The sequence below is a fragment of the Acipenser ruthenus genome, chromosome 19 (genome assembly GCF_902713425.1).
Source record: "Acipenser ruthenus chromosome 19, fAciRut3.2 maternal haplotype, whole genome shotgun sequence".
Lineage (NCBI taxonomy): Eukaryota > Metazoa > Chordata > Actinopteri > Acipenseriformes > Acipenseridae > Acipenser > Acipenser ruthenus.
Window position 1 is genome coordinate 26,442,167 of NC_081207.1, and position 144,179 is coordinate 26,586,345.

The 144,179-nt window shown below is 36.9% G+C and overlaps 1 protein-coding gene and 1 long non-coding RNA gene across 6 annotated transcripts; both read left to right on the plus strand.

Moving 5' to 3' along the window:
• Positions 1-4,397: 4,397 nt before the first annotated feature.
• Positions 4,398-11,580, plus strand: LOC117424676 (uncharacterized). The gene is made up of 5 exons (XR_004547918.3): positions 4,398-4,631; positions 4,819-4,958; positions 5,646-5,900; positions 8,005-8,147; positions 9,374-11,580. It is a non-coding gene; the product is annotated as an uncharacterized LOC117424676 (long non-coding RNA).
• An 18,578-nt stretch (positions 11,581-30,158) lies between these two features.
• Positions 30,159-89,403, plus strand: LOC117424660 (cadherin-11-like). 5 transcript variants are annotated; one of them, XM_058992702.1, is made up of 13 exons: positions 34,867-35,298; positions 54,558-54,609; positions 71,338-71,804; positions 72,288-72,582; positions 75,007-75,126; positions 76,642-76,809; positions 78,297-78,484; positions 82,074-82,327; positions 82,439-82,575; positions 83,433-83,560; positions 83,904-84,021; positions 86,413-86,667; positions 87,772-89,403. In XM_058992702.1, the coding sequence occupies exons 3-13, from the start codon at positions 71,574-71,576 to the stop codon at positions 88,269-88,271; spliced, it is 2,394 nt and encodes a 797-aa protein (XP_058848685.1). In that variant the 5' UTR covers positions 34,867-35,298; positions 54,558-54,609; positions 71,338-71,573; the 3' UTR covers positions 88,272-89,403. The 5 variants fall into 5 exon arrangements, with proteins under 5 accessions (XP_058848686.1, XP_058848685.1, XP_058848684.1 ...); XM_058992701.1 differs by lacking the exon at positions 54,558-54,609 and adding an exon at positions 71,022-71,105; XM_058992703.1 differs by lacking the exons at positions 34,867-35,298; positions 54,558-54,609 and adding an exon at positions 30,159-30,449.
• The last annotated feature ends 54,776 nt before the right edge of the window (positions 89,404-144,179 follow it).

A 144,179-nucleotide genomic window follows, 5' to 3' on the forward strand; every position in this document is an offset into this window, starting at 1 on the left:
AGACGCCCTTATCCAGGGCGACTTACAATCGTAAGCAAAAACATTTCAAGCGTTACAATACAAGTAATACAATAAGAGCAAGAAATACAATAAAACAAGTAAAGTACAAGTTTGACAAACCACAATTCAATAATACAGCAGGTAATAGTGATAGTTACATCAGGATATGATTAAGTAGTGATAGTTACATCAGGATATGATTAAATACAAAGTACTACAGGTTAAAAACTTGGCAGATTACAGTATTCTGAAGTACAGGATTAAATGCAGTAAAATAGGGGCTGATAAGAGCAAAATAAAGCACATTTACATGAAGGGTGATAGTGTCCCAGGATACAAACAGAGGAGTTCTACAGGTGCTCTTTGAAGAGGTGAGTCTTAAGGAGGCGCCGGAATGTGGTCAGGGACTGGGCAGTCCTGACATCTGTAGGAAGGTCATTCCACCACTGCGGAGCAAGGGTGGAGAAGGAGCGGGCTTTGGAGGCAGGGGAGCGTAGCGGTGGTAGAGCTAGTCTTCTAGTGCAGGCGGAGCGGAGAGGTCGAGTGGGGGTGTAGGGAGAGATGAGGGTCTGGAGGTAGCTGGGTGCAGACTGGTCAAGGCATCTGTAGGCTAGTACAAGAGTCTTGAACTGGATGCGAGCAGTGATCGGGAGCCAGTGGAGCGAGCGGAGTAGTGGAGTAGCGTGGGCGAAGCGAGGCAGAGAGAACACTAGGCGGGCAGCAGAGTTCTGGATGAGCTGGAGCGGACGGGTGGCGGACGCAGGGAGGCCAGCCAGGAGGGAGTTGCAGTAGTCTAGGCGGGAGAGTACCAGGGCCTGGACCAGGAGCTGGGTAGCATAGTTGGTGAGGAAGGGTCGGATTCTTCGGATGTTGCTCAGGAAGAATCGGCAAGTGCGTGCCAGAGTGGAGATGTGCTGGGAATAAGAGAGGCAGGGGTCCAGGGTGACTCCAAGGTTCTTAGCTGAGGAAGAGGGAGAGAGTGTGGTAGATTCCAGAGGAACAGAGATGGAGAGATCAGAGGAGGGGGAGGAGGAGGGAAAGAAAAGGAGGTCAGATTTAGAGAGGTTGAGTTTGAGGTGATGCGAGTGCATCCAGGAGGAAATAGCAGACAGACAGGTAGAGATACGGGAGGAGATGGTGGAGTCAGAGGTGGGGAAGGAGAGGAAAATCTGAGCATCATCAGCATAGAAATGGTATGAGAAACCATAGGATGCGATGAGGGGGCCCAGGGAGCGGGTGTAGAGAGAGAACAGGAGAGGACCCAAGACTGACCCTTGGGGGACTCCAGTTAAGAGAGGGTGAGGTGTGGAGGTTGCTCCACGCCAGGTTACCTGGTAAGTGCGGTTGGAGAGGTAGGAGGAGAACCAGGCCAGAGCAGTGCCAGAGATCCCCAGGTCAGCAAGAGATGATAGTAGAATAGAGTGATCAACAGTGTCAAAGGCAGCAGAGAGGTCGAGGAGAATTAGGACAGAGGAGAGAGAGGCAGCTCGGGCACATTTAAGTGAGTTGGTGACAGACAGGAGGGCGGTTTCAGTAGAGTGAGCAGAGCGGGAGCCAGATTGGAGAGGGTCAAGCAGAGAGTGGTTGGACAGGAAAGCAGAGAGCTGGCGGTGTACAGTCCGCTCGAGGGTTTTGGAGAGGAAGGGTAGGAGGGAGACAGGACGGTAGCTCTGGAGGGAGGTGGGGTCGAGGGTAGGTTTTTTGAGGAGGGGAGTGATCGAGGCTTTTTTGAAGGCAGAGGGGAAGATACCAGAAAGTAGAGAGGTGTTGAGGAGGGAGGAGATGAAGGGGAGTAGAGCAGGAGCAGCAGCTTGAAAGAGGTGAGTGGGTAGGGGGTCCAAGGCACACGTGGTGGGTTTGTGACCCTGGAGCAGGGAGGAGAGGTCAGAGTCTGAGAGGGGCAAGAAGGTGGAGAAGGAGGGTGAGTTAGTAGGGGTTGCAGTGGGTGTAGGAGTTGGAGCGGGAGGGGGTGCGGGGGAGGGAGAGGTGTTAAAGAGTTTGCGGATATCTGAAATTTTAGAAGAGAAGAAGGAGGCAAAGTCATCAGGGGAGATAGAGGAGGGAGGAGGAGGGGGGGAGGGTTAAGGAGGGAGGAGAAGGTAGAGAATAGTTTACGTGGGTTGTTAGTGGAGGCTTGGATTACAGATTGGAAATAAGCACGTTTAGCAGAGGAGAGAGTAGAGGAGAAGGAGGAGAGGAGAGTGCGGTAAAGGTCTAGGGCAGGTCTATTTACATAGATAATTTATAATTTATAATTATCTATGTAAAAAATGCTTCCTGCATTTTGTTCAAAACTACTTTTACTCATCTTCCATTTATGCCCTCTTGTCTTGGGTTAACTTTATTTATACCATTTATGATTTTAAAGACTTCAATCAAGTCCCCTTTGTTTTGATAGGCTGAATAGATTTAGTTATGTGAACCTGTCTTCATATCTCATTTCACTAAGTTCTTTATTTTTTTTCCTCCCATCCTTTCTTCTTTCTTTATGATTTATAGATGCTTAAAGGCGGCTATATAATAAGACTGGACCTTTTGAGAGTGGTTGTTGAAGACCAACCTTACCATGATACATGTAATAAGGGATTATAAGGGATTGGGTTTAATTCACTGATTGTTTACTTATCCAGGTCTCCATGTCTTAGTCTTTGTTCCAGGCTGGTTGCTATCTAGGCCACGTGACAAAGTTTAGACCTCCTAAAAAGTGTCAGTCCTCCTAAAAAGCCTCACTTATTCATCTGGAATAGATGATGTGGCACTTACTGTCCCTGCCAGATACAAGCGATAACCACACAACCTTGAATGCACTCAATCATTAACCGAGAGGAACACATCGATGAGTGAGTTTTCTGGGATCTGATTTGATTTGGTACCAACTTACAAAAACAAATGTTCAAAACAAACAATAAAAACACTGGGCTATGTGAATTGAACTTCGCTAGTTTTAAAAACATGTAGGTCTCTTATAGAACATCTGAACTCATGCTTTATTCTGAAACAACTTCAGATTGATTATGTGCCGCTAAATGTAATCTCTGAGGGGTTTATAGTAAAATAAATCAATAAATAAATTGGAATATAGCGCAAAGAGATACAGATTAGGGGATGTATATTGTCTTCTGTTGTATTTTATTTCTGTCCCAATTGTCTACCCAAGTGGGGAATGGCTGGGAAGCTAGTGGCAGAATTTAGCTTAGATTTAACATACTGATTTCTGATTCTGACCACTTGAACACTGTGACTACTGTTCAAACCCTTCTGTCAATTACAAGCCTCGCTTCTGCTTATTAAGTCCTCTTATAATCCTCTGTAACTCCATGTAAAATCCCAAACCATTGATTTTATACGAGTCAAAACAGCATAGGTCTAGTTCTGCTTTCTATCTTTATCAGTGACTAAGGCAGTCACTGCAGCTGGATTCCATGACACACTCTGCTCACTGCCTCTTTGTCTGCCCTGCCTGTTCAGTTTTTCAGCTTCTGCTTGCTATGGTGGTTCCTCCTCACACCATAAACAAACACTTGAAAAACAGCATTATAAAACCTGAATCAGATCAAATAAATTAACTGCACAGGGCGGCATGACATTAACTGTTTTTTGTCCAGACAGCAAACAGAGAGTACAGTAAGTTTATTCCAGGAAAGTGCAATACTGCAAATAAATAACTTGCGAGGTGTGAGGGTATTTTTTTTTCTTTCAAACAGATTTTAATGATAACAGATTGGCAGTGTGAAAAGCATGAACAGAGACTACTAAAGATCACATACAAATCACCTACAAATAAGACCCTATCTCATTTGTAAACTCCCTTATTAGAAGGCATACAACATAAAGCACCAAGATGGGTGGGTGGTTGAACATTACAATAACCAGACACAACCAAATGCATCAATCTGTTATAAAGATAGCTCAACTATTCTTTGTAAAATAAATAAAGACCAATAAACATTCATAAGGGCTTCTATGGTATACCAGTACTGCCATTTAAGATGGATTTAAGTTTATTTTAGTATTGTTAAATGCAATTTAATATCACTTGATCAAAATGGGCTAAAACTGTATTGTAAGTGCTGTTAAGGTGCTATAACCTGTGCCATTTAACTGCAGTGCGTTTCACACCAAGCAACTGGATATACTTTCAGTGCAATTTAAATAGTTGTCATTTATAATAGGTAACATGCCAAGAAAACATTACTGGGTTCAGTATGGTTATATTGTTCTGAAGTTACATATTAATACTGATAGTGACGGAATAGTAAAAACAAATAATTGGTAACATTTACAAACATGTTTAATCAAATACAGTATCTTTCTTCACTCCTGTGCTTGAAAATGATTTGATCCCCCTTGTTGCTGGATTGTTATAGATGGATTTTACTTGGCAGCTTGATTAGTTGGGTCGTTTAACTTTAAATGACAATATTTGATGCAGATCTAAAGATAAATTATTGCTCAACCAAGCCATCTGTGTTTGGCCGAATACAAAGCTGCATGATATTTAGTCAGCAAGATGAACACTGTGCTGTTTACTACCTGTCCTGCAGTACTGGTAATAAATACTTCTATTTTCCCAGTGGTGACAGAAGGCTGCAATGTAAATTCTGTGTGAGGTCTGATCTTGTGGACAACAAGTAAGTGTTCTTTCTTACCCTTGGTTAGGAATAAAGGGTACAAATTATAGAAGTGGGGTTTCAGGATTAACAATGTTATGACATATTTTAAACATAAACAACATTTGTTATCCAACTCACCACTTGGACAAAAAATACTTTAAGAAAATGAAAAACAGCGAAATGACTTTTTTTTTTTTTTTTTCAGCAAGCCTTCCAACAGGCAGGATATCAACATTCAGTGTGAAAAATCGACTCCAAATTATTGTCCTTTCCAGCTTCTACTCTTGTCAGTGTTAGAGCCTATTAAGAGCATTCCAATGCATACAATTAAAACAAATGACACAGGTAATGATCTCTTTACACTGAATTACTGGAGGTCATTGCTTCCGAAAGAAACCATGATCTTCTGTTTCATTATGTGTTAAATAAAGTGATCAAAATACCTTTCTTTTAAGGCGACACACTTTCAATTCCTCCCTTTAAAAATCTGTTGTCTCCTATTCTACTGTTGCATTTGATATGGTAAAGCGTGAAGCCTTATCTCCAAGTAACATATTTGCAGCAATAGCAAGGTTTAAGTAGGCTTGTGCAAACAGTGAGGTGTAGAAAAGTTGTTTTTTTTTGCAGCTGAAATTGATATATATATATATATATATATATATATATATATATATATTGGTTTGCCCTATGATGTGGCAGTCCTTCTTAAAAAAAATTATGATAAATCTTAGATGATATAGGTCTGATATATACCTTACCTTTCATGGCCTTCATGGCTCATATACCTTCAGATTTCAAAATCTTATTTAACCAGGTAGGACTAATTGACAATACGTTCTCATTTACAGTGATTATGTAGGTGATAGGGAGGGGAATGACTCTAGCAGAGACACATTAATTCACAAATTACATAATTATAAAACATCACCATTTCAATCTTAAGTTATGTCTGGTTGTGTTATTTGTTACACAACCCACTGTCACTAGTTCACCTTTTATTGTACTGAAAATCTTTTTGTTTTTCACTTTCAGCTATTTTCTTTCAAATAGCTGCATACTCCTAAAATAGAAACTACAAGCAAATAAACAACATAAATTAAACAGACCAAAGTGGGATCCATGATATTGCTAAAGCAGTTAATAATGGATTTTAAAACCTTGGTTGCTACATCTTTATCCAGGGCAGTATCAGCATACCTCCAGGCCACAGTGCTTCATATACCATACTACAAAGCTCCAAGCAGCATGCGCTGAGTAGACCTCTGATATTCTGCGCTGAACTCTCAAGTGAGTGCTCTTTATCAACTTCCTTTCCAAACACCAGTCTTATTCCTAGATCTCTTAACTCTGGTTGCTTCTTTTGTAGTTATGTAAACTTGGGGTTTTCATCGCCAAGGCCTTGCTAATAAAGCATTAATTCATTTGGTACTCAATGTTCCAGTCCAAGTAAAATAAGTTGGATGTAGCTGTTTTCGCAAGAAGAGACCTGGATTCTGGACTAGATCTTTTGAACTCAAGATTAGTGGTCTCCCTAATATCAATTCTGGTTGGTTTTCCAACAGGCATATACAAAGCCTGGCAAAATGCACTGTAAATTAACATTTTTATATGAATTTTTAAGCTAAGGGCAGTGTTTAAATAAAACAATGTCAAGGAATTATTACAAAACTTTAAACCAGAAAACCTTTTATTTTATGTGTGTCAATTTCTATGATTACAGATCTTGTAATATAAAGGAATGTAATAATTCTCTACAGTAAAATATACCTATTTATTTCTCAAAGAGGAATAATAGAATCCTGTGACTTAATAAAGGCAGCACCATACAGCATTAAGCGCTTGTCCTTTGATGGCTCTTAATAACAATCACTTGATGTTGTTGGTAAGTGTAGACATTTATGAATATGTTATTTGGGACTGATAATCTACTGTCAGTTATACACATACAAGCTAATCAGCTCCTACAATATGTATGCAAAGATTAATATAAGGGACAATTACAAGAAACAAAGCAGACAAAAAATTAAACCCATGCCTTAATTAGACCATGATGAAATAAGGCATGTTGTCACTAGAGACATGGCTGTTGCTGTAGCTATACTGTAATTCAGGGCCTAGGTCAAGTGCCTATGACATAGACTACATTTTTAGTTTTATTTTAGACAGAAAGAAAATTGTAAAGAGGCTAAAACCACAGCAATATGCTAGTGTGTCATTGTGATAGAATACAGCCAGAGCCACTAGTCTGGTGGTAACAAATCTAAACGTCCTAACTATTGACATGAGGATGGGGGAGTAGCCAGTTTTACGAAAAAGCAGGTTAGAAGCTGTTCGCTACTAGGGAAGCTGAATGGAAAAATTACTAAGACTCCTTCTCTACAAGAAAAACACAGCAGGTGCTGTATTCCTTCACAGTTGAATCCTGTATTTATCATACCATCAAACTGTACAAATCAGAAGAGCTTCATATTTTGCCAGAGAGCAAGCTTTCATACCCAAACATTTTTGTAATAAAGCATAGATCTACAGTTGCTAGCCTAAGCAACACCCACATATAATACTGTAAGGAAAATTATATTCTTGAGAAAATGAAATTATAACCCTGCGTGCTTCTATAATCATACACTGAAGACTAGATTTGCTCCACCAAAGAGTACTGATAAACAGACTCATATTGTCTTAATTTTTTTTTTCCTTTCCCCAACTAAAATGTATTTCTGTAGGGATATTTGTTCTAAGTGAAATTAATCATGCACTCTCAGTAATGTTAGTAGTGGTCAGGAGGATTTCAAATTATTTGAGTCCTTAGATAAATAGCTCTTCCAGCAGTGGTCCATATTACCAGTTAATGTATCTTATCGGCAGGAACACTTTAAGTTTATTTAGCATATATTTCATTTTGCATGTTTCTAACCAATTCTGTATGCTGTCTAAATCTTGTGACACCTGTCTTCCTGCCATCATCTGTGATTGCATTAAATTCTCCTCTAGTTCAATTCCTCTCTTGTCTTGGTTCACTGTGTCTCTGTCTGTCAAGCCTCTCAAGGGCTTAAAGATATATTTCAACTTCTTTTATGAGGCTGCCATCCTGTTAAAAGCTGTTATGTCTATAGAAGTTTTATTTCAAACTGGATAAAATGTCTGGTTCATGGCATATTTTATTCATGTACAGCTTTTAAATGTGATTTTATCATGTAATGTTGCTCCAGTATGTGTGTCTTTTTTTTCATTTTCCTGTACGGTAGGTTTGCCTTTGTATTAGGGACTTGTCGCTTTTGAGATTCAGTTGGGTTGGCAGGAAGATAATCATTTTACTTAGTTTTCAATACAAAAGCACACAAAAGAAGACTGAAACACACTTTGAGGGGTTGTTTTTTTCTTTCTTTCAAAGGAGGAGGCTGTGTGGTCCAGTGGTTAAAGAATTGTAACCAGGAGGTCCCCGGTTCAAATCCCACCTCAGCCACTGACTCATTGTGTGACTCTGAGCAAGTCACTTAACCACCTTGTGCTCCGTCTTTCGGGTGAGACGTAATTGTAAGTGACACTGCAGCTGATGCATAGTTCACACACCCTAGTCTCTGTAAGTCGCCTTGGATAAAGGCGTCTGCTAAATAAACAAATAATAATAATGTAAATAACAGCAATATAGCTAATAGACCCCATTGACTTGGACATTGGTACTGATAGCATATATATATGCGTCACCTTCCTTAACATTACATCTGCAGACATTAGTAACTTTTTTTTTTTTTTACTGTGGTCCAGTATTAAATGGTCAGATTAAAATCCTTTTTTTATTGAGAATGACATGTCCTGCCCAGCTATCTACAGATCTGTGTAAATGGAACATCACTAACCAGAGCTCCTGACAATGCAGGTTTTTGTCTTGACTTAAATTTGATGCAACATTTTACCCTGATAAATCACTGGGTTTGAGTGTGATAGAAGGAGATGCCTGGAATCCACTCTTAAATAAAAAAAAAAAAAAGTTTGAACAGAAAGAGCTCTCGGGCATGTGCAGTAAAGAATGACTGGTTTAAATGAGCAGAATCTGCTAACTGTGTTTAACAGCTGACTCTACCGAACACTATATCAATCAAGTCAGATAAACGTGTTTACCTACAGTAGCCATCAAACAGATTTGAGAAAATGATTTAACTGCTACTGATCCAGAGATATGTCACTAACTTCAGGTTTACTGACTATCTAAAGTCCCAGAATCCAAAATCTACCCCCAAGAAAAAAAAAATGCTTTAGTTCAGTTTGCCAGCTTTAAAGATATTTTTTTAAGCTTGTCATATTCTCTGATACAGGCCAACTCCACTTTTGTCACTGACTGTTTAGAGAGTATAAAAGCCTCACATTGCAACACCTCAAAGGGCCTCATTTTGTGTTTCTCATTTCCTTTACCTAGAGACCAAATAGATTAATGTTAATAAAGTTAAAAAGCATCTGAATTGTAGTTCTGCTGTTGTTATCATCATTTAAACAGTAATTATACACATTATACATATATACAGTGCTCAACCTTTATAATGCTATAGATATTACCAACTGCTGTTATTGGGAATGGAAATGGTACTAAAGTTAATGAGAGTTTTTTGTTTTTAAAGTCAACAAGTATAATTTAGTACGCCATTAACAAGTAATAAAGGTTAAATACATAGAAATAGCTATAATAAATTATAGTTAAATAACAGCAAACAAAGTCATCCTCTGAATTCTTTATTAGTTCTCACAGTTTGTTTTTTTTTTTTTAGGTATTCCAAAGTCTTCATAATGCAAAGCATCCTGGGGACAAATCCATCAATGATTGATGAGTGTTGTGTTTGCTCTTGGTTACTGTGGGGTGGCTGATGGCGGGGTGTCCCTGAAAACTATACACAGCTCTGCATCTCCAAGAGCTGACCTGCAGAATGATTGTCTAAACAAATAAGCTGTAGACTAGAAGATAAGGGACAGACACGGGGTTTCTCAAGCAGTATATTGAATTATGCTTCTGTAAATTGCATTTATTTTGACTGAGATTTAATAAGGACAGATGTTTAAGGCCACATTCCCTTCAGGATTTAACCCTTGTTAACACGGTATAAAGGCAAGTGAGGTAAACATTTGTACCCTTCAGAGGACAAAAAAAAATAAAAAAATAAAAAAAACAGTCATGAAACATATTTGCATTATTGATATATGTTTTGCCATATACATTACATAATTATTGGACATTATATCATACTACATGTATATCGTTAATCTATGAGGACATCATGATATGCTTCAAAGCGTAACCTGAATGTTGTATTTTATTGAGACCATGTCATTGCACCTCAGCTCAGAAAATTTAAAAAGAGCAACTTGGTACCGGTATGAAATATCAGAGTTATGTATTTTCTCTTGGTATTTAGAATCACGTTGTATAAAGTTATCTGGTGACTCTTTTAAACTCATAAGTTAAAAGCTCCCCTGTGGCAACAGAGCTTTCAAACATGTCTTCTCTCTAGCTGGTACACAGGTGCGAGGCCATGGGAGCGCGTTTACATTACGAGTTTTCCCTTATTAAAGTTTACCACAGTAAATGTTTATACGATGCATTTAACATATTTTACAAAGGTTTGTCATGTTGTTTACTATGCTTTACCATACCTCTCCGGACTTTACAATGCTTACCACTATGCCTTATTACACTTTGCCATACTTTTACTATGGGGAACTTTTATAAGGGTAAAAAAGCCACCAGGGCGTGATGACTGAAACAAAAAATGATATACAAAGTGAATCACTGTACCACATATAAATTATTAGATACAGATACAATAATTAGGTCCTCTGATCCTTTGTAGCTTTGTTAATATCAACAGATATTTATGTGCTAACTAGTTTTAGATGAAAGGTCATCCCAAACGTTGGAAGAAAACAATTATAATTAAATAACAAGTTTAATGTAGCATGGTAAAACATGGTACAGCACATGAAAGCATTGTAAAGCACAGAAACAGTACATATGTTAATGCATTGTTAACCAAGGGCAAAGAAAGCATGGACATTGCAAACTGCAATGTTTTGTGACTAACTTTGATAAGAATTTAATAACTTTGATATCAGTGCATTACTTTAGTGTTTAGTTTGAATAAGTAAGATGTATAATTACAAAGGATGCAAATTAAGAAATAACCCCAAATGCTTCAGTGCAACCAGCTTGCAGCATTGTCCCAGAAGACGAAGCTGAAAAAACTGCAGCGCCTACTCCAAATTAGAAACAGTAGGTCAGGTCATTATCCATTTGTGTTTTGTAATCTTCAATAAACTGTCTGATATGCCTTCTTTATTTACTTAATTTAAGAGTACTAAAATAGCTTCTAGCAGATCCGCAAAGAGAGTACGTTTAATAGTGTGGATAAAAAAAAAAAAAAAAAAAAAAAAAATGTACAGTTATTTTTCTTATTATTTGTGTATTTAGCAGATGCCTTTATCCAAAGCGACTTACAGAGACTAGGATGTGTGAACTATGCATCAGCTGCAGAGTCACTTACAATTACGTCTCACCGGAAAGACGGAGCACAAGGAGGTTAAGTGACTTGCTCAGGGTCACACAAGGAGTCAGTCGGTGACTGAGGTGGGATTTTAACCGGGGACCTCCTAGTTACAAGCCCTTTTCTTTAACCACTGGACCACACAGCCTTCTTAGTCAACATACAGAAAGAAAATTGCCAGGTGAATATATTGTATTCCTGTATGTTTGCTGCAATGTAATTATGCTTAATATTCCTGTTTAATATCACTGCTGTGACCGCCCCTGTAAAGTTTTATTGATATCCAACCTTCATTGTTCTCAGTGAGGCATGCTGAATATTAAATTCTGACCTCCATATTTCCTTCTGTTCATTTTTTATTTCTACTGCTTTTTTACTTCAGGAATTGATCTCTGTTTGACAAACTGCCATATGTGGCCTATAACATCAGGGCAAACAATAAATGCTATTAATTTGATGCTTCTTTTAAATAAGCGCGTATGTGTTTCATTGCCTAATCCGTAATAACTGTTAGGATAAATTAACTTTCAATAAAAAGGGAAATATACTGTATATAATTCAGTGTTCTAGGCTGATACCCGTTTCCCTTACAGAAAAGTCTAAAAAAATACTATAGAAATACCAATATAATATAATTTTACCCTGAAGAAATAAGTACACATTGACAATGATTTTGCAGATGTACATTGGTTCATGCTATTGTGATGTGCCATTGCAAATGAATTGCTGTGCTCGTGTCAGTCCATAATCATTGGAGATGTTTTAGTAATTGCAGGGAACCTATCTAATATGGTTGCAAGGTCAGTGTTTTTTTAATCAAGACTTGTACATAGAAATGTCACATGAACAAAAACCTGTCACTGTTTATTTAGAGAGGTTGCCAAAGTTATCAGGCATGAAGAGTATTGTAATTATTATTATTGATATGTACCTAGTCGGTGTATATAATAAAATGTTATTATTTCAAAACAGCAGACACACACATAAGAACACGCACACACACAAACAAACGCACACACACAATCACAATTCAAAAAGTAGATCCATGTTACAGTGTGAAAGAGAGTAAAATATTTATTTTTAATAAAAAGTAAAATCCTTTCCTAGTAGAATGCGGTTTTATACGACTAGTATATTGCAGTGTTGCGTGTATGTTGGCCTTTAGGTGCATAATCCTATGTCTCCACACACTTACTGCAGTTGCTAATTAAGGCCAATTTCAAACAGAGATTGAGATGTTGGTCTTGTGCTTCCCCAGTGAAAGCTGCAAAACTGAACAACTGACAACAGGTAGAGTAAATGTTAGTTACTGGTACCTGTTAGCTGCAAATTTGTGACTCATTAGCTAGAACGGATGACTGATTTTCTTCAGAAAGTGCTTGATGTTTTTTTTTTGTGCTTTCAAAACATACTGGCAGTGCCACTGGGGTAAAAACAATACTCCGAAGCAACATGCAGGAATTCAATTTACCTCAACTGTGAAGACTACAAACCAAACAAACAAACAAACAAACTGATCCAACTTCTCGACAGGGAAGGTATGAAATGCTCACCTTTTTTGTAAAATAAGAACAATAATTCTGTACTGGCCTTAATCATTGCCCTCTTTTACCCAGACCATAGACATTTTAGATTAAATAAACCATTTATTTTATATTTGAATAACTTACTGTATACTGAAATTGAATGCAAAATAATGGAGGGTTGATGCATTTTCTAGTTACCTTTATGAAACTTGTATTTATGTCTCATGGCCTCAATGGTAAACCTTATCATCCTTACACCATGTTAACAAATTTGATATATTTTATGCAGGTTTCACGAACAGATTCTGTAAAATTATAAGGGTCTCCTTTTGAGCTGTACACCTATAAACCTATTTGGCATCGTGGATCAAGCTACCTTACTGATTTGGTGAACCCCACATTCAGCACAAAGACCCCTCTGAGGAATTGTAGATGCATTCAACAAGATCCAAGTAATGCACTCTTGTTTGGTTTCAATGCTTAGGGAGGACAGAAAGGTCCCTTTGGAAAAAGGGATCAGACAACATTGTTACCCAGAAGCCTTTGCACATTGGTACAAATCAATAGTGGGAACTTGCAAGGAAACAATATTTACACTATTTAGTCCGCTACCCCCTTATCTGGCAGGAGAGGAAAGGGAAGAAATAAGGGGTAGGACTGTGTGCAATTCTGGTTCTTGATCGATTCCAGTCTGTCTTTCTTCTAGACAGGTCATAAATTAATTAATCAAACTTGCGAAGTGTCAATTAACAAATGTAGGGCCTGGAACAAAATCACAGCTTGGAATGGATATCCGAGTTGTACACCACTGGGTTCCGATATAGGAATATAGGGGCAGACACAGCTTAGGTGACAAAAATGTTTGTTTTTCCATTAAGTGGTCTTTAAGGACAGATGCTACTTGTTAGGTTCAATTAACTGCGATTTGTATTGCTTTAGTGTGGAAAATTGTACACTGGGCTATTTCTGTCATGGTGTTATTACTTTCAATAGCTGGCAGATAAAGAGTGGAAACACAGTCCTTGACAAGAGAGCTGGCAGCAGACTTAGCGTTTGATGCTTAGCCTACACATTTACTATGAAGCACTGGTTTTGTGTTATCCAATATACCTGTTACAGCAGTATTCATAAAGCATCAGTTCACTAATAAATGCACACAATGCCAAAGGGTCATTAGCACCACCATAAAGCAGGAAAACACTCACTGTGTTTACTAAACTTAAAATAAACAACCTAGGTATAGACCTCTCAGGTATTGTTATGTTTATTTATAGTTTTGTGATGTTAACATATTTTTGTCTTAAGAAAAAATTGGTGCTAATGACACTTAAATGGCATACATGGCGTTGTGAATCCTCCGAAATGTTATGGCCATGATGATTAGTTTATAAAAAGGGTGTATTGGACCCACTTCATAAAACCCTAACTACTAGTTATTTAAAGAATCTTTTTTTAAACATGTTTTGTGAATAAATTAAAGTTTGAAAGAAGTCATCAACATTTTTTAGGTATCCACACACTGGTCCAATAATTAGACACACCCCAATCACACACTTAAACTCAAACAAATGTAATCTTGAGATCCTGGTTTGTCTTATTTAATGCCTAAATTCTTAGTTGCTGGATATTTAAAAAGCATTATTTAGTTTTAATATTAAAATGCACTGTGTAAGCAATTCCACAACACTCAGTTAATAAAAAGAAAAGTGGTACTTAAATAAATCTTCACTGGCATAACATTAGGCAATTTAGTCTGTTCTTTTTCTTCTTAAACACAGTAAAATACCTTTTTTTTTCTTTGGTAGATTAAATTATAGTTTTGTTATTAACATTTTCATAAAGGAATTTTACACTTCAAGAGGAAAGCTGCAAACATTGATTTACCTTTCCCCCTACAGACCCCAAACAGAAACGATTAATATAAGACTAAACGTACAACATATGCTCTGTATCGAATTACACTTTACATTATTTATATTTGACAATCGCATGGCAGGACACATTTTTTTCTTGCTTAGTTCAACTGGGAAATCAATGCAATATGTAACCTGTTTCTGGTGGCACACTTAACTTTAGAACAATGAACTATGAGAAATGACATGTGAAATATGATTATTTTTTGGAATTGAACAGCTCCAGTATTTTAGTGGTAACATCTAATGTGGTCTTAAATACAAAAGTAATATACACGATTAAATGAAAAATACAACTGTAAATAATGGTGGATAAACCTACTACTTTTTATTGTTAGGAAAATGGGCACTTTACATCAGCTCTCTGGATAATTGCAATTCTGTTTGTAGCCATTTGTACAGTATGGGGAATTGCTATTGCCATGAGCACCGAGGCGTGTACTACCAGTTTCCCTCAGTAAAGATGCAGTTCCCCATGTTAAGACTAAGTTGTACATGTAAAATGGCTTACAAAAAGCATCTAATGCATCCACAAATCATTTGAAATACACATATTCCAGTACACATATTAAACAGGCATTTTCAAACCAGTTAAAGTGCATTCTGAAATGGTCAACTGGGAATTGTATGAGGATATGTTTGATCCATGAAATCAAAATCTCTAATACCAACAGACTAAAGTGAAGGTTTTGTAATGTGAAGCTACACATTAATAATGCACAGCATCCAACCTGTGTTTATTTATTAAATGCACCCCAGCATTTACTGCCTCCAGCTCCAAACCTAGTCCCAGGGCTGCAGATTATGTATTTTTTATGTTATTTAATATTACATAACCAGTAAGTAATAATAAAACAACCCAAAGCTCCAGTACTGGTCCCAGGACCTCTCATTCAAAGGGTACTAAGATGTTTTAATAGAAGTTATATATATCTATGTATAACCATATGGAATAAAATGTATGAACACAAATCTTTTCAGTAAATTAAGGCTGCTGCAGGATATATTGCTTAATGCATTTATATTAGAAATTAAATAGAGCTGCTCTCAAGATAAACGTAAATTAAAACAAAAAAAAAATCTGCTTTAGTCGTCTATCCTTGAAAGATGCCAGATCAAAAAGCCTTAGACAATACTTGAACAGTTAAAGACTTACTAACAATCAAGGTATTAATTTCAAATCACTTGTCGATTTGAAATATTTACGCAGTCTTGGGATGTTGTCTTGTCTTTCATCAGAGCGTAATTCTTGTTTTGTGTGGAGTCTGTATTAGTGTACAGCTTTATTAGTGTATTGCATCACACCAATAGCATCTTAAAAGGGAGTTAGTGAGCCAAGTGATAGATCCTCATCAAGATCTATCTCTTTAAAAAAGGTTTTGAATTTTTTCATCGTCTAAGCATTTAGTTTAATCTAAACCAGAAGTGTTGTTAGTGTAGGCTTGGGTGTTCATACCTTACAAAACTTTACTGCAGTAATATGTGTTAAACCCAAAGTAAAGTGTAGTAAAGCATAGTCAATACATACAATCAAGCATGAAAAATGATAATGAACTATGAAGAACTGTATATATAGATTAACTACATTGCATTGAAAATACAGAGCAAACATTTTATAAGGGCACAGGCATGTTAGACCATACACAGCAGTCTCAGCTACACCAAGGACTCTAAGTTTTATTTTGGGGCGATCCATGGCCATGTGGAGTTTCAAATAACAAGACTTCACTTACTAGAAATCGATGGCAAGACCTCACAATCTACAGACATACTGTATGCCAGTGTCACTGAAGTCCACTTTACAGCAGTACATTATAAACCTCCCAGAACATGTCAGCCAATCAGCCTCCGTGTATGGCAGTGACGTAATTTTCAAGCAGCCTAACAATTCAGTTTTTAACCTTAAAAACTCATGTCTTCATATACAAATGCAATAATTCGGCTTATAATAGGATTATTATCCTTCACACAGTCTGCCTGTAGATAATTTACCTGTAGATAGACTGTCACCACAGTCAATTACACCATGTAACAATTTTTTTATTTTTTTTTGGTTCCTGGGTAGTAAGTGTTGTTATTTCCTAATTGCTTATGCCTCAAAAGTATAGAAAATGGCTATTATTTCCCACAAACTTTGCTTTTGTGAAATTTGTGCATTTTGAAATTTACCTATTTTCCAGAACATTCCAGATAGATTCAGTGCTGAGTAAACTTGGAGTAACTTCTAGAACTTTCTAGAACTTTCCAGTAATATAAATAGTAGTATAAATACAGGAGCCTTAAGCCCACCAGTTCAGTTTAGTTCCAGCTGCCTAAGTGGATACATATCTGCATTTTTCTGAGATGGCATCAAGAGGCTGCAAGCATCCGGCAGACGCATTTTGCTATGTCTGCGGCCAATTTATCAGGACAAGAGCGAAAAAGTACTCCGTGGAAGCATCTGCTAAGATGTGTGAGGCCTACAAGGCATATTTCGGTATGCCTGTCGGGGATCAAGACAAACCCTGGGCACCTCATTTCACCTGCGAGCACTGCAAAAAAATTCTGGAAGGTAAGATGGACAATTGTTGCTCGGAATTTTATGTTATAAAATTTGTTAAAATTTTTAAAATTGTAAAAGTTTTTAATTTTAAAATGTTTTACAATTTTCAATGTTATTGAAAAAATATATCATATATGAAAAATGTTGCGAGAATCTCTGTGGGGAGGAACAACGTCAAGTGGGAGCCACTGGTGGACCCCCGGCAGGTGCTGATGCCACCACTGCACATCAAATTGGGCCTTATGAAACAATTTGTCAGAGCTCTAGATAAGGAGTCGGCAGCCTTCAAGTACCTTCAAGACTTCTTCCCTAAGCTGTCTGAGGCAAAGGTCAAAGCCGGTGTCTTCGTCGGACCACAGATAAAGAAGATCCTGGAGTGCAATGAATTCCCCAAGAAGCTCACTAGTAAGGAGAAAATGGCTTGGAACAGCTTTGTCGCAGTGGTTCGGGGCTTCCTGGGCAATCACAAGGCCGAAAACTATGTGGAGCTGGTTGAGACTCTGGTGAAGAACTACAGCACAATGGACTGTAGGATGTCCCTCAAAGTCCATATCCTTGATGCTCATCTTGATAAATTCAAGGAGAACATGGGAGCATACTCGGAGGAGCAAGGCGAGCGCTTCCACCAGGATATACTGGACTTTGAACGCCGCTACCAAGGACAGTATAACGAGAACATCATGGGAGACTACATTTGGGTGCTGATTCGTGAAAGTGATTTACAGTATAATCGTAAATCTCGAAAAACTACTCACTTCTAAATCTTTTGTAGTCATTTTTGTATTACTTTAGTATAAATACATGTTAATTTGGATTCATATGTTGTTTTTTTCTGACTTTATGTGAACGAAAAGACACAAATTCGCCTGTTTTCTCATTGGAAATAGGTAAATTTCAAAATATCACTGTCCTGGTCACAAAAGCAAAGTTTGTGGGGAATAATAGCCATTTTCTATACTTTTGAGTCATAAGCAATTAGGAAATAACACTACCCAGGAACAAAAATTGTGTTACATAGTGTTATCTAGCAGGACTTTAATGCTTAATACGTTGTATTCCCTCATAATACTGCACCAATAAAGAAGAAATATGAATATACCCTATTACTTGAAGCAAAGTCTTATGAAAAATAAATAAATACATAAATAAATAAATAAATAAATAAATAAATAGGCTCTCCAATTTTAAATACATTTAAGAAAAAGTGAAATCATAATAGTAAAAATGAGTTATGGGACAGCGGCAGAAAAATCGTTCATTATTAACCGTTCCGTGTCAGATACAGCCTGTTTCAATCAGCTTAGTCTCACATCACATTCGCTCTTTGCTGTCAGCACAGCAACCTGAAGAGCTGATCAAAGTGTGACAGGCTTATGTACTGTAACCCTCACCATCAGCTATTCCTTACTTGCAGGTGAGTCACTCCCCCACCTTGCATAGGCACTGAGCAGCTTTCAGCTTTAGCTGTTTGTCTGTCAATTTTACCAAGCAGGTTGGTTTGGTGACAGATGCAAATTTGTATTCCTTTGAGAAAATACTTTGAATTCCACACAAGAGCTCTGTTAGAATTTGACTGCCATTTATTTGGTGAATTTAATTATAAAACATAAACAACACCAAATGTGTCATTCTAAAATACATTTGCATCCTATTTTAAAGGAGTAGTGCCCCAACAAGGTTTTAAAAACTATTTTTACATTTTTAAAAACACCTTTTGAATATATCAGCTCTATTGAATGTCTTGTAAAATGTATAGAAAAAACACCTTTTTTGGAGGAAAAAGGATTTTTTTATTACTGTTTTGCTTCTTGAGCTACATCCAGGCTTGTCATTTTGTATGGATAGTTTTTACTGAATAATATTATATTGTATCTGTTGAATTGTTCTGTTATGTGTGTTCTGTATGATTATCTATTAACGTCTCTACTTATAGCATTATTTGACAGTCTTACTAACCAGACCATCAAAAATGGCTTCTGAAAAGATTGCTCAAGGCTGATTGTAAGGAAGTGACGTGGTGGAGCATATTAGTAAATGCATCACTGTACGTTGTTTCACCTATTAGCCTACGAGAATAGCTCATCAGTAATATGCTTCCTCACAATCTTGCATATCTTGCTGGAATAGTAAGCAAATAATGATTTAAGCAGAAACAACAATATTAAAGAAAATACATCTCTTTAAAACCCCTATGGCATGTATTTGCAGAAACTGCCTCTTAAAATCACACAGTGTTAAAACTACCCTTAGGGTGTGTAAACTGGACTGTCAGGAATAATAAACAGGCACCATGTTCATCTACAATTTATGTATCTTGATCAAGGGACACTGCAGCTTTAAGATCGTTGTCAGCTGTAACTTACTCCCTATTCACTTAATGGTTATGTATTTGTTTATCTTTTTATTCTGCAAAGCCACTGTAAAAAGCAATGCTTATTTTCTTGCCGCACCATCTCAATCTCGATTATAGCGTTTATGGATTTGGTTTTCTTTATCGCGAGTGTTTCTCATTTTTGTCCCAACTTTTCTAAATCGCAGAATACAGTACACCATGTCTACCCAATTGTAATGCACAAATAAAAAGTAACATCTTCTGCACAGTCTCTCTTAACCTGTGGTTTCTATAAAAAAAAAATATTGTACTTTTTTTTTTACATTACTGATTTTGCCAGCTGATAAAATCTGGAACAAGGAAACTGTGATTTGTTTTCTATCGAGGTGCAAAAAGCCTTCTCCCCACATGCACTGACAGATATATATTGCTCTGTGCAATCTCCTGGATGTCATTTCACATCCAAACAGCAACTCATCTTTACGAAGGATGTACTGTTTCCACTTTGTTTTCTCACCTTTATTTTGCATTTATTTCACAATCCTTAATTTAGTGTTCTTAATTTTGTCACTGAACAAGGGAGCTTTTTTTTGTCCAATATATTGCCTGAGGAGTGCTACAGTAAAATCTCATCCCAGTTTATAACCAGCTCTATAAAACCTTATTAATACATTGTACATGACATATCAATAATCTATACAGTGTTAATAAAGTAATAAGAAGTGAATTTATTCCAGTCTTCTTGGTAATAAAAATGTAGTCGGTGGCTGTGCCAATGGCTGGTATATAATTTACTGCACACACTGGAGTTGAGAACAACAAACTAATTTCCATTGTGTGCATTGTGAGCTGGATTTAAAATGCCTGTGTATTAATCCACTATGGCAGATAGCCTCCCCCCACTCTTCAATTAGTCAGTCTGTTATTAATACATTTCTGTTTACCGTAACCCTGGTTCCCTGAAAGAGAAGACGACCATCAACATTGCTATGGGATATGCCTGCCTATTGGGTAGGTATTACTGAGCTTTTTATATCAGAGCTGCCGATAGGCCCCTTCCTGGGATGACGCACTCGGTCCCGCCCACCGAGGGATTAAAACCGTCATCTTCAGGAAGCCATTTCTCTTTCTGCATCGAACCCGTGAGGGCGACCGATGCGACCTCGCGGTTAGTGGTCGTCTTCTCTTTCAGGGAACCAGGGTTACGGTAAGTAACCTAACGTTCCCTTTCAATTCGAAGACGACTAACAACATTGCTATGGGAAGGTATACCAGAGCCGTCACGAGGGAGAAGGAACGGCAGCATGCGAGGGACATTTCATAATTGCCTAACTGAGGGTAATAACCGAAGGTTAGCGGTGCAAGCGTGCAACCTCTAGGACCCGTGTGCCTATTGAAGGCAAGGAAGGGTCTACCACATTGAGGCGGTAGAACCTGGGAAAGGTATGTGGCATAGTCCAGCTAGCTGCCGTACATATATCACACAGCGAGGCCCCTCTGAAGAGGGCCCAAGATGTAGCCAACCCTCTAGTAGAGTGTGCGGCTACTCTCCCAGGTGGGGGTAAGCCTGTCAGCATCAAGCAGTTCTTGCAGAAACTGTAAGATAACTGGTATGGGGCAAGAGATTGGGTCTTGACTGTTAGTCAGACACCAATTCTGGAAATACTTCCACTTGTAGGCGTACAACGACCTAGTGGAATCTGCCGTAGCATTCTGCAACGTACCCACAACCACATCTGATAGCCCTAGGGCTAACCAGCGGTTTCTTTCAGCGGCCAGACCCATAGCTGGAACCTGCCCGGTTCTGTTTGCCAAAGAGTGCCTCTCGTCTGACTGACGAGATCCAGACGAAGCAGGATCTCCCAGGGCTGGCCTTGTAAGAGCTGGCACAGGGTCCAGAACCAGATGCCTTCTCTAACCGGACCTTTTCGAGAAAGGCCGGGAGTAATGGGATTGGCAGGAACATGTATAGGAGCGCTCTGGGTGTCGTTGGAGGAGTCTGTCGTCACCACTCGTGCAGGTGAGAGCTCGTTCTCCACCAGCGTAGGTCTGCTGAGCACGTACGAGACACCATCAGCCGGTGGTGTCTGTCGTGCTTGGGATGTAGGTGAAACGCGTTGAGCCACGCTTGCAGCGGGCACATGTGGAGTAAACCCAACTGAATGGCTGATATGGCTGCGGCCATCAGAGCCATCAGTGTCTGGCACAATACCAGAGTGACCTGCGATCCCTGTCGAAACAGGGAGAGGTGACCTTGGATAGCTGCTACTCTGTCTTCCGACAGGTATGCGCGCATCGTACTGGAGTCCAGCCCGAGCCCCAAGTACATTGTGCACTGTCCAGTGTCACCATATGCTCTTTCACGACTGCCGTGTGGGCCACTGCTCATCTCACGACTAGGAACAGATCAACCAGTCGTTGAGATAGTTTATTGCTCTGATCCCCTGCAACCGCAAGGGGGCCAGGATAGTGTCTATGCACTTTGAAAACATACGAGGAGCTAGGGAGAGGCTGAATGGCAGCACAGCGAACTCTTAAACATTTCCCTGAAAGGCGAAGCAGAGATGTCTGTTTAGACAGGAGCTTATAATGTCCATTATGTCCCTCTCCTGTTTGGATCGCTTCACCCGTCTCGTTTGCGGAGATGGGGACCGACTACGGGGGGCATGTGCGTGGGGAATGTCCAGCAGGGGGTCCTTGGACAGTCCGTGGAGGAGGCGCTCTGGGGCTCCAAGAGCCGCCGATGGTCCAGCCACAGGGGGCGCATAACTTGCCCTCGTGGCCCTTTCCAACCTGTTTTCCTTCACCCGGAGCTGAAAAGCCGCACAGATGCTACATGCCACCTTTCTCTCGAGGGCTGGTCGGCTATTGTTAACAACCACGCTGCAGATAATCCACAGCATGACCCAGACAAGCAGGGTTGTGCAGTCTAATACACAGTCGGGGGACGCGCAGCGGCAGCCAAACAAACAAGGCCCAATCCAGCTGCCAGATGGCTGCTGGTGGAATCACTCGACAGTGAGGATGCGGCAAGGCCTAGCCCTGTGGAGGAACTGTATTCTCCTAAGAGTATAGTTTTTAGAAAGGAAAACACACACACACAAATAGTACTGCACAGACAGTCACTCACACACGACAGACAGTAACAAAGAAGGCAGCCTGCAACACAAGCGAGCAGGCTGCTGAAGGACAGAAATAGGAACTCGAGTCGCTGATTCCAGGAAAGCGGCAAGCCTGCTTTCAGCAGTGGAACTGCAGTCGACTCAAGAAGCTCTTTTCTATCAACATGCTCAGCTAAACACAGAGGTCTTACCGTACCGTCTTGAGAAGCAAAAAGAGAAATGGCTTCCTCAGGATGACGGTTTTAATCCCTCAGTGGGTGGAACCGAGTGCGTCATCCCAGGAAGGGGCCTATCGGCAGCTGTGATATAAAGAGCTCAGTAACACCTACCCAATAGGAAGGCATATCCCATAGCAATGTTGGTGGTCATCTTCGAATTGAAAGGGAAACAAGGGAGACTCAGTTTTTCTGCAGTAAAGCATCAAAGCCATCTGACTGATTTGTGAGAACCCTGAGCCAACACACAAATCCTAACTGAGAGCCTCTTTCTTATTAAATAAATCATGCCTGCCTCTGCATGCATCCCCCAAATATGAATAATGATCCTAATGGCGTGATAAAAGCTGTAGAAACTGTATTTATTATAAATACATTATTGTAAATCTTTAGAGTATAAATAAATACACTGTTGGACGGTTTTCTATATTCATTGTTTTTGTTGTTGTTGTGAAAGGTTTAAATTCAAAAGGACACTGCCAAGCTGAGTATGTTACATTCAACATTTTGAATAGTAAAAAGAATGTTATATTGCATAATAAATGATTTTGACTACTCAATACTCCTATGTCAAGGGAGAACCGATATTTGTGTGATATACACAGGTCATAATTGTGGTGTTAACTTTCTCATCTCAGTAATGCAAAGGCAAAATAAAGGAATCATTAATGTAACTCGTTTACTAACATAGTTGGACTGTTAGGTCAGCATAAAAAAAAAAAAAAAAATCAAAGTGGGCTTGAAATGCCTAGGGTCATAGAACTGAGTATTAAAGCAGGCCGTGAAGTGTTGCTGTATTTTTGTATTGAATCCACTCCCAGGCGAAATTTCAACCATTGTCTAATGATCGGTCATCAAGGACTGTTCAGTGTAAATTAATAAAGACATGATATGTCAGCAGCTGTATGTACACGGCAGTGAAATGTAAAGAGAAAGACGTTGCATCATTAAACCCTGCAATTAAATAATTTACCTGGCTTCAGCTCCCTGATGCATGTGCTACACAGCATCAGCTTTACACTGAGGACACGGCTGGTTGCGTCACAGGGAAATCTGTTTTTCTGCTGGGGCTCTAGAGCAAGTCAGAAGCAGAATGACAGCATCTGAGACCCTCTAGAAACAGAAATGACGGGCAGCAGCATTTAGATCTCCCATGAAATAACATCACAAGGATTTAGGGCTTAGGAGGAGACTGTCTCTGCCTGAACGATTTCTTCATATTAGTTTGCTGCCAGTCGTCAATTCAATTGGCAATCGCCCTCAGACACTTTTTAAAAACCTGGTTCAATGTATTGCTTTTGGCCACTTTGCCCTGGAAATCTATAAAGACACGTGATGGAGATTTTTAATCATTCACTTTCCCCTGGTTTAATTGCCCCCTTCCAGTTGGTGCATTAAATTTGATGGTAAAGAGATTTATATTCTGCTTTTTTGACTGCATGCAGAAGGACTCTTCCTCAGGTGAAAGTGGTTGAGAAACAAATTGGCTATTTTTTTATATTATTCATACATCATAGATTTGAGCAGAAACATCACAATACTGTTTAACTGGGATAATAGAAAAGTGATCCTCAAACAGCCTCCATGTCACAAAGGCTGTGGGTTCTTTGGGTGATGTTTAATAGCCTTCAGTTTTCATCTAGTTTTAAGTCATGGGAATGATTAAAGGCCTGCTAGGTCAGACCTCACTATATTGCAGCAGCACAGTAATCGTATGTCCATTCCCTGGACTGGCGCTTTTGTTAAAAGCTCTGGTGTTCTCTCATTTGCTGTAAGGTCTTCCTGTCTATTCAAAGTGCTGTGATGCTAAACTCATATTTGTTTTCTTGCTATATAAGAGAAAAAGAAAAGACATTGGAATAATACAAAAAATAAACCATTTATCTTGTCCAGCAGAAGAACAGACATTATGCTTAATTCCTCTTGTTGAATGCTCTTTGGAAATTAACAGCTGATTCCAGTCTGGAAGTTTTGCCACGTATACAGCTCTCTCTGTTAGTGGCAACATTGTTTTGCTCTTTTGTTTAGATGAAGAAAAAGTGCTTTACAAAACAAAGAGGGTTCTTGTTGTTTTTGCAACAAGAGGTGGCTGAGAAAGGATCAGAAAATAGTAGGAACAGGGGTGGATTTTAAGGTTGCAGATCCTATCCTGGGCTACCAAAGCAGTATTTGCTTTTTTTTATTTTGGGACGACTAGTTCAGTTGTAATTGTTTTTAATAAATAAGAAATGATATGCAGGTGCCTGCATTTCAACTACAAATACAGAGATTCTTCTCAGATCAGTGCTTTATTCTCAAACTGTACAAACTGTTTAAATGAGCAGTTTTCATCCTAACTAATCCCTGTATTAATTCCTTTCTATCTCAGGAGTCAGTTTTGTATAGACTTTTACTGCGTCTTTGACCGTGAACTACCTGATGCTTGACAATCTCGATACTGAATATAACTCAGAAACCCCTCTACTGCCCCTTCTCCCAAGGTTTAATTTATAATGTATAAATACTTATTATATTCAATTCACAAATGCTTAACACATAAGATGCATTAATAAGGGAGAAATAGCCAGTTCTACATTTTACTCACAAAACTACCACTGGTTTAAATTAAGAATATCTGCTTTTGAATAAATAAAGAGGGTTACTGGTCAGCTGTAGTTACTGTGAGTAATAGTGCTCATGTGTAAGACATCCCTGTGTCGTGGATAACATTATCTCATAAATAATTGGAGCAGATGACTTTCATTTGTTGTATAATGAATAATTCTTCTTTTGTAAAGTACTCTGTCTGATGGAAGAGACATGAAAGGCATGAAGAACTAACACACGGTTCCAATGTAAATCTGAATCCCACCAGACACATTGCACACAATATAAATAGGAATGCACATATCAAAGGGAAATACGCGTTTCAACAGATGATTTGTCAATACAACTCAGCAAGGTAGGCAGCTTTCACAATTACATTCACTATTACCTGTGGTCACGATTTTAAAATAGATTTATACAGTTGCCTAACATAGAGATAAATATTGTACATTTAATTTTGTTGAAAACCTACAATGAGGCAACAAAACAACAAAAACACTAATGTACAATATGCTATGTTTCTAAAAGATAGATAGATGGCATTGTATTCTGCTTTTGATTACTGTTTTAACAGTGATTGAACTTGTTTTCAACTCCACAACTTTGACCCTCTGCTGCAGTATGACCGATACAAGACTTGCATAACTCCAGGACATCTGACAAGGTTAGCATTCAGAAGAACAAAATCCCCGTATTGTTCAAGTCACAGGCCACGCTGCGCACAGACAAGCAGACAGCTCACACTAACAGAGAGAGACCTTCCATTTGACGAAGCACACAAGGAATTTTTCATTGGCATTGATTAATAAAACAAAAGCAGACAAGAGGTCCGGGTTGGAGTGCTTGTACAGCGTGTTAATGTTTATTGAATTCATCCCATGAATACAGTTACAGCATTCAGAGCATTTGTTGAAATACGGTACATCAGTCAATGGCACATTTGAACCTCCCATCTAGGCTAGTCAAGCAATGTAAACAAATTGGTATTATCCACAGATGTTCCAAATCACCATCATTGTATTGTATACTAAAACTGTCCTTAGCTTTTCCACTGATGAAATGCAAACTTCATTTGTTTGTGCATGGGCTGGCACTTAAATCACCTCCGATCCAGACTGTAAACAGACAGGTGAAAGCTCACTGCAGCCGAAGACCATCGAGGAAGAGAAGACAGGGAACCAGCAGCTCCAAACCAGGCAGCTCTTGACACTTTTGCCCTGCTGCTAACAGCAGCACATTGACATAGTGTTGGGTTGTATGTAAACCAGCCATCGCTCTTCAACACATGGTGTACATATATAACACAGAACTGTGGTTTTCATGATGCATTATTCATGTAGGCACCTGTCAAAAAGGCTGTGCATATCACCAAGTCAGACACAAACACCCACCTGTGTTTTCCTGCAGCTGTAAACTATACAACAGAGGAAAATGAACCTCTGGGTCTTGCCTCAGGACTTTTCTTATTTATTATTATTTATATATATAAACTAACTAAAGAAAAAAATACATAAACATTTAAATAGCGTACTTTTTCCGCTCAAGAATAATTGTTTTCGCTTCCACATGAAAGACATGGTATGTCATGATTTATTTTTTATTTGTTATGGTTAGCATACTTTTCTCAAGGGAGCAAGCGTATTTATAGATGCTGTTTAAATGATATTGTACAAAAATAAAATTAATCAAAATGTTAACTACCAGATGTATTAAGCTGTTTCTCCAGTGTAAAGTTTTTGCACAATTATGTTCTGAGCAAAAGATAAAAACTTCATTAAAGTCGAATCCTTGAAATCAACATTTTGATTTTTTATTAGTCGTTTAACATGGGGCATACTTAAAAAAAGGTAAAACGGCTAGTAAAACTAGTCCTATGACTTATACCTATACAAAGCTGTCCATTACAGTAATACATAGTCTGACAAAAGAGCTGTTAATAATTTCCAATACAGATTCTAAAATGAGTACACTTCATTCAAAATCGTGAATTTCTGTTCTTGAATAGACATAACGTCCAAGTTCCAAGCAAAAAACAAACAAACAAAAAAAACACATTTAAAAAAAGATTATGGAAATTTCCCTCAACAGATTACAGTATGTCGTGTGATCTTGAACTGACGCTTACATTTTCCAAAGCTTTGGTTTGTCTGTAAGTAATCATTCTACCCCTGGGTTTCTGAAACAGGTAAAGCTTCCTTATCTTTTATCTACAGTATGAAACTGTGTAAGATGAAAGCACACAAATCTCCCATTCATTGCCCAGCCAGCCAGTAATTTGTGAGAGAAACTTTTCCCAGATTTAGGTAAGAGGGAAAGATTACCTGGGGGCAGCAGCGACCACCCTAAACCCTGAAAGCGTTGCTGCGGATCTTCCTATCAAATATCTTAAAGTAGAATGACATATTGACCAGAAGTTTAGTTCATTTTAATGTAGGAACCTAAGACGGAACTCACAGCATTGATCAAATCATTTATAAAAGATTGTGAAATATATTAGCTGGGAATAGATGCATCCCACTGGTCATTATAATGTAGGAAGCATTTTTGTGTTTTTAGCAGGCTCCTTAACAATAAACATTGTTCATGAATAATTAAATAATTGCCTTTAATTGTATACATTGGGATCCAGTAACACTTTGTCAGCTGTCAGTATTCCGGAACCAGTCTGCATGTTAACGGAATTCCCTCACTGCTATATGATTCTTTTTTCTGTTGTTGTTGTTTTCATAAGCTTACTTAATGTATGGTACCAAATGAGATAATATGGAGACTGTGTTCTTAGATTTCAATTCTAACATAACTGCTGTAGGATCCATGCCATTTTTTTTTTTTTTTTTGGTATATCGAGGACAATAACAAACTTAGTGAAAGCCTACTTTGGAGATTTGAAAATTTGTTTTTCAACTTCAGAATTCACCACTAGATGGCAAGGTCTAGAAATTGGAATAATGGCAGGATGCACCATTTCTCCACTGGCTTTTACCATGGCACTGGAAGGAATTATTAGGGCATCAAAATGGGTAGTGGGAGGAGAACGCTTGGCTTCTGGAATGCGACTGCCACCAATTAGAGCAAACATGAATTACATGACAATCATGAATACAATAGTAGCCTGTACTAATTGGTTATTGGGCAAACTAATCAATAACATTGAATTGGCATGAATGCAATTCAAGCCCACTAAGTCATGGAGCATCTCTATAATTAAAGGTTAAAAAAAATAGTCTTGGTAACCTAAGAATTACTACATGAAGTACAGGACATTGGCTGCAGAGGTAATTGAAGTCACAGTACTATTCCACACCAGTCCTAAACACGTCTTGGGCTGATGTGTTTAAAGCTATAGAAAACATGACAATACCATATTGTTTACTAATTGAGTAGTAACACCAGCACTAGAATGATGACATTTCTATAGCAATTGAGTCTGAGAGGAACTGTGGCATTTCTGACTGAATGCAAAGCATGCATTTTTGCATTCAGTTTACTGTGTGTCTTATTAATGTGTATTGGGTAAACAGGAAAATAAACTTTGTGCCCCTATTTCTGCTGGTAGAAATAAATACATGCTTCATTATGTTTGAAAAACGCTGCACTACACATTTATTAGTATTTCTGTATTTGAAATGCCACGTTTCTTTGGGCACTTGTATGTTTATTTTGCTTTGTTTATTTTATAATCTAAATAGCACGTTTATTTCTTATTTATTTTCATCACGTTTTTTTTTTTTTTTTTTTTTTCAATTGTATTAATCAGTTGTGTTTCGTTGGGTAGAATTAAATAGCAGTTTGCACTGATTTATGACTGCTGCTAAACAATTGGATCATTCGTTTCACCTGTCTGATTTTCTATAAAAAGGCTCGCATTGCAGCTAATAGATTGCTTGCTTGCTTGCAGAATCTGATGCTGCGGTCCTGTGGTTTTTTAAGGGAGACGATCCAGTTAACTGTTGCTGAGACTGACTCGTGACCGTGGGCGTTCCAGTCTTCAACCACGCCCCCTGCTGAATCTGCTGAATAAGAGATAAAGTGATATTGCAGATTAACGTTATCTTGTATTTTATGATGTTATAAACCGCAGCATTTTCTGTTTTCAGCAAGATTGTAAGGGTTTTATTTTGTTTTATCTGTGTGTTTGTTTTAACATTTTTGGAGTTGTGGCTATACTTTTATTGTTGTATACTCGTGTCCCCATATCCTTTACAGGTATTGTATTTTATATTACATTCCATGCAAATGTTTATATTGATCCAGACTTTGGTTATTATGTGGCTGATTCCAGCAGACATATAGACATTTTCTTGAATTGTTATTTATAAGCAACATTTATATTTTTAGACCAGGCCTTTTTTTTTAATGCAATTAAATTATACTTTGTATTGTATTACAGATTTAATACACGGTCTGGCCTTATTCATCTTAAATTCACACTTACATTTGCACACAATTATGTCTGAACTTTTGAGAGCGTTATAAACAGGAGGATGCATCCACAAACAGTGGAGAGGGGTCACTGCCATAGCACCAACCTTCTTAGATTGTGAGCCTTATCCAGTAAACTCTAAGACTGTTTTAAAAATGTTTTTGTTAATGGTTGTTCTGGATTAATTAAATCAAGTTTGCAGTTCATGAAAGCATGTCAGCCTGTTCAACATATAAAATGATTTAAAAAAATGGTTTTATTCACCTGATTATGATAACTAATTAAAAAGGACATTCTTTATTGTTTTAAATGACCACACTTGTGTTAAGAGAACACTCCTACCGATCAGAACAATGTTACGTATTCCATAGAGCACACAAAGTTCTATCCTGAAGTTAGAGTTTTGTTTAATTGAGTACTGAAATGTCCCACGTGTCGGAGGAAGAGAGGCAATTGAGAAGTTGAGAGGCTGTCAAGTGGCTCTATTTTTAACCAGCCACTTCACAGTATGGCTTCAACATGGGGAAGCACAGGCTGGATCTGTAGAGGAGAGACCCAGAGAAAGCCTTTCCTAGAGTGACTGCCCCAGAGGTGGTGAAAGCTTAATGGAATGGAAGCCATTAAAATGTAACCACTGCCGACATTTGCAGGTAATTAAGTTAATCTTCAAATACATTCTTATGAACAATTGGTTGTACTCCAAACATTACTTTTTTTTCATTTGCAACCAGGGATATACTTCATTTTAACACAAAAATGTGTTTCTGAATCTTAATTTCTCATGTTTCCACATCTGTTTCACAACAGATTGAATTAGTGCTCCCCCCACACAATTTTATTTTGCAGGGTTCCTCCTTGCCCTGCCCCTCTCCAGATAGCACCCCAGGGCAGAATCCCATTTTCTGGCTATCACAGACACAGCAGGCCCCGCCATATGGGCTGTGAGATTCAGATTTCAGGCCAACAGGCTCTCGCAGCTCAGTTAATGGGAGCCGTTCATCTCTGCTTTTATTTGATTATATCTCCTACCTGCCAATTATTCCAGTTGTCCTGAGCTCCTGGGAAGTCTAGAGCAGACTGTGACTTACCCAAGCTTTACTTTGCTTTCCTCTAAAGGTGGCTTTTAAAATAGATATTCTACATTCTCAAAAGAGCCAAGTATTTGAGCGACCTTTCTAACTAATTAGACGACTTTTTTTAGTTAATGTTACTATTAAGCTATTAAGAAACAATCATAACAGAGATGGTAAATTAACATTTGGTTCTTTATTTTTCAATTTAGAATAAAAGTGGTGAAAACTTTGCTGTGCTGTTCAGAAGTCTGACTCTATTACTGTACAGTGCATTTATATTTCTATAGACTTGAAACTAATTTTCTTGGACATTGGCTATGGCATGCACTTCAAAAGATTACAATGTTGATTAATTGGTCACCATAAAATAGTTTTAAAATGCTCTTGCTATTAATTTGGTATGAACTGATCAGTTTGAAATCGAGTGAGATGTACTAGGCACCTTTAAACAGTAAGGTAAGGTGTTGTAATGTTAAGGCTGCCGTGCTCCCTTTGTACACAAGGCTATGCAACCTTTCCGAGAGAGCTAGAGAAACCCTGCTATGTCTTAAATGACAGGAACAAAGGCAATTTTAACCCTGAACACACCACTCACTTTGTTAACAATATATATATATATATATATATATATATATATATATATATATATATATATAAAGCAGGTATTAACTCTATCAGATCTCCTTGTGTACTAAATATCTCTAGAATTCAAGCCAATATTCAGAATACCCTACGTTAACCTCGCTGGTTATTCTTCTGAACTCTAATCCTGGTACCAAACTATTAAATGTCAATTTAGATTTCATTGTCTACTTGATCAAAACATGTGTCACTAATTCCAGTTGCCATATATTTTAAATCTGAATTATTCATTGGTTTTCTCTGTAATATATAAGTATTTCAATGCAGCAAAGGGTGGTAAGCATTCTCAGGTTGACACAAAATCTTGCATGAGTCACCTGCTTACCCAACAGTATCGCTCATCCAGGTTAATTTGAAGGATATGCAGATAGGGCTGCAGGAGTGAGATGCTCCCTGTTATTTCTTGTTGCTGCTAGTTCCATCTTTTTGGTGAAACTGAAACTGTCTAATGAAACTATTTAATCGATCTAATGCTGTAGAAAATTGATCTAATCCATTGCGTTTCTGAACTCTGTTTGAATAAGCAATGCGATTCACCCTTACGAGATTGAAATGCTTTCTTATTCGGTTATCCGCTTGACTGATTAATGGAATCACAGTTTAAATGCTTTCCTCTCATTTTCCCAAGCCAAAAGTGTCTCTTTCTTCCATTCTAATTAAAAAAATAAATACAAATAAAGAACTCTGATTCACACCTCAAACTGATACAGCATTTTAGATACTTTCTTTTCCTTTTATCTGGCTTACATACCTATCAATCACCCTTATTTATTTGCCTCCTGCTGCTACGGAAAGTTATCAGAATGTTTACATTCTCAAGTTACATTTTGTAGACTGCTGCCACTAGGTTTATAGGCTTTATAATGACATTGGGTTAAAGCAAATGAGCTGGCTCTGGCGTTGGGCAATACTGAAAGAGTCAGACAACTGTCCCAAACTTCACAATCCAGTAATGTTTCTCAACATCCATAACTTAAAAGCCCTGAATAAAAAATTCTAAGATAAAACTTATAGGAAGCTAAGCCAAGTTGACAAACTTTTCAGCTTGTGTCTTCAGTGTACTCATTAGTCAAGCAGGTATCTTCAGTGTTCTGAAGAAGGCACTGGCTGAAACGTCTGTCTACTTGACTTATTATTTATTTATTTATTTCCTTTTTTTTTGGAGGGGCCAGTTATTTTACCCCTGCAACTCCACACAACAGCATAGGAGAATTGATGGTCAGTGGGCCTCTCGTAAGAGGTGCCGAACAAGTTTATCAGTCTACTGTATAATGGAACTTTGATATACAATATTTAGTTATTCGGATATTTCTTGCAAACTTAATGATATTCCATTGTATTAATCCTGGAGGCTATATTTGCTTTAAAAACATGGCAATAATTTCTGTACAGTACCTTACATTGATCTTAATAACAATCAGCCAAGCTATCCTTTGACACACCTGAAGCTCCTCTAGAAATTATTTGGATCTGGATTTGGATTTGACAAGTCTGAAAAAAAAAAACATACAAATGATTAGCTTTTCTAATCAATCAATATTCGTGTTAAGCTGTGTTAATGTTTAGTGGGGCAACATAGAGTAGATCATACCTGAAACAGTATGAGTAGAAAATAAATAGTTCAGAAGTGTTGAGACATCATTTTGTAACAAGACATTGTCTGTAGCCTGCCTGAAGGAATCTGATTAGAATCTGAAGCACTATTGATTGCGACATGGTCATGCAGAGTCATCCCATGAGCCGGCTTCTATTGGAGGACAGACTGCCTCCATGTGCTGCACTGTGATCAGTGAATCCATTATTCTACCGACAGCTTGATTCAATTATTAGACAGGCTAATAATCTGATGTAATTGATTGTTCACTACATCCTCTTCCAAACAGCTAATAAGACGAGGATCATATCAAGATTTTGTGGATTTATGGCCGGGATAGTGGTCCTGAACTAAAATATGAGGCTTTCACTACCAAAAGCAAACTAATAAAGGATCAGCCTCATGCTTTTGCTCTGTCTATCAATTTGACAAGACTGCATTTAAGCACCGTTCCCTAGAAGTTTATAGGATTGAGCAAAATCATTTAATTTATTTAGGTATAAGGCATAATAAAATACGGAAAGTCTTGATTTCTTGGTTCCAGATCCATATTTTCCTATTTTTTTGGATCTTGAAACTCTACTGCATTGGTAGACAGAAGCTAAACATTACACTCCTTCATTTCATCTGACAAATCGCATTAGCTTCTAAAATCTAACAAGACCAGTCTCCAAGGTTGTATGACTTCAGACACTCACTCACTCACTCACTCAATCAGTCACTCACTCACTCACTCAGTCACTCACTCACTCACTCTCCAATTATCTCAATCCCACAATCACTCTGTCCTTCACTGGTTCTGTTCTAGCGGAGCACAGGGAGGATCTTGAACTCACATTCTGTCATTATGAAAGCCATTCAATTCTTGGACAGCCAAACTTCAGTCGCTTTCATAGTTTTGTGTATGACTACACACTGTTCTCAATACCACACGCTGTTGTGAGGTATTGAAATGCGTGCAGAAATCTTTGCTTCAAACAAAAAGTAATGTCACGATCTTGATAATAATACAGTGTCTGAAAAACTCCCAATAACTTTCTTTATTCAATGAGTTTTCTGGTCCACCTGTCTAGTCTGCATATACCAATTGCTCATGTCACTTCGGCTAAACGCAAGGAGGCAACAATTGGTCATAACAGACAAAGAGCAGTAGTTGCTATGGTCTTTTGCACTGAAATACCACATGACAAAAACAACCATGAACTCTGCTTAGTACCAAGAAGGTCATGCTAAAATTGAGCAGCAATCTTATGCCATGTTTTTTCCTCCAGAATGAATGTGCTTTATACTTATACTTTGTATGTCTGTTTCTATGCTATCAGGTGGATGTTTTTCAGTCACCTTGGGTATATGAGTGAGAGTAATTGTAAGTCTACATGCCCTGGGTATATATAATTAATGAAAAAGTTTGCAACTGGTCCTAAAAAAAAAAAAAAAAATCTTTAAGAACCAATACAATGGGGTTGCATTTTTTTTTTTAAAGCAAACACTCCCATAACTGTACAGGCAGTTAAAACATGAAACAAATGTATAGTTGTTACATTTAAGTTAGTCCCTTTCATCCAACTCAAACGTGCTTCTGTAGCTATGCAGCTCGTGTGTGGCTTGGGTCACAGTGGTTTTTTTTTTTTTTTTTTTTTTTCCTCCGAAGAGTGTGCGTGGTCCTTGGGGAGGGCCCTAGCTCCATCCCCGCTCTCTGATTGGTCCAGAGCTCCAGAATTCATTTTAACCATTCAAGCTATTTTTTCAGTGCCGACTTGGTCCTTATGAGAAACTACTTCCATCTGGAAGCGTAAAAAAGAGGCAGACTCGACTTAGTCACCAACGGTGAAGCAGAACTGCATGCATTGCATTGAGATTTCTTTCCTTTTTAGGTAAGGGTGACAAAAGTACGTGTGTGAGAGGAAAAAGATAGACAGAGGCAGTACCGGATAGATCGAGGGATGCTACAATTTTATTCAACTGCCCTCTCTTCGCTCTTTCTCGTCCCTTCGCGTTTCATCTAGCTGTACATTCTTCTCAGTTTGACCATTTTATTCCTTTCTCAAAACACAAGCTTGGAACTGGAGTTTTAATAAAGACTGTTGGTGCAAGGACACTGATCGTGTACTGAAAGCCACTGCCCGTAGTTGCTAATGGGACTTCATGATTTAACACAAAGGTGACATAACCCAGCCTGGCATTTTAAAGGTAAGGGCACATATATATATATATATATATATATATATATATATATATATATATATTCTCCCAAATCTTGGATTTACAATACTTCTTGTTGTTCTATGCATCTCTCTTTTCTTTTCAACACCGGTATTTGGGGTTTTTGAAAAGTGGATTGGGATTTGAATTGGAGACCACTAAGTTTAAGTATTGCAACCAGCTTCAAGGGATACTGAAAATGCTTCCATGAAAAATAGATTTGATCTGCCGTGGATTCAACAGCTTTGTGGAGCTGTAAGGTACCCTAGGTACCACCGAGAAAACGTAAAGCACAAAAACAAAACTGATCAGCGAAGGTTAGAGACCCAATTGCTGTATGTGTCGTATTTTGAAAAGAATAACGCGGCGGTGTCTTATTTAACGGGATTGGAAACTATAGCCTACATGAAGTACCAAGGCAACATTATATCCAGTAACTTAACTTCCAAACAATTTACAACCGTTACCCCTCCTACTGCGTAGCATACTGGTGGCTTTTAATTTTCATAGTCAGATTTCAGTCTAAGCAGACTCTGCGTTTTTAATGGAACACATTGAACAGCCTGACACCAGAAATTACTTCAAGATCCAGGGACACAGTATTTTCTTGGTTTTAAAATATGCTTTTAATATAAGCTTCGTCCTGGTAGAACCTATGCTTATCCTTGTAAAACGGGTAATAATTTAGAGAGATAAATGCATTTTGTGTAGTATTTCTGTTGGATAATTGTAAGTTACAATTTGTAAGGATTAGATTTGGTGCTACCTTTTGAATATAAAGAAAAGAGGTGTGTGCTGTATGTATTTACAGCTGAATTCATATGCATACAAACGTGCTTCAGCTGAGATTTCATGATTGATTTGTTTCTTTTAAGTTACATTTTGTTAATCCAGTTTGATTTTTAAGGTTTTCTAAAAAACACTTTTCTGGAGAAACTGTTATGTTGAGTGAGACACACATTTTTCCATCTGGCAATAGGCTACTGTAGCCTACATGATCGGCGTCCATAGCTTAGTGTTTTTTAGGGACCGACGGCAAAAACTATTCTGGAATTTGGGAGTTTTTTTTATTTGTTTTTAGAATTGCTTAACTCAAATGCAAACAATAAACGTGCTGTCACATGACTGGGGTTGGCAGGCATTGAATGCCTCAGATATATGCACGGGTTATATCAGAAGGGTATGTAGGCGAGTACAAGTGTTGTAGCAGAGGGACATTACATTTCATAATTACTGTCGTTTCTTACATCATATAGCCAACTTAAAAATAAAACGATTGGACAGTAACCTAGCGTAATTTAATAATAATAATAAAAATAACAATAAAACAGGCTGTATTTGACAATACACTACGATCGCCGCAGATTCCCAAACCATCCATACAAACTGTAGTGTGTAGACTATTCCTTAATTTCCATATATCCATAACTGATAATTGATGTAATATTCATTTTAGGTCGTCTCAAATCAAAGGACATTTCTTATGAAAATACGCATACCAATACAGTACCTGGTCCTAATCGAATATTCAGTATACAGCACTGTTATGCTAAAACATTAATGTGGAGTAATCTACTGTATTTTAATATAATATAAACATCCATAACCAGTTCTATGTTAAGCCAGTGCGATCGCTGCGTGAATACAAATTTCAATGAGCAAGTTGCTGTTTCAGTTAACGTGGGCAGTGGAGCGCCGTTCTGAATAAGATTGTCAGTATTCATCCCCTCGTCCAACCTCGTAGCGTAATTTAGCCTATCTGTCTCCTAGCAGGACCACTTAGTTTATAAAGCATTTATAAAGACAATTTAAACTACAATAGGCTACGTTTCTAATTTATAATAATAATAATAATAATAATAATAATAATAATAATAATAATAATAATAATAATAATAATAATAATAATAATACAAAATAAAAACTTCATAAGAGATGGTATAGATGGTGAACACATTTTAAGCTGAACCTTAAAATGGAAATGGAATGGTGGGTAGCCTAACCATAGGCTAAAGTTTAAAGGTTCTCAAGTCACGACTGGGTAAAAAAAATAAAAATAAATAAATCACAATCACAATATTTCATATCAGTGGTTCTCATTTTGATATCTATCAGTGATCTTGGCTTTGATTTTGAATTATGTAACGAAAGACGCTAGAGACTGTTTGCAAATCACAAGAAAGCATGGTTTGGTTCACTTAACTATTGGAAACAGAGAATCATTGAATACCCAAGAACGCAAGCCGTGAACATTATTATTATTATTATTATTATTATTATTATTAATAATAATAATAATAATAATAATAATAATAATAATAATAATAATAATAATATGTTTATAAATGGCCCATATTCTTGTGCCATTCAGCGCATAACTGCGACACTGGGGAATTAAATAAAACTGTTCACTACATGGTTGTTTGTGCAGTGGTATTCAATTCCCTTTCAATTCAAAGACGACCAACAACCAATACTTTTGGGATATGCCTGCCACAGGCCAGGTATTTACTGAGCATTTTATATCAGAACTGCCAATAGGCCCCTCCAGGGAGTGACGTCCTCAGTCCCGCCTACCGAGGGAATATGTAGTCACTCCGCGGAGATCACTTTCTCTTTTGCTTCTCACAATCAGGTAGGTAAGGTAGGTAAAAACTAACCTCTCCATGGTGTGACTGAGTTTTTGTAAAAGAGCTCTCACTTTGAATTTTTCTGTTAGTTCCCCTGCAATTTATTGCTGGAAGTCAGCTTGCCACTTCCCCGGAATCGGAAACTCGGCTTCTGGGGACTGAGCTTGAAACGCGGTGCAACTGCGCTCCATTAAAAAAAAAAAAAATCTTTCTTTCTTTCAACAGCCCACATCGCTTGGTGACTGTAGTCTGCTTTTTCGAACCCTACAGCATCTGCTGTCTGTGTTTTTTCATCTGCTTTTTGCAGCTAAAAAAATAAATAATAATAATAAAAAACAGAGAAAAGGGAGACACATATTCCTCCCCTGGGACCCAGCTCTGTCGCGGCCTTGCAGTTAAAAAAACAAAACAAAAAAAAAACCCAACTTGTGCTTCCTCCACTGGGTCTGATTCCATCCCACTGTAGAGTAGACTCCACACATACATTGAACCACCCACCTTGGTGCATTGGGGCTTAATAAAAAAAACCTCTCTCTTCTTTCTTTTCTGTGTATACTGTCTGTAGACTGTGCTCCACTCCGCTGTAAGCTACACATTGCTCCGGTTGTGTGACTGCATGCGGTCCAGACTGGTACTGTCTGTAGGCAGTGTTCCACACCGCTGCAAGCTATGCGCTGCCTCAGACTAAACATCCAGACTAAACATCCGGCCCAGTAACCTTGGTGCCCCTGGTGCTCAGTGCCCTCTGTGTCTCGGTGCTTGACGCTTGGCGCCCTCTGTGCCTCGGTACCACGGAGCCTCGGTGCTTAGATGCTCCCTGCACCAGTGCCCTCGGTGCATCGGTGCCTTAGAGCCTCGGCACCTCAGTGCTTTGGCAGCCTCGGTGATTTGGTGCCCTTGGTGCTTAGACGCTCCTGCATCGGTGCCCTTGGTGCTTCGGTGCCCTTGGTGCCCTCGGTGCTCAAACACCCTGCATCAGTACCCTCTGTGCCCCAGAGCCTCGGCACCTCGTACTTCGGCACCCTCGGTGCTTAACCCTTTGCGCTCCATTTATTCAGCGCGTCTCAGGTGCGTCAGGTCCAATTTATTTTCACACGCGCAGTTTATTTTAGACGCGTGGTTTAAAAGTATTTTTTTCACAGTAAAACAGGTTTAAAAGGCACTGCATATCAACAGGACACTCAGTACTGCATCTCCAGCCCCGCCCCACATACTTCTTCATAGTCATGCATACCGATGTCATCTCCTGATCACTCGTTTTATCACCAAACTCCTCAATAATGCGATCCAAGTTATTATTTTATTACTATAACATCGCAAAAAGTTCTGCAAATGTCCGTAATTTTCTTTGAGCGCTGGATGCAGAAGCAGCTATCTTGTTTGTTTATGTCCGTGTTATCTCTGTGGTGCCGGGGCTATGTGTATTGCTCAGATACGCCCCTTTTTTTTCGGCTTCTCTCGACTCCTATCTGTCTCACTCGGCCATTGAATGCTTTTCTCGGCTTTTTCCGGAGAAAAAACGACTAGAGACCTGTGTTTTATGTCTTTTTGATGATGTTGGACCTGGTCCGACATAAGACCGCAAAGGGTTAAACGCATCAGTACCCTCGGTGCCTCAGAGCCCCGGTGCTTGGACGCTGTATACTTCGGTGCCCTTGGTGCCCTTGGTACCTCAGGGCTTTAGTGCATCGGTGCTTAGGCACCCTTAGTGCTCAGATGCTCCGTACATCAGTGCTTTGCCTCGGCACGTCATGATGTTCAAAGTTCCACCCTTGCACGTCCTGCAGAGGGATGCTTCCCCCACAGTACAAACACCTTCTTTGTGTCAGGTGCCTGGGAATGCAGCACGCCTCCTCCGCCTTAGGAGATGAGATGTTCTGCTCAATCTGCGCAGTGTCCCAGCCTCAAACCATGCGCAGGAGGCTTGCAGAGTTTATGGTTGCGACTTCCTCAGCTAGATCAGCTGAGCCCTCTGCAGCGTTCGGAGCCCTGACCTCACCCGTCCTCCACCTGCCTTCAAGCCCATTGCAGAGCATACCCTTTGAGCTCGCAGCCGCTCACAGTCTCCTGGAAGGACCAGTAAGTGGGCGAGACATTCAAAGCAGGCTAAGAACATCTAGAACTGAAGAGCCAGATAGCTCAGTTTCTAGAGTACCTAGTCAGGCACATGCCCCGGAACTGACCCCGTCCTCACCGGCGGTCGCCCCAGAGGTCTTAGAGTGAGACGAGGCGATGAGCGAGGAGAAACAGGATGCGATTTCGACTATGGTTTCCTGAGATGGGTACTCCTTCGCACAGCAGGAGACAGAGATCCAAGAGATAACCTAGGAGATGGGTCCTCAGCTCTGAGGTTGCCTCTGAGACTGGTGTTATCCCTGCTTTGAGCTCAATTTGGGCGCTTATGAAGCGAGCCTCCAACTTCCTCCAGGTCCCCTGGAAGGCAGTGCCTGAACAGTGCCGCTCTGTTTTCAGACCAGCTCAGACTTCAACGCCCCCAGCCCTTCCCGGTGTTCCTGGATTTTCTGGAGGAAGTATAGTTTTCTAGGCACCGCTGCGCCTGGATCTCCTCAGTCAGACGAGAGGCACATAGAACTGGCAGACTTCAACTGTGGGTCTGTCCTGTGAACGGGACAGTCTGTCTGCCTGAGGGCTCTCAGACGGAGTTGTCAGTAAACTGCAGAATGCTAGGGCCCCCTCCACAAGGTCGTTGTACGCCTATAAGTGGAGGTATTTCCAGAATTGGTGTACGGCCTGAGGTCATGACCCCATTTATTTCTCTATAGCAATCATTTTACAGTTTCTGCAAGACTTGCTAGAGGATGGTAGATCCCACTCTACACTGAAAGTGTACCTAACAGTCATATCTGCATGCCATGTCCCCATAGACTCAGTGTCCCTGGTCGCTCATATACTAGCGACCCGTTAGAAAGGACGTCCTCCCCGGGTGGAGTCTAGATGTGATATTGGAGGTTCTCACGAAGGCACCGTTTGAGCCTATACGTTTGATAGAGTTGAAATTTCTCTCTATGAAGACAGCCTTAGTGAGCTACAGGCTCTGTCAGTGCACAGCTCCTGTATGCGTGTTTGTGATGATGGAAACAGGGTGTCGTTACTCTTTCCACTTGAATCAATCAGTGGAACTAGAGGCTTTCCATGTTATGTGGATAAGACGAGAGCTCTTCGTCTGTCATGGTGAAAGGACCCTGGGTCAAGCCCTCTCGAAGCAGCGACTGTCCCACTGTTTCGACTGCATATACCAATGCCAGCCTACCCCCACCTGGGAGGGTGGCTGCGCACTCTACCAGAGGAGTGGCTATGTCATGGGCCCTCTTTAGAGGAGCCTCATTGACCGATATTTGTACTGCGGCTAGCTGGGATACTCTGCATACATTCACCAGGTTCTACCGACTTAATGTGGTAGATTCCTCTATGACTTCATTAGGCACAAGGGTCCTTGAGGTTGCACGCTCACACCACAAACATTAGTTTGGTGGTAGCGAGATGTCCTTATCTGGTGTCTCCGCTCACGATCCCTTGCAACGGCTTTGATGTACTTTTCCAAAATTATTGGTTGTTGGTCATCTTCGAATTGAAAGGGAACCAGGGTTACATACATAGTCTGTCGTTTTGTGTTTATTCTTATTTGTCACATTATTAAATTGACAATATTTTCAAATGGTGTTAAGAAAAAAAAAAATCCCCCTGTATGTTTTGTTTCGCTTCACTAGAGGGTGGTATTGTTCTTCTATGAAGGGACCCGCTTTTTGCCAACACAGGATCAAAGAGGCACTCAAAAAAGATGGAGTGCTACCACCAGTGTTGCCCATCGTCCCCGAGGACGCAGAATTCAATCTAGCGACGGCTCAGGCTAATGCTCTGGCAGTTTGCCAGGACTGCCATCCCTCTAGTCACTGACTTCTGTTACCTCCAGTCACATTGCCACCTTGGAGTACAGGGGGAAAAAGTTTAGAAAGAAACAAAGAAGTGCCGCTCCAGTTTCCTGCTGGGTATGTCTGATTGCCACATCAACTAATATAAATATGTTAAAATACATAACGCAAAGATTCCTGTTCATTTGTTGTTCCACTGAAATATGTCTTTCGTAAGTGTTTACTTGTCTCGTTGAATGAAAAGTCACTGGAATAGCTACCCCCTTTAAAAAACCTGAAATTCTCTTTTTACATGTGTTGACTTTATATCAGAATGAGTGTCTCTGTGTTAACAATATAATATTTATTTATTCATCTAAGTAGAAACAAGTAAAACATTTTCCAGTTCATCATAATGTGGAGCACAATCATGCTGTGCTGTTCTGCCACTTTTAAGACACAGTTATTAACGTGGCTTGCTAAGCTTAGATTTATAGGGTTCTATATGTGTTTTTTTGATTGCTTTCTAATAATAATAATAATAATAATAATAATAATTTTCCAAACTGCAAAGCCTATTTTTATGAATTTTGTAGACAAGGACCACATACATTTTGAACTATGGATATTTTTATTTTATTTTTTTAATACTGATGTTACGAGACTTTTAAAAAGTGAACACTTTGTAAAATAGTCCACAGACTGTCAATGCTATGACCAAATAAACTAAACTTAATGATGACAAATAAAACAAGTTTATTTTTTTTAGGTTTACTCTTTACATCTTGCTAGACTTTTGACATTTTAAAGCAAGGATTTGCTAGCACTGATAAAAAAAGGCTAAATGATTGAGTGTATTTACTGCTAGATAATGTCAAGGACAGCAAACGTGTACAGACTGACAAAGATCCGTTTTGTAAGGCACTTGAACTTCAGCACAAGCTGTTTGCAGGAAATCAAAACGCTCCTCATTCGCCATGCCTCCAACCTTCGATTCAGAGATGAAAGGGATTGGGGTTCTTTTCAAGTTAAAGAACATGATAGGAATATAATTGTTTTACTTATAACTGAAAGAACCGGTACATAAAAATAAAGAATATTCAGATTCTTGTCAGACTGATTAAAATATAGCAGTTTGTTGATGTTAGAGGATATCCACTGCGTCTATCACTGTCCTGTAGAGCCACAAGACATCTATACATGGAATCAATAAGGGTCTATGCACAGCATCACTCGTTTGTTCAGGTCTACAAAACATATATCCTGTGCAGTGTAACCTCAGGGCATATTCCACAGCTGTTTCAATGTATTTGAACTGTATTATGGTGTGCATTTTACAGACATTTCCATTGAATAGGTCACAGGTGGTACCTGATCAGGACATGAAAACTCTCACCGTTCAGTATGTATTAGAACTAAATACCACTGATTCAGGTAGGGAGAGAGAAGATCATGTTTACAAGCCAACACAACTGTGTTTGTTTGTTTGTTTGTTTACACCATTTCCTTTTTAACCTAATCGGTTAAGAGTGCACAGAATTCCCTAGTTCATGAAATATAAATGAACAGATGCATACCAGATGGAAATCTATGACCTCTTCATCCATATTTATAACATATTTAGATATTGTGCCATGTGCCTGGGTTCCAGATCGTGAGATTACATTTTAGATAAGGTGCTGCTATCGTTATACAGGCTTTTAAAAAAGTATCAAACAACAAAAACTTTGATAAATGTGTGCACTATTAATGCAAACACTGTTATTTAAAGTTATTAATGTAAGAACATCCTCCTACGGCAAATAAAAACTGCATACCATGAACTATCATTCAATATTCTGTTTATACCAAAAGTATATTTTTTAAAATAAAGAGCAATAAAATGTATACTTTTTAATATGAAATCAGTTAACCCAGGGATCTGGTGGATCTTTACTTTCTTTTTCAACAAACTATCCTTCAATGCAGATTCGATTCCAGACCTGCTTATGGCCTCATACTTATGCATATACATAGTTTTTGAGGCATACCATACTTTAATGGCTGGAATGACTAACTTTAAAGCATTGCATTTTACACTTTTTCTCTGTGTGTATGAGTTGCATTTAAAATGGCCTCATATGCACACAAAATCTGCACTCCTTCGATTGGGAATGAGCTCTCACAGAGGAGCCAACTCAGGTGTTTACAGCTACCGAATCTCTTCCTTTCTGCACAGCTGGAATCAGTCAAATTAGTCTTAGTTAGGCCGCACTGGAAATAGGTCCCCAAACATGACGGTGTTATCTTTCAACAGACAGAGTGAGAAAGATAAAATACATTACAATTCACAAATAGAGGGATCAAGTCATTAAAAACGTTCTTAAAATCCTATTCTTAAAATTGTTCTTTTATAACCACACCCATAACTTCTAAATACGACTTTCTCAGCAACTTTATTGAGACATTCAACACAGTTCTAGAACTGTTAATATATGCAATATTTAATAATTGAATAATTGGTTTGGTGTTTCACACTTGCTAGTTATTAATTAATTGAGTTCAGGATACCAGCGAGTTACCATTAGACTAGTGCACTCACAGCTGGATGGCTTTGTTTGTTCTTCATAGAAAAACGGGTACTCAAGTGAATTGGGACTTGTATGTTCCAATTAAATGGTGCCAACTGTTGGGAAACATTTTCATTAACAGACAAAATGGCTTCTTGCAGTTTTCAAGGGTCCTTTACCATAAGTAACTTAATACAGCTGTTTTGATAAGATGTCAAGAGAAAGATGGGGTCCATTTTGGTTCTCTCCAATCCCCTTTACATGATAATATATACATCTGCATTGTCATTGTGTGGCATCTGAAGTAAAAAAAAAAAAAATAACAACCTTGCATTTATGATCTTAAGGAAAAAAAATCTGTACAACATCATTGTGTTATAAATCATTGTAATTACATGGAAGAGATCGATAGCATTATAGCTACAGCAACCTAGCATAGATTAAACATTGAGACTACAATTAAATGGGTTTCTAGAACTGGAACCTGGTTAAGAAAAAAAACAAAACAAAAGGTGTAGCTGTGATGGACACTGAAAAAGCCTTTATCTTCAGCTTTATAATGTAGGGAGGAGTAATTGATTTGCAATAGCATGCTCCGTTAACTATGCTCTTCCTCAGTCACTCTGATTGTAGCTCTTTCCCCCAAAACTTCAAGAGTAACAGATTTGGTAGAATCAATCAATTGGGTTTCTTTCAGCTCCAGCATTTTTTTTTAAAATTACAATTGCTTATAAACTGCAATCAAAGTGTGAAGTACACATTGCTTATTCATTATCTGGTGGCATATGGTGGTATATTTGCATAATGGTAGAGGTATACTCCAAAATAGTAAGGGCTTGTTCATAATTAATTACTTTAAAGGGCCTAATATTAGAACTCAATTAAGTTTGGAATTTGTCAGGAATTGATGTTTACTTCATATGAGCTTAATTTTATAGTAAATCATATGTTATTAATGTGTTATTTATTTTATTTTAAATTAGTGGTACTGACAATAATAAAATATTTCCAACATATCTTGCAGTGAGATCCCACTGTTCTTTTCAAGGTATGCTATTTTGTATTTCTCAAAGTTGCTCGGTACATGTATTTATAAACAGGACCAGTAACATGGCCTAAATAGCTACCAGCCCAAAAAGAATCATGAGTATACACACCAATGCCATCTGCTGGACGCTTCCTATAAACAACAACAAAAAAAAATCAATGTACAGTAATACCAGATTCAAAATAATGGTAGATGGAACCTTGACAAAACCATTTTTTTTGGATTATGAATCTGTGAAGATAGGATTTTCGGTACGGTACCACATCTTGGGTCCCCAGAAATAGCCCAGCTGTTAATGTTTGTATTCAATAATTGAGTGTGTGTTATAAAACTGCTAGCAGATGGGGGCTACAATACCTTAATTTGGACTAATAACTCAATCATCACATTACTTAGCCTTGTTGGCAGTATTTGTTCAAAAGCAGACTGGTTGGAGGGCTCATTGGCAAAGAACAGCTTCTGCTAGAGTGGTCAATGCCAGTCAAGGTTTTGTGGCCATTTGGCAAAGCTGTCTAGAGAAAGCCGTTGATATCTTCGTCCACTGAGAATTATCGGTGTCTGGCAGGGTTTGTAGTTTTATATTCCTGTTTTCAGTGCATAAGAGAGTTTCTTCCACCAGCACGTTTGTCATGAAGTTCTGCACTTAATATACTTTCCAAGACATTTCAATTCGCATTAACAGACAGTTGAGAAAGGATTAGGGTAATGAACCAAAACCATCCTGGAAGAACTTCTAAGACAAGAAAATAGAAAGCGTGTGTATGAACCGTGAATCGCGACGTCAAAACAAACCCTCTCTGTCTGAGCCCAGTAAAAGAGTTGCAGTGCTCTAACTTACCTCTATATAAACCTTTATAAATATTGAGTAGCATCATCATTAGTCTCTGAGCACTTTTTTGTTTGTTCATCATTTTTTTTAATGTTTTGACACCTGTTCTATTGTATGTTGTTTGTTGTTTATTATGTGTTAATTAAAACATAAAATAAGGGCAGTACTTCTTTGGAATAAATGCACATGGCTGAGCGGGCTTGGTTTACATGTTCGTATAATGGCCTCTTGTATACTACCCTAGCAAAGCACCATAGTATACTAACCTGAGGATACTGCAGCCTGTATAAATCACACAGTTATTTTAAAAGAGGGTGTGCTATACAATAGAACTGTAGAAAAAAGGATAGAATGTCCTTGGTATAAAATCCCTCTTATAGTCCTGCACATTTATATATGTGTGTTGTTCACAGCTTTTTCATAAACCTTGAAATCATTCCCTTTCTATATTTAATGTACTGGTGGAGTCGCAGGCTTGTAATGAAGAAGGGGTCAGAGTGAGGAGCCGGCTGCCCACTTCATAGGTAGAAACTAAATGCCACGAGCTATACTGAATGATGCTGAACCTTTCCATCAATCTCTACTTGGATAACCCTTCTGCACATCAGTCAGAATTCATAACCCTCTTCCCTGCTCTCTAAACAGCCTGCTCTGACTGTGTCAGTTCTAACCATTGTACTGCTCTGCTTGCAGCCGTTCAGTGCAGACAGTAACAGACCAGGTCTGAATCTTTAAAAGTGTGTGATTGTTGTCCCAGTTTAATACAAAAGAGAGCTAGCTGAGCTGATTGATAAGATCCTCCAGACAGGTTTGTTGGATGTGATAATAGAATATAAAGGTACACAGGGAAGTTGCCTCATGAGTCAGTGCCTCATGAGGAATGTAACAATGGCAAAAAATCCTATCGTCAAGTCACTGTGCATTACCAGCATGGATCTAAAACATTTCGGATTATCAAATACTATACTGAGGTAAAATAATTCTCCTGCAACTAGTTTACTGTTATTTATAGTTTCTCCAATTTCAGCACATTTTGATGCCTCAATTGAGATAGACGGTCAATATTATTTAAGTTAAAATAGATTACGTGAATGCTGCAGCCATTATGACGATGGATATAGTTTATTAAACAGCATTGGAACACTGCTTAGGTTATTGTGGCCCTATTATTTTGTTTAATCACTAATACAGTCCTAGTGCATTTTAAGATAATCGCAAATTTCTTAAATGGTAGTCTGGAAAATTGTAGCTGAAATGTCTTATTGTTAAATAGTTTTTAAGCAACAGGTTTGTCCAAAAGTCCAGTACAAAATACATAATAAATACTGACATCTGTATTATTTTTCCAGCGATCCTATCCACTACAAAGCAATTTATATAAGTAGGTTTTATATTTCAAGTTATTTCCAGGATCTGCTTTTCATGCCAAGTTAATTACGACTCAGCCATTAAAAAAAGTGATTGTTAGCACACAAAGGAAAATCAGAAACAAAACTGCCCTGTGGAATTGCACAGAAACATCTGGAAGCCTTCTTATCTATTTCCTTCCTTTTATATCTGCAGAATAGGCTTTCACAGAAAAAAATAAATCCTATGAAGGCATGGACCTTGGACTTTGTGTTCAACACATCAAACCAAATGATTGCTTCACATCACAATTTTCTTTATCCACAAGCATGTGAATTAGAAAAGGAGCACTTAGTATAAAACCATCAGATATGCAAATTATTTATTTAGTTCTGCTTCTAATAGTTTAGGCTAATGGGGAATTATTTGAGTACAAAGGCATACATTTGTAAATGAAGCAGATAAACCTATGGCCAGACAAGGAGAGTTTTGTTTGACACAAAAATTCTATTGTCCACTGTTTTGGTTGTCAAGTGCTTAGGGAAAGCAGGATGTGTGATGAAGCTACAATGGGTCTTTCAGCCACGGATCTTGGATGCTGTGAGATTCTGTTCCCCCTCTTTTCAGACCCTAATCTCTCTTTATCAGGCAGCCACAATGGGGAATCAGCCCCACTCTGTGTCCCCAGGCTGACCATTTAGCTTATGTTATTCAGAGGAAATTGGCCGTAGTGACCAAAACTTGTTCTGATTTTACCCCCAAACTATTGTGGCCTGGTTTGTTTGGTGCAGATAGTCAAAGTATCTTTGCCTCAGTAGGCCCATTTACATTGAAAAAGGGCACCTAATAGAAATGCCTTGTGATGTGCCTTGCTGATTGTTCAGAGTGGTTTTTTTCGTTTGAAATGCAATCATCCTTAACATGCTGGCTGGCTTTTACATTGATGTTGGCATGGCTGGGATCTTTGTTTTTTTTTTAAATGTACCGTTATGTAAATAAACAACGTATCTAATGGGACTAAGAAATACAATGTGATAGTATTGTATTATACTGGTAATGTATGGCTAACTTTTCCCATTGAAGTAATTTTTATCAGTTGCAACAGTTGAATCCAAGGTGATACAGCCCAGTGTTCTCTTTTTTTCTGACGGATCATAAAGTGTTATAGATTAGCTATGAAACCTAAATTTGATAAATACCAAGTTTGGTCTAAATCCATTGTGAAAGTTTTCCAGTGTGTGACACTTTATTGAATAAACTGTATCTGGAAGCATGAAATGTAAGCACATTACTAGTTTTTAAATTGTAATTCAGTTTAAAGTAAAACAGTTTGTGTGTGCATTTATGTGAAAATAGTGAGCGCCAATTCTACATTCAGAAATGTTGACTTTCAGTGAACTAAATTGTGTCTGATATAATCCGGAGATCTATATATACTGTACTGTGGATCGGAAGATAGATACACAATAATTTTTCATTATGCATGTTACTGATGTGTTGGAATTCAATTATTTAAAAAATGTGTTGGGTAAAATGATGACAATTATTCCTTGATTGAGTCTAAAAAAAACAACATGTATATAACAAACCAGTATATTCATACTCAATTAATTTAAAAAGAAAGCTGCACTTAATTGAATGAATTGCATATTTTAATTTATGTAAGTAATATTCCTGTTAATACATTAATGTAACTATTTTTAAACATGTACAGTATAAACTCTTTTCCTTTCTGAGTTAAATTTCTAATGGAAGCAATGGCTCTAAATATATTACTAGTCACCAGGACTAGGTTTAAGCACTATTTATGAATTTAGAGGACAGTCAGGAGATCGCAAATGAGCTGCCTGTAAAACTGCACTTCAAAACATCTCCTTCCTAGAAACCCGGGTGGCCCAGGGCTCTACCTCATTAAAACAGCCCCCCATTTACCTATTCACTGCTAATGTTAACTGTTAACAATGCAATTGATCCCAGGGATAAAGAGAGGGAAATAATGAAAGTGCTACTCTGTGTCGCAAAAAGAAAAGCTGAGAGTGTTGCATGCATTCTGCATAGGCATAGCCTCCTTAGAGACTTAGAACGCATTCATCAGCAGGACAGTTAAGAAGGTGTCATAAACCTGGGAATACACATTTCAAGCTAGCAGTTTCAGACTGCCCACTTTGTCAGACCTCTTAAAGACCCCCAAGGGACAAACAAGCTCTGCTTTTGCTGGCTGACATGTAAAAACAAGTATATTTCCATATGGTCCCTAAATTGTCCGTTAACATAAAAAAATTAAAAAAAGTCTCCCTGTTTATTCATATTTAAAAGACATGCCCTCTTCCCATCACTACTGGATGTATCAAGCAAAAGCTCTGACAGTTTCTCCACTTTAGACTATTACCATCAAAAAGGATGCTCCCATCTCCACTTCAGTACACTGCGGCTGTTAAAATGATAAGTGGACAACTCACAGCGTGCATTATGCTTTACACAGTGCAAGTTTAAATCTCTCCAACACTTTCATAATAGCCTAAAAAAAAAAAAAGTCTTTCGGTTATATTGTCTCTAAACTACTTTTACCTTAAACGCTGGGTGCATTTTATTGCCAATTTTCAACCTAATGCTGCCCTAAATGTGCCTACATGGTCATGGATCCTGTGTTTATTAAAATTCTATATACATTGAAAAAAACTAAATGAGACATATTTGGGAGATGAAATTACTTTCTAATTGTACATCTTGTATGTTTTATCTTAAAATTGTTATTTTTATATAAACATACTGAGTTCACGTTCTTGATGCTGTGCTACAACCAGGCCAATGGCATGAATAATAATGAATTGCTGGCAGAAATGTAGCTCTTATCTTTGGAAGTCCAAAGACTGAATGGAAATATTTTATCTGTACTGTAAGTGGATGAAAACACAACGTTTCATGGCAGTAACTACTTTGATTCTGAAGCAGATATCCTTATCCATATAGTCTGATGTCAGGAAACACATGACGAAACGGGCTAAAACGTATTAAACATTTGGAATGTATCATATGCTTGTTGCAAGATTTGTGTTCATAGAAAGTCTTGTTGAGTCTTGGCAGGTTGCCATGGAAACTGTGGACGTCCTGAGAGACAAATACATCTTAGAGTTTTGAAAAAGCTGTGAAATATTCAATTCTTAGATAAGTGAACTCATAAGCCTTAAAAATAATGAAAACTACCCTAAGAAAATGTAACATATGAGGTGTATCATAAGTATAATACCAGCACGCTATTACATCTTTTTATTTTTTGACTTGTTTAATCCACTCTTGTGATGGAAGTCTTGAGATCTATGTTTGGAGATTATTGTAATGTAGATATATGTACCCGTGTCCCAGCTAATAATGGACTGATTGACATATTCAGTTTATTATAGTTGTGTATTGTGTGTAAGCTTTCTGTGGTTTCATCTTCATCTTGTAACCCAGTCAGCAAACGAAGCAGACACTCATTCCAAAGAACTAATTTACTTTTCAGTGCTTCCGTGGCAGTATTCTGCCTTACAGGAAGAATTTACATGACACGTGGCAACAATGCCAAGGCAGACGTAGCCATAAATCATGACTCTCCATCTTGAAAACAAATCACCGGCTCAAAGGCCTGGTGAAAAAAAAAAGAAGCTGAGTAGCTGTAAAAGCCATTCAAAAATGAAACGGTGTATCTTCACTAGAGAGTATACAACAGATTTGCAATGACCACCATGTGTCCCTGGCCTGACCTTTTTTTCTAAACTGTGTCTGTGACACATTTTATGATCAAGTCATAAACTTTTTGTTTAATTAACCATATTGGAATCACACATAGTAGGAAGTAATAACTGGTTTCACCCCCCACATCTCTTGTAAGCATAAGGGTTCAATAGAACACTTTTCTAACATACAAGTGTAATTGCATTTGAAGGAACAGGCCCACCCCACACATAATGAGTTGAATCCAGTTGCCTGGTGACTTTCAAGGGCAATTTCCCCCACTCAGTTGTTGACATGCAGCAAACACAACCAGTCGCCTATTTTATTCTGCAATGCTTTTCAATTATATACTGGAGCTGGAGGGTAAAGGAACTTGACAAAAGCTATGACATAAACCATTTATATTGCAGCCATCATGGCTCCTACAGCTAAAACAACTTGGACAGTTTATTTTAAAGTCAAAATTAATAGCACATGGTTTCATGGAAACAATAACAGTGTTTAAAGCTTACAGTGACGGTTCCTCTTTTTTTCTTTTTTTTGGGTGAGCTTTAAGATGCAAACAGTAGAGTGGTTCAGTTACTTTACAGAACATTTCCAAATCTGTATAGTCAATCTATTCCTGAACAGCTGGATGAAATACATTGACTGGTTGTGCACAGAGAAGGTAAATCTCATGTAATTTATTTATTTTTACCTTAAGGGTGTCTCATTATCTTCAACAGCAGGTGCATCTGTTCCCTATTTGGGTTCTGACCTTTTGCAACCCAAATATAAATGACAGTTGCCTGACATTTTCAGCAGAAGAGAATTGGAAATCCAATTAGAGCTCTGCTAAGTGTTTTCCAGGTAGCTTGATAGCCGTAGGGTAACAACGTTTTTAGTTATTAACTTAATTGATGTTTGGTTCCAAAAAGGGACTTTCTTCATGCTAATAATGCATTCTTCATGGGACTGTTTTTCCAAGGCACCACTGGTCTGTTTTTATGTCATAATGTTTTAATAAAGCAGAAAATGTTCAATAAAAATTATATATGTAGTTAAAACATAGTATACTATACTATTATTAATATATATCTATTTGAGTTGTTTTATTAATGTGTATCTGTAATAAAACAAAATAAAACTACATCTGTGAAAAATAAAATGAAAAATTATAAAAAATAAAAATAATTTCACGGGGCTCTATCCATATCTAATAGAGACATTGGTCAGCACTTATCAAAGCTGAAGGCAAGATTTCAAACACCAAGAGAACACCATAGCTGATATGTCTGAACTTTTTTTTTGTCAACACTGATTTTATATATTCAATCTAGATTCACTTATACTGTTGCACACTCACTCATTGGGGGCTGTGAGACCTGCAGGAGAGAGATTAGGAACAGGAGGGGTTGAGTTTGAAAGTGAGCATCTCATTTCACAGTGGATCTAGCACACTGGAACTAATCATCTCAGATAGAGTTGTAGGCAAAACGGGCAGACATACTTATAAAGCTGAATATTACAGATTTAGTCATTACTGGTGCAGCCGAGCATACAGAGTGAAGGGAGCATCCCATTTCCTCTCTGAGCTGATAAAGCTGATAGGGGTTAGAGGTGCTCGAGTTGATGAATAGTCCTCTAGAAGAATCTGATTTATAACCATTGTGTCCATTAACAGCCAGCACTGTTCACTGCTGAGGTGCAGGCTAATATTTAGCTATAGCATCCTTCACACAAGCCTTTCAGTATCTAAATATATATTGACAAATCACTATTGATTGTTTATGTGAACATATTGATACAGGTTAGATCCACTGAGATCTAGTGTGCCCTACTAATTAGCCATCAACACCATATCATAAACTATTAGATGGGAGAACTCACTTAATTTCCCATGTGAGTACTGAGATCTTGCACAAACTGACTTAGGTTTTATTAATGATTCCTTATGCTTTAAAATTCCGCCAGGGCTTAACATGCTTCGCAAATACATTAATGCTGAAGTCCCTGCATTATATTGACTTTAGAAATGGAATACTGCTACGTTCAAACAGCTAAACAGAGGCAGATTGAGTTGTAATCCAATTCATTAAAAGTAGATATCTTTAACAATGGGAAAACAACACATTTTCACAGATGCATACCGTAGCATAAACCGTGTGATTTAAGATGCTACTAATTTGTTTTTTGTTTTTTTAAAAGTGTGTAATACACTTCTTAACCCAATATGTACATTCTAGATCGCTTCCCTTTTATTTACACATTGAAACAAAATGGTGTAAGGCCAATAGGAGCATTAAAGAAAAAAATACTGTTTAATATATTGTACACAAATCTCAGGAGCCCTTTAAAACAATCTGAATTGTTTTTTTTTTTTGTGGGATTTTAAGCATGCACTTTGTGCTAGAGTGAAAGATTAGAAAAGCTGGCATCCGAAAGCATAAAACAAAAGCATAAATAGTACAAAGGTGTCGGAAGGTTTGTATATCACCCTTGATAACCTGTTCTCCCGCAGGATATACTGCCCTTACAGTGTCTCCTTCAAAATAAACCTCTGTCAAGGACATAAAGTGGACTGATTTTATCCAGAATGGTGGAGCGTAAATCAGAGAGCCTAAAGGTCTGCGACCTCTTTCTGGGGAATAGCGCTTGACAATAGAAACTGAAACTCATCATCCACCAAATACATATTCAAGAGCTTATTCATAAGCATCGCCTGTGGAATGACGTGTTCATAATATAAATACATCAGAGAGAATCAGGAAAGAGGGGGCCTTCGGAATTATTTGCTACACAACTCCCCCCCCCCCCCCCCCCCCCCCCCACACAGTCACACACATCAATTATTACAAACAGATACATACCCACACACCATTACACACCTTGGTTTAGTCATTTGTAATTTAACTGAGCTGAAACTGCCTACAATAAGGAGAATAAAGGGAAAATAAAAACACATTACTTAGAGTGCAACCTCTTCTAAGGCTCACCTCAAAAAGTTGCTTAGGTATTGAAAAAGAAGCAATCCTTTCAGGCTGCCACATCCTTCTGAAATGTTAAACGTTCTTTAGAAAAAAGAAAAAAAAAGACTGGTCAAGAATAGTGGAGTAATCTAATTTCTTCTTATCAACAACTCAATGAATCTATTAGAGAGCAAAGAGTAGCCCTGCATCAAAGCCTGCAGTCTCAGAATGGACGGGATGGCTGATTGATGTTTGTCAAAGCTGTCGCACAGATACAGCAGATTTGCTCAAATCCCATTTCTTTGTCTTTCAGCTGATTTGATTTCTGAAGGAGCTGGGTGGCATTGAGGACTACTACAAAAGAAGTGGGGTGTAGTGAACATTTAACATCTTTTAACAAGATGGATTTTGTGAGACACAATCTCAGTCTAAAAGGGTATCCTGCACTACTGTTTAGGGTTGAGTAATTTTTCAGTTGTTTTTTTTGGCATAGTGAGCATTTAGTAAGGTTCGTGGTACATTACAACAAAATAAGCTTTTTTTTTTGGTCCATTTTTAACCTAAATTCTGATTCATAAGAACATAAGAACATAAGAAAGTTTACAAACGAGAGGAGGCCATTCAGCCCATCTTGCTCGTTTGGTTGTTAGTAGCTTATTGATCCCAGAATCTCATCAAGCAGCTTCTTGAAGGATCCCAGGGTGTCAGCTTCAACAACATTACTGGGGAATTGGTTCCAGACCCTCACAATTCTCTGTGTAAAAAAATGCCTCCTATTTTCTGTTCTGAATGCCCCTTTATCTAATCTCCATTTATGACCCCTGGTCCTTTTTTCTTTTTTCAAGTCAAAGAGGTCCCCCGGGTTGACATTGTCTATACCTTTTAGGATTTTGAATGTTTGAATCAGATCGCCGCGTAGGCTTCTTTGTTCAAGACTGAATAGATTCAATTCTTTTAGCCTGTCTGCATACGACATGCCTTTTAAACCTGGGATAATTCTGGTTGCTCTTCTTTGCACTCTTTCTAGAGCAGCAATATCCTTTTTGTAACGAGGTGACCAGAACTGAACACAATATTCTAGGTGAGGTCTTACTAATGCATTGTAGAGTTTTAACATTACTTCCCTTGATTTAAATTCAACACTTCTCACAATATATCCAAGCATCTTGTTAGCCTTTTTTATAGCTTCCCCACATTGTCTAGATGAAGACATTTCTGAGTCAACATAAACTCCTAGGTCTTTTTCATAGTTCCCTTCTTCAATTTCACTATCTCCCATATGATATTTATAATGCACATTTTTATTGCCCGCATGCAATACTTTACACTTTTCTCTATTAAATTTCATTTGCCATGTGTCTGCCCAATTTTGAATGCTGTCTAGATCATTTTGAATGACCTTTGCTGCTTCAACAGTGTCTGCCACTCCTCCTATTTTTGTGTCGTCTGCAAATTTAACGAGTTTGCTTACTATATCAGAGTCTAAATCATTAATGTAGATTAGGAATAGCAGAGGACCTAATACTGATCCCTGTGGTACACCACTGGTTACCTCACTCCATTTCGAGGTTTCTCCTCTAATCAGTACTTTCTGTTTTCTACCTGTTAACCACTCCCTAATCCATGTGCATGCATTTCCTTGAATCCCTACTGCGTTCAGTTTGAGAATTAATTTTTTATGCGGGACTTTGTCAAAAGCTTTCTGGAAATCTAAATAAACCATGTTGTATGCTTTGCAGTTATCCATTTTCAATGTTGCATCCTCAAAAAAGTCAAGTAGGTTATTTAGACATGATCTCCCTTTCCTAAAACCATGCTGGCTGTCTCCCAGGATATTGTTACCATATAGGTAATTTTCCATTTTGGATCTTATTATAGTTCCCATAAGTTTACATATAATAGAAGTCAGGCTTATTGGTCTGTAGTTACCTGGTTCGGTTTTGTCTCCCTTTTTGTGGATTGGTATTACATTTGCTATTTTCCAGTCTGTTGGTACAACCCCTGTGTCAAGAGACTGTTGCATGATCTTGGTTAGCGGTTTGTAAATAACTTCTTTCATTTCTTTGAGTACTATTGGGAGGATCTCATCCGGCCCAGGGGATTTGTTTATTTTAAGAGCTCCTAGTCCCTTTAACACTTCTGCCTCTGTTATGCTAAAGTTATTTAAAACTGGATAGGAACAGGTCCACATGTGGGGCATGTTGTCCTTGTCCTCCTTTGTAAAAACCTGTGAAAAGTAATTTTCACTTCATTGAAGTGACTTTTTATAATCAATTCAGTATTGATTGTCCTGTTGTAAAATCAGTATCAATGTGTGACCGTATGAACTGAGAGCACATGTCTACTGTATCTGGGTGGTCTTATCAATAAAGAATACATCTATTTAGTTCCTTTGTTGATTTTTTTTAGATTGAATTAGATATTCACAAAACTGCTCTTTATGTTGTTAAAGTTTAATGCACACAAAATAACATTATGCGCTATGTAATGTGAACATAGTAAATAGTGACTTTACTTATGTGCAAACTAATATTTGGTAAAAAACTAAAATGTAGTGTTCTAAAAATAGTTAACAGGTGGTGGAGATGTTGATAGTTTCAAACAACCTATCCCAGTGACAAGTGCCTGTACTATATGAAAGGAAGCTCAATTGTATTTCTTAATCCTCAGTGATGAGAGTGTTAAGAGTTTGCTGGCAGATTTAGAGATAATTGCACTGAGTTGAATGCAGGCAACAACATTAATAATCTTGGGTCTGACCTGAAACTCATTTAAAGATAATTATAAGGCAATGAAACAATCTTCTATTGTCAAAATGTAACCACCCCCATTTCATCTACCTACTTAATGATGGGTACATTTAGAACTGTAAATTGCATGGAAGAATCACACAAGTGCAGCCAACTGCAGATAATTATATCAGAGGTAATAGTTTTGTGAACTTGCAGTTTAAAGCCGACTGCACCTTTTTTGATAATGTGTGCCTAAATACAGGCAGATAAATTATCTTCTACACTGATCTATATAGAACCAAGACACACAATGTCTAAATCCCCAAAACGTGATGCAAAAGTTTCACACCAACCAAAAAGGTTGATAATAACAGTTTTAACATACACAGCGGTCAGAAGGACATTGGGGGTGTCCTCTTTGTCACGTTCTTAATCTGCTTTCGGATCACTGTCACTCCTGTCAGTCTATGTATTTGCTGGAAGGTGTCCCTGCATTAATACACATTAGTGACTGTCAAACTCGCAGCCCTGTCATTTCCAATCCAACACAGTACTGTCCAAATTAGAGGCCATTATGACATGTATTAACAGAATATGAATCAGACATACTGAGAGACCCTGTAGACCACCAGTCTCCCTGATCTGCATGTATCACCTTGGATTTTTTTCTGTTTCAGAAACATCATGTTGCAGAAGTTGCCACGAGCAAAACTGTACAAGAAATTGGTGCCTAATCACCACTTGCATCAAATGTACAGTGGCGTCAGAACAGGGTGGTGGATAGAGAGCAATTTTAAATTCCTAAGGGTTGGAATCTTGATTGTCCAGATGGAGTTTAACTAAAGAAACAGTCCAGTTGGCATTTTGACAAGCTGGGAATATATGACATGAGAAGTTTAATACTCGGTGTATACATACAAACATACAGTACAAATTGACTTCAATGAAAAAAAACGTATGAAGCACACTACTGGGGAATAAAGAGGCAAATTGTTCTTCTTTTAAATACGGAAACTGGGTGATCAATACTTATTTTATGCTAGAGCTGTGTAGATACTCATTTGATACAATCTGGATCATCCCGTTGCATCAGTCACCTGAATGAATGTTCTTTTGCAGCAGAATTTGTCACGTTTGTTCGAGGGATATAAATGTATATTTTCATAGTTTGCCCTAATAGTTATCAGCAACCAGGACAAAAGAAAATTGTACACGCAGATGGAAATTGGTGTAAAAGGTTGGATTTAAGGTTAAGATTAGGTTTATGTGAAGATGATCACCAGAAGTGGGTTTGTTCGTGGAACATTTGCCACAAACATGTCTTTAGCCACTGTTTTATAGCAATAAACAAGGTTCTGGGTTGCACGCAGGAGTAAAGACTGAGCACAGAGAGGCTCCATATTTCTCTAGCAGATGGGTTTACTCACAGCAGTTTGGTAAAATGACTAGCTCAATCACCTTGCCATTAATAAGACCTAATTTCTCCTTACTGGTGTTTTTTTGCACAATTTGGAGCAAAGAATAAACTTCTATGGTCAGGATAGTGTTCTATGATACCTCATTTAGGCTGCCTAGATGTGATACCCTGCATAAGATCACGATGTTCGATTTTATCATGATTCTTTGAATTTATGTCCATTACATGTTAAATGGCTGTCAAATAAAAATGTTCGCAAGTACAAAGTGTGGTAGATGCTAAAACACACTTAATGCTACAGCATGGGGGAATGCTTGCTGTTTAATTTTACTTTCTGTTGAAAACAAGTTCTCTTTTTATATAAGAAAAATAGAAAATAGTGTAATCAAAGTTCATTGCCACTGACTGTAAAATTCAAATAAAACTGTAAAGTAAGCTTAGTATAAGAGACACTATTTTCTGTATTTCTTATATAAAAAGAACACTGTTAATGCAGGGATGAGTGTAAAGAAAAACGCCCAGTCCCACAAGTGTTTCAAAACTTACAGTACTGTAAAACAAAATAACACACATGCTTTTCTCAGAGCTTGCTTTTTATTACTTGGTCAGGTGTTTATATACAGGGGTGTCTTAGAAGTGCTCTAAGGAATGAACAAATGAAACTGTTTTTTCTCAAAACAAGACTGTCTTGCAGCACAAGAGGCAAATTCTTTACCAGAAATACAAGCATACTAATGTCCTTGTGGGTGAGACGGTTTTGTCTTGGACTGCAAATAAATCCAGATGTGCTGAACACTCGTTCAGAAGAGAAACTGGACGCTGCAATGCAAAGAAACCAGCAAGCTCTTCATGAGCTTCTATTCCTCACATTTCTCATATAAAGCAAACTCATTTTCTAATTGTTCTGTAGCAGATCTTGCAGTGCTGCTGGCAGGACTTGTTTCTGAAGGGTTTCAGCTAGGCTGTCAGAGTTCTCAAGATTCTCCTGACTTGACTGTTGTCCTGAAACACTTCTTGCACGGGTAACCTGTGGCTTGCACTTCTCTTAAGATCGCTCTCTTAACCCTTTCTGTGTCCAGGACAAACGTGTTCTTAAAACGAGGATCCAAGTATGTTGCACAGTTGAGAACAGTTTGAAGTGGTTCACACTCATAGCGCTTCTTCAGATTTGCCACAATGGCTTCTTTCATTTCTTTGGCAAGATTTCGGTCTGTGTCAATAACAGAAAATGAAGTGTAAATCTTCCACAGAACTGGGAGGACAGAAGAAATAGTGGTTTGCTTTTCTCCACTTAGAGCATCAGTTAAGTCAGAAAGAGGACTCCGGACCCCCAATAAAGTCTCCAGATACTGATGTCAGAATTCCTGGGCATCAAGTGCCAACTTTTTTGATCTTCAGCAAGAACAGCTGAAATTGCTTGCTGCTGCTCAATGAACCTTTTGACCATATCATATGTGGAATTCCATCTTGTAGGTTCATCATGGATAAGCTGGTGCTTAGGTAAACCTAGATTATTTTGTTTGTTAAGGAGAGCAGTTTTACATTTGCAAGACTGGTAAAAGCAGATATGGTTTTACAAAGTCGTGAAAGGGCTGCTGATACTTGATCTAAATCACGTGCCCTGTGAATGGCAAGATCCAGATTGTGCCCAAAGCAAGGTACCCAGGTGCCTTTTTGTTATTACTTGCATTGCCAGTAGTAACAGCTGACATTTTTGCAATGTCCAAATTCCATTCAGACAGAACTTAAGTGAAAGTTTCAAACAGCTCTTCAGATGTGTGGTTTTTAAACACCCCAGCACAAGAAAGGCAACAAGAGCACATCTCCCAATCACCAGAAATGTACTGGACTCTCACTGCCATCTAGGTATCCATACTGCGGCTAGACCACAGGTCAGTAGTACATGAGTAAGCAGCAGTGTTTCCACTCATCATTTTAAGTGTGATTTATTTGGTTTCTGTGTACAGCTTGGGAATTCCAGTTTCCATAAAATATTTCTGGCTTGGTAACTCATGCTTGGAGTTCAGCTTTGCTAACATTTTGTAAACCACTTTGAGACGTGTAGATAGGAACCTGGTCCAAGCAAATGAACTCAGCCACTGCACAGTTTAATTCTTGTGCTTCTTTTGACTTTGGATCATACTTCTTTCCTCTTTCCAGTGCCTTCTGGATGGTGGTCTGTTGCTTAAAACTACCACTGCTAGTTTGTGTACTAGTTGCTGCTAGAACTTCCCTACTTGCTGCCTACTAAAAACACATAAAAGGAATTGCTGTAATGCTAAACTAGACTAGCCTGATTGATTCATCTACACTATAAAAAAAATGTAACAAAGTAATGTGTTACACTGAGGAATACAGTTTGTGTGTAAGGTTAATAAAGCTGTTAAATTTCACAAACATTTTGAATTCTGTCTTCTATATATATAGAGAGAAAATCATTACTTCCAATTAATTTTATAAAATAAGTTCAGCTGATGAAAAACATATTTCTGGCAAAGAACTGCTTCTGATACTGTAGTACTAAAAACGCTGCTAACACAGACAATATAGTAGTAGAAAAAAAACACCTACATTGAGGGCATTGAGTCCTCTAACGTACTATTAGAACATAATTATGTTTCAGCTTATTCGTGCCAAATGTCTCTGTTAAAACAACATTGCAAGCTTGGATGTTAATTTTGCGAAGAAAATAAATTAGACAAAAGACAACAACTTTGACAACTATATATCAAAGCAGATAGATTACCTGCTGAACAGCGTATGCATGCCTTGAACTATATATGAAAAAACAAAACTTTGCAGCCTATGTATGTATTGTATTTTTTGTTGTTTTTGTGCTGAACTTGCAGCAGTCAGACGGCCGTTTGCAGCATGAAAGCCAATTGTGTTACACACAAAAAATGGTTTACCTCAAAATCCTAGGAATGTATAAACATTGTTAACATTTTTGACATGGGGTCGTTTGAATGACACGTCTGCAAAATATATTTTTGCATCTTGGTGAACTAACGAACAGCATTTTTATCAGCTTTTAGAGCCTTCCTATTGTGTTATCTTTACACTGTGCTTTTTTTTATAGTATTGTATGAAATTGTACTATTTCAACTTCATATTGTTACAAATATATATTATTACTAATTGGGTGCATGATTTACATTTTGATGGAGAGATGGAATTCACAGAATCTCAAAATGTGTAAAACAAAAGAACTACAGTTAAAGTAAAACTATTTTCACTGTAACTTATCTGCTGTCTCTTCACTTCAGCAAAGAGATTGGGGTGGCGATCTGATAAATGCTTAAATAAATTGGTGGTGTTTCCTCCCTTGTTTTTGACTTCTTTCAAACACCTCCTACATTTTGGATGTCTACCTTCAACAGGATTGCCACTTTAATTAATATCCAAAATAGTTCCACACTAAACTTGTGGAATTGGCTTTGGTAACCAGCTGTTCTCCCACGTCCGCCATTGCGTTTCTTGGACAGTAATTAAATTTTCCGAGAACGTGCGGCGCAGGAAAGTTAGATTCTTCCGGTATAAGCAAAAAAAAGTTCATATTGTTTTTAAAGCACACAATTAAAGAGTGTTGTTTTGAAGTTTAAAAAAAAAAAAAAAGACAGGATTGAAAAACACGATATATCACACAAAAAAAGACAAGACAGAAAAAAACAAGATATATCAAAACTATGAACATGTTAAAACTATAGTAGATGTGTTACCATTGCCTCAGTACAAAACTTTTGGGTTGTGATTTTAGTACCACTGGATTACCAAATTATTTGTTTTTATATATGTTTTGCTAAAATCTGAAATGAAACCAGGCATAACCCAGTATTAGTTTGCTGTTGAATTAATGAAGTAATTATTACTTCAAGAAAAACGCAATATTCAATCACATACAGTAAACAGCCTTTATCCAACCAATGAACTTCCAATTATGAACTGTTACCAAAAATAATAATTAGGGTCCAAGTACTGTTTTGAGGAGATACACAAGATGACACGGCTTCAAATAATGTCAGTGCTACCCTGGTAGAAAAGCCTCTTTCTAGCTGTCTGGGGGATTACTATGTTTTTTCAATCCCAGCGGGATCAAATGCAGAGATACAGAAAACAAATGTAAACCCTGGAGGATTAACAATCTAATTTCTCAGCTTGCAAGAATAGAAAAGAGAATTTTCCTGCTTTCTTTGATATCTGTCACATTAACATCTTATTAATTTCAGGGATTTATAAGGAAAACATCATTATGGACAGGACAGTTAAGGTCTAATTAAACTGGGACACATAGCTTTTCTTCTTTATTTTTTGTCTGAAACTGGGAAGGCATGCAGTGTAATATATATAAATCTATGTTGCTGTTTTTCTTGTGGACCCAGATTAATCCCATGAAATCTAAAGAAGAGATAAATGGATATATGGATTTAATTCACTTCATATTACAACTCATCCGTGTATGTCTCTTGAATTGATTCTGTATGGTCTATGGGATTATTATTATTCATAAATAGACATATCAGGCTGGAACGTGCAATGTATAGGCAATGGCAGTTCCGCAGTATAGGGCTGACATCTGAGAACACTGAAAATTAATTAAATAAGCTACTTAGATAGTGTACCCTGTTGTTTATATATATATATATATATATATATAAGCTGAAGAAGGGATTTTGTCAAGCATTTGTTAATCATCTAAACCATATTTCATGCTGGTGTAGACAGCTGTCATTATTTAGATGTAGTCTCTTTGTGTTGGTGGTTGCTTTTTAGGGAAAGGTTTATAACAATTCCTTGAAGTCTGAGGGGTCAGTTTACACTTTAATAACACATGGGGTTTCATTTAAAACAGTCTGGCTAGGAGATGAGAAACAGTTAAACTTGTTAAAAAGATGGTCAACGTTTCCCCAAAAGCAGCTTATTTCTGTTTTCAGGAGCCTGTTATCCCACAGAAGAGTCACCCCATGAAACAGCCTTTATTTTTAATTAAAAAATGATTTTGGGAAAGCTGCTTTGTAGCATCCCTCTGCCCATCCAATATTGATTTGTCAAGGCCCAGAAATGTGAAAATCTTTCTTTCTTTCTTTTTCTTTCTTTCTTTCTTTGAAGGTTGGCAGATAAACTAATTCAGTTTAAAGTATGTGATGCATTAACTTGCTCTCCCCTGTCCTATTAGTTACTGTTCCGTCCCCCCATGTATCAACCTTGTTCGAATCTTTAACAAGCTAAACTATTTATATATATATAAACCATATTTCATATATATATATAAATAGATATATTACAATACATTCATTGTTCCCCTCCCCTGAAGTTTTTATTTCTAACACATTGTCTCCCATTTGCAAAGTCTGAACACTATACAACCTCTCCTCCATTTTAGTACACCACTATTGACCTATAGCTTTTAACCACCAGAGATGTTTAAAAAAATCTATTGAAATCTGTACGAAATGGATAATTAATGATAATAGGTGATAACTGAAATAGATATGTGGTTCTTATATCAATCTATGGGTAAGAGCATCCAGAGTTATGGGGTGCAGTTAAGTGATTCCAGCTATTTCTGGGATTCCTATTATCGTCTTCTTGGAACCTATCAATAAAATACACACGCAAATGTGCAGGTGGCATTTCTTCCCTACTTTGGTTTTGCCCCAATAATTTATTTTCAGATACCCAAGCATGATGCAATGTGAGTGTTCAATCTTCTTCGTCCGTTTCCCGGAGATATCTCAGCCTTAAGTGCCATCTGTCACTTCTGATTCTAATCTGCGCATTTCTCTTCAAAGCCATCAATAAGAAAACCCCATTATACATTCCATATTGTTATTGACCACTCGGAGGAGGGGAAATTACTCTAGAGACCGGCAGGCCTGTAGAAACCGTTAGCTTTTGCAAACTTGGGAACGTTTTTAGTATGTGGCTTTTGATTCTCGGCTATACCTGAAAAAAAAGAAGCGATTAATCATGCTGAGCTGCCAACATATACCAAGGGAATTTCTTTACAGGAAACCTAACTAAGTGGGAAAATGTATATTTTTTATACTTTTATCAGAATAGGAGAAGAGAAATTTATCTGGGAGAAATCTTACACTATGTTTAGTCTGGCATTTTAAGACTTTTAAAAGTGCATTTGCTCTGTTTATTTAAGTCTCCTTTTTTGCATCGTATTCCCAATTTGCTTAGCTCTGTTCTTCATTAACCCCCACTCTCCCCAAGAAAATGTCTTAGTTTTCCAAACATTTCCAGTATTTTTCCTCCACACATCACTTGAATCTATAGCTCCTTGTCTACTGCCCCCAGACTAGAGAATTCCAAGCATTTTATTGTTCCTTTCCCAGGAATCAAATCCAGATCCCACCACTTCCTGCCATTCACATTCCTCAGGGATATCTGAAAATTGGAGTGCTCCTCAAGTTTAGTTTTCATAAGGATATGAAATTGAACATTTTTTGGGCAGCAGATTTGAAAAGAAACAGATGCAGGAGTCTCAATATGCACTCATTTCCTTTCCTTAAGAAAAATAAACAGATCTCATTCTCATCTGACAGAAGAAAAAAATATCCACATGAGTTTAATTTTGGGAGAGGCATCACTCTGTTTGAAATTCTCAGTTCCATTAATGTTAAGTTCTATTAGCATTCTTCACACACACAAAAAAGCTTATAAATAGAATATTGTCTGTCGTGTTATAAAAATCATAATAGAATCACAAACAAAATCCTTGGATGGGAAAGAGTTTTTGTCACAGCTGCAGGCTATTTGTTAAAGCTTTGTGTTCAGAAAATATTTTTGTCACAGGACATGAGGAGTTCAATCACTGAGTAAACCTTAATACTGGGATGGAAAGACATAAATAGCAGCAGCAAACAACATTGGAAGTACATACCGTCTTTCATGCTAAGTCATTACAAAGCACTGCATACCAAAGATTTAAGTTCCATTATTCTGTTTTTTATAATCTTGTGTTGGCAATATTTATCCTCTTCCACTAGTTAAGGGTTAAAGATGCTCATCTATACTAATCTAGTCTAATTTAAAATCCATTTAGTTTGATGTTTCTATTGACTATTGTGCATGGTGCTGTGTAGCCTAGTGCAGACTTGTTATGACAAGGACTGCCAGCTTTAGTTGTTTCTCTGCCAGGCAGGGGCATGCATGGACAGAACATGTACAGTAAGTACAGTGTACATTATTGATAAATCCACAACCTTGTACAATATATCCAGGATTAAGCCTAAATGCTAAAAGGATCAATGTGTGACAAACAAACAAAAAATAATAGGATTGTTAAAATTAATGAGTTTTCTGCTTTGATCACATGAGGATTTTATTGGGCTTTTTAAAATTCGAATGTAGCTGACTGACCAAGTGAATTGGGGTGCACTAGACTTTTAACCAAGAATAAGCCCTGGTCTTTATGCCTTAAGGGACATGTTCCTTATTTTGTACTTCTAAGAGTTACGTTAAGGATCTCTAGAAGAGAAACCCTTGATCTCCACTCGTCTTTCTAACAGGACACACATTGTGCCACTGCACCTAGCTCAGAGTAAGTCAGTGTTGTTATTCCCTTGGTAAATGAATTGCCTTCATCTGTTGGATCTCCAGTTGCAGGAAGCCTGTTGTCTATTACCCAAAGCAACAACAACAATGTGCCATCACCTGTAGCTGTTCCTGCAGACACCGATCAAACCATTTGCATATTTATGAATCCAGCTCACGGTGAGACGGCTTGCATCAGTTACCTGTTTGAATACAAATGAGCTCTCCAGGTCTGCAGCGCATCAACTCAGACTTAATTATTTTGCTTCCTAACACCTATAACTGATTATATGGCAATTAAGATTCAGGCTCCCTCCTTTGAGCATAGCCAATATCATTTCTATTTAAAGTGACTGGAAAAGTAAATTCTTGTAATGTATTTTATTTTTATTTTTTTTGCTGCCTGAATCCTGGCAACGTGGCATGTAATAGGTTTAAATTAGCCAGGAGTGTGTTTAACTCTCATCTGGACTGTCTTGCATTGGTTTATATTGTAACTGATGCTTTGTATTAACATTTCCTGAAAATCCAATATTTGCAGAGAATAGTACTGTACAACTACCTGCCTGTTTTTGCTGTGGAGTGGAGCGTTATAAATCACAATCAATAATTTGCTTGTAGTAGGAATGAATGCAGTATAAAAACATGATTCACTCATTATGAACTTAGCACTTTGAATGAAGGGACTAAGAGCTTTTCAGCTAATACTAAAAATATGAAGTGTAAGCAGCACACATCTAATGCTTCTTCGAAGAATGGATTATGTAGAGAATGGTGAGCACGTTCTTTGGTGATCAGTTATTTGTTATTGTTTGGTGCTCTGTGCTTTTAATAATAGGTGCCCTGTTTTTAAATAGTATCAACACCATCTTTTAGCAATCCATAGTGTAGTATATGTTTGGATATTTAAATCATGCCAAAATCCAGGATTCATGTCATACAAATTTTGTAAATATGTCATGGTTGGTGACCTCATTTTTCATGATACTGACACATGTCATTTTGTATTTATATACTTGGTGTATGACAGTGACACATACTGTGCAGCTGCAGCATGTGAGTATAAAAGCTTGATGGTTTAATTTTGCTCTGAATTTGCCCCCAAGCCCATGTAAAATGTAAGTGTACCTCAGTGTTTAAGAGTGGCCTGAATGCCTTCTGCTGATTTTGTGGTTGTAGAAAATAAAGCTGGTTTAAATCAGTAAGACCAGATTGCATCCCCTGGGTACCAACAAGGCCATACTAACATGCACTATAACCCTGATAAAGCTTGGGAATTGCGAAATCCTGTTTCCCCTCGGGCTGCATTCACGACCGTACTTCACCACAAGGTGATAACATCTGCAGCTGTTTAAATAATAAATACTGGGGTAGCACCATAACCAAGAGATATTCTTGATCAGCCCTCTAATGAACTACAGATGCATTTGAGTACTCACTGATACTGCCCCTGTATACTATATGTTGCTATGTATTGTAAATATCCAGAGGGGTTCAAACATGTGCGTTTTAATTCTGAGCTTTTATCATGTTACACAAGTTAAGTGTTGGTTTGATTGAATGACGCTGTAAAATATGGAAATTGTACAGGTCATAAAGTGTATTTTTTGGTCGAGTAACCTTTTTTGCTGTGCTGTCACCATAGCTCAATCTGGTTGAATTCAAACCAGGTATTGCACCACCCAGGCTCCCAAGAATAATGGTACATTGTTAAATAACTGTACCTCTTTGTATACAGTATGCTCATTAGTATTGTCTGTAACTCATATTTTTAGCCCCCGTTTTCTGCACTGATTGTGGTAGGTTATCCACGCCCCACAAAGGCAGCCTGTCCATGTATGTAACCAGAGGGATCATTTTAATTGTATCACTTTGTTGGATTGCTGCATTTCACAGCATCTTTTTCTTTCACCAACACTCATGTCTGAGTAGGTTGAAATAAAAAAAACAACAATAATAATAATAATTTAAAGATCATTTCATTGTAAGCACAGTGCTTCAGGCAACTGGCCTTGATACTGGTATTGGAGATAAATACAAAAAAAACTACTTACCAGAGCTACTTATTAATAAATATGTCATTTATGTTAAGTTCACTAATCAAAAATGCATTTGATCAACTTTACAAAAGTAAATATCATATAATAAACACACATCAAAATTGCCCAAACACCTCAATTTATTTTAAGTTATATAATTTAAAGATTATAAAAAAAAATATATATGTAAAAAAAAAAAAAAAAAAAGCACCACACAACCTAGTCTGCAAGGCTATTGGTTTAAGAAACTCCTGGCTGCAACATTCAACTTTCCAATGTGTTCATGTTAATTATGCAGTTACGCTTCTCATCTGCTTCAAAGTCATATACAAGGAATGGCAGCCTTTTTTAACTACAAAGTTCACAGCAGTTATCATTTGTATTGATCCATTACCATCCCATTTCTGGCAACGCTTAGTTTACTGATATCCAGATAGTAATACATCTCACTGAGATGCTGCATTTATCAGAATTGCTATACAATACAATGAATTGTATAGCAATTGTATTGTATAGCAAGTCTGATAAATGAACAAGACCTGCTGCAACTTCAAATTTTATAAATGTGTCTATATGCAACAAGAACATAACAGTAACAGTAATGGTCATGTTTATAGTAACATACAAGACATACTTACTCTTTCTTCTACTGTTGCTTATATGGATTTATTTTGTCGAATACAGTGAGCAGGACCTTTGTTTTTTAACAATTCTTTTGATTCATTTTCCAATTTTCTCCCAATTTGGAATGTCCAATTATGATTCAACCTGGCTCACTGCTGCAACCCCCGAACTAACTCGGGAGAGACGAAGATGAGCACTCCTGTCCTCCGAAACGAGTGCCGTCAGCCGGCTGCTTTTTTTCGCTCTGCAAGCCTACCATGCAGCCATATCCAGAACTTACAGCGTCGGAGGATGACGCAGTTCTGAATTGCGTACAGGCCGGCCTGCAGGTGCCCGCCAGCCACAGAGGTTGCTGGTGTGTGGTGAGCCAAGGACTCCCCAGCCGACCTAACCCCTACCCCGCCCATGCAGCGCTTGGCCAATTGTGCGCCGCCCTCTGGGAACTCCTGTCCACGGTCGGCAGTGGCATAGCTTGGATTCAAACCGGCTATCTCCAACCTATGGGGCACATCCTGCACTCTGGGCCTTTACCGGATGTGCCACTCGGGAGCCCTAGGACCTTTGTTTGTCATAGATACCTCAGGGTGATGGTATGGGCAGCTGAAGGTTGGGCAGCAGTGTGGAGTAGTGCTTAGGGCTTTGGACTCCTGACCGGAGGGTCGTGGGTTCAATCCCCAGTGGGGGACACTGCTGTTGTACCCTTGAGCAAGGTACTTTACCTAGATTGCTCCAGTAAAAACCCAGCTGTATAAATGGGTAATTGTATGTAACAATTGTAAGTCGCCCTGGATAAGGGTGTCTGCTAAGAAATGTAATAATAATAATCATCCACCAGTCTTGTTTCCTTCCAGTGCTCTTATTTTCTTCTTATATCTAGGCTAAGTTAAGCCTGAATGGGGATCGATTTGGCTGGATACTATTTATAAAGTGCCTCTCAACATGTCTTTACCTGGCAGGTTTGCAAATTTGTTGGGGGAGAATTACTTATACTCACTGTAACATAAATGTCAGAAGAAGCACTCACCAAGTCTAATAAAAGAGGGAGAGATTGGGAGGTTTAGTTGGCAAATCAGGAAAAGGCCTGAGAAATAAGGCATGCAACACAGCAAACTAGTTTTTTTTCACTGCTGAATTGAATGTGCTACAGTACGTCACAGTGTGGGAAGCTGAAATTTAAATGTGCTACATAGAACATTCTGTGAAAAATGCTTGGTGAATTGGTCCCTATCATCTATACATCTTTGTGTATGCTCAATTCAGACAGGAAAGGGAAATAAATGATCTTTCTGGACATTCTGCGGTTGACTTGATAACGTGGTTCCTGTATGGAAGGTTCCCATTGTATTTCTTCTCTAGTCCAAGCTCCACAGAGTATGGATGTATTTCATCAGTGGGCTTACAAAAAATAAAATTGAAACCTGTTTTTATTGGTTATGAATAAAGTAACCATGAAAAGTACAGGGTGGACAGCTCTGGGGAATGAAGTCTGTCAAACCACTGGCCAAGCTTGTCATTTGTAGCTGCACAGTACAGACTTGCCTGGGATGGTGCTTCCTCTCAGCATTACAGGGTTATCTGCTTTAATGTTAGACTAGCAACAACACAGAGATTGTAGCCTAACAATCTGGTCTTAGATCTCAGACCTGCTCATCAGGCATTCTCTCTTTCTCTGACTTGAGGTGGTATATAATCTTTTTCTGCTGTTGAACAGGCTGACCAATGGTGAATGGGGGCCATGATTGTTACCAGTTCACTAAGCAGGCCAGTCCCCTTCAGGCTTTTTAGCTCGATCAATGATTGCTAGGAGGAAGTAGAAAATGAACAAAGCAATCACAGCACCATCTGGCTTTAGGTTCCTCTCAGCATACTTTATCCTGTATTTGATGATGAGGCAGCGAGATTTACTTCAAGACAAATCAGCTTATTTTTCATAAAGCCACTGATGAACATTTACCATAAGTAAATCTATGAATCTATAAAGCTCATGCTCAGATATGCAATCATCATGCAGATATATATATATATTTTTTGTAGTACATAAGCCTTAGTTAGGAAGAGGTTTAAGCTGTAGGTAACACCAGACCTACATGCGAGCAATCTCATAGTCTCAGATATTGAAATAATATTAAGTTGTGAAAATGAAAAGTATAATATCTGGCCACAAGATGGCACCAAGTGCAACATAAAACAACAAACAAACATCAGAATTATAGATAGCAATAATACATTAAAGGGGGAGCCACTTCAACTTTAGTTTGTGGCACATTCCCAACCTAACAACCAATTTCACAATCAATTTAGTGGAAACAGTGTATAGTGTGTAGTTTTACAGACATATTGTTGGGTTTAGTATTGTGGTTATTGTTGAAAAGTTCAAGCTGCCAACTGATTAGTCATCACAGTTTTTTTTTTTTTTTTTTTAGAAAAAAACTTGCTTGACACATAGTCATATTTAACTCTGACAACCAATTGGAAACAGCAATGCCCATATGACATCAATTTAAAAGGTAAATTATATGCCATGGCCCCAACTGACAATATCAAATGTATTTCTACTTGTCAGTCTGACCTGACCATTCAATATTTTCAGTTGGGCCTTGGCATTTTCTCTCTCTCTCTCTCTCTCTCTCTCTCTCTCTCTCTCTCTCTCCTGGAAATATTTCTGGAAATAAACTAGGCAGAAGTTATCATTAATATTAGTTTTTTAATATTACTAATTGTGTTCTCTTGTCCTTTCAGAACTTGACAAATTTGGCTGAGACACAAAGAGAGAGAGAGAGAGGGGAGAAGAGCTGTGATGAGCCACAGAGCAAGCTGCAGGATTCGGGATTGAGGTCCAGGCCTGGCTTTCAAGTGACGGGGGAAGTGAGAAATAAAGAGAGAGAGAGAGAGAGAGAGAGAGAGAGAGTATTGGAGCAGCGCTGAGTTTGCTAGCTCACACAGACACACACACACATACAAGGAGAACAAGAACGATGAGGGAAGGGCTGGGTCTGCTGGTGTTTCTTCTGTGCCTCGGCGTGGTTGTCTGCAGCCATGCCTCTGTGCCCGTGGAGCGCAGCCACCAGCGGCAACTCTCCCTCCGCAGGCATCGTGAGAAGGGCAAGGAGGGGCAGGTCCTCCACCGTTCCAAGAGGGGCTGGGTGTGGAACCAGTTCTTCGTCATCGAAGAGTACACAGGACCAGACCCTGTGCTAGTGGGCAGGGTGAGACAAGCATTTATTTCTCTACAATTGGTTTATCTCTTCCCTCTGAACCAAGATCCCCACTGTGGACAAACAATCCCATGACATCTCTGAATGTAGGGTGTAGGGATATTATTTAGAGGTTTAATAATGAAAACAATTTTTTGCTGAAGTCTGCTGGGAGCAGCACTCTTGCCCTACAATTATTGCATACTTCTAAAGATCAGGAGTGTTAATCTTCACACATACCGGTACAGTATGTATCATAAATAATATACTATAGTACCCTGAGAATACTTGTCTGCTACACTTTGTGTAATTTGTTTTTTGCAATAAACACTTTCTGGTACATCTTTATTTTTAACTTCACTGAAAGTATTATTGATGGGTCTTGAAATATTACTGTGGCTGAAATTATCTGGGAAAAATGATCTGGGTTTCATACATACAGCCTCAACACACTGATGGCATCTGTTGGTATTAACTGACCATTTTCTCCCTCAGCTCCACTCAGATGTTGATTCTGGGGAAGGGAAAATAAAGTACATTCTCTCAGGAGAAGGCGCAGGCACCATTTTCGTTATTGACGACAAGACAGGGAATATTCATGCCACAAAGACGCTGGACCGCGAGGAGCGTGCTCAATACACGCTGACGGCCCAGGCCGTGGCCCGCGATACTAACAAGCCACTGGAGCCACCATCGGAGTTCATCGTAAAGGTGCAGGACATCAACGATAACCCGCCTGAGTTCCTGCATGGCCCCTACCATGCAATGGTGTCTGAGATGTCCAATGTGGGTACGTACTAACCGGTATGATAAAGCATGGGAACACACCTGAAGATACGAGTCACTTAACAAAATGGGCCCTGCGAGCATTTATTTCTCAATAACTCATGTAGGCCCATTTTGTGAGATTTTCCAAATGAAGTATATTTGAACTCATGCTTTTATAAAGAAAATATAAGAGTGGAATGTCAGAAATAATAACGACAACACACAACAATGTATATTTTATACATCTTTCAAATAAAAAATAGCCTTATCTTCCCAGTGTTTAAGAGTTTATTCAGGCAAACAAGATTAAACGATGCCCTTTAAACAGGATGTGAGTTACAGCTTGATGGGGCTCATAACAATGATTTATTATCCAATTTAGTCATTTTTTTCATGAGGCTATTAATCTCTAACTGCATTTTTTTTTTTTAACTGGTCTGTTTGTTTTTAACAATATATACAATATGCTATATATATATAAAGTTAATTTGATACCCCCAAGATCCTGTCCACTCCGTTTTAGCTCTTACTGAGTGCCCGGTTCAGTCAGCATGCAGAAATCATGATCATATATTTAATACAGCCCTGTCACAGAGTAACGACCTGTTACAACATCATTCTGCCTGCTGACAACGTAAATAATGCTTGTGGGGGTTCAGGATAGAATTCCCCACTAGGGAAATTTCAATATATTACAGTGGTTCTGGTTGCTGTAAACACTGCAGGCAAATGGATTTGAAGTGATCAGACTGTGGAATTATTATTATTTTTTTAAAAAATATTTATTTAGCTTCCAATTGATAGACAACCAATATCAGCAAAGCCATGCATTGAAGGGTTTAGTTGACAAGGGTGGAAAATGAATCACTTTTTTATTACTTAATTTTTGAGTTGAATTGTTTTTCCCACTTTTTTTATTGATTTATAAATACACTGGCTATCAAAATTAAACAATACAGTCAATACCAGTCCTGCAAAGAGTGCTTCACTTAAATCTGCACCATTATAGATACTGAACTGCAAAAGATCAAGTCTGTCTGGTCCATGTACAGTACACAGAATAGTTTTACAAATACCACTACATTGGGTCTATAACCCATTTGTTAACACTATCCAGCTCCAAACATATTTGGACTCAGAACAATTCTATGCACATGAATACTGTTTATTAAACCTTTGATACAGTGGACATTTTAGTTTGTACTTTCCTTAACAAAAAAAAGAGAAAAGTTTAAAAACATGAAATAAACAGCACACCATGTTAACTGAAGCCTGTGCAGAATCAATGTGTTCAACACTGAATCTGGGTTTAAAAGTAAAACACATGGAAACTGTAATATATTATGTGCCCAGTATATTAAAAATGCAAACCTTTTAAATAAACCATACCTTTTAGCTAAGCTAAAAAAATAGCAAAATGTTGTGTAGTACAGTGCACTATTAGCAAGTGGTTAAGCTATAGGTTAAATGGAAATTTGGAAGTTAATGTTAATGGCACTCAATAAAAGAGTCTTTGCAGTACTATAGTATTAATATCGGTCTGACTTTCAAATGAAATAACATAGGCTTACTCTTTTCAAATTCAATATATTGGACATTTATATCAATTTGATATACCTGTAAAAACGATATCATTTACAGAATCTTCCATTGGATGTTTGCTTATAATACTTTCACACAATTGGAAATTAAGTTTGGTGGACTTCAGTCTTGCATGTTTCATACACCCCATCAACAGTCAATGCTGCCTGTCATCTCATTTGACAAAAGAATTAACACTTTTGGATTGGAGTAATCTATCATGATCAAAAACACATCCTTATAACTCTGTAAATCACTAACTATTCATAGTAGTCCCTTGAGTGTTCCTGAATAATATAGACAAGAGGAAGAAATAATCTGGCCACAGTAATGAGTCTGGTGACACAAAATTGATTGCAGCCGATAATATTGCCTCATGCTGCTGTTTGTGCTTATACCAATTGTCTTAATCAAACCTGGTACATCTTAACATGTATCAGTAGTTATTAAACTACTAATATAAGAAAGAGAGTATTAGCCTACCTGAGATTAGTCATGGATGCTTGCACTACAATATATGCAGTTATGGATGTTAATTATAAAATATAGCAATTTCCAAAATACAAGAGAGGGGAAAAAAAGTGAAATATTTCCTATTTCATAATTATTTCCAGAATTAAAAACACTGGTGACTGAGCTCTGGTGTTTATATAGCTGACCTATATGGAAAATATCAGATAATGCATGGTTAAATAAGTCCTTGTGTACAGTATTGCATCACAGTAAAAGATGTTGAGTAACTGTTTATTTGAACAATATCTGTTATGTTATCAAATATATTTGAGTTATATAATTTGTTCTGCTGTGGTGTGACTTCAAAAGTCCACACAGTTCTCTGTTAATTAGGGTATATTTTTTGCTGCAGGTACCTCGGTCATGCAGGTGACAGCGTCCGACGCTGACGACCCCACGTATGGAAACAGTGCGAGACTTGTGTACAGTATATTGGAGGGGCAACCTTACTTCTCAGTGGAGCCACATACAGGTAAATAAGGAGTTCATCATTGGCCTCCAATTACACTACATAGAAAGTACCGGTAATGTAATCAAATATACGGTAAACAGCATTTAAAAAGTTTTTGATTAATAACTAGTGATTGTTAAGATATTTGTATGTATTTAACCAGATTAACGTCAATAACATGGAATCTCAGAGTGCTTAAGCTAATCAATTTAGTGAATCTTTATTATTAGTGAACAGATTATCTCCGACCATTTTAGAAAAATGCATTGATTGTTTTTTTGTCGAAAATTAGTTATATTTTGATTTTCATATCCAGCTTTGACAATCAACTGTTTTATATATTATATTGTATTATGTTATATTATAAAACACATTTCCTTGGCATATTCACAAGGGTTGAGCATGTGGTTCCAGCAAGAAAGAAGCTAACAAACACAGCACACTCATTTATTAAATCAATTACATAACATTCCTCTTGCTAAGGTGTCTGTTGCCAGGTATGAAGAGCTATGAAAAATCCTGTTAATAAAATAAAGCTGTAGATTTAATTGGAGCTCATCCAAGGTTCACATTTCTGACTTGAATTGAGATTATCTGAATTTCAAGTAGAAAGCTAGGATAAATATCAGTCATTAAGGGAGCATAGAACACCATCCATATAATCTGTGACTGGGTTTCAAATAGTGCCAAGTCACTCATATGAAAAACAACTGCAGCTTCAAGCAACAGTAACATCATTATTATTTTATTATTATTTATTTATTAGCTGACGCCCTAATCCAGGGCGATTTACAATTGGTCACATTATACATATATCACATTATTTATTTTTGTATTACATACATTTACCCATTTATGCAGTTGGGTTTTTACTGGAGCAATCTAGGTAAAGTACCTTGCTCAAGGGTACAGCAGCACTGTCCTCCACCTGGGATTGAACCCACAACCTTCCAGTCAAGAGTCCAGAGCCCTAACCACTACTCCACACTGCTACTTAGGGCCTTTCAAATTCAAAAAAGAGTACACTAAATGTAGGCATCCTGGTTCTGTTCCCTGGCAACATTGGAGGCACCTGTGCTGTATGGTCACCCTCAGGTGCCATGTTTAGCTCTTACTCATACCATTTTGAAATGGTATGGATATTTCTTAGAACACATTCTCGAGGGGAACAGTTCTGGGTCCTGAATCACCAAAATGTACCATTTGTTACTAGGTTACTAGGTTACTAGGTGATTTTCTACATTGGGAATATAGGTCACAGTGACCTAGTTTTTAACAGTATTGACACACACAATGTCTAATATGCACATTATTTAACTTACCGTACAATGAGATATGCACATTATTTAACTTACTGTACTGGTGGTTGCTATATTATAATTATGTAAAATTGTATTAGGTTGGAAATGTCTTGCATACTATCACACTGTAAAACAAAGGATGATAATAGAGGTTTCTAACTGCAAATATGAACACACCATTGAATAAAACGTGTTGCAGCTGTAGACTCTTTTATAATGTCTATCTGTCTCCTAGGGATTATCAGGACAGCCTTACCCAACATGGACAGAGAGGCCAAGGAGGAATACAATGTTGTCATTCAAGCCAAGGACATGGGGGGGCACATGGGGGGCTTGTCAGGGACCACCAAAGTGACAATAACACTGACAGACGTCAATGACAACCCACCAAAGTTTCCACAGAGTAAGTGCAGCTGGGGAGGTTACAGTTATCCAGGATTAAGTAATAATACTGTGTATAGACCAAGGTCAAGGATAGCCTCATATAAAACAGACATTTGCTGCAGAGCCATGCTGCTGTTTAAACAGTAAATCTAGTAAATCACATTCTCAATTTGGTAAGCCTTTGTGATCAGTTTTTCATATCCTGTTTTTTCCTCTTTTTTTGTAATCAGATAGGGAACAGTAGCAAAGCTCCCAAAAGTGTATGTTTTCCAAAGTTTCAGCAGAAACAGGCACTGCATGTGATGTACCTCAAGGAAGTGCACCCCCTGTATACTCATGCTGCAGGCAGAGGTAGAGCTCAATGTTTAGACCAGCAGCCTGCTTCTTGTTATTTGTATTACTGATGGGGAATTAGCTTTGAGTGCAGAATTTCCCTTGTTGATATTGTACATGCTGATGTGTGAACATGTGACTTATCACTGCATTCTAAGAGAACTTCCTGCCTTATACTGTTGTGGTGGTGTGTTCAGAATATTTAACCAGTCTATCTAGCTATATCTGTGAGCCATCTCAGTGTCTGTTTGCAGACATGATTAAATCATTTGGATACCATACTATAGCCTGGCCCACAAGTTACCTTAAAAGGCTTTTAAACAGTCTTAATACATATCTGTGTCTTGTGTATTGTGTGTGATCCGAAGTCTGTTATCTCAGAATGCGCCTTATGTCAGTGTAATCCAGGGTCGGTGGTTTAAATGAAATGATTGCTGGCCACCTGTGACATCCCCCGAGTCTGAGAATGTGTTAGAAATAGGAGGGGTTCAGACAGCAAACTCAAGCTATACTTAGAACAACCAGCTATGAAAATCTCATGGCAGTAAATAATTTCATACAATGATGAAAGAAAATGGAATTCTGTAAAATATAAGAGCTGCATCTCTCTGTTGCAAATCAATTTCAGTCATAGACTAGACAACAGCTTTAATAGACGTTAATAGAGGCTCTCGGTTAGACAGGAGTTGAGGAGCTTTACTGCTGAGATACCCTCAATAGGTAATTTGAGACTCTAATTAAAAATGATCTCTTGATTCTGTCTTCAATGTGTAATATATTCAGTGTTTAAAAAGACAACGCTATAGGCAGTTCAAAACAACTGCAAAAACAATTGCAAAACAACTTGTCCTCCTTATATAGTGAAAGTAGGTAAATAACAATGTGAAGATATTGACTCACAAATCTATGAATGAACAATAACAAAAAAGTAACTAAAGAAAAAAAATGATGTTAGATATTGTATCGTGGTTACATGCCAAAAACAAAATCCAGTGCTTTTTTAATCTAAACTAGCTGGACAATAAACAAAATCCAGTGCTTTTTTAATCTAAACTAGCTGGACAATAAGAATATTTCCTAAAAGTTGTAGGTTTCACATCGCTAGATTTCTGTCGTCTAAACCAGTTATCATCTCTCTATAGCACAGTGTTAATGCTGGTCTTCCCTCCCCAGGCGTCTATGCTATGTCTGTCTCAGAAGCCTCAGTCCCTGGCGAGGAGGTGGGTCGAATCAAGGCGAAAGACCCCGATATGGGTGAGAATGGCCTGATCTCATACCGTGTGCTGGAAGGGGATGGTGCTGATGTTTTTGAGGTCACCACCGACTCACAGACTCAGGAGGGGGTACTCAAGCTAAAGAAGGTAAGCAAACGTCACCTGTGAATACTGTTTGCTATTGGTAAATGAATTTATTTGTAATGTGTATGTAAGTGTGCATGCATGTATGTCTACATGTATTTGTGGGTGGATGGATAAATCTGTGATGCATACAGTAGTTGGATTTACAGACAGAGACTGATGGACAGGTGGACAATCTGGAGAGCAGAAGTTATAGTTTGCGGTTCCACTTTGTGATCATACAGACCGAGTCTCAGTTTCCCATTGCTTCTGACATTTTCAATGCCTTTTCGTGCCTTGCTCACAGTGAGTCTCCATGTGATGAGTTAATTGCCTGCAGTGCTATGCAGAGAGCATGCTATCCCCACTTCTGTTGGAAGAGATTGGGATTGCAAACATCACACAGTATATCAGGAAGAGGAGACTAAGCACCATTTTACTGAGATACTGGGCCTTATCCAGGGTATTTAGTGCTTTGGGCATTTAAAATAAACCAATAAACCCTCTCTAAAACAGCTGAAAACAATTTCATGAACTGCATGCTTGATTAATCAAAATGGGCTTAGCACAACATCCCTTAAAATAGTTAACATTTTGTAAATTAATTGAAATGCACATTTAAAATGTCTCATTATATATATATATATATATATATATATATATATATATATATATATATATATATAGTACAGATACATTTTGAGAGCAAAATGAATATATATATATAGAGAGAGATATATGACCTTGAGACAGAAAAAAAAAATGAAATTGGGAGAATAGGGAGAAAGAAATCACCAGCAATGATACAGCATATGAATGGTGACTGACTGGCAGAGGAGACCTTGCATGATGACAGGGGGGCTACTGTCTGTCCTGGGACAAGTTACGATAGCTGACAGTGACGACGACACAGACAATGCAGAATGCCTCCAACAATCACTTTGATGCCAAGCTGTTAACCTCAGTAACATAATGCCTCTCTGTTATACCTCTTGGGAAATCATCACCTTTTGCTCATCAAAGCATGTTGAAAATTAAAGTTGAAATTACTGACAGAATTGCCGGCGTTTTAATCAAGTATTCGGTTTCAAGTTGAGGCAGGTGGCACCGTGTGAATATTAAGAGACAGCCTTGCATTATTGTGGATATTATCTGGTTCTGATTAGTTTCAGCCACCAACTTATTAGATGCCAACATAAAGGACTGAAGGAGGCCTTCTTTGTCGAGAACTGCCTTCAACCTGCTGAATAAAAGATTTGGGTCACATTTGTTTTCAATCTTGCAGCTTTATAACTAAGATTAAAAACAAATACAAAGTTTAAACAAGTCATCACAAACCAGGACATGCATGCTTTAGCGTGTCCCTCTTAAACCTTAATTCTCACTTTTCAATTTGAAATTGAAAGGCATCAGTAACAAGCTGCAGACTTTTCAATTGGTAAACACTGAGGGGTCATCAGCACAAATGATGGGGGCACTGTCTCAATATAAACAGGCTTAGGTGCTTGTGAATGGGACATTCTTGTAGTTGGGAACCAGCTCTGTGCCTTTTTTTTAAAAAAAAGGGTTCAATGGTAAAGTACAGGTTGTCAAAAAATAGTGAAATTTTCCCAGTGTCATGAACACTACACTATTTAGATTGATAAACAAAACCTTGATTTAAAGTTAAGCAGCTCCACTAAGATCATGTTTGACTAAATTCCCATATGTATAAAATGCTCCAGTTGTATTATTTTAACTAATGTATATTCAAGTCCTTTGAGGTATGAACCGGATGTAAAGTTGATGTATAGATAGGCCTGTCTATATGTTTCATTGTGTAAATGGGTAGTAATGCGTGTCATCTCACATACACTTCTACAATACTTACAAATTAGGCAATACTTTAGTCATAGCTTTCTACATCTCATATGCATATCTAGCAATTAACTAAAGATGGTAGATTGGATTCAGTGATCACCATTTTGCATTGTAAAGCTAGTATCTAATGTAGTTGGGAGTCTAATATAGCACCATAGAGTGTCTAAATTATTATTTATTCACAATTTGTATTCATATTTTGAAATCAATTATGAATCCTGCTGGTTGGTGGACGCCTCTTTTCTCTAACAACAGATATTAGTGTAGGTTAGTTTAGCAGTTTACAGTCCTTAATACAAACACAAACCTGACCTCTTCAAGACAAATAGCCTTACTTTTTATTTTAGACACACTATTCTCTAAACTCATTTAACTGTTCCAAACCAATACGTGTATCTGTTCTTTCTAAGACACAGAATGCAATTTCTCACTCCCTTCCGTATCCAATCAATGTGTAAGTACCTCCATTATCATCCATCAAGAAGTCATCCCACACATCCATTCATCAGCTTTCACTTCCCCCTCTCTCTTAGCATGATATATATATATATATATATATATATATATATATATATATATATATATATATATATATATATATATATATATATATATATATGCTAACTTCACTACAACAAACACTTCTTATAACAAACTGTTTTTTTCAATGCAAATTAGCCCTATTAGAACGATCACTTACAGGGTCGACCTGGATACAATGATCTTGGTACTGACTACTGACTGACACTGAACTTTCTCCAGTGTCAAGTGTGTTATTCTCTCAGTGAAAACTAATTCAAAGATAACGCTAATTCAAAGATGACCTATTGTAGTACGAATCATGCATGACGAATGCAATCGTTGCCTGTCAGTCATCTTGACACAAACTACAACCAGGCAACAGGCGTGAGGAGCAATCTACGCTGGACAGTTTTTTCAAGAGTAAAGACGTGTAATTAATGTATTCAGCATGTAAGTGTACATTCTTTCCTTTTTCATTTATTTACTGTTTTCTTTTAAACATACCTGTAGCAGGACAATTGCCCTGCACAAGGGAAATTAGTGTTGGTGTAATGTATATATGGAAACGGGTTTGTTTTGTGTGCTTTTTGGAGTTGTTATGTTTGATCAAATGATTATTTACAGTTGGGCACTCGATTGAGATTGCTGCCTGCCTGTCTTGTATGTGTCCTCCGTGCGTTACCATCGTTGGTAGCGTCACATGACCTGTTTGTTTACTTTCTGTTTTGTGTTTAATAAATCCTGCGCGTCTGTGCCGGCATTTCTCTCCGTCTTGCAATGCGGTTACCCACACGTCACGAGTACCTTGTCACAATACCGTTTAAATGTTTATCAATGTGAATTAATGTTCGTAAAAGTACTATATATTAATGTTCAATTCAAATTTGCAGATTTATCATTATTCTGATACAGAAAAATACAGTGACTGAAACCTCATGTATACACAGAGCAGGAATAGAACAAGTATTGACAATAGAAGCTCTCCCACACAGCCATGTGAGCATGCCTCAAGTCTGCCCTGCTTGTAGGTAATGGAGACAACACCATCTTTGAGACTGCCTGGAAAAGAGACCTATGCCAATTGAACTGTACACTGAAGGCAAAGCTAAGACTACCAAAGTCATTGTGATTTAAACTCAGGCTTCCAAATGTAAAAGTCCAGTGCATTAAGCCATTTATTTGTCTCACTTTTTATCACTCCTCACCTCTCTTTCTTTCCTTTTCATTGTAGCACGTGGACTTTGAGACCAAAAGGGCGTATAGCCTGAAGGTGGAGGCATCAAACCTGATTCTAGACCCACGGTTTCTCAGCTGGGGGCCGTTCAAGGACACGGCAATGGTGAAAATCACAGTAGAAGATGCAGACGAGCCCCCTCTTTTTACCTCGCTTGGCTACATCTTTGAGGTGCAGGAGAACTCGCCTGCCAACACTGTGGTGGGTCGGGTTCATGCCAAAGACACAGATGCTGCCAACAGCCCCATTAGGTAGGCGGTGGAAAACATATGTCACCTTATTTTTCTTGTTTTGCATCATTTAACAGCATTTCTCTGTGCTGGCTATATCTGAAGGGTGTGATTTCTCCTCCTCCATCTCAGGTACACCATTGACCAGCACACCAATCTGGACCGCTTGTTTAAGATTAACCTGAACGAGGGTATCATCCAGACCACCAAACCACTGGACCGGGAGGCCATGGCCTGGCATAACATCTCCATCATCGCTTCTGAAGCCCGTATGTCTTCCAGTTTATTCTATTTTTTATGAATATTTATTTTCATTAATATTTTCTTGCATTGCCAAGAATGCTTATAAAGGCAGTGTTATCTGGAAGTCCGTTGAGAAAGGCTGCCATATTGTAATATTATCTGAGCACAGATGCATTTTTAAGACATGTTTACTATATTTCATGCCAAAAACAGGATTTCATCCTGGATTTCAGTCCCCCTTCTGTTTTTATTTGACTAATTTGTTGGTCTTAATCGTTCAAAAAACAAACAGACAAAAAAAGCCAAGTTGAAATGGCAACTAAAGTACCAGTATACATATTACTTAGTATTAAACTAATCTAATGTTGATTAATACTAATCATTAACCATGGTGACTTTTTTGTTTTGTTTAATTTAGCCCTTATTATGTATGAAAGTGTTAAAACACAATGCATTACTCTCCCTCGCTTTCTGCTTTGTTGTATGTATTCCTGGAATATCTTTTTATAACATAATTGTGATTGTTTTTTGATAATTTTAACAACATGTCCCTGCTAATAAATCAGGTTTGACTATTTCACAATGGTTATGCGTCAGGTCTTCTCATAGAAATGTCTTCTGAACTCACAACACCGGCAGCTTGAGTACAACCTGTTAATCAGAAACATTTAATTGGTTCTCGACTTTTCTCCTAAAGTTAAGCATTTTGATTGGTTCATCTGTCCTACCTGCTCGCTGCCGCAGAGGTTCAGAGGGATGGGAACAGAAAGCTTGGAAAGAAATGCATAGTGTTTTAAACCCTACAGCCTGTTCAGTAACACTTTAATAAGTTAATTTATACAGCCTTCACCAATTAATTAACTTTTGCGCTCTTAATATCTAGGTGCAGTGGACCCTCGTCAAGAGGCCAAAGTTCATGTTGCCATCAAAGTCCTAGACGTCAATGACAACCCCCCTGAATTTGCTGCCCAGTATGAAGCATTTGTATGTGAAAACGGCAAGTATGGCAAGGTAATCGTTCAGAAAATTATGTATATTGATGTACTTATACATTTTCTTGAAGTTCTAAAGACAACTTAATTTTGGTCAGAATATATATATATATATATATATATATATATATATATATATATATATATATATATATATATATATATATGGTTTAAATACAGATATACAAAACACAAAACCAAAAAAAAAAAACAATTTAAGGGGTTTAATGTCTAAGAAAGTTGTATTACTAAGTACTAAAGAAAGCTTTATCAGTCTGTCAAATTTAAAATGTTAAGAAAATTAGGGCTTCAAACAGATGATGAGCGCTCCTTCACATTGCATTTGTTTTATTTCTCTAAAGCTGATTCATACCATCAGTGCAATGGATAAGGACGAGGCAGCCAACGGACCCCGCTTTCTTTTTGAGTTAGCTCAGGAGGTCGCAAACAACCCGAACTTCACTGTCCGGGATAACAGAGGTCAGTGCGCACCTACAGAATATGATGCCATACCCTGTCACAATATATTTTCTTTTGCTTATCTTGAACATTCTGTAATGCTCTAAACTCATATTGACGTAAAAGGATTTTTTAGCTGAGTGAGTGCAATATACCATACTTATCTCAGCATTTACTGAAGATAATTTAGCAGCTACGTGTATTTATCTGTTATTTTACACATAGCAGGTGCCTCCAGATATAAGCTGTGTATCAAATCAGTTGCCGTTGTTTGTATGCCCTCTGATTGCATTAATAAGTGTATTATTGCCATAGCTAAGTTCAGAAGGTCAGCAGATAAAGAATAATTAGATTTAGGCACTATGTTGTAGCTGTTGCGATAATGCATCAACCTCATTGCCCAGTGTTCAAAGCACCTCATATAAACACCCAAGATAATGGTGTTCGTAGTTAGAGATCTAATTTACTACTAGAGTTTGTAAATTCAAGTGCAAACTACGATAAATGGTAAAGCACAGAAAATGAAGGCTAAAATGGCAAAAATTGGGTAATACTAAATACTAAAATACACTGCTATCACTGGAGCATTCTAATTATATAATATGCATATATACCTTTTCATGTAGCCCCTTTTTATTTCAGTTCATCACAAATACATTTATTATTGCAAGTCACTGGGGAAAAAGAACTTCCGCTCATTTGCAATTCAAATGGTCTGAATCCCAATCAGCCTTGCCACAAATCCAACATATTTCTCTTGGATTACTGATGCTGAGATCATCTCACATACAAAGCTAAGCAGCTAGTTCTTATTAACCATTATTAACTCGAAAGATGTGCCGAGTACCGCTATTGAACTCCTAAATGAGCAAGATCCAACTTCTAGAGTGTAATGGAGATTCTCTCTAATAGCTGCTAGCAGTAATTACAGTGGGTTAGTAATTACACCCAGTCTCTTAATAGCCCATCTCTATAACAAAAGTTTCTCAAATTAAGCCATCTTCATCTTAGAAACAGATAGATAATAAGTTTGAGCCTGCTGTGCAGAAACTGTGCACTTTTCATTCCTACTTAATATTTAATACAATTAGATTGGAATAAAAATACAGACTAATACAGTACAAGGCTTAGAGCAACACAGGGAGGCATGAAACGCTTATTGCATTTCTGAAGAGCTAATACTTTAGACTTGAATCATCAGGGCATGTTGTATTACTTGTGTTATATAATATACAGAGTCTTAACCATAGGATTTTATAAACTTCACTTAAATCTTAAGTCTATTTTCTATCTTAAAGAGATCTGGTTATTTTAACCAGTCTTTATAGCTCAAATAAATGTATCTGTTGTTAGCCAAGATGCCCTTCTTGTACAGTCCCATGTTACTGTAGTTTTACACTTTTTCAGGGTGCGTTAAATTAAACCCTAAATGGCCATATATTAATATAAGCAATGCCTAAATGTATTCTTAATAGAGCAATCTATATGCATTGTGGAAAAAAGACTGAGGTCTTTGTTTATTTAACACTGTGTAATGGAAAACAAAATCAAATGATCTGCATAATCCATACTGTAATATTCATAACTTGTTAAGCCTTTGAAAGAATTATGCTCAAATAATTGTTTAGGCTCATTCTGTGAGTGCTAATTTGGTCCTTGATGGCACCTTCTGTAAACACCCCACAGTGATGACACACACTAATACATGACCTTCTTAGCTGCCAGGATGAAGTATCTTCCAGGGGAAACAACAGGCATTCATTTTAAGTGTGGCACCGCTGAGACCCCTCTATACATCAAAAAATAATTTAAAAAAGCACAATAAAAATAAGAACGTGCATTTATTTTTATTTTATGAAACAATAAAGTACAAGTGCTTCAAAGGGTACAGGGTGACGTGTACAAATGTAAAACAGGCTTGGTGACTGCATTGCACTGTGCTCGTCTTAGGAATCTCTGAGCTTGAAATAAAACCAATATAGGCAGTCATGCTCTGAAACAGAGCCTTTGCTTATACTATACATGCACATTATATTAAACCATAATTGTATCGTTTGGGGATCTCTAATCACATTACCTTTCCACAATCTCATATTCATCTGATTACCCTGCATGCCTTATTGGTTTTTATGAAGTCAAAAATACTGAACATCTGATAGATCCTCAGTTTTTCTTTGCGATCATGTTCTAAAATCTCTGTACAATAACTATATTTTGTGCATTGTATGCAGCCTTACGTTCAGAAAAAAAATATTGTGCTCCAATTTAGAGTAACACACTTTTTAGAATCTCTCCTTTTGTTGTTTTGACGTTAACATCGTGAATAGTCGACATACATGCTTGTGCAGGTCAGTTGTTAGTTGAAGAATTCCTTCTGAACATGCCGCTGTCATGACTGTCCTATCTCCTCAGACAGCACAGCAGGGATCTATGTGCGCCGGGAAGGAGGGTTCAGTCGACAGAAACAGGACCTTTATCTCCTGCCCATCGAGATTAATGACAATGGCAGCCCCCCACTGAGCAGTACCAACACCCTCACTATCCGTGTGTGTGGCTGTGACAGTGAAGGCACTCTGCAATCCTGCAACGTGGAGCCCTACATCCTGCCTGCGGGACTTAGCACTGGGGCCCTCATCGCCATTCTCGCCTGCATCGTCATCCTACTTGGTGAGGGTCACATTCTTCCTTTCTTACAGTCTTGAGAAATAAATCAAGTAGACACACGTTTATGCTAATTTCACTAATGAAGACATTCACCCAAAATGTATTCCACGTCACATAGTTTCTTATAGTCTTACATCAGAATTGATGACATGGCGTGATCCACTCAACAGGAGAAGAAACAGATAAACAATATGTGAATAAACATTCTTTTCTGTTAAACAGTGTTTTTAAAAATTAAAATAACCTAATAAACCTTCTCTAAAACAGTTAAAACAGGGGTTTCATGAACTGCAAACTTTTTTTATTATTCAAAGAATGGTTCTTAAACAGCCCTTAAAGTGTTGTTACCATGAGTGCTTAGAGTGGAGTTATCTTTCCTAGACCTGTGTACAGGTCTGCAGTGTTGAAAAAGTTCTAGATGACATGGAGGCGTTTGGCTTTGCAAGATCCACTTAACAAAAGTAGAAACAGATCCACGCAATTGGTCTTACTTTTACTGACATTCCACACTTGGGGCGAATACACAGCATTTTGTAGTTTTTAAATGCACACAAATTACAGACTAGTGTTATCTACTTCATGAGTCACCTGCTCTTTATTTAAGTGGTTAAAGACATAATTATAATTTTCACATATTGAGGTTACACATAAAATAATCCTTGAATGCAAGTGGTGAGGTACAGAAAGCTGACCTCCTATTGCATGTTAGTGAAGTGACACTTGAAAACCCACCACTTTGTAAGCAACAGCATTCAATGTTTCCATCAATGCAGGTTCATCCTTGAAGGCTGATGTCAGTGTTACCCTAAGGACAAGTTTGTGAAATGCATTTCTGAAACCATTCCTAAAAAACAATTGACTAAATAAGCAATCCAATGTAATGGAAATACGCCCGTAGTTACATAGTTACATTTATTTTTTTAAATAAATATATACATTTCCCCAATTCCTTATAAAATTCTTTATATAAATCAGGACTCTGACTTGGAATCAGTCCAAATAGTTATCAGTTGTTTGACCAGTATTTCAGTTTCTTTCCTGTTTAGAAATGTGCGTGTTTTACTCATGAAAGTTTCTATTGCCCTCTCCCTTTCTCTGTCCCCTCAGTGATTGTTGTGTTGTTCGTGGCACTGCGTCGGCAAAAGAAAGAGCCGCTCATTGTGTTTGAGGAGGAAGACGTGCGGGAGAACATTATCACCTATGACGACGAAGGCGGTGGAGAAGAGGACACAGAGGCCTTCGACATTGCCACGCTGCAGAACCCTGACGGTGCCAACGGTTTCCTTCCACGCAAAGACATCAAGCCCGAGCAGCAGTACCCAGCCCGACCTGGCCTTCGGCCTGCGCCAAACAGCGTTGATGTGGATGACTTCATCAAGACACGCATCTCTGAAGCGGACTACGACCCCACAGCACCCCCGTACGATTCTATCCAGATCTACGGTTACGAGGGCCGCGGCTCCATTGCCGGCTCACTCAGCTCCCTCGAATCGGCCACCACAGACTCCGACCTGGACTACGACTACCTCCAGAGCTGGGGTCCTCGTTTTAAGAAGCTGGCGGATCTGTATGGCTCCAAAGACACGGCCGATAATGATGACTCTTAACGGCTGGAACCTTCTTTTTGTCTGCACCCCTTAAGATAATGTAGTATATTATGTACTATAAGTATACTACCAGTATACTGCTAATATATTTATAGTATATTTTTTGACTTAAGTATAATTATAGTGTACTGCATTCTAATAAGGGGTCGGACCTTGAAGAGACTCCAATTCTGAGAAGAAGCCAAAATAAATAAAATCCTCAGTAGGATGTATTGACACACACACGAGCGCACACACACACACACACACACACGCACGCACACACACACGCACACACAAACACACATATACACACACAAAAAAACATTGTATCAAATGAATAGCTCTGTATTTTCCTTTTTTTATTATAATTATGATTATTATGGTGATTGTTGTTAAGGGGTCGGTTTCTATTTAATGAAGCTGATGAGTGCCAGGAATAAGACCACAGGTTTATACTGTGAAGGAGCTCACAAAGGAAAAATGGTTGCCTTACATCAAAAAGAGGAAGAGTTTTGATGACTTCTGCAGTACTCCCATTACCATGTTTTTAAACACTCTTTGTTAATCTGAAGAAGGACAATAAAGAAACACGCATTATACTATGTTTTTAAACTTCAGAAGACAAAGTCCCTTACCTTCCCACAAAATTAATCATGAAGAGAAAGCTGTGAGCTCAAATATCGCCTTAAATAACGAACACTCCTGCAGTGTAGTGCATTTTTTAACTTGAAAAGAAAAACATCATAAAGCAAGCTAAAATCCATCTAATGTATGTACAGAACAATGTGCAGGTATCTCTCCTGAGGATCAAACTTGCGCCTATTGATTCTTGTAAATCTTTTTTTGTTATTATTATTGTTATTATTTTGGGTTTCTTTTCTTTTCTTTTTCTTGGCTCATATTAGATGAAGGGAAAAAAATGTTCCTGTCACAGTGAAAGACCCCTAATGTTTAAGTCAATTTTATGGTACCTATTTGTACAATTTTAAAAGTTCTTATTTTAGTATACATAGAGATATCAGTATTTCAACATGTAAGAAAATGTTACGACATCACACTTATATTTTATGAACATTGTACTGTTGCTTTGTTATGTGCTTCAGTCTAAGAAGCGAAAACTTTGAAATAAATGCCCTTTTTATAAAAATAATGTTTTTTTTAATTATTTTCTTTTTTGTATTTATTTTGTTAAGGAAATGTGTACGAAAGGTTACAAAGCAGTACCATTCTAGATATCGATATGTATTACATTTTCATTTATCACACACTAGCCCATGCAGCATTTTTTATAATCTCTGGTGAGCAATTTCTTTTCTCTCAGAGTTCTAAAGGTGTTGCTTGTTGTGGGGGGCTTACTCTACAGTCTATGTCAGTGAGTTATTAGACAGAGAGTGATTTACATTTTACATTTTATTTAAAATAGTAACAGCTTTTGTAACTTTAACAGCATGTAAAACATTACGGTTGGATTTTCTTTCAGTCGCACTCTGTTGCTGGGGTTAATGAGCGTGTGTTTTCTGTAATAACCGGACAGTTATTACAGGGAATATCAACTGGATGAGCCCATTAAAAAAATTACTCATCAGTTATTATAATGAAATACCATATAAATTATATTTAAGATACTTATTTTTAAATGCTGATACTGTTGGACAAAAGTAGTTCAAAAGGCTCAAGCTCAATAAAAAAATAAAATAAAAAAAACTCAATAAACAATCAAACCATTTACAAAGTTCTTTCTTCCATGACTATGACTTTGTACCACTCAAGTGGTTAAATTTCCATGAGTTATATCTGTGTTATTTCATGAAAAGTTGGTGACTGGATCTTGTTTTTTTTTTTGTTTGTTTTTCATTGTGACATACTACGTATCATTTAAAAGCAACACTGTTCACAAAACTAAAATAAATATTTTAAGGTGGAAGTAAGCTTTGATCTCAGTTTTTACTTACATGAGGATATTTGAATAGAGACATTTAATAAACAGTAGGTATAAGGAATGCACTTCTCTACACCCAGCCCACCTGTCTGAAGAGATAAGCTCCATACAGCATAGATTTTACTATTGCTTTGAAAAAAGAAATAGATTACCATACATTACCTTCAAATGAGTTTGGGAGCTACAGTATTTTTTACTGATATCTAATTTGTACAAAAATGTAAACACTCATGGCCTAAACAAGGTACCAGTATGTCATGAAAAACTGTGACATACGACATTAAAATAAAACAGGATTCATAACTAGATAAAGTAATTAATGTGTTAATTTTAAATGTATTAATTAATGTCTATTAAGACTGTAAAATCATTAGTAATTAAAAACATTGGTAGGCAAATAGTTGTAAATCCCCATCAGGTTCCTATGCTCTGCAGTGACAAAATGACCGTCTTCATGCAGTGACGTCATAAGCCATGTTACAATAAAACATCTGTATCCTTCTCAAACTAACTAGCGCAATGGCATGTGTATCTATCTATCTATCTATCTATCTATCTATCTATCTATCTATATATCTATATATATATATGTTCTTATCGATGTAAGCATTTGTGGTACAAACAAGATATATGTCACAAGGGCTCGCTTGTTATCATCACATCCAACCATGACTGAAATACTGTATGTCGTGGTTTTCCATGACATATCCTCTATATCTCCTTTTTTTCTTTAGTTGGACTTATTACCTCTTTAGGGATGGTCTTTCTAGCTAAAGGTCCACATGCACTTTACAAAGCAACAGGAAAAAATGGATCTGCACCTGTACCTGACGCAACTAGCTTTAACCTGTAGCCCCTGGAAATGACTGGGAAAAAGAAAGACACCCCACCCCTGATGACTACATTGCAAAGCCATCAGAAGTTATTTCTGCAGGTTAATATAATTAGAAAAAAACGTATTTATTTTGGAGTAAGTGGCTATCTTGGGCCCATATTTTAGTAGAGAGAAGCTATGTCAAATGCTTCTGTTCTGCAAACCTGTAATTCATAGAACAAACACAACTGTTTTGGTTTTAGGTACATATCACATTCCTGCTTGCAGAGCACGAAATCTGTCCTGATCAGCAGATGAAAATGTTGGTTGCACTAACATTCAGTTGGCATTTCACTCCCCCAATTCAGACGATTTCCTTCCCTGAAAAACACCGGAATGATCAACCTTCAGCTTTTTTCAGTTGCCAGCTATCTGATAGCAGCTGACTGTTATCAGTACCAATTCCAGCAACTAGTGGATTTGAAAAAAAAAGTACATTCTCATACTACAAACTGACATGTTGTATGGTTTTACAGACCTGAATCAACACTAATCCTGGACTACTTTACATTAGGCTTCCGAAGATTACTGCTGAACAGGGTCTGTAAAACCATTGCAAAGGATTGGAAATAAAGCTGGAAAAGATAAAGGAAAAATAGGGGTAATGGCTAAAATATGTGTGGCACTGAAGTAAAAAAAAATCCTGACAGGAGTTAATATACTGTACAAAGTATGTTTATCTGGCCAGCAGGACTACCCCAATGGATTTTCTTTATTTTTATCATACAGAAGTGCAGCTGGTTTTGCTTGCAATCCCCCAACACAAGTCTCTATTCCCACCATCTGAGATCTCTTGTATCCCCACTTGTTTGCCTGAGCACTACTAACTGATCTTTCACTCTATTAGCAGCACCGCACAGACTATTATCCTGCCCTTGAGGATACTCACAATCTAATGTTTCTCCCTGGATTTCCACAGTGCTTCTGACCTTTGCCTTTCTCTTTGATAACAAACGATGCACTCTGGCAGACTCTGGCTGTCTCTTATCTCCCTGATCCATAAAAAATGTCAGAATCGTCCCCAGGAACCATTAATCAATGGGCCCTTTCTGACACCAGCGCTTCAGACATTAACTGTGGGGCTGCCATTGAACCTGGAGCATGCTGGAGAAGGTTAGATTGCAGAAATTATTATTTTTGTTTTTGCAAATAGTACTTTGTATTCATTCACCAAACAGAGATAGCAGCTCAAGAAGTGGCTTGTGATGTAAGCTATATCAAGGCCCGGGTTTACAGATGCAAAAATAGGAAAAACCTCACCTTTACTTTTATGGGGTTTTTTTTGCACAGTCCTCTTTTTGACCTCACTTGATTCATGTTGCATTTAGGGATTACATTTTTTTTAGCTCTTCTAGTTCTGTTGTTATGAGAGACATAAATAAGGACTTACTATGCGTTCTTGCATCCCTTTTCCTCAGCTATCCACTTGCATGCCTCTAAGATTACTGGATTAAGTAAATATTTATCTTGCCATCTCACCATTCGCTGGCTGGTGATTAGGCTTGTAAATTATGCAATACGAACATGACAGCGACACAAAATGTGATGAAGCCATGAATGGGTCCTGTTAACCGCTGTTTGTAACTGGATATTGCTAATTGCTTTTATATTACCAAATAACCCTGAGCTTTAAATAACCCTAACCAGGGGACAAAGGCACATTCAATCAGCAAGGTCAGTTTACTTTTAATTTGATCCTTATGGCACCAACATGTTCAGTAGGTAGTCTACCAACTTGCTGAATGAATTAGAATTTTGTATTTTTAACAGCTTTAAAAAACACTATAGGTATTATATCTAGGGCTTCTGATTTTCGTTTTTTAACCAATAAAAAAACATAATACATCCTAATACAAAAAAATGTAAATTGGTGTATAGCCAATAAACTGGAAAAACACCGGAAAAACACTGGAAATGGTTCACATTGACTTTACCCCTTTCCCATTTAAAAAATAAAATAAAAAGATTAGAAAATACTACAAAAAACAAACTACCTTTCCCAGTGCAGTTGGACAATGGCAAATTGTGTCGAAATGTAAAAAATGCCTAAACACACAAAAACCCCAGAAGAATGTGCCAGTGACCAGAAGGATTTCGTTGTGGAAGACAGCAAAGGAAAAAAGGTACAAGTGTGCAAGTACTGTTGAGTTATTATACAAATTGTGGCAGAAAAAAACATCCAAGCATTTTGGAAAGTAACTGAAAACAATAATTTTATACAGTATATAAAAAGAAAAAGCCCTGAAAAAAAAAAAAAACGATTTACATAAAACTCAAAACTAACTAAAAATAAGCACCAGAGAATGAAATTACCGAAAAACAGAAGCCCTAATTATATTTGAACTTTTAGTTATTTGAACATTTGCAAGACCAAAGCAAAAATACAAGATTGGCATACTGACAAATTCTAAAAAAAAAAGTTTGAAAACATCAAAGGCTGAAATACTTCTACATAAACATACATTTTAGCAGTAGTGTAGATGTATATGTTAAAGATATATTGTAATCCCCCCCCCCCACACACCTCACCCCCCCCCTCCCATCCACATACACACATAAAAATAGATCAAATGTGCCAATGTGAATACCAGAAAAAAAACGGTGGCTCTTCAGGTTATATGTTGGTAAATCCTTAAAGAGCAAGACATTTGCAGTGGGCCCTGAAGCACAGACCATGGGAGCATCATCAGTGGCAAAGGATCCTGTTGACAAATTAATCCAGATTCTGCCTCCACCACACAGACATAGGCAGTGACTGGAGGCATGATGAGTTATAATTCCAAAGATAAAGACTGTAGTTTCACAGTAGAATGTAAAGTTAATACATTCGATAAAAAATGCAGCTGTGTTTTGTTAAGTGCGCCAACAACCATCTACAATAGTTTCATTAATTTCAAACTGTATTTTTATTAATACATAAATAAATAAATAATACATAATCCATGAAGATGCCATTGACATTCTGTGCTAGACTAATAATAATCTTCCTTAAAATGCAGTGAGTTTGCATCTTTCATTTGAAGGTCAGAGCAGAGCTTTGGAAATGGGCTTGGATGATCATCTCCACATCAAAACTAAAATGGCAACTAAAAATGGCATACGTAGAAAAAGGCTTCATTCTCGGATTAAACCAAATAAAAAAACTTGGATGACTTGGAGGGGATCTGGTCAACTGCTACCCAGGAGGGATAAGCCGAAGCTAGATTTTAGAGCATTTTACTATAACAAGGAGTCACCATGGATTGCACTTATTTTTAAGGATTAATACTGGGAAAACCATGAATAAAAGATACAACCATGGATGAAAGATAATAATCCAGTCAAGCTGTTTCCAGAAATGTCACCTTTTCAATTGATGTCACAATATTGCCTAAACACTGACGCAGCAAAAACAGGTGACAATTAAAAGTTAGGAACCATGTTTTCATTTCTAGTCTTCCTGTTGAAAGTCAAAACAAGAAGCATCAAACAGATCTGAATACTTAAAAAGGAGAGGGACATCTGATTCCACAGAAATCTTTATTGCAAATCAGTTTTAGCATACTTCATTAAAACAAGGCTCCAGACATTAGATGAGGATACTCTTATTGAAGTCTGAAACTGTTAACAAAACCCCTAGCTGTGGTAAACATGGCAACTTGCAAGAGTAAAAATAAGTCAAAATACAGACTGTAATAAAACAACCAACAATAAAAACTTATACACACGTGACACTAAAATGCAACATTGATATCATGTTTTCTTTTTTTGATGTTCTGAATTCTAATATAACCCATTTTAAAGAAATCAGATGTTAAGCTTGGACTTGCAGTATAATCCCACTCCTTACCTCTGGGATCAAAGACATATGACAAATATAAAAGTACAATTTGTCATAGTAGGTTCAAAAAATGGTTATGTACATTAGATTTGATGTCCTATTCCAGCAAAATAACTCAACAAATCTTGTGGTATTGAAATAACTAGACCCAGGACAAAAAATATATAAATAATTACATTACCACAAATAAATGGCAACAATATATATTTTTTATTTATTTATTTTTTTATAAATTTAGTCGTTGCCAATTATTTTTATTATTTTCTCCCAATTTGGAATGGCCAATTATTTTATTATGCTCAGCTCACCGCTACCACCCCTGCGCTGACTCGGGAGGGCGAAGACGAACACACACTGTCCTCCGAAGCGTGTGCCGTCAGCCGACCGCTTTTTTTCACACTGCGGACTCACCATGCAGCCACCCAAGAGCTACAACGCAGCTCTCGGGCAGCTTACAGGCAAGCCTGCAGGCGCCCGGTCAGACTACAGTGGTCGCTGATGCGCGGTGAACCGAGGCTGACCTAACCCTCCCTCCTCCTGGGCGACGCTCGGTCAATTGAGCGCCGCCCCCTGGGAGCTCCCGTCCTCGGTCGGCAAAGGAATAGCCTGGACTCGAACTCACGACGTCCAGACTATAGGACGCATCCGGCACTCTACGCAAGTGCTTTTACTGGATGCGCCACTCGGGAGCCCCAATATTTCGTTTTTGAAGTATTGAAATATCAGTCACAATGGGTTTTATTTCGGTTTGTTTGAATTTTATTTAAAAAAAAACTCTCTCTCTCTCTCTCTCTCTCTCTCTCTCTCTCTCTCTCTCTCTCTCTCTCTCTCTATATATATATATATATATATATATATTTATATATATATATATTATTTTTTGTATTTAACAGACGCCTTTATCCAAGGCGACTTACGGAGACTAGGGTGTGTGAACTGTGCATTGGAAATAAACAAACGGTAAACTATCCTGAATTCTAGTGTGTTAATGATGACGAAAGTTTCACACACTGCTCTGAACTGAACGAATGACCGAATCTGACAGAAACAGTTTAATTGAAGGCAGTATGCTAAATACATTTCTAAATAAATTCAGAAAAACCTGAAGTCTACTTCAAATCCCATAGCGGAGCTTGATAATCACCTTTTCTGATGTACTTAACAAAAATAAAACAGTTTGAATATGGACAAGAACACCATGTAATATTTCAATGCAACTTCATGCTTATCCCATCTGTCATTACCATGTAAGAGCAGGAGCCATTGGTATTTAACCAGTTATTACAGTATTATTACATGGTTATGTATGAAATGTAATCTAAGGTGTATTATTAATTGTGGATACAAAGCGTTTCCAACTTCTAGAACTATCTGGTCACGCTTTATTAATTGTTAAACACTATCTTAATAACATATTATCTGATAATGGTTTAATTTATTTAAAAAAAACTCATCAAAGTCATCAAGAACTAAAAAGGAATATTAATAAATTACCCTTTTTATTATTCTTATTTTATGGCATTTTAAACTAAAGACACCATCTAAATAATAAACAAACTACACAGACTGAAAGCATGTGATTGCCATTCATGTCATTCACAAGTATTCTTTTAAAACGTGACATGCATGCATTATTCAGATAGTGTGAAAGATATAGATTACATCCAAATGATGCTATTGCTACAGCAGTTTATCTCTGCTGTGTTGATTTATTGAAGGAACTCTTGTCAAGTCTGATAATTCGAAAGGTGGGTTTCACACCCCATATACACTGTGGCAGTGTCATTCTATTTTAATAAACATCCTTATTTACATTTCATATACTGTCATATTAAACAAACTCATCAGCTTCAGCCAAGGGATCTGCATTAGTGTAACAAGAGTCTGGCTTATAATGCTTAAATATTATTATTATTATTATTATTATTATTATTATTATTTATTTCTTAGCAGACGCCCTTATCCAGAGCGACTTACAATTGTTACAAGATATCACATTATTTCTACATACAATTACCCATTTATACAGTTGGGTTTTTACTGGAGCAATCTAGGTAAAGTACCTTGCTCAAGGGTACAGCAGCAGTGTCCTCCACCGGGGATTGAACCCACAACCCTCCAGTCAAGAGTCCAAAGCCCTAACCACTACTCCACACTGCTGCTCAAATATAAATATGAACATCTAAATTATGTTTTATGGTCTTGTATATTACCTAAACAACATGATTTAACCAAGCAAAATGAAGCAAATCATTTTAAATAGAATGTACATATACAGTATGGTAGTATAATGAGAAAATGTTGTAGCAATTTAGACAAATGTTTCAATGACAAGTCTTATCAATTGAATTGAATTGATACTGATTTTCTTTTCAACTCATTTATACATTAAACTCTTACCAGGCCTTAAGCCTTTCTCGTCAAGAACTGAACTTGCACTAACAAAAATAAAATGAGCTAACCGTGTGACTAATGAACTGCCTAAAACAAACCTTCATAACTCACATCATGATACACATGGAATCAGTTCTGTACCTCTGCCCCTCACCTCTGGTGACCAGGAGTTAATCCATCTGTTTGTTAAAAAGCCCTTACTGAACTATTGTCAGCAGTTTAGAACTGTTAATGACTCGCCACACTCCATATTCTGTACAAAATAGACCTCTGAATTAGTGACCTATGGAAATTATTCTGTCATATTAACTCGGAAGGTGACAAGGTAGAGTATACTGACTGATGATTAAAGTGTCTGCACTTCGCTTACAAAAGCTCTTGAACATATCTTGTATTGTCTATTCAAGCATGGTGAAGTTTGGTAAACTATGCTGCAGCATAGGGTAGCATGGTAACACTATTGAGTGGAAAGAAAGAATAACTGATGCCTGTAGACGTGTTTTTTTTTATGGATCAAAATCTAAAATACAGCCAGTGCTGGGCACAAGGCATCCTTGCAGTCATCATAAAACACCAAATAGTTAACCTTAGTCTTTAAGGAGTCCCTTTTCTCTTTGAACAAGTGTAGGCAAGTGTAATTTGGTTGAACTCCGTTACAATTCACTCTCCATTTGTCATCATGTACCAATTGGTCAAATTGGTCAATATCAAACCTGCATAACCGGTACTATCTGACACACTAGATTTGTATCAATAAACGTCAAGACCAGCTACATGTAATCATAAAGGATTTATTAAATAAACAAATGGTTGAATTTGCTGAAATAACATAATTAATGTATAGGGTGCATTAGGTTGCTTGCTATTTATCCACACTGTGTGGTTTATCTAGCCAACAGAGTGCTGCATTTTGTCACTGGCATATTGGCATATTGACTGTTATCTGAGTCTAATCTTGTGAGGATCTGTTTGTCTAAACCTTGCATAATTCTAGTGTTCCGTGTGAGTTTAAAAGGCACTTTATAACTTAGCAATAAAATAATATGTGTTACTCTCCTACGACATACAAAGAAAGTGGAGGGGCCCTGAAGAACACATACATTGGTGAAATGTATTATATTCACAATCTGGAGCTAAAAGATATTTCTAAGACTTCTATCATCTATTTTAGGTGAATGATTCAATATCTGAGCTTGAAGGCAGTCTGGGCTGAAGTGCCTTTAGCATGATTGTATCTGATTTAGAAATTTAGCCACAACATTGAAGCAATTTACTTGACAGAATAGTTGAGAAGCTATAGATGAGAGCTTCTACTTGTTCATCTTCAGACTGCAGTTCAACATATGGATTGACGTTAATATAATAACTCACTCATATACGCACACATGTATAATAATTACTTTTTTTATGAAATGCAATAATATAAAAAATGATTTAGCAGAAAGCATAATAAATGATACTCGGTATGTTTCTATACAGATGCATTCAACATTTTTTTTTATGAAAAAGGGTAGAAGAATATCTTAGAATAGATACATAAGTTACACTACTGTGTAAAATCATTTAGTTAATGTTCTCAGTTACTGGTCTATATACAGTTGATATATATATATATATATATATATATATATATATATATATATATATATATATATATATACCGCCACTGCTTAAGTATTAAAGAAAAAGGACCAAGCCTGGCATCTTACTAACTTTTAAATACAAAAATAATTTTATGGTAAACGATCAAATAGATCCCAGTTTGAGATTGCCAAATTAATATTTTTAATAGTATTCTCAATACAATACTCCTGGACATTTAGCAGAACCAATAACCAGCCAACCAAATATACCTCTTGAAATCAGAAACAGGACTGGCTATTTTCTAGTTTTCTACTCTCCTTAGGTTAACAGTGTAGCCCCTGTATTACAAAAAACATATTATTATTATTATTATTATTATTATTATTATTATTATTATTATTATTATTATTTGTGTGCTGCAGTTGTATGACGAATGTCTCCAATTAAGATTGTATAAAAAAAAAAATCTCTCGACTTAAACATGTAATACTATTTATTGTGTGAAATGGAATGTTTTGACATCTATGAAATGTTCCTGAAATCAAGGTGATACATCTGAAGGACGTGAACCTATAAAGGTGTTTTAATCAAGAAATTAAATAAATAAATGCATGTTCTGTGCCATTTAGTTATTGAACATTTCCTAAGTCAGATCTGAATTGTTTGAGTAAGACAATAATCACTAACAACCCTTGACTGCAAAACATGTATCACTGGCTTCTCAGAGTGTCTGCTAAAGTAGGTATGTCTAATTGTTCAAGGCTTCGCTTCACAGCTCTCGATATGCGGCAACGTTAAAATATTCTGACAGCAAACTGCAGTACTTAAACATACTTTAAAGTGGGATGTGCAGTTTAAGAATTAAAAAAAAAAAAATCCAATACTTTGTAACAATGAAAATGATTCTAATCAGATATTAAATGTAACAAACATCATTTTAAACACACAACTGCAGTCACAATGCATGAGTACATTGCTGTTGTTATTTTTTTCATATGGCAAGGCAACATCTTTTTTGTTTAAATAAAATGTACCACAACTTTGTTTGCAGGTGAAACAAAGTAGCTACATGGATAGTTTACTGTTGTTGCATTTGTCCAATGCCATTGTATGCAATATGGTTGTTTAAACACTCTCCAATTCAATGTCTTACTCCAATCCAATTAACTAAAATGTATAGGTTTTGCTGTTATTTGTCTGCTTTTGCCCTGTAAAATGCTGTTTCCTAGCATCTAGTTTAACCAACAGTGTACTATTACCGGTAAAGTACTGAAACACGAGGAAGCTGCCATGGAGGTTTGAAGGATTCAGGTTTTGGAAAACCTGAATCCTTTCTTTTTGGTCAACAAAGCCTACTCAGAATCCAAGTGACACAAAGGGCAAAGCGACTAGAAGTAACAGATGTACTTTAAAAGGTTGTTTATATAGGCCAAGCAGAAGTAAGGTTACAGCAAGTTTAACAGAATTATTATTTTTAGACCCACAAAGGAGTTGCGATGTGAAAACAATTAGGATTTTTTGTCACTTTAATTAAATTTTACTAAATGCAATTGTCTCATGGGCCTAATCACCAGAGGTAATGCTAATTAAAACATATATCCTTCCAGGTTTTAATAAGCAGGTGTAACTTCAGTCGAAGAGGGAGAATGCTTTGCATGCTGATGGAGCAGGAGTCTGATTCACAGCTTTAGTTTGAATGATTTATGCTGGTTAACGTCCTGTACTATCTCTGAGAGGGAAGGAACCGCTAACCAACAGTGTATTGTATTTATTTTTTAAAGGCTTGTATTAATGTCCTTTACGGTTTTTACAAAACTTTATGTTTCTGTCAATACATGCCAGTTATTGAGTAACTCATCTCACAGAGCAATGTGTTATGTTTTTTTTTTTTCTGCTTTTATGTAAGGTTTGCGACCAATGTTAGTGGGTGGAGAGGCATGTATGCTGAAGAATAATGTAATTATTTTTCAATTATGCATCAGATGTATTAAAACAATGGGACAATTTCAGAAGGATTTAAGGACTGTTTTGATTAAACAAAAATGTTGGCTCCTTGGTTCATATATATATATATATATATTTTTTTTTTTAGAGGTGTAACTACTTGTGTATTACTAGAAATGTTTAATCATTCTCATAAAATTGCCCAAACTAATATTCAGTTATCATAGATGTTGTTATGTGGTGCTTATAAAATACAGTGTTACGATAACAGCATCATAATTAAAGAGTAACCCAATTGTAAGCAATACACTCCTCTTCTAAGCAATCATGTTTCAAATAGAAAATAAAAAGGATTGTATAGTTATGGAAATATAATTCTACATGGCATACCCAAAGAGCTATCTGCCATGGCTTTACAGATATGATTGGCAAACTATTTGTCCTAGATTGAATCTGTGAAATATTCTGGAATCTACTGTCTCTACAGAACTAGCACACAGGTTATTTAACATTGGTCCACTCTTTGCCTAATAACATATCCCTGGCCCCTGCTTCCTTCGATCACACCAGATGGTGCCACACTGCAGGTCTGGACATCAGATAAATCTTCATTTTCCAGAGTACATCCTGTTTTTATTAAAGTGTAGTACCAGAAAGCTGTAGAAAAGAAAAAAATACACACACACACACATATATATATATATATATATATATATATATATATATATATATATATATATATGTTTCACCAGCACTGTTAGCAAAATGCACAGGGAGGTGGTGGAGAGATCAATGCCACATTTTCAAGGACAAATGTTGCTTCAGGAGCTGATGAATAAATGTAAGCTGCAAAAAATGGACAGATATGACAGCAGTAAAGATCTAAGACATTTAGCTCCGAGATGTATTTTGTACCCTAAACTAAGTACTTTTAACCCTAGAACAGGGAAGCATTAACACCAGGGTTATAATGAAGACCCCAGAATGCATCGTAAATTCTCATTTTCAGCAGAACTGATCAGGCACATCATGGAATGCTTTTCAGATGTTCCTGAAGATTTATAAAATCAATTCTAAACAGATATTCTCTGACGACTAAACACAGTAGTAGGCAATTAAAATGTAAGCACTGTTATAGCTAATAAAGCAACAAATAAATAAATAAATAAATAAATAAATAAATAAATACAAGTGAAGGGTGGAGTATGTGTGTTCTTCAATGTATCAATATCCAGCAATTTACAGCAAATTGAAGCGACACACAAAACAACATCTTCAGCTGTCGTCTAGTTAGTTGACACTCTAGCCTCTTATGAGCCCTTGGCCAAAGATCACCGAACAGCACCCAAGCTGCAGGGCTGAAGCTCTTTGTAATGTAATGAGCATGAGGACAGTGTTGCTCGTGAAGAGGCTTAAGCCCTGCAGGTCGTTGCTGTGACATCCTGGTCTAGTGCCTACCTGAACACTGTTTATTCAAGAGCTCCAGTCTCCAGCAATGTAAAGCAACCCCTTCATCAAGCATTAAATCACATCACTAGAACATTTGCTGGATTTTCTATACCTTGTGTCTTTATAATTTGAGGGTGTATTACTGTATCACCCAGAATGACTGCATTCAAGGCATTATTAATGATAATAAAAGAATAATCCATACCCAGAGTGAAAGCTGTAACTCCATCAGAACGAGTTACAGTCTTACGTGTACAGTTTTAATATATTTTGGTTTGCAAAATAACAGAATGCTAAGTTAGTATTGTAGCCGTTAAGGACATCAGATTTGAGTTATAGCTGCAGTTATTTGAGAGGAAACACAATAGTATTATAATGAAAAATGGATTTTCCAATACTTTTCTCAGGGGAATCTGCCTGTCATGTGTATCAGTAACATATTTATTTTAAAACATATAATACACTGTCTGTCTGTGCATATGATAGTCAGCTGTACCATCCAGATGTAAAATAATCTGCTTGAGGTTTTGTCCTCATTACATTTTCACACTTTTTAATTTCAGTTTAAAAAACAACTTTCCAAACAACTAACACACAAATGATTTTTTTTTTCTTTTCTTCATTTTGTAACACTGTAAACACGAATTAGGTTCTTTGCATGGATCTAATGATTCTGTTGGAATTATTCATTTTACACAGCTGACATTATATAGTCACTGTAGAAATAATGAGTTTAGAGAATCTCTTAATCACTTAGTGGGGTCTGTCTTTTTATTAAAATGACTTGGGGGCCCACAGAAAGCACAGTATTGCAGGCTGGAAAGACTGCCACTGTAACTTGGTACACCTGTTGTAAAGGTCCGGCCAGTGAAAAGAGGTGATTGGCTTGACACTCCATTGATCCTCGGTCCTTCTGATTCGTAACTGAGAAGCAACACTCAAACTTGGCATTTCCAGAAAGTTGTGAACAAATCTCCTGCTTATAAAAAAATATATACAAAAATATACAATTTGGTGGTTACTAGAAGATACAAGAAGTTAACATGTGGCAGAGGTTTTTTTTTTTTTTTTGTATACTACTGAGGGTAACAGTTGTGTCCAAGTACCGCACACCTGATGCATAGTTATCACTACTATGTGACAAATGCTTTGGACTTTCCTTTTTAAAGCTCTGAATAAAAATTCACAATCAGTCACTCAGCAGCATGCCATGCTGTGAATGGAAGCCTTAATATATTCCTGCTTTGTGGTCATAGCATTTGTTACAAAGCAAATGTAATGTAATTGAAAAATCAACATCAAGTGACTTGAGCCCTTAACACACCTACAGTAATATGACTGTAAAAGTGTTCATTGTTATTGAAAACCACATTTAATGTCGTAGTATTACACTGTAGTGACACGGCACATTTGAAAACATGTTATGAATAGTTATGCATATTATGTTTTTCAAAAGTGTTTGTGAAGGATTATGTACATAGCAAACAGTGTTATACAGTAAGTGCTACATACTATCCAATAATCAAATAAAGCATTACTGTAATTTCATATAAAGTTAATGTAGCTCATCACAAGTTTTTTTTTTCTGTTTCCCTCTTTGCTAAAGCTGTAGGGCCATGAGAGTTTCTTTGGGTCAGCAAAGGTATTAACACAAACTAAGTTTAGCTTGCCCAGAATGTCTACATATTAGCTGATCAAAACAAAAGTGAAATCCTTCCATCACCAAACATTGTCCTGTTTAATCTTTCCTTGATAGTGGGAACTTTCCTCACAACTTGGACGATAGCCAAAGGGTCAACACAGGGTATAAACAGTTTTGTGGCCAGAACTTTGGCCCTATTTCTTTGACACCATCTTAGTACACGCCTTTGAATTTGTTTTCATGTTTAGTAATTCATTATTTGATGTGTCAAGTAGCAATTATGCACTGCATCTCCAGCACTCCTCTAAAACCCCAATGCCTTTTAAAATACTACTTTAAAAATACATACATGACAAAATGGAGACCAAAAGCGCAGACAAGGAGATACACCTCTAAATTCGGTGGCTTTTTCTTTCCTATTTGTCTTTCTACCACCCGCTGAATCAAAGAACCCCACACCAGACGAGTGGGAGAGAGCACAGCTGGGGGTGTGGTGCCAGGAAAAGCTGCAGCGCTCAGAGAGGGAGTGGGATGAGGTCATCCATGTGGTTGTCGAGTCCCTGCCGGAGAGACCGCAGCCGCTGCCAGAGAGTCCCGCACCGCCGGAGGGAGAGTACCCCGTGCCACCAAGGAGGGAGCATCCTATACTGCCAGCACCAGAGCTCCAGAGAGAGAGCCCAGCATTGCCAGAGTGCCCAGCGCTATCGCCAGAGAAAGAGAACCCCGCGCCGCAGAGGGCTCTGCTTCACAACTGTCGTCTGTGTCCTGCGCCACCCAAGAGAAAGTGCTCCACACTGCCAGTGAGAGCATGCCGCGCTACCGTCAGTGAGAGACAGTGAGTTGAAGCGCATTTTGTGTCTAGGCAGTGCTGGTGCGCTGTCTGGGGTGTCACGTGCACAGTGCAGCTGTATGTAGATGAGGTCTGTGTTGGCTGCATTGTGATTTGTGGTCAGTTCCACCAACCAGCTGTTTGCGCGGACTGAGGGTCTGAGCAATTGGACTGTGTGTATGTAAATGTATCCCTGTGTGTGTAAGTCAATAGGGCCCGGGTGGGGATCACTATTTAGGAGCTGCCTGTGTGCAGCTCGGGGTCGTGTTGTGGTTTTCATGTAGCTGTGTGTCCTGGAGCTGTCTATCTGAGCTAAACCATTTAATAAGAGAGCGTCCATTTGCCTGCTGTTCCAACGCATCAATAAAAATAGCAGTTTTCACTGCTTTAAACTGCATCCTGTGCTGTCTCCATTCTTCCTGCTGCGGACCAGATAGGCTGCCACTACAATATATAGCAGATTGTTAAGTATCTGGAATGTGAATTGAATGCATTGATTGCTAGATTACTATTTCTAGTAATCGGATAATGGTGTTAAATGACAATGAGCATTTTAGGTGCATTTAATAGATCTAATGAGTCCTGCCTTCAATACGCTGTGATGACAACATGTTGAAACACATCAGCGTACCTGTTTTTACCTTGTTTTAATGAATAGAGTATGAATAATTGACACACTTTATATATATATATATATATATATATATATATATATATATATATATATACTATATGCAACACTCAGGTCTAATGGATTTAATAAAAAATACAGATCAAAGAATCATGATAAGTTTTCAGTATAAAACGTGACACACTGTCAAAATAAAAATATTACAAAGTTAGTATCGGGTATGACCTCCCTGAGCATTAACACAATCCTGGCAGCGTTGATGCATAGACCTGATCAGCCTCTGGATAGACTGTTGTGGGATGTTTCATTGTTCTTCCTGTTCAGCTGCAGCCAGCTGGCGAAGGTTGGCTGGTCGCGGGTTGCCCCACCGGTTGGCTTGAACACTGCAATAGTCAGCATAACGGTCCTGGGCCAGTGTGGTGACCCTCTGCCTTCCAGAAGGTGGCCTGTCCCTCACAGAGCCGGCTTCCTGGTTTCTCTGGACTAGTCTGCTGATTGTTGTAGCAGAACATCTCATTCTCCAGGCAACTTCTCTCACAGACAGGCTGCCTTCAATCATGCCCATAGCAACCAGGCGATCTTCATTACTCAAGCGGGGCATGGCTGTATCTTTCACTGTTCTTGCGTTAATTAAAATCATGTATTTTCGAATGGCTATTTATACAGATTCTTAATCAACTCATTTTGTCAATTTTATCTCAACTCAAATAACAAACACTGAGTTCCTGGCATTTTTATGAAATCACACGACTTGAGCTCAGTATTTTGTTATCCCAAGGAAGAATACTACTCAAACAATCAACAAACCTATCTGCTCACTATTTAAAATGCAAATAACATTATGTATGTGCCCAATGAGCTATGATGTAAAACTTAGACTGTTGTGTTTTCATTGTGCATATATATATATATATATATATATATATATATATATATATATATATATATATATATATGGCAGGATTTGAGTCCTAACTAGTCATACTTTCACTCCAACTACATAACCGCTATGCTACACAGATTCACATCTTAACCCTTTCAACAGACTAGGCTACTATTTACATTTACCCTATCCAAACAGCAAAACACGGCAAAACTGTCAAAGCGGTGGGGGCCAAGGTTGACCCAATTGTTTCTTCTAACTTAGCTTGTGTTTTTTATACAAGTTGGAAGAAACAACTGGGGCAACCTTGGCCCCCATCGATTTTACAGTTGTACCTATTTGCTTTGTGGTGGGCAAGGTTGCCCCAATGGTTTCTTGAAACTTGGCTTGTGTTTTTGATATCTCTACTTTAAATGGCTGGGCACTTTTGATAACTTTTTTTCACATTTCCAATGTTTTTGTTTGCTAACTAACAAAGCACAACAAAATATGTTTGCTCAATAACATCTATGTTATAATATAGACCATAAAAACGAGATGTAATGTACATCATTTTAAAAAAGTCTGATTCCAGAATCAAGCTGATAGGAGACCGCTAACAGCATCACTCAAACAACAAAGGCTTAACATTCCCCAGGTAGTTTGCAGTCAAAATTAAAGTTAACTTTTAACAAAAAAAAAACCCAAAAAACTTTTTTTTTTCAGCCCGACCACTGCACACAGTAAAAGAGCAATGCTTGTTTGTTTTTGGTCACATTCTGTGTTTTCTTCCAGGTATGGGGTTGAAATCCCCTTCCTGACAGATCCATGTGCAGAATGTGACCAGGTGTTGATTGATTGATTGTCAATCAGCCCTGGCCACATGGTATATAAGGAAGCCAGATGCTCTTCTCTGGGCTCATTTGTTTTAGGGAAGGACTGGGAGCCGCAGGTTGTGCTCACTGTTGCTGCACTGTGCTAGCGCTTATTAAAAATGTTTTTATATTTGTTTGTTTGTTTAAATCTTCTGTTTAATTTCTTAATAAAAGTGCACAGCCGCACTGAACTACAGACTTCTGCTTCTGAGTCTGTTATTCCTGTTGCTAGCCAGCCTTAGTAGTAGCACTACTTTACAGTTACCAAACATGCTTATGCAAATGTAAAGCATGTTATTTATCGAAAGACCAAGTTAAGAAAAGATGAGACAGCTGAGGGTTTGTAATTTAAAGATGAAATATATAACTCTGTGATTCGTTATGTGATGGTTTATTTTATTTACATTACTTTTATTGGAGAACACTGTATAACATTTAAAAAATAAAAAATGTAATAGAGATAAAACAATGTAAAATTCATCAGGGCCTACTTAGGTGATAGTGTGAATACTAAAATATCAATGACATGGGATTTGTTCTGAACATTGTAATCACAATAGGCCTGCCAGGAGAAAGAGAAACGTGACACTTGTGTTTTCCTCTTAAGATTTACAGTTGAAGTCTAAGAACAGTGCTATATGTATTATGCACTATCCACTGTATTTAATGGATTATGCTTTTTTTTCTTCTTTACTGTATAGCATGTGTTAAGCATTTCTCTGTATTTCAAGTATTATGGATTTTCTTGTTGTTACTGCATCTTGTAAAACACTTTGTGATGGTGGTCCACTATGAAAGGCGCTTTATAAAATAAAGATTGATTGATTGACTGACATATTAGACAAATAAAAATACATTTTCTCCTTTCATATTTTTTATAGGAAAGATGTGGCATGGTTCCAATCCCAATACTTTCGATTCCAAGCTTAAAGGATATAAGACAGCAAAAAACTGATAATAATAATACAACAAAATAATTCCATCTCTGTGTTTTAACAGCATATAAAAACAAAACTCAGATCTCCAGTAACTGTAGCTCTGCAGTCATTCCCTGAACTTCAAAGATATGAGTATTACAGACACTTCATTCCTCTCTTCAGACACAACATTGCAATGTCACTTTACTGTGACTCAAAAAGCAGACACAGGAATCACCCAGTTTGCCTTGCTTTATTTGCCTTCCTTTAACAAACACCACATTATTGCAAAGCACTTCTATAAAACTAGTAGGAATCAATGTCCATTTTTGACCTGTCTAGTCTGTTCATGTATTTATTTTCTCAGAGATGGTTGGGTTTTTTCCCCCCCTTAAACACACAACATATTTTTTAACTCCTAATGGACCGATGTCTTAACAGATATTATAGGGTTAAAAGAGACTACAGGGACCTGGAGACCATTTGGAGTGCGTTGCTATCACGAGAACTCTAAGCAAACAGTGTCGGCCATCTTGGACCACGGAAAACTTATCACAAACCTATGCATGTCATCATTACAATTTAGAAGCATATAATGCACAATTTATGGATTGAACTTAGCCTTGAGAAATTCTATTTAATAACAACCTTATAAAATGTTATGTAAAAGGTTCTGTAATAGAGCAGAGCTATGGATTTTATGATGGCAATATTAGTATCCACTGCTGTTTATCATTAACATGTACCCGAAGTGTTCTTAATTATAAATTGACACATATGAGACCGGTATTTCAGAAAAGCTGCCTTTTCTTGTTGTGATTTAGCAACTTTTTTTTTTCCTGTTCCACACTTTGGATTTTCACAGTAGCTACAGGCATCTGAAAAACAGTTGTTGCATCCCAAAAATACACAGAAATAAGGAAACCGAATTGGGAACACAGCCAGCTATCACTTAATACATACTGTAGTATAATCAATATACTGTAGTATAATCAAGAGTTATTTTTATTTATTTTTTTGTTATTTCACTTTTCACACAGCATTTGTCCCACTCATGTATATTAAAACACAAATTTATGCCAAGAAAATCTGTGACTTTATATTTTGTATATATATAAATAACAAATTTGTTTTAGTGTAATATGATCAAGTGAGCAGATTTTCCATCTGTTGCCCAATTAAATCTGGTTGCACTGATTTCACCCTGTTTTTACAAAATGTAATATAACTTAAAAGAGCTACACAACCCTTTTGGCTAAACAAGCCGCACCGATGACCAGAAATCAGTTTTATTTACTAAAATTAAAAAGCTGAGTAAATACTTGAAAATAAATTTCAGTTGTTTTGTGCCTATTAAACAAACCTCATGTTTAAACACAACACAGCTTGTCTTTGCAGCCGTTTCAAACCCATTAACAGCCTTGAATCGGATGCTTCACCTCTAAATCCAACGAGCCACATTGCAGATCTCAATGAGCCATATATGTTTCAAGTGCCATCTGTTGGACAGTACGGCTAGATAAAAATAAAAAAATTAAAAAATACAGAGCCTTGCGTATAACGAATAAAGGCAAATATGATTAGGGGGTTCATCTGTGATTGTTTCATTTCCTAATTTTATCATTCGTGGTAACATAGGAGTCCTAATAAACTGTGTACTTGTTATAATTATTGTTACTGTGAGAGAAAAACAAACTAACTAACTTTTTTTTATTAAGCAAAGCTTTGTTTTTTAAAAATTAGTTCAGAACAAAACATTCTTTAAAACCATCCTATGTCAATAGGTTCCATAATTGTTTGTTTCAATATAATAATAATAATAAACAAGAGGAATGGGGCTTGACACTTCTTTATGCATACAGCCATTCCAATGTAGATCTGTGTTGGCTATTGTTTGGTAGACTGTTGCTAGATTAGCACTACATGTTAAGAGCCCTTGCATTGCATTCACGCATTGGGAGGCTTTACTTTATATTCATGTCGCTCACATCGCCCATTAGTGTGTGGATTGAGTGTTTTGGGAAATAATAGCGCTATGTTACTTAAGGATGTGTCTTGAAGGTGGTAAGGTAACCCTTAAAGGAATATATTGTTTTTCTTTTACTTTTCTCTTTTGTTCTCTACATGAATAATGTGCTTGTGTGTCCCTTTTATGTTTCATCATTAACATTCCAACAGCTTTCCTGCAGTGATATTAATCGCCTCCTAAATTTCAATTAGGTTTCCACTTGTGAAGAAGCTATAAATAGCCCTTGTCAATTACTCCCATTTCCGATCAAATTGCGCCTCTACTTGGTTCTTGGGGGAGAATTGCCAGGTTCTGTACACAATCTTGTCCTTGTATATTTTCCTACCATAATCACTCTGTTCACATGCACCGTGAGGATTTTGAACAAAAATGTGGCAATCATTTAGCCATTTTATAACTTTTAAAAATAAACTCTGTAGCAGGATCACATTGGAATTGCCTGAAGAATTGAATGTGTTATATTTATTGTGCTCTTGTTATTTTGAACCCAACAAGCGTGAGGTATATATCAACCTGAATTAATAGACTGGAACACAAAAGGAGGGCTGATTAGAAAAAATGAGCCACGTTTTTATGAACCACATGATTTCCAATTTGAATTTAAATCATTAATAACTGTTTAGCCAAACAAAAAACAAACAAAAAATAAAATAAACCTCCAGTAAATCCCAGAAATAATGAAAGATTAACCTCACATGGCAGATTCCTCACAAGCCTCTTGCTAGGCGGGTACAATCTTTGGCTTGGGACCTGCAACAAGCTTTTATGCTGTACTTTAAGCATTTTAAAAGGAGTGTTTAAAAAAGAAAATACATTATTTGTTGGTTGATGCCTTTCTATATTTAAAAATCCTAAAATATTTGATTCATTACTGTTCCCTGGATTTACTTTCTACTAAAGACGAATAAGGATACACATTCCTTTTTTGTTTGTTTTAATCAGTCAAGTCATTTGATACTAGATGCCTATCCCTCCAGTGTGTTAAAGCATGATTTAGAAAGTTTACAAAGCCTAATTAGTCCTTCAAATGAGATCAGGCTGTGTTGTTCCAATAGTTTATTTATTTCTGCTTGTTACAGTTAGACAATGTCCCCAGGACATTATCAAACAAGAGTCTCTTTTTATCGAGCCATGTATAAAGTCTGTGAAGTTTTGAAATAAATACCCCCTTAGATGGAATTATCAAAAGAATGTATCTTTATTATGAGGTTCAGTTAATATACACATGCACTTCAAGCTTCAGAACAAGAAGCTTGCAGAAAAGGGTTTTCAGTCTTTTTATTGCTTGAATGTAATCATGAATGCATCCATTGAGCTGGTAAATGTAAAATCTGAAAGCAGTTAAAGTGTTAATCTCTTTTAATAAAGGAGCCACAAAGAAATCAATTACAAAATGAGCCTCTGTCTTTTTAATTTATTCCTCATGGATATAATCTGTTTTACCATACCGGTACATTTATAATCACAAAGGAAATAATGTTTGCTGTAATTCCCAAGTTTAACCAAATATATGCGCATGTAAACAAACAAACAAACAAACAAACAAACAAAAAGATTTATTGACATGAAGCAATGGCAAGGAAGATTATAATCGCTTCCCTGTCCCTTTCTTTGAAATCCTCTCTCGGTTTGTTTGTGGCATTTGTCAATTAGCTTTCAATCCTTGTGTCACTTGTGTGACTTGTGTGTCTCTGACTTTCATCTTTTCTTTAACACTGTCTACCATTTTGTTTTCTCAGCATCCAAGTGAACGGCTGTTTCTATGGAAAAATACATATGGATAAATCAGTGGTGAGAGGATCTGCAGGGCCACACAGAGCTACATTATAGTACTGAATGGCTGGCACTGATCCCTTTGTTTTACTCCAAAACATCATTAGTATATATATATATATATTTTCTAATATTAAAACTACACCAAGTAAAGTTACATTAGGAATAAACAAGTTAGACTTGTTATGGGCTTGTCCAGTGGTTAGTCTAAAGTTTTTTTATTTTTTTTATTTTAGTTTACAATTATTGAAAAGTGTGATGTTTTTTTTTTTTTTTTGCATTTTCAAACAAAAATAACACAAATGGTGATTTTGAATAAAGTAGCTTAGTGAATCTATCCCAAAGTGTTTAATTGCCAATTGTTGTATGCTAACTGGTTCAAAGTGTAATTAACACTGTCATATTTGAGGAACGTGCTTACTGCTGTATGGTGCCCTGGAAGAGTAAAGTGCAATACGATGTATATCTTCATAATTAGATTCACAAAATAAGATGAATGAACTTATAAAGTTTCTTCGGCATTGCAAACAAAATTACTCTACGGAGATTAAATATATATTTAGTTGTGCTACTGTAGGATGTATGTGCTGTTGTTTTTTTTCTGTGGCTAATACCAATCAATCAGTATTAGTCAAAATAATCTGTTTAGGTATGATTTTTTTTTATAAATCAAGCTATAACCATCAGCTATATATCTCTAGGTTAATACTTTCTTTAAAATCACATTTGTATACACAAACACTGGTCTAACAACCATAAACTATACCAAGGTGAAAACCCACCCCAAAAATAGTTTTTGGTTCCAAGAATCCATATTTTGTGTACTCTTTGAGATATCAACCTGGACGTTAAAGTGCATTTAATTTTTTTTCAGCAGTTAACTAACCTGAACAAATACATGATAATTGGAAATCAGACAGATGCATTTAGTGCATCTCCTATTACTGTAAGATGGTCACTATGCAAACAAGTGCACTAAGACAGTGAATAAAAACAGGTATGAATAGAATATGTTTGACAGTGATACCATAATCACGCACACATTTACAGTTGTGATACTGAAACATGCATATGTGATAGCTGACTAAGCTGTTTTCAACAATACAGCTGTGATTCTGCAAACAATCTCCCTTTGTTTATTTTCAAATTGTGTACAGATATTAAATGAATGAATCTTTAAAAAGTGACACTGGTGTTTTTAAATGTTGTCTCAAATAGCAGAAAGGGGCAATGTTACCGCAATAAAAAAACTGCTACTCAAAGAGCGACTTTAACTTCAAATTCAAATCACAAAAGATTAACTGCCCAAGCACATAAAGAAAAGTGAGAATAGACATAAACTATTATGGAAAGTGGCATTGTTAAAAGGATGTAACTGAAGATACAGTTCACAAATCTCCAGTAAGAAATCTCAAACAGTCTAACAGTCTAAGTGAGCATTAGAACATGTTGCAGGTTTGGTAACAGTGCTGGTATGTTTAAATAGTACAATTACAAAAGGTATAACACACAATAACAGGTCAATATGCAAAGGTTTAAAGAAATTATTAAGGTACAGGCTCAAATTGACCGAGTGGTCTCTATCTCTAGCCTTCAAGACAAAACCTCCTGCAAGGTAAAGGGGAACTGGAGAGAGACACTAAATGGGACAGAAGTAATAAAGAAATACATAGATTGTTTTTCTCTAGTCCAGAGTGGTATAATTGCATAGCTTGCTGAGTGTCAGTTTAAATTAGAGAACAGAGAAGATTTTCTTTGTGCTTGCTTCAATTTGGTGATGTAGGAAACGTGTTTTTTTCCCTTCCCAGCGAACCTGTAGATAAGAAATAACCTTTATCTTGTGTATAATTTGTCAATAATTCTCTTTGTAGTGCGGCTAAGCGCCAGGATCATCTGTCTATCTATAAGACCAGAAAGAACAATATATGATTAAGATTTAGAGATTTGTGCAATTGCTTGTTCTTTATCTTAATTTCTCTTGTTCTTGTTGCTCAGATTATGAGTAGAAAACATTCTCAGAAAACTAAAAAGCTGTGCAAAGATTTAAGATTACAAATCAACAATTGATTGTGCCTTCATCTGCACAAGGAAAGTTAAATTGAACTTTAAAATAATCAAGAGACTGGTCATCATAAAGGTTTGCCTACATGTGCTTCTTTAAATTTGCACTTATTCTTCACATTTTTTAATTCAATCAGTGAAGAGCTTTATAAGCACAGCTTGACCAAATTGCCTTTATAGCCTATTGGAGCATATGGTTATGTGAGCTAAGGAGGTGTCTGATCTTTATTGTTCAGGCTAACTATTATGGAATAATACTATCCTGTTTTATTTAAGACTGAGATGTAACAGAGAGTTCTTCCTTCTGTGCCTGTGCTTATATTTCATGCCTTTACTAATCCCCATGAAATTTCACTTACACTTATTTCTGTTGAGGATTAGTAGCAGAATTAGATCTTATTTCTCCATGCCTGGGCATGATGCACAACTTGTGCCACCAGAGAAGATGCAAAACTGTCTTGTTTGTTCTTTGCAAATCACACTTCATTATGGAGATTCAGGAATGAAATTATGAGTGGATTAATGATTTAATTTGAGGCCTGGGACTGTTTGAATAAAACACATCATCTGAGGTGCAGACTGCATTATTGTTTTGTTAGAGCTGAAAGATGAAAGGGATAACGGTGGCTATTCTCAGCAAACAAAAAACAGAAGCCTCTTTTGGAACATATGGAAAAGTTTCACTAAAGTTAATAAAAAAAAAAGTTTTTAATCACTGAAATTGTAGAGAACTTTACCCTTAGCTCAATGTTATTTATTTATTTATTTTTACCCTTATTTTTTCACTGAATACCTGGCCATTCCTTTTTTTATGTTTTCACAATAGGAATATATTGGATGGGCAGTTACAAAGTTAGGTAAAACTTGGTTTCTGTTGATTTTCTAGGAATTCAGTTAAAGAAATGTAGTTCATGCCAGCCATCGCTCATAAGGCAGGTGCAGACAGTGCTGTCTGTGTAAGGTAATAGCATCAGATATAGTTATGATAGTGATTATAGTTAAAGGATATTGCTAATTAAAATACATATACACACACATACAGTACACATACATTATGAATTTGTATATTTTATATTTTCAAAGAACTCAAAATCATTAAGGGATAGTTAGTAAACCAGTATCTGTAAATTAGATAAGTAAAGGAGAAATTAGTTTGTGAGGTTTTCCTTTGTATTTGTGGGTATCTGTGATAATATACTCATTGAAACCAGCAGAAGTCATGTCTGGGCCAGCCAAATATGTATGGATCAGCTACAGTGCTGAGCAATTAGAGTTCTGGAATGTAACCTTTCGACCACAGCTATCTTTCTCTCTGTCAGTCATTACTTGATTTTCCCTTTTGGTGCTTAGTGTTTGATTGCATCACAGGTGAATAATGCATGGGCAAGGACTGTCAGACCTTTTATTTCAACTTCCATTCATGCCATTATGTAGATACCCTCTACAGCTATCAGCTTGGTCACTCCCTTCTATTAGATCAATACACAGCCTTTGGATTCAGCCTGCCCTTAATTATGACTATTTCCCCCAGGAATATGTTTAAGTGAAAGTGAAATTAAACATCATTACTGACAATGGCCTAACCCCAATCTCTCTCTCTCTCTCTCTCACACACACACACACACACACACTGTTACACAGACTAGTAAATCCCACTTTTTTGTGACATTGTCTCGCTGTTTAATTTGGGACAACCCTATTAGGATAATGTTTTGCCATGTATGTGTCAATTAAAAATAATGAAATACATATTTTCTAACAATAAACAATCCTGAGTTGATAGAAAGTTTTTGATTTCCCCAATTAGTTGGTGGATTCAGTAACTGTGTCTAATGTCATTGCTTTGCAAAGGCTTCAGCTTCGTGGTTGCATCTGATTTTAAGGGAGTCAGAACAGAAAACAGTATTTGCCTAGCACAGCAAACCATTCCAATGTGCACTTGTAAATGATTATACTCATAGATAAGCTGTATATCACCAGTTGGTGGATGTTTTTTTTTTTTTTCTGTATCGCTGTGCTATAACATCTGCAATTGTGCTCTGTACACATTTTTAAATCAACCAAACAAGTCACAAGCTTCCAAAGAAACAAACATCCATCCATATAAGAAGATATAATAACAGCGTTGTGAAATAAATGTAAATAAAAAGGGGTGAAAAGGAAAGATTGATTTCTAAGTGGATCGGAACCCATCAGAGCTCTAGCTCTAGTTTTTTTTTCTCTTCTTTTAGGAACAATTGAACCATGTGGACCAGCATGATAAAAACATCTTTCTCTTCACTTCAGTCCTTCTGGTCCATTCAGAATATTCCCTGCCTCACATATTGAGAAACACTGCTGCATTGTACAGTATCATTGTTATACTGGACCACCTGTTGTTTATCAGACCTTAATACAATATGCAGATCCGCAGTTACTGTGATGCCTTGATTTTTCCCATAGTAGTTTAATAAAGCAGCTGTTCTGAAATGGAAATATTGCGGCATACCGTTATTAAACTAAAGACTGGTCATTGATTTTGTGTATGGGGATGGAAGGGAGCACAAGGAAACATTTTAATCAGAAATGTATTAAACCAAAGAAAACACTGTAGCTCTCTATACATTAGCACATTTTGCTGTAATCAATCTACTTTGCAAAATTATGTAAAATGGCCTCTTGGGTCCTGCTCAGCCAATTCATTAAACGGCTGGCTGTTTAAATCCTACAAGCAAACAGAAATTTGTTCCCACGCATTTACTTGAATCTTATCAAATTACAGTTGATACAGTTGTGACAATCCATATTTATCATAATTAATAGGGCCCGTCAGGGTTTATAATATAGAAGACTTGCTGTGCAACCTGATATGTATGGTAAACATAATGCATATTAACATTTCCTTATGCAATGTCAGGCAAGGCATACTTTTTCTCTTGTTTTTTATGTATACCTATCTTGCTCTAATGTGTCACTTAATATACTTCAATATTCCTTTAACACATATTGTAAAATGAACTGTACCATACAAAACAGCATACCAAAGGAATCCTTATTCAATCAATTTCTTTGAATGTTGCCAAGTAACCACACATGATTTTGCAGACCACCTACAAATTAAATCCGCAACGATTACTTTTGACAGTTTTAAAATCAACCTACAAAAATTGTGGCTGAGTGATAGCTACTACTGAAGCCTAAACAGCTATTCATTCTTTTTGTTTTTTTGACACATTTTTAAAACACTTGAAGGCTTGTAACAACTGCCCTTGAAGTAAGGTAAATGTAATGTATTTTCAATAGAACCCTGTGCTAACCTTCAGCACCTCTAATGCCTTAATACAGTATACTGTATATGCAGACATGTCAAGTCTCACGCATACCTAAGCTTATCTCACGCATTATGAGTAAACATACATATATTTTATATTATTATTAAAGATTTAAAATCTTTTTACTCAGGCACTGCAAAAGACCGCAATATATCCGGGGCCTCACTGGAAAGGAGGCATAGGCCACTCTTCATTTTGTCTCATGCCAATTAATTCTTACATGTGTCGTCATCTCAGTTGAGCACAAACTTTTGCTCCACTTTGAGACAGTACAGAACCACACAGTTCAGGTTCTGTCTTAATTTTAATTCTGCCATTTTACTCTTTAAGACACAATCATGGGGGATTACTTTGATACAGTCGGCAGTCATGCTCCACAGGCTTTAATTAGAAATGTACAATCTCCTCTGCCCTTATCTGATGGGATTATTATAAGCAATGTAAAGCATTCAGACTTTGATTATTATTTTTTTCTTCCCAGAAATGCCTTTAATTATCTCTGTTTTCTTAACCTGTCAATGTCAGTACTTGAACTTGTCAGTGTTAAACCTGGTACACATTGAATGATGTCATTGTCGCATAACACACTAGCCAATGTGAGGGAATCGCATTGCAAAACATTAAACATATTTAAACTTTGTGAGCCAACTGAAATCGATCGTCTGATCCTGTAAAATTGCATCTCAAAGCATAATACATTGCCTGATGTGACTGAAAAATCGCATCGCAATTGATCGCATCGGGCAGTGTGTACTGGGCTTTAATCTTTAGTTCTAAAGTTATGTTACAGGAAATCATTACTTTAGAACTAGAACATATACATCAATAACCAGCAGCCAACTATCCTTTAGCTGAACCAGATGTGCTTGATAAACCATTTAATTTTTGGAATGTGAGTATGTGACTTATGCCGGAAATTTAAAATGATAATGATAACATACAATTCCTGAGAACTTGGTACATTCCTGGCTGTTGCTGGTTGCTTGGTTATCAATTAATGCCACAAGTACTGAAGTTGAGTATTAGCGTATGACAAAAAAGGTTCTCCTGTCTGTATATGTAGTGCATGTTTAAGATGTAATTCATGTACCATATTCATATATGATCCTCACCCACGTATATTAAACCCTCAATTTAGAAATACTAAAAGATCCTTAATAAATTAAATGGCATCTCAATGTCTTGCCATCAAATGAATTAAGTTTATTTTAGTGTTTTTGGACAGCGATGAGTATGGGAGCAAAAACAGGGTCTGAAAACACAATCATATAGACTAAAGTCTATAGAGTATTTATTATTAGATTATTTAGCAGACACCTTTATCCAAGGCGACTGACAAAGATTAAGGTGTGTGAACTATGCATCAGCCGCAGAGTCACTTTTAACAACACCTCACACGAAATACGGAGCACAAGGAGGTTAAGTGACTTGTTCAGGGTCACACAGTGAGTCAGTGAGTGAACCAGGGGCCTCCTGGTTACAAGCCCTTTTCTTTAACCACTGGACCACACAGTCTCCTAGACTTGTTTTAGCTCACCCCCACAGTCGATTTCCAGCAGGTAGCTGCCATTGCTACAGGAAAATTGTATGAATTTAGATACAGTTAAAGGACAACATTATTTCTTATTCCACACACAGAAATGACAGAATGAAGTATGGTTTTTCATAATGGCCTGATGCAGTGCGAAACATTATTTATTTTTTTCATTATTATTATTATTTTTTTTTTTTAATAGGTAACATTTAATTGTAGCACATAGGGAATGAGGTCAAAAATACAAGATAGTACCGCTTGCCCTAGTGGGAGTAAGGTGATATATCAGAGCTTCTCTAATCACACATATTGTTTCTTTATCACTTTGAACCAGAACTAACCTTATTCTCTTCACCTAAGGAACTCCAGCAAAGCTATACCTGCGCATCAAATGGTTTCTAAGAATCTAACCTTATTGATTGGATTCGGTTAAGGTCATGTCCTAAAAAGCCAGGTTAAGTTAGTGGTTTTTCTACACAAATAATTTTTTTCAACAATCTCCAAGTATTAAATAAATATCTTATAGCCAGCATTTTCTTTTCTAGAATGTATAGTTTTTATTCTTGTGTTTATAACCCAGGGGTGAAAAAGGAGTTTTATTGGAGTTATTTCCCTATAAAGGTCAGGATCAGGCATTGATTAGTTTGGTAATGTACAATTTATTAAATGAAATTAACCAGTGCAGGAACACGGGGATGGTTTTCATAAGCACATTGTACCGTAAAGGGACAGTTTACAATTGCTTGTATAATAGTGTAATGTTGCTAATATTGCTCAGCAAGTTTAAGCAGAGTTGAGGAGGTGTGTCAGATTATTATATTGCATTAAAGTGAATGTTAATGCTAAAAATACATGGATAACATGAAGAGGTTATCAGATTATAGCTAAAGGCCATTAGAAACATCTATAGGAGGCTAAGAGTTTCTGGTTAAAGTTTGGTGAAATCAAGGCAGTTTTTGTTCTCAACATGTTGAGTGTGACACTCTCTCGCAGAATTTTCAATTTCTTGCAAAAAAAAACAAAAACTCATACATTTGCTCTCTACTATCACGTATACACGCTATTTGTGTAGTGAGGTTCCAGTGCAAGCTTTAGTTCAGCCATGGAGAGATTCCTAAGGCCATCGGTGAGCTCCGGAAACAAATCTAAATTAGCACCGAATATAACGGCAAAAGATTCAAAATGCAAGTCCAGTATTTCCAATAACTCACCGTCATAGCTTCTGTTAAAACGACAGAAGACCGTGACCATGGATAGACAAACAGTGGCTACTGAAGAACGAAATAAGGTAAGATTATTATTATTATTATTATTATTATTATTATTATTATTATTATTATTATTATTATTATTATTATTATTATTATTATTATTTTACAAAAGGATTTCATAGTTTAGTCGCAAGTTCAAAGTTCTGTTACACCTATGTGAAAGGTCAGAGAAAAACAATTAGGACCTTGCTTGTACTCCCTATGATGCAGGTCTTGAAAGATGTCATTCTAATTATATATGGAAATCCACATGTATTTTGTACATGGTGTAGTAAGGAAGTGGGTAGCGAACTATATTAGATATTATCCGATTACTTGGGATGACTTAACATTTTTGTGAAAATCCTCTTTTTTTTTTTAAATCGTTACTTTCCTGTTTGTTTAGTGGTTTGTGATGGTAGCACTTTCACGTTGTGACCTTGGTCAAAGAAACAAAAAAGCTAGTTTATCAGCCAATCAGTGTTGCCTGTCACTGTTTCCAAGCACTTGTCATAGTTTCCAAACTATTTTTATGTGCTGTCTTGATGTGGACACGTTTTAAAATGACAACATTTTGGTGAACAACAAATGTTTCTAAAAATACCCTGTTACAGTTGTACAAAAATTCTCCAAGCCTAGTACACATTTGTAAAATAGTGCATTTCTAAAATGTACCAATGCTAATTTGAATCCCAGTGCACAACTACAATCTTATTCTGCTAGGCAAATATTATTATTACTAATGTGGTTAAATATAGTCATATGTTTTGGCCATAACTGTATTTAATTCATTTTTTAAGAATTGTTATGTTTTATCTATATATTTTTTTTAAATGGTATCCAATAGTCAGTGCTGTAAGAGTTTTTTAAAAAGTGAACTCTCTTTGCTTGATTGTATGTGTTTTTTTCTTCTTCTTTGATTTCCATAAAATATGGCAAACATGTTCTGTTTTTTTTTTCTTCAGATTTTAGTAATGTGATTTAATACAAAAAAATAATAATTTAAATAACTGTGACTTACTTTTTCTTATTTATTTATACTCATGAATCTGTTGCTGCAGAATTCTTTCTCGTTGCAGATTTCAGGAAATTTTACCGCGGATTTCCGTGGGGACTATATTGTTAGCAGTTGTACCTCAGCTCCAGAAAACTGTACATGTGAGAAATTATGTTTTCCTTTGTAGTGCCACAATATAAATGGCAACTTGGTTTTCCCCTGGGCTATGACTTACATTTCAAAGTAAAAATACAAAAATACATTTAAACAGCAGTACTTGACTTATATGCAGTTATATGCAGACATATGTATGACAAACATACAATTTTAATTTGTGAGGGATCAGTGACATACAGAGAGCATGTAAATGCGTATGTCTGACAGTGGCTTGTTTACAGCGACTTTTAGCAAGGCAGAACGGTACATTATCTTCTATAATGCAGTATTTTGTCACACACCTAATTTGTTTTTTATGAAGTGCTTGAAAAAAAACTGGTACCCACTCACTTTGTCATATGGTAGGAACAACAAGATAAGTGCAACAATGTACATGGAAATGGAAGTTAAAAGTGGATTGTTTTCTTAACATGTTTATGAGGTTGTAACAATATGCATACACATGTATTTTGAATCTTCAAATGTCTACTGTACTCTTGTTCGGATTACAAAGGCATGCCAATAGTGTATTGGTCCCTTTTTTCCCTTTGTAAACACAGCTACCAAATACATGTGAATATAGCACAGTCATGTTATAATCTCTGCTCTGTGATTATATCACAACGTAAACCCTTTTCTATATTATCTTAGTCATAAATGCCAGGTTGTGAAAAATTGTGAGCAGTGGCCCAGTTTGGTGTTTACCCTTAATTATTTTAGCAGCTTTTGATACAAAAACCCAATTAGTCTTCCAAACAGCATACTGCCTCTTTCATGAGAGCAGCTTTTCTCTAGCTCCCACAGGAACCCCCTCCATCCACTATGAATCTGTTTGATTAGGTTTTGAAGCTGATCATGTTTGACAGAAAATTATGAGTTTGCACATCACATCACAGCTTCATCATGGATTTAATAAAGGGTTGAAGGACTGAAATGTCCTGTTTCATGCACTAAATATCTTTCTAATTGTCAGATACATGAAATGCATGATCTGTTGATTTTCAGGCTGCCAGGATGCTTTTACATAAATACTGTGACCACAGAACCCATCTGTATGCCCTTCTGCAAATATTTTTATAATGGACATTCTATGTCATATTGGCTTCTGCTGGAGAAACGCTCTGGAATTTAATAACAAATTAATGACTTAATTTGCAAGATAGTGTATGTGCTACAAGATTTATACAAAATGACTTATTCTGAGTTTCATGAGCTATATACAGTAGCTATAAATACCCTTTTTATTATAAATCATGAATAGCAAACTGCTAATTGGAAGATTCATTTAGGTTGCTGAACATACACATAGTTTCAGTTTAGGCACTATAGCACCTTTTTACATTTGTTGCATTTAAACATCACATCCTTGAAGAAATTACAATGACATACCTCTCTAAATGTGGCAGACAGATGGATGTGCAGGCAGAGACAGACACCTCCTCATATCCCCACAGTCTGATACACCCAATAATCAAAACAATTACAAGTTTCTTCACATTTTAATAAGCAGTTTTCAAGATATAAGGACATAGTAGGTGTGACATGCATATGGACAAGTGTACAGACAGACAGATACCACCATATATACCCAGAATATCATTCTCTCAATAACTTACACTAAATGATGTTGGATAAGCTGTTTCCACATATACATGTATGGAAAAATGGAAAGTGGAGCACTTACATACAACCTCTTTCACTATATCCCCATTGCAGGGTATAATAAAGAAATAGCTTTGCAAAATAGTGTAAGCTCTTTTTTGCAATTCTCATAGCTTTTGTTTGACCCTGTGTTGAAATTAGCTGTTATGTCTATTGGTTTCCATTAAGGTTGGGAGGGGTGTGGCACTGCATGGCAAGAACCTCCTTGCTATGGTCACCTTGTTTGGTTTTAACATTACATGTAATTGTCGCAGTAATCTGTGAGAGAAGACAGAAATAACTAACAGTACAACTAATTACACACATCGCCTTTGGAACTAATAATATATCCACTGCTTGATGACTTTATTAGGACATGTCTACCCAGATGGATCTGGCATTGACCTTGTTTACCCTGGGTCCCTCAATTGATCAGGAAGACAGAAAAATGCAGTTTACATTAGCATCGTTGCGGTCAAGTCTACCCAGTAAGTTACCTTGATGGAGACAGCTACTTCCACCATGCAAGAAATTGTCCACAAATGGTTTGAGGAGCATGACAGAGGCTTCAGGCATCTTATATTGATCATCACAGTGCCTGAATCTCAATCCAATTTAGCATGTTTCGGGTGAACTTGAACAATGCATTAGTCATCACAAACCTCTGCCTTCCTCTCTGCACCGTTAATGATTGAATGGGTTAACAAATGACAAAAAAATGACTGAATGGATTAACATACCTCAAAACAACTTCCAGCACATTGTGAAGTGTATGCCATGTGATTAGGGCAGACGGTGGCACAGGTACATGTCCTAATACAGTTGCCAGTAGAGCATGTTCTGTACTATAATGTATGAGCAGGGAAATTACAGAATAATGCCATGTGAATATCAGTTACAGTAGGTTATTTTTATCATATATATATATATATATATATATATATATATATATATATATATATATATATATATATATATATATATATATATATATCAGTTTGAATTATGTATGGTTTATAGTATGGTTTAATTTGAATCCCTTTGTTAAAGGAAAAAAAAAATCTGTCCTGTTGACCTTTTGAAGATAAAACGATTACAGCAGAGCAGACTGGCTTTTTTCTAATAACACATAACTGATTTTGAAATAATCAAATTGGTCTGCTGTGCAATATAATAGTTTAGCCTTCAGGTTAATCTGCTGGTTTTAAAATCAGAATGATTTATCAGTTTATCTTTATCAGCTTATTGAGTCCATTGTTATTCTTTCTTATACAACCATGGAAATTAAATAGTAGCCATTACAATGGGTTTAGTTTGAATTACATATACAACAAATATGAGATATGAGAAATAATGACTATACAGTGGCACCGGAACAATTTTTAAAGTGGGGGTGCTGACAGCTATTGAACAAAACTGTAACCCCTGTATATGATGGAAGCCATGCAAAGCTAAGGGGGTGCTACCGCACCCCCAGCACCCCTAGTTCCAGCGCATATAATTTCTAGTGTGATTAAAAGTATTAAAGGTCACCGTGATCCAGCTGCTTGTCTGCTAAAACTTGGCAATCCACCAAAACACTGTGCAAATTAGGGTGCTGGTCATACAATACAACACGCGTGTTCAGCGTGAGCACTGTTTAATGCATGCATGGCCACCATGACATAATAAAGAAGGCACTACCTGTGGATTGTGGCATTTAAAGTATGCACATATTTTATCCACATCTCTAGTCTTTTTTTTCTTTGCTTTAATCACTAGACCACATTACAAGCAAGCAAAGAGCATCAGGTACACTAGATGTTCATTTCATCAAAAGGGGTAAGAAAAAACAGTAGAATCTGAATCATGCTATCACAATGAAAAACATGATCATAGCAGCGGTAGAAAGCACATTTCAATATTATAGGCCACAATTCACTAAGCTGTAAGGATTGTTTAAAGAGTGTTAATTTTTTAAGGACAGGGTTGTGCCCAAAATGGTGTGATTAAGGCAGAGGCCGCTGCACTGTATGTAATACTGTACAGTATACTGAATAAAGAAAGTGCCAGTATTGCCACAGGAGTTAAGTTTGTAGCAGAGCCTGCTGCAGTACAACTATGCATATTTTGGGGACGATGTGCTTGAGATCATCAATATGTAATACATTATGTACCGTTCCATCAATAATACATTGTTTCAGATGTAATATTTAACACACACATTAATCATTTACGATATATATATATAAAATTCCCCAGCAATTTTGAATAGGCCATCCTTAACATAATATTAATCACTTCTATTTTATTCTAATCACAAGTTTTGTGTCTCAATAAAGGAGTCATTGATATAGATTGAATGTAAGATATGCTTTGGAATGGTTAATGTCCTGATAAAAGGGGTGTACAAAAAGCAGATATATACAGTATACTTTCTTATGAAAATAAAATAATGTGTTTCATATCAAAGAACCAATGCCTTATATTTGAGGGTCTGGTTTAATTCAAATGCCTTTAATCTCAAAGTAAACTTGTATGGAAGTGCTATTTAGCTGGGAGTAATTTCCCAGCATGGCCATAATGATTATGGTGTGTGAATTTTTTATAACTTGAGAGAGCTTCGGCAGGCATTCTGAATTTTTTTTTTTTTTAATTCTCAAATTACATAAAGGCAGTACAACCCATAAATGACCCTCTACTGAGAGCAACTTATATTACTGCTCACACTTGTTAGTGATTAAGGGCTGTAATACATTTATAACTATTAGGAAGACAAAGATCATGGATAACATATGCAGAATTAAAGCAGGGAATGAATGATTCAGGAGTATCCTGCCTGACTGATGTGCTAGTGAATTAAACAAAGCTGTTGCATGTATGGAAATTCTGAGTAAACGTAGTAGACAGAAAATATTTATATTTAACAGTCAGCATTTTTTTTTTTTTTTTTTAGCTCAACCATTTGACCAAATATTGATTTCATTATTTTACCCTTAAAATAAAATCCAAGCCCAAGTTTGGGCTGGACAATTAATAAACAAACCCCCTAGAGCCAGGTAATCTCATATAATATGCTCACACTGATTATTATGATGCAGTAAGTAAAAGTCTGGCTTTGAGATATGTACTGTATAGGGTTATTGAAATGTTCATATGATAGAAAAAAAAAAATCATAATGTTAATTCAAATACTCAAGTTTTTCCCCTTTCAGAATTTGCTTCAGATATTTGCCAAAAATAAACATAATTGGGATAATTTGCATAATAACAGACTGTTACATCTACCTGGTCGATTTCAATACATTTATAGCATTTATGTAAACAGTGGTCCATTTTTGACATTCATCACCATTTCTGGCAGTCAATGGCGAGAAACACATTTCCACGATCCTTGAATTACTTGGCGAATAGAGTGCAGTACAATCTGATTTGGGCTGCTGAAAGACACTGAGAAACGCTGACCCCTGGATGGAACAAAGGAAATGATTGACAGCTCACAAACAGAAAGAGGGATCTTTATTTCTCTTCCAGGCTGAGATGCAGGAGAAAAGCATCTATAACAGCCCTTTACATAACAATTCCATTTCAGGTGTGATGAGAATATAAAACATCCATATCTCAGTGTACTACATTCCAGTTCATTGTATAGTGACAAGTTGATGTTTCCCTATTTAAATCCTGTGTCTGCCAAATAAATAAATAATAACAAGATTTTTTTTTTTTTTTTTTAAACTGGACAATTTGTTAAAGATAAGATTTTATCAAGAAGTATCCCGGTGGGGTAAAGGTCAATTGAATCAACCTCTTCGTTTCTGCAAGCAGCTACCTTCACCTACCTATAAAACTGTGTCTAAATTAGAGAGTTAGAGAGTTTCCTTGACTTCTGATTGCTTTTCTGACAGAATGCTAATTTTCATGTTTCAGAACACTACATAACCTTAGGACATGGAAGTTTAGCAAATGTGTCCTGCTATCATCTCAGCTATATTAGATATGAGATTGCATTGGTTTTTTTTTGTTTTTTTTCATTCTGTATTTGCAGAATGTGAAAACAATGAAAATGAGTCTTTCACCCAGTGTAATCTGATTCATAAACAAGAAGAGCACTTAGTTAGATAAATAGCAGTAATAAAGCAAGGTTAATAGTATTCAAAATTACCTTGGCATACACATCACATTCTCATACTTTTTTTGTCAGAGAAAATAAATTAAGAAAAAGTAGCAGGCCATTAAAACTACATTTTAGCACTTTGAATGTCAGGACAAAGCTGCAGTGTTATTTCTCCAGACTATCCATAATTAAAGATTTGGAAAGGAACTTTTGAGTTTTTCTACCTTTTATGATTTATAGCCTAGAAGCCTTTTACTGCAGCTTTAAAGAGTAAGTAGCGGGGTTCCGGAAAATATAACGCTATACGCTGTTTCAAAGCACCTTTCAAAGTGGCCGCTCTAGTGCGCTGGGATCTGAGATCTGTCCTCTAAATCACAATGAAAAGAAAAATTACAGGTACATGATTTAAACAGTTGTAGCAACACGTGAGGACGTGTAACACTATATTTTTTTGGAACCCCACTGCAGATATATCTAGTTGTTGCAAAACTGACTTAACTCTTAGTTTAGTGTTTTGAATTGAGCTAGTTTCTTTTCAATTGGCTATAAAACAAGGCAAAATAAAAATGCAAACCTCATAGAAATTAATTTTTATGATATTAGGAATATATTTAAAGTGTATTTACCATGACACACTCCATATTACATCTTTATGCAGTGGGAAAACATGAACATAGTTGCTCAGAGAGCATCAAGACTGAACCAGTCCAAATGTTTGTAAAATAATTTTGCTGGTTTCTTTAAAGACTGCATTTAAATACTGCTTGTTTACTTAATGTGGGTAGAAAACATTTCAGAAAATGTCTGCCGTCAAATAAAAAAGTACTAAACTCAAAGCAGAATTTTTTTTCCTCATTTTCATTTCTGCCAAGTTCTTGTCCTCCACATCTGTATTAATCTATAAAGAAATCTCGATTAAAAAGCCACTTCATTATTTTTTTTTCTTTCCCAGCTGTTTTCACCTCTGAAAAAGTTAATTTGCATTAGAGTTGAACAGCGATAAGATCAAACTTTCCACTGCAACAATGCAATTAATTAACAAACATTTTATTATATAAAATATAAATATTTAGAGATTGAGGAACTGTACCAGATTATATTAGCAACACCAGTCCCTCACCTCTTGAGGACGATGTTTCAATTTAATCAAAGACCCTACTTTTGAATAGCATAGAAATGCTATATTTAATACAATGAATTCACTTACTAATGTTATCTATTGAATGCATCACAGATTTGTTTTATAAGACAGTAATGCACAAAAGGGAGATTGTGAATGAAGTGGGTAAACCACATGGGTATCCGGCAAAGCAGAGATTATTCAGAATGTGTTATATATAAATACATTTCTGTACTTGACAGCACTATATTGAAATGTCATTTTTGTTCAATGTCCTGTAATGATAATGTTATTTTAATCAGTTACACACTATTCTAGTAACAAGGGAAGTACTCTACTGTAGTAAAATACTTGCACATAACAGTAAAGTAATATCATTTTAGTTAGTTTTAATTTGGCAGTACTTTAATTAATGATTTGATATAAATAGTTATATATTATAACTTGCTTATATCATGTTATGGCAAAAATGTGTGTATTATCAGTTGTTATTATTGATTCTAATCATAGTAATCATATCGTTAATATCATATTTATAGATTGTATAAAACCTCTTGTAACTGATCTCTAAACGAAAGTGTTATCTGCTCACATTCACTAATGCAGGTAAATCGCGTCACATATTGAGTTAAAGTTTCATCCCTGAAATTAATTCAATCAACCTTACTGTATAAATGGACTGCAGACTTTTTGCTGGAGGCCCAGAACATGCCATGTATTTTGTGACACTAATGTACAGTTCCCTCAACTCAGATCAACTTCTAAGTGCATTTTTTTTACCCTGAATCCAATAACATTATCTGCACTGTTTGAAAATGGTACCAAAAGCCAACAGTATTTATTCGTAGGTGGAAAAAGGTCTAGGAGATTTGTTTGATTGAATTTCATTCTCGTGTATAGCCTAGATTGGAGGTTGGAGTAAGGGCAGCCACATGTTCCTTATTTTAGGTTGTATGCCATGCTGTGAAGTGAAATTGCTTCTCCTTGAAATATATATATATATATATATATATATATATATATATATATATATACAGGTAGTGGACAAAAAATGTAAACACCAATGTAAAGTCACTTAATAGGGCGTTGGGCCACTATGGTATCCCGCTCTGTGGAGTTCTCGGCGGACCGTTTTTGATTAAACTGGCTGCTCGCGCCCCAGGTTGAAATTTGCAGTCAATTGATCTGCAGTTGCTCACCTGTTTTGCCTTTCACTTCGAATTAATGTACGGATATCACGATCCTGGAGTATGCGCTTCCGCCCACTGTTGCCCTTTGCTGATGATGTCTTTCCCTCGGAGTTCCATATACAGACGTGCTCAAATTTGTTGGTACCCTTACAGCTCATTGAAATAATGCTTTATTCCTCCGGAAAAGTGATGAAATTAAAAGCTATTTTATCATGTATACTTGCATGCCTTTGGTATGTCATAGAATAAAGCAAAGAAGATGTGAAAACAGATGAATTATTGCTTATTCTACAAAGATATTCTAAAATGGCCTGGACACATTTGTTGGTACCCCTTAGAAAAGATAATAAATAATTGGATTATAGTGATATTTCAAACTAATTAGTTTATTTAATTAGTATCACACATGTCTCCAATCTTGTAATCAGTCATTCAGCCTATTTAAATGGAGAAAAGTAGTCACTGTGCTGTTTGGTATCATTTGTGTGCACCACACTGAACATGGACCAGAGAAAGCAAAGGAGAGAGTTGTCTGAGGAGATCAGAAAGAAATTAATAGACAAGCATGGTAAAGGTAAAGGCTACAAGACCATCTCCAAGCAGCTTGATGTTCCTGTGCCAACAGTTGCAAATATTATTAAGAAGTTTAAGGTCCATGGAACTGTAGCCAACCTCCCTGGGCGCGGCCGCAAGAGGAAAATCGACCCCAGACTGAACAGAAGGATAGTGCGAATGGTAGAAAAAGAACCAAGGATAACTGCCAAAGAGATACAAGCTGAACTCCAAGGTGAAGGTACGTCAGTTTCTGATCGCACCATCCGTCGCTTTTTGAGCGAAAGTGGGCTCCATGGAAGAAGACCCAGGAGGACTCCACTTTTGACAGAAAAACATAAAAAAGCCAGACTGGAATTTGCTAAAATGCATATTGACAAGCCACAATCCTTCTGGGAGAATGTCCTTTGGAAAGATTGTGTCAAAACTGGAGCTTTTTGGCAAGTCACATCAGCTCTATGTCCACAGACGAACAAATGAAGCTTCCAAAGAAAAGAACACCATACCTACAGTGAAACATGGAGGAGGCTCGGTTATGTTTTGGGGCTGCTTTGCTGCACCTGGCACAGGGTGCCTTGAATCTGTGCAGGGCACAATGAAATCTCAAGACTATCAAGGCATTCTGGAGCGAAACGTACTGCCCAGTGTCAGAAAGCTCTGTCTCAGTCGTAGGTCATGGGTCCTCCAACAGGACAATGACCCAAAACACACAGCTAAAAGCACCCAAGAATGGATAAGAACAAAACATTGGACTATTCTGAAGTGGCCTTCTATGAGTCCTGATCGGAATCCTATCGAACATCTATGGAGAGAGCTGAAACTTGCAGTCTGGAGAAGGCACCCATCAAACCTGAGACAGCTGGAGCAGTTTGCTCAGGAAGAGTGGGCCAAACTACCTGTTAACAGGTGCAGAAGTCTCATTGAGAGCTACAGAAAATGTTTGATTGCAGTGATTGCCTCTAAAGGTTGTGCAACAAAATATTAGGTTAGCGGTCCCATCATTTTTGTCCATGCCATTTTCATTTGTTTTATTATTTACAATATTATGTTGAATAAAAAATCAAAAGCAAAGTCTGATTTCTATTAAATATGGAATAAACAATGGTGGATGCCAATTACTTTTGTCAGTTTCAAGTTATTTCAGAGAAAATTGTGCATTCTTCGTTTTTTGTGGAGGGGTACCTACAAATTTGAACACGTCTGTATATAAAGATACAGGGTATTAATGCTTGTGACAAAGTAGCCATCTGCCGTCTGGTTGCATGCATTCGCTGCTGAGTGACAGGCAGGAGATCAAGACGGAGGTTGAAGTTGATATGTCCCGCAGACTGACAGGATTTATTTACATATCAAGTCAACACACTGAACAGTTCACGTGACACTACCAGCAATGGTAGCGCACGGAGCACATACAACACAGTGTACGAAAACTTTGGTAGGATCTACAATCTCTGAACTAATCATCTCTGTTCAATAATAAACTAACGTTGCTGAAGAGCTTGATCATGGCGGATAAGCAGTTAGGGCGGATATGTGACGGGCAGATACATGACGGATTACTGTATGTATATTTGTTTCTACAACTAGGTAGTCTCACATCATTGTTGACCTAATTCATTATCACTAGTTAACTGTTCGTATCATATTTGACCAAAGCATGTAATACAATTAACAGAAATTATATTACGAGTAAATTATAAGTAAGGTAATTATCTGTATTTTTCTTTGTTTCCCAGAAATAACAGTTAGTAACAAGTAGGTTAAAGTTAGGATTGAGGCAAGAGTTAGGGTAATAAAAGAAAATAATACAAAATTACTTATAATATGTTATAAGAATTGTAATTACTGGTAACTAATGACCAGTTAACATAGATCGTTACCAAGTTACTACTGTTTTCTTTATAAAAAAAAACAAACAGGGTCACACATTGTAAGCTTGTAAACCAGGGTGCATATTTACTGTATGTAGAGTCTGTTTAGCTGGTTCAGAATATGAATATAGGTATTGGTTGACTCAGTAGATGCACAGAGCTTCATTACTTTCTTGTTTTATGAAAACCTTGGGAGACCTTGTTATATGAATGGCACAGTGTAAAGGCAAACGTTTTGTTGCTTAGAAATCTGTTTTTAAAACCCTGGCAGCAGTTTCACTGTAGTGGTATGTAAAAACGTAATAATGGTTCAGTGTTTATGAGGTTAAATGTCGATGCCACCTCTTCATCATATCTTCTGAACAGCTGATAGAATTAATTTCCAAGCTGACACAACCTGTTCCGTTTCAAGGTTGAACTTTATTCTGTACAAAGCAAAAAGTACAAAGACCATAAATTAAAGTGCAAAGATTTTCCATGGTGAAAAATTAGTATGTGAGCTGTGCTGGTTTCTGGGGAAATTATAAGTCCCCAGTTGCTCCCTTTTTTATGTCTAAAACAGGATTTAGAGTTTTTAAATAGAATGTAGATTGATTTAAAATCTGGATGTGTACAGTCCTAGTTTCCCTGATTTATTATATGAATTTCCCATTGAATTTTTATGTGGCACTTGATCTCCCACAGGGAGTTGTTCAACTCTGATTGGATAATGTACATTTCCAATGGAGATATGAGACAAATAAGCTTGAAATTGATTTATTATAATAAGGGAATTGAGGTCCAGGGCTTTTTTCCTTCATAATATCAAGGTGAATTATTTTCCTGATTTCCCGCTTAACCAAAAACAGAAAAATAGAATGCATACCAGCTCAGTGTTAAGCTGCTGACACATTGTCTGAATGTTACTTTAACACAAGCTGTCTACACTTACTTGGATACAAAACATACAGTGCAGTGTGTGTTGATTTTTCAATGTGCAAGTTGTCATCATTAAGCTGTGCTCTGAAGAATTGTTTTAATTTCCCCGAAGTCCAGACACTGCTCATTCAAGGTCAGCAGTGACACTGTGAGGTTGTTTTCTTATTGTGCATTGTTGATAGATGTCAAAGATAGCCCCTGACATTCCTGTACTTGAAAGAGAAGGCATTACAATTCTCTATGCTCCTAATGCTAGAATCTGTCAGAAGCTGCAAGCTAGTGCACTTGGATGTTTGGCCCTAACAGTATATACAGTTAAGGACAGACAACCATGACTCATTTCAAGTTAAACCTACTTTCATGTAGGGAACACATTAGTTTGATTTCAGTACTTAAAATAATAATGACGGCGCTATCATAATAAATATATCACTTTCTTCATTTCAGTGGACAGATTTTTGATTTGGCATGGAATGGTTAGCTAATCATAGCTAGATGTGTCAGCTAACATTTAGTCAAGTGTGACAGATACATTTGTGATCCGATTTGGGTTTTACGATACTCTTTAGGACCTGAGTAAAAGTACCGACCGTGTAGTTGGGACAGATGAAAGTGTCTTGGTTTACTGGACCAGTCATGTCACAATAACATGCTTTAACTGGTGCACTACCTTCTTTATTTATGTCATATAGACCTTAAGCAAACACTAAGCAACACATACAACACACACACACACATACAACTTCTTATAGCTAAACTACATCAGCATCTCTCCCCCGATCCCCAATCAAACATTTGTGGGAGAAGCTTGCGAGAAACAATCTGCTGTTCTTTGAACTGAGATATGCCCCTATGGAATTTATCTTCATCTGAACCAGGAACTGATTGAGAGCATGAAATCTTCCTACCTGATTGACATGAATCCCCAGATAGATCCTGCCGTGTGCATGGGAAGGGGTAAAGTATTCATGGAAAATATAAATGCATTAATTAACTTGATAAAGACATAATCAACAAGGCATCATTTGTTTATTGCATACATTTATTTTTTGCTTGAGAGATTTTTTTCCAGCTAAAAGTTAATTAATTTGTAGTTTACCATTGTCAAGGAACTCAGAATGCAGTACTGTATAGTGACTGACTGGTAAAGCTGTAGCTCTTGATTAAACAGTGTTACAGTAGGGCACTAGGCCAGCACTCCCCACGTAACTCTGTCAACAAGCTATGGGAGAGCAATGGAGGACTTAAGCCGCTACACAAGTAATTCAGTTCTGGTGCTGCTCTTCAAATTAGAAAGGGCACATTCTGTAATGTGTACTCATGCACATCAGGGACGCAGCTAAAATAGCATGGACAAACATTTTAAAACTGTTAAGGACTGGATTCCAACCAAGCCGTCATGCAGGTCAGTGTGCCAACTAAACCTTTTAATGAAAGATTGTTTGAACTCTTCAACACTATAAATGACATGATTAGCACCAATCAATTACTTACTGTTCTTGTTTCACCTCTGGGTTAAAATCTACAGCAATATGCTACTTTTACATCAATAATTCATTACAAATATGCTTGTTTCTCTATCTCCTAGCTTATTTTTCAAACATTATAACACAAGATAGATATTTAGATAATTAAGCTGCAATTTCATCCTACTTCTTCCTTTTCAGTAATGTTCCATCTTGTTAATATGCTGGTCTCATTTCCTTGTATTGCCTTGGTTGCCCATGTGACGTGCCACATTAATTTTCATCTTGAAAATCTTGAATCCATCAAGTCACATTATACCATATGAGTGCTAACTATGCTTATAATTCTGGCAACAATGTCCTTGTGTGCATAGAATATCAATGTAGCAAATACAACGTTAACGTCTTTACATTAATACATGTTTAACTTCACGTCAGCAAATGTTTATGCCAAAAATATAAATATTGCTATCGTATTATAAATTATAGATACAGGCTATTACTAATACATTCTAAAGCAAAGGCTTGAATGATTTGTGTATCAATTGTAGTTCATTTTGCATCTACACATGTAACATTATTTTACAGCAGAAATAATGGGTGCCTGATAAAATGAGTATTAGTAGTGATTGAAGTTATCCTTTGTACTTGTATTTGGGAGGTTGTTAGAGGTGCAGGTATTTCAACATCATTGTTCTTTTAACACAGGATTTAGTACACAATATGTGATTGGGACAATGTGGCCACAAGCCATTGGCTAATCCATATGTACAAAAATGACAGCACTGGTATTGTAGACCCTCAAAGAACCTCACAAACTCAACACATTGTCTGTTTCCCAATAACAAGGTCTCTGATCCCAATTCTAAAGCAATGCCCTTCTTTATAACACTGTTCTTCTTGAGGGCAAAAAGATTTGTATCTAGAAGCAGGGAATTTCAGAGTTCCAGCAATCCCCTTTAAAAGTTAGGCTTCTCAGTTAAATGATACTGGTGCTTTTCATGTTAGTGGTACTTTGTTAAAAGCCTGATCAGGCTGCAAATAAATCAATATTAAGCTGAAGATGAATGCCACTAACTTGCTATCCTTACATAAAAGCAATGCATTCAAGTACAGCAAGTAGATAATATTGCGTTAGTTGCACTGATGGTTCACTTGTGAAATGTAGCCATTTAAGGATCCCCAAGCTAGATGGCATCTGATTATTCCATGTGCAGATTGCAGATCTGGAGAGTGGAGATGCTGATGAACAAAACCATCTCTATTGACAGAGATTATCTTTTCTATTTCCAATTAAAAAGTACAAACATAAAATAGCAACGGGAGTTTTTGACTGGGCTTATTATTTCTGTGATTCATCAGTTTAGTTCTTGAAACTGAAAATAATAGTTGCTGTACATGTAGCCCGTCTGACTACGATTCTGCGTTGTGTTCTGGTCTATGGATAATGAACAGGACTCTGGACACTGGTTGCCGGTTTCTGGTCTTTTATTCTGAATTAGATTAAATAAATGCAGTGAATACAATGGAATGAATGGTGATGAGCTTCTCTATATTGCACGCAGTGCACACCTCTCCTCAGTAGAGCCTCTCCACGGATATGTAAAAATAAAAACTAACGGAAGGATTTGGGTGAAATACATACAAATTAATATTAATACTCGTTACATACATACATATACTGATTCAGAGCAGCTGTTTCCAAAAAGCTGTTGTATAACATTCCTGTATAACATTAAACTGTATTAGACAGTGTATACTGTCATGCAAATAAGTCTTTCTTCAAAATGGTTAATTTTGTTATATAAAATATACACTGAAATTGAAAGCATCTTATTTGGATGTCTCAGTTTCACCAGTAATTATGATGTATATCCTACTCTTTCCACTAGAAAACATAAATATATTCTGGCTTTAGTGTAATGTATGTAATAGGAGAATATATTTCTTTCAATCAGTCAATCAATCTTTATTTTATATATCGCCTTTCATAGTGGACCACCATCACAAAGTGCATTACAAGATTCAGTAACAACAAGAACATCCATAATACTTTCAATACAGAGAAATGCATAATACATGATATACAGTAAAGAAAAACAAAACAAAACAAAACAAAAAAACAATGCATAATACATTTAATACAGTAGAAACTGCATTATACATGAAAGTAGCATAATACATGAAATAGTACATTAAATACAGTAGAAACTGCATGATACATGATAGTAGCATAATACAGGAAATAGTAGCATCAACACAGCAGCTAATAGCAGATATTAGGCTTAAAGAGCATGGAAAGCAAGACTGAACAGGTGGGTCTTGAGAGTTGATTTAAAGCGAGCGACGGTGGGAGCATCACGCACCAAAGCTGGGAGAGAGTTCCAGAGAGTCGGAGCCATGAAGCTAAATGAGCGTTCTCCAAGTGTGGTGCACTTTTGCTTGGGGATAACAAGCAGGCCAGAGTCAGAGACCACCATATAGAGAGTTGCAGTAGTCGAGTCGAGAGGAGACAAATTCATGACAAAGTATCTCCGCATCCGGGAAGGAAATGTGAGGAGGAACTTTGGCGATGTTTCGAAGATAGTAAAAGGAAGATTTGACCACGGAGGAGAGGTGGGCATCAAAGGAGAGGTTGCTGTCAAGAAGTACACCAAGGCTTCGTACTGTGGGGGAAGGCAGCAGCAGAGTTTAGTTTCTGAATATTTCTTTTTCAAATAATTTATTTTGCAAAATTCTCTTATAAAATACATTTGATGATGATACATGTTCAAATCCAGGGATATCAGACTGTATCTTGGATGTTTCGGTTGCATAGCGATTGGCAATTCTCTTATCAATTTTTCATTGGAGGAGTTTGAGAAGAGTTTTGAAGGGAGAATGTAAGAATTTGTTTAGTTTAGTTTAGTCATTTTATTTTGGTCCCCATACCTTGTTTATTTAATTTATTTGTTAAATAAACATGCACATTAGCACTTTAACTGCAGCGGTCTGCCTCTGAATCTCATTCCTGTCAGTAACAGCTTGGGCTATGACACTATCCTGTCACAAAACTAATATATACCCCAGATTCATACCTGTACCATTTGTGCACAGAAGCTTGTGGCTTACCCACTGAGCTAACAACTCCTTAGAGATAAGAAACTGATTGTGTTTATGATGTTTTGTGAAGAATTGTTATTTTCATTTTTCTTCTTACAGGGAATTTCCTTTGACAGGAAACATAAAAATAAAAGATAAGATCCCTGTACATACTGCTTCAAAATACATAAAATATGTGGAGCCAAATCTACAATTGAAAAAAAAGCTTAATTCATGCCTAGAAGGCACTAAAGTCTCCAAATGTGTTTCCAGACATTCCAAAGAACAAAGATTAATATGCTTTTCCAGCCAATATTACACTTTAATGCTCAACATTTGGTCGATTTTGATGCCCAAAGGTCAGATGAAATCCTATAAGCTTGTCTGATAGCCTCATGAGCAGACTGAAGTGGGACTGAAAGAACAGGCTGTGGCTGTATGTTTTCATGCACTAAAGTTTCAGAATTCTCTGAAGGATACATGATCCCATCACATACTGGTTTGATGAAGAAGGGCTCTGAAACTGTCACTGATGTTGTTGATAACTAAATCTTAAGATTTTCAGTAGTGCAAAAATGAATCTTAGTTATTAAAAGATACATGTATTTGTTGTTTTAATGTTGTATTTGACTAATGATAGTCATTTTTTTCTTGGTTTATGAATGAAGGACAACTTGGAACAAATGTGTATTTTGATAATAAAATCATTTACAACGGTAACTGTAACTGTTAAAATATTTTGTCTTGTGTATTCTCGAATGGGGTACCCCTCCGCCGCTGTGTAACTTATTATTTTGTGTTTGTGTTTTGTTTTGTATTATGTATAAATGATGGCGAATAGCTGTGCGTTTTGTTTTGATTGTTTATTAAAAAAAAAACCTTGTGCAGAAGGTGACCATCTCCCGAGTTAATTAATTGATTAATTGTTGCTAATCGGGAGATGGTCACCTGTATAAAAGCCTGCAGTTTTCTGCGCTCTGGGTGTACTTACTGCACCGTAGTATTTGCCTTGTGTTTTGTTCCTGCATCTGGCCTGATGTCATCACCTCAGCCACCCTCGTCACACCAGGCATTCAGATTTTGAATTAACTCTAAATCTTTCTTTACCTGGTTTTAAGGTTGTCTCAAAAATCCTGAACAGCCTTCAAACCAATAAACAAGGTCTCTTTTCAACTCTGTCAGACCTACCAACTCTTTCTGTTGGGGGATATCTGTAGGGGGAGAGAGAGAGAGAGAGAGAGAGAGAGAGAGAGAGAGAGAGAGAGAGAGAGAGAGAGAGGGGGGGGGGGGGGTACAGTAGGAGGATGTGAAAGTTCATATTGTCACATGATTTTAATGGAATGAGGAAGGCTTTTCAGTCCTTCAGAATCTCTAAAACAGCTCAAAACTAGGTAAAGCAGAACAATGATACAAACTCAATTTTGGAGCAGTAGATACTAGAACCACTCATAATGACTACAAACACCAGAAGGGGGTATTAAGGGGAATAGTTAAAGACCAAGACTACAGAAGCTGAAGTTAGTGCTATTTGCAAGGCTTACAAATAATCAATATTGTGTCCGAAAATTGCCCCTGGTTGATATGTGAAAATGTAACAACAAACAGTTTCACAGTGATTGGCAAAAAATGGATACCATGCAAATCAGATCAACATTAAATACAAAAAAGAAAAGACGAGTTCAAGGTAGTTTACTCATGCAAAAATTTTTCTCCAAGCTCTAATGATTAGTATAATAGCACAACAAAAGACTATTGGAAATATTTTAGTCTGATGAGATACACTATCGATTACCCAGTACCGGGGAAGATTAATGAAGAGAAGGCTCAAAGTATTCCACCTACAGCCACACTACTCCTTTATCCCTTCCAATACATCCTGAAAGAGTTTTATTGGATTTCCTATGTTAGAGTCCCATTTAAACACAAAACAAAATGACCCTGACTGCAAGGGGATGTTGGTAATTGATTTCTAAACACAACTGCATTGGATCAAAATGGAGTTCATTCCCTCAGAGCATATATCAAAGCATTCCTTTGTAGATTTTAAACAAATCAGGACATTATTTTCCAGAGAAATATTGAAAGTCTGCATTCCTCTCGGGCTGTAATTCACAAAACATTTTATCCACATTTTAAACACCAGAAGGGGGTAGTAAGAGTCTGAGTCTGTTGATCGCTCATTTTCGGTCAATGTAAGCCACCTCCACCTTTCACAATAAGCTACTGACCAAAAGATATGCCTGGACTGCTGGGGCTTTTTATATAACGGTGGTTATGGGTAAGTCTTGGACATTATCATGCATGTTAAATTATCGCTCACAATACTTGTATGTAAATTAGCCAAATAGTGTGCACATAAAATAATGCATTCTCTGTTAGTAAATGTGTTGAACAAAATCAATTATGTTTTTAGATGATGAAAGAAATACATGTCACATTTCAATTAGTTCTAAGCCTATAGGCAGTCAAGTGAGGTTATTGGAATGAAAGTCAAAATATTTTAAGGTCATATTCATAATAACACAATTGTTCAGTTCACTTTACATATTTTTTTTCTATATATGGGTCATTCATTAATAAATTACTAAATGGTGACAGTTTATAATTACATTATAAATTCACCTTATTTCACATACAAGAATATGCTGAGACTGACTTTGATTATGTGTCACAAGCAGCATTACATTTTCAGTACTGTAATCCTTTTTAGCTATCACTTTATATAACATATTGTAATCTGCTATGATAGTGTTCTCTCTCCCTCTGCTCTCTAACCTTCAGCACAATTTCATTTTAGGATAATAAGTTAATTTTGAATGCTAAAAATGGTTGTTTTGCTGTTTGGTTTAAAATTGAAGCTCATTATAACATTTCAGAGTGGTTCTGATTTGACCATTTTAACAACCAAGTATTTCCACTTTAAATACAATATTGTGGGCAATGGCTTGACTCCCACTTACATTTTGATGAACACATAAACACAACTGTTTCAAGGGCCAACTCTAAAATGAGTGCAGCTAGAACCCAGTTCTGTTTGCAGCATAGACAAAAAGTAGATCACTGTTTTGCCATCTTGTTTGAGGGTTAGTGATTGAGTGTTTGAAGCTACTAACGTGTTTGCATATTCTTCTGTAGGCGTGGGCTTGATCCCCTGTAGTCCAGTATAGCTGCTTATTCTTTTGAATGAGCTGTCAGTCATACCAAGCTACAAACTACTCCAGGCTGCTATTATATTGTCAGCAGGGGAGTAACAGCTATGTTAGTAAAATGTAGGTGTCAAAAAATCCTGAAGTTTTGACTAACTAATACCTGACATGCTGTTGTCCTTCTATTAAAATGCCAGATTCTACTGTAGCAATTACTATGCATACATCAATTAATAACGTGCAGATGCTTCTGTAACTTGCCAAGTACTTTTGTGAATAATATGGACAAATTGATTCCACCAATTGGCAGTTGAGTATAGATTTTCTTGGAATCACTTCCATTACTCCATTTCCTTTTTTGCTTCTGGTTTATATGAAACTGGTGAACGGCACTAGCAGCAGAAACGACAGCTCAAACACACAGCCAGTGGGTTGAATGGTCTCAAGGGACCACTTGCTGAAATCGCTGGAGAGGCTTAGCCACTATTATCATTTTTCAGGGAAAGAAACCCAAGATTGTGTCAGGACCCTCAACTCAAGTTGAGTCTGTCTCTCTCTCTCTCTCTCTCTCTCTCTCTCTCTCTCTCTCTCTCTCTCTCTCTCTCTCTCTCTCTCTCTCTCTCTCTCTCTCTCTCTCTCTATATATATATATATATATATATATATAGTATCATAGACCAAAGCCTATAATGGCACTACAGGTTTGTATAAGAACCTCTAATTAGCAGCATCTTGAACTGCATGTAACTTGGAGACAATTGTCTTTGTTCATTTTAATATCCTGTGTGGTTGCACTCATTTAATACATGCATCCTTTCCTTTTAATACAAAATGTCAAGTAAATTGACAGGAAAAAAATAAAACTTTCTCCAGCTGTGTACAGGTGGATATGTTTGCATTGTGCCATCTGAGTCAAGAGATGTGGTACTTATGTCTGACATTGGTGGCTCTGTACTTTTACAGACAGTTTGTCAGTTGTACAAGTAGCAGCCATTTCAAGTAAAGACTGTAGACATTTCCTAGAAACTGTATTAATATCTGACTGGGTAAAGTTTTTTAATCTTGTTGTCCTTCAACATCACAAACAGAGAGCAAGAAGAATTCAGTGGTAGTTCAATAAGGACTGTCAAATATAGCTTTGTTACAATGAACAAAAGAGAGAAAGAAAGAAATATGTACCGTAGTACCATTTTTATTAATTGATTTCCTTTTTTTCTGAAGTGTTGCTCTTCACTCTACCACATTCAGACCTTATACCATCACCTTGTTGACAATCTCCAACCTCCCGAGCTAAAGAGAGAGGGACAGTCCTGAAAGCAATTCCAGTGCATTTAAAGCCAATTCACACAAACTGGTAATAAGCATTGATAAATAAAGCTTTATACTTTTTTTACTAGAAGAAATTTCCAATTTGTAGAAACGAATATCATTAAAGGTGCATTTACAATGACGTTTGTGAAACATATTGGTCCATGTTATCTAACATAAATAAATAATAATACATTTGTTTCTTGCAGAGTCATATTAAAATCTTCTGTGTACAGAGCTGTCATTTTGTAATATATTTTTTAAACAATATAAATCATGATTCAAACCGGCATACTGTTTTAGTAAGGATTCAAACGTGTGCCTAAGTAGTTCGTTATCTGTACTAGTTAATATTAATAGTTTGATATTCCTTCTACAAAACAACATTGTGCAAATCATTTTGGATTAAAGAACAAAATAAAGGTCCCATTTTGGAGTTCAATTTGGTGAATCTAAAACTGCATTTTACCTTACCTTGTTCTTTGGAAAAACAGAAAATACAAATCTACTGCACTTCAATCTCCCACCTTTCATGACCCCCAAAGAAAAAAAAAATTCAAATTCCCATAAACATATTGAGTTATAATACCAACTGGCTCAACACAGTACTTGACGCACTACTTTCCAAGAACACCTGTACTATGTACTGTAGAAATTTTCTCACCTATACGCAGATGGTCAGGCTTCAAAAAGGCTGTTTCATTGAAACAGGTTATCCTGAGCCTGAGGAGTGACAATAGAATTCTGGGAGCAGCCTTGACTAATGACAGCAATCAGCTGGTCTGGAGTAAATTCCATCTTTCAGAATTTTAAAGATGTTCACAGTTCTTGACTTTTTGGCTTCAGAAGAAAGATTTGTAGCAGTGGTGGCTTGTAACCTTTTGACAGAAATTCCCGATTTAAAATATATTGTGCCATAGCTGGGTCACACACGTTTTATGTAACCTTATTCCTAAAGAAAATTAAAATGGCCTTTTAACATATAGCAAATTAACTGAAAAAATGTTTGGACACTGGCATTAGCTGAATTCCAAACTATAATGAAGGCTTTTAGTTTTCGGATTTTATTTTTCATCACGTGATGTCCCTTTAAACATATTTTGAGCCAATTCGCTTTCTTAATCAAACACTAATTACCAAAGGAAGTTGTTTCTTTTTACCCTCATATCTTGATTGAGTTCACAAACGATGTGCATTGATCTCACCTGATTCTATTTGAACCTGCATTTCGTTCTGGCTCTAATAGCCGAATTCAGCTTATTAATTTTCACTGCATTAGTTTCTAGTAGTGCGTTGCTAATTTAAACAATCTGGTATTCAGTTAAGGCTTAACAACTATTAATTAAGGTTTAAATGGAGGGAGAGAGATGGAAAATAAAAAACAAAAACTAGAAGCCCTAACTATAATTATACAGCTTATTTATGTTTTAACAACGTTAATTGCAGGTTCAAGTGTAGCTCTGTTCCCAAGCCAAAGCTGCTTTGTTTCAACTAACTTAGGGTGTTATTTTCATAGCATGGTACTGTAACTTTGTAATAAAGCTGTGAAACTACAAAAAAAGCTAATCACATTTAGAGCAAATGTACTTGAACAATATAACTTAACTGAGCAGAACATAACATTAACATAAGTTCAAATATAAAAGCAGGTGTTGAAAATAAGCGAGTCACTTTACTGAAATAACAAAAGAAAAACCTCAAAGTAACACATTGTTCAGTCCCGTAACATTTCTTTTTTTTTTCTAGAAGGTAACAAGAGTTACCATAAACATTTGTGATTTATATTATAACATTTCTCTTCTTTAGATTGTGTAGGAAATCGTCTTTGTCTTAAATCAAGGAATAGCATCTCTGTAACTTTCTTTGTTATTCACAGTTGCAAAAACACTGGTTAGTAGATTAAATTTGATTAAAGAAGTATGTGTTTTGTTTTGCTTTCCTGATGGAGCTGTTATGATTCCATTGGGATTTTTGCTGCTCTGCAAATTCCAGGACGTTGTGTTTCTTCCAGGAAAATCACAAATTAATTTATCAAGTTCTCCACCCTTGCACATATTCCCCAAGCACATTTGAAATACTTAGACAATTTCTCACCAAAGCAATCCCTATGGATGAGTGAGATGGTTACTCTAACAGTATTAGGTTTTCCTCTTCAATTTTGTATATGGTTCAGACACAGCTATTGCTTTTGACAGGGATAACCTCTGCATTCCCTCTCAGAAGCCTACAAGAAAAAGGTACACCACTGGAATAGACAAGCAGGAAAATTACATTCGGCTGAAAATCTATTTATTTGTATCGTTTTCTAGCCCAACCAGAAAGCATGAATAACACATATTTAATCATATTATATATATATATATATATATATATATATATATATATATATATATATATATATATATATATATATATACAGTATAAGCAGTCAATTTAACAAGCCAAAACGTTATCTCTGCTTGCTGAGATATTTTACCCTGGCAATATAAAATGATCTTCTGTCTATTTGTGTAGCTAATATTAATGTTTGAATACCTGACAGATATTGAGTTACTGTAGTTTTCTTTTTTCTTTTCTTTTACATGAGGATAGCTCAAAATGTATGTGATTTAGGGTGAGGTTTAAGAAGTCCTATATTTCTAAGATTTATTTTTGAACTCCACAGAGCG

Coding starts and splice junctions, on each gene's coding strand:
- LOC117424660 (XM_058992703.1), top strand. CDS start 71,574: ATGAGGGAAGGGCTGGGTCTGCTGGTGTTTCTTCTGTGCCTCGGCGTG. Junction 78,485..82,073: donor GGGTACTCAAGCTAAAGAAG/GTAAGCAAACGT, acceptor TTTTCATTGTAG/CACGTGGACTTTGAGACCAA. Junction 86,668..87,771: donor CTGCATCGTCATCCTACTTG/GTGAGGGTCACA, acceptor CTGTCCCCTCAG/TGATTGTTGTGTTGTTCGTG.